The sequence below is a fragment of the Emydura macquarii genome, unplaced genomic scaffold (genome assembly GCF_026122565.2).
Source record: "Emydura macquarii macquarii isolate MOO-44397 ecotype Brisbane River unplaced genomic scaffold, CSIRO-AGI_Emac_v2 contig_3470, whole genome shotgun sequence".
Taxonomy (NCBI): domain Eukaryota; kingdom Metazoa; phylum Chordata; order Testudines; family Chelidae; genus Emydura; species Emydura macquarii.
In genome coordinates, this window is record NW_027133607.1 from 4,332,174 (window position 1) to 4,476,352 (window position 144,179).

Below are 144,179 nucleotides of genomic sequence, written 5' to 3' on the forward strand. Positions count from 1 at the left end.
CTTCATGCTGTAAACCTAGACTCTTCCTTGGTAAGAAGATACATAATACAAATATGTCCATTTCTTTCTTAAATTAATGGTAGCTGGCCACTTACCTGTTTTAATGGCTGCCCACTTAAAGCAACATGCGAGTGTTAAAGAAACAAAGTAGCACATTGCTTCCAGCCTCAGGCTAATCAGATTCTTTGCTTAAAACACACAAAGAGATGGGTGTGTATGGACTGTGTCATCCACTTGTCGCTATTAGCAACGGAGCAGTGGATCCTGTGGGCGATGTGCATCAGCAGGTGATGAATAGCTGAGAGAATAAGAAATGATAGATGTTTAGAGTGTTTAAGGTGTAGGTGTGAAAAGTAATTTGAGAAGTTAATGGGAATAGAAGGAGGCCTTCGCAACAAGAGCTTTTCATGTCGGATAGGGAAAAAAACCGCAGAGTATTAAATTGAGGAGGCTGCGCAAATTACCGGGGGGGGTGAGATCCATGAAGGAACTTAGGCAAGGCAATAACGGAGCGTCACAGCACCTAACTTTTAGACACCTAGAAAATCTGGGAACACTGAAATCCACAGTTAGGTGTCCAGGCTCCCGATGCAGTAAGTGGGGAGAAGCGCACCTAAGAATGGGATCTACAAAACCCAGCATACTAGGCGGAGCGCCTAAGCTAGCCAATGGGAGATGCCGATAAGAGGAGGCATGGCTAAGTCCTGCCCCTCTCTCAGAAATAGGCATGTACGTCCAGGCTGCAGGGAGGTGCCTGTCTCTGGCAAACAGTCCGTGAATGGGCACCTGCTGCCTGGAGACTTAGGCATTTTTTGCAGGAATGAGTTAAGCACCTGGCTCACTCCACACAAGACAGGAGGACAAGGTGGGGATGCCACCAGATCCCACCTTATAACTTTTGGCTCAGTGGTTGGAGCACTCACCTGGGATGTAGGAGACCCGGGTTCAATCACCCTCTCTCCTAGCCTCTGTACACACTCACAGCAGCAAATTCGCCGCCGTCAGATTGATTTCTCCGGATCGATTGAGCAGCAGTGAAGACTCACTCAATCGATCCAGAAGTCAATCTATTAAAACCACCTCTGAAAAAAGTGCAGCGCTGAGTCAACAGGAACACATTTCCCGTCAGCGCAGCACAGTGGAAACGGCGCTCTAAAAGGAAGTTACGAAGTCGACGGGAGTTATGCAAGCTACTCCGCGGAGCTTGCGTAACTCCCGTCGATGAATTTTGCTGGCAATGTAGGCCTGCCCCTAAAGAGGGAGAAAGGATTTGAACAGAGACCACCCACCGCTCAGGAGCATGCTCTAACCACTGAGCTATGGGATATGTTGTTGTAGAGCTCCTCAGTTCCTCCTGTTGAAGCTGTCCCACTGTGGATAAATAATGAATGACTGGAGCAGGGGGAGAGCAGCTCATCAAAATACGCCTCCCCCACACACACACACTCACTCAGGAAATGCTTAAGCCAGTATTTGCCTGAAGCAAGCACCATTAATAAGTTACACTGCTTAAAGTCCAGTTCCAGGCAGGCGTGGGTAGAATGAAATGGGAGGATAATGGAAGGGTACTTCTACAGCGCCTTCATTCTAATGATCTGACTTTTACAGACACATTAAGCCTCATCCTTATTAGAGGCATTTCCTCATTTTAACGATGGGAAACCTAAGACCCAAAGAGGCTGTTTAAGGTCATAAAGCAATCCAATGGCAGAGCTGAAAATTGACCCCCAGATCTTCTGCCCCCAATCTTGCGCTTTATCCATAGGCCATGCTGCCAATAATTCCTTAATGTCTGTAGTCAAGGTTTTGTAAGAGTAGGTCCCAACCATGGCCACCAAGAACACTGGGTTTAACAGCACACAACATGACGTGTAGGTGACTGATTTGGTGGTTAGGTCCTGAAGGACACAAAAGCTGCATTTAAAACTGTGAGGAAGCGGACACATACTAAGTAGAATACAAGTTTTTTAAAAAACAGCTTGTAAAACAGGACACCAATGTTCATACAGAGATAGCTGGAAAGTAAATAGCCGGAAGTATCATAAGCAAAAAATCCAGCAAGGTCAAGGTGTTTGTTTTATAAGGGATCAGCTGATAAAAATGCAGTGAATTAAGATATTCACAACACTGATCAAATATTGGCCTACATCCATGAAAATACATTTATAAACTGGGAAAAGACAACCAAGTATCTCATCATCCAGCAAGTTAAAAGGCTCTTGAGGCTGGTATCCATTTGAAACCGTTGTATGATTCCAGTGGCACTTCTGTGATCCAGGTTGAGAGAGAGAGAACCATCCAAGGACCATCTCTCTCACACACTGATAAGGAAGAAGTGCCCTGAACCCAAGGCATTTGCTCTTCCACAAAACAATGGAGTAAGCTGCTACATACAAGTCAATGTGAAACAGAAAGCAGAGTTTTAGTGTTCTGTTTATCCAACTCTTCACAGTCTTTTGGATTCTTACACATAGATTCTTTTCAACATACTGATACAGCTCACACAATATTTCAAGATGAGTTCATATGGTAGGCCCTTAAAAAAATGTTCCCAATAAATTTTTCACTCCAAATAATGAGACAAACACAGCGGCAAGAGCCATAACTATGCCACTTAAAAAAAAAAACAATTAGTGGACCGATTTGGTATTCAGGGGAAGTGAAAAAAACAGATAACTAGCTAGAGCCAAGTATGAAGAAGGCAGGTCCCCACAGATTTATATACCCTTCAGTACTGACCTGTAGCTCTCCTAATATAGGTCTTGGACCTTTCAAGCAGACTGCACCTGATAGCATGGTGGGTTGATGAAGTGTCCACTTGTAGGAGACCTTCAAATTAGATGTAAACTGGAGGTGTGTACGTAGATCTCCAGTTCTGAAAAGCTAGTTGCATTAATTTCTCTCTGCCAGTTCTCATGGGTTTAATTTATGTATATTTTCTAGGTTCAGGGGGAGGAATAAGAATTTCAAATTCTTTTTTTGGTACTTTTTCTCTGCATTCTGGCATAGAGAAGATTTTCCCTAAAACGAGTCCTTAATGAGTCAGAAGAGAACAGACAAGATGCTGACTCACTGTCCAGAGTCCCCAAATTACTTTGGATTGTGGAAACTGGGGGTTTCTGAGCTGAGTGGAGATTCTGCCACAAATCACCAGAAAAGAAAAGCATCCCAGCCCACAGTTCTTTCCCAAAGCTTGCTGCTCACAGCAGAAGCAGCATAATGTGCTTCAGACTAAAGCACTAGACCAAGGAAACCAGAAATAAAGACAAAACAGCTGCTCAGCGGTGGGTTTTAAGAGAGTGCAATTAATTGAAAGCTACAAAAAAACAGGCTTCCAGACCAGTAAACAGAAGTTGTGCAATCAAAACACACAGATGGACTCTTTCAAAGGACTTTATACTAAAAAAACAAAATAAGCTTCAGTCACAATGAATGTGAAAAATCCATTCAAGGGGGCTTGTCTCCAGTTTGCCAGGAATGCTGCTGTCTCTTCTCTAGTCCCAGGCGCCATCTGAAAACGCAATCGCCAGAACGGTGATAACTTGAGCTAGGTCCTTAAATCAGACTAGTTCTGCCAGATCCAGTACTCTGAACTTATCCAGGTTGTAGAAACAAGCCTTCACCACTCGTCCACCAAAGTATCTTCCATTCAAATCCACCACAGCTGGAATCCAAGCCAAAAACAGGTGGTTAAGCACCGACTGAGTAAGCTAAGCTATTCTCAGGCTAAACACAGTTCTGCCTACAAAGATAACTATTTTTTAAAATCAACTTTTAGAAATTAACAGGGCGTAACAGTGCAATCTCTTACCTTTGATTGCTGATTCGACTCTCTCAAACTCTAAAAATATTCTCACCGCTTCATCATCAGGTGCACCAGGAATCTGACGAAAGAGACAATTGATCAGAATGGTGAAAAATACAGCAGTGAACTGTTGGGCTTTATAGGAAAAGCAGGAAGGATTAAAAACATAGAGCAACTAGGCGTGGTTCCCATCAAGCTGCCAGTGGGGTGCTCAGTGCTACCAAGGTGGACTCTCCCTTCTCTACGGGGAAAGGCTGTTCACTGAAACACACTGCTGTATGCCACACTTTACAGTAACTTGATGTGCACGGAGTGGCTATCGCAGCAGCTCAGAGTTTTTGCCTACTACCTAATCTGAAAGGTTAAGCATTTATAGACGTGGTGGAGAAAGAGGCAAATTAACTCCTACCTCAAAGATGACACATTTCCCAACCTTGCCATATTTTTCACATTCTTCCTTGGTTTCACCTTCTAGATCTTCATCAACCTCTCCAGCACCTACCATGTTCTGCAAGTAAAGGGAGGAAAACCAGTTCAACAGATGGATGTTAAACAAAGTGTGTATACTGCCACCATGGGGAACATTATATTGAAATTTATGAATGAGTTATAAGTGCCAGTTCATCAAGTCACAGGACGCCCACTCTACCATCAAATGGTGCTAGACATTAACCCTGACACTAACACACTATCCTTGAGTTATTGTTTTCTTTGTAGGGCCCAAAGTCATGTGAACTAGTTAATACAGCACAGACCAGCTGCGTTATCACAAGTTATTGACTAAAACCTTGGTACTTTTAATGTACTTTGAAAGTGGAAAAAAAAAAATTCTGCTCTGTCCCCAACGAGACACAACAAGACTAATACCTCCAGGTATTATGGCAACTGCTAGGTATTTTTCAACAACATAGCAGGACAACAGTGAAGACGGAGCTTTTCTAACAGGAGAAAAGTTTGAGTACTAAAATCGAAGCACACACTACATATTACAAGATATGAAGTTAAATTTCCTCCTGACTCACCCTTAGTAAGACCACTTTAGTTGGGCACTTTAGTATCTCTGTTAATGGATTGGAATCGGCTTTCTTGGATGCATCTACTGTAAAGAGAGTAAGTCATGGTACATGTTAACATTTTTTAAAGTACATGTTCTCTTGGGGGTTGGGGAGCTACCCTGGACTGTTCCAATAGCCACATTCAGTTAGACACCACTAAATGTAAAAGCCTTTCACTGAACAAAGTCACTACATGGCTACTTGTAATTAGCAGAACAATTGGCTCTGTTTTATCAGGCTGTTCAAATCACTCTGACAGCATGACTATCAAGCTGAAATACAGGCAAGGCAACATTTGCCAATAATCCTCCGTCAATTTTAACAGATACCAGATCTACTAACGTTCACCAACTTCAGATCATGGGCCTCTGTTGGGAAAGCATGATTTAAAACATGAATATAAAGTGTTATCAGGAAACAAAGGAAGGAGAATGAGATCAGAACAAAAAGCAGCATTTACATATGTGTGGTAACTTTTGCTCATTACATCTAACTCTGAATTTCCCAGCAGTGATAACCTGGAAGACGGCTGTTTTTAAAGGCTGTTAAGTGAGCGTCCTACTGTAGAGAGAAAGATGACTTTTACTTGGACTGTGTCCCAACTCACTCTGCCCCTGGAATCCCTCTTCCATGCTTGGGCTGTGCTGACCTGGAGCTCACCTCTACTAATCCTTGACAGGAGTTTTGGGCTGGAAAGCAGCAGGGGAAAAGAGGGCTGCATCAAAGGTGCATGCTGGGAAGGAAACCTGCATTTGCAGGGAGCACATTTTAAGGAGATGGGATGGCAGGAAGGTGGGGGGTGACCTGACTGTACCGAGAAAAGGCAGAGGATGGAGCTGGAGAGGGTGATGGGGAAGAGAATGAAGAGCCGAAAATTTAAAGCAGTAGGGCACAGTGCAATTGTTAAAACTTAAATTCTTCAGTGTACACAAAGAAAACTGCCACTAGTCATCAATGTTCCACAACTAGCTGACATTGTGTACAAAGATATAGGGTAAATAAAACAAGAAAAGCCACCACGGAGCCAGCTCCCTAACTCAATTCCTGTTCTCTTCTCAGAAAACGTCAAGATGAACAGCTTCCCACTTCCCACAGAATAGAACCGAGTTACCTTTATCTGCAGCATCACCAACAATGATCTTGCCACCTCTCTTGCTTGTTTTCTCTACTGACAGCGCTGTGCTTAGCCCTTGTTCATGCTTCCCCAGCCCTTGGCCTTCTCTGAAACCATACTTCTGCATGATTTTATGAGCTACAGTGCCTCTGTTGAGAGAAAATGGACTGGGCTGTCAACCATTCATCTCATGGCTAAAGCAGCACTGTCAACACATTTCATTCTCATTGATCAAGGAACTCAACACAGGCCCTAGTAATAGCAAGTTCCAGACACTGCACTGTGATACCAACTGTTGTGTGCAGATGGTATCTACAGCTTCTCTACCAAGGATTTTACAACCCATGTCTTAGTTTAAAAGAATATATAAAATAGTCTAACTCCTAAAATCTTATTACATGCAGATCAAATAGAAGAGCTCATATAGGAGCTTACTACACCTAAAAATTTTATAGCACTATTATCATCCTTGTATTACAGGTAGGGACACAGACAGTTCAGTCACTGAGGCTATGTCTACATTGACGGCGTCAGATCGACTTCTCTGGATTGACTGGGCGGTCAGTGAAGACCCGCTCAGTCGATCCAGAAATCGACGCAGTTAAACCACCCTCGCAAGTGGTGTAGCGCTGCGTCGACAGGAACACGGTTCCCATTGGCACAGTGCAGTGAAGACGGTGCGCAGAAGAGAAGCACAGAAGTCGACAGGAGTTACGCAAGTTCTTTGCGTATTTTGCATAACTCCCATCGACTGCTGCCGAATCGCCAAGGTAAGTGTAGACCAAGCCTGAATAAAGCTGCTCGCATTTGTTAGGTATAGCATCATTTTCATTAGCAACTAACATTAGTGTCACAGACTGCACAGGACCATAGGAACTGTCAGAATGGATCAGACCCGAGATCCAGCTACTCCAGTATCCTGTCTCTAACAGTGCCCAGTATGAAATGCTTCAAAGGAAAGTGTAAGAACCCTGTAGTAGCAGATGTGGGGAAATCTGTCCTCCACATTAGGTCCCAGATAGACGTAGGTCCTGAAGCTCAATATTCCTTCCACAAAACTGTTATAATTAATTATAACAACTCAAGATATTCTTAATACCCAGTCATGTCCAACCCCTTTCTGAATCTTGTTCTTAAATGACACCTTGTGGCAGTGAGTTCCACTGTTTAATTACATGTTGTATGAAAAATTATTTCCTTTTATTTGGTCTTGATTTTTCCACCTTTTAATTTTCCATGAAAGAAATTGTGAGAGTCAGCAGTTTGCTACACAATCAAACAAGTACAGGCCTTTTCAAACACAACTTGTGTTATGTCTTTCAAGCATTTCATTTGGCTATCTTGACAGGATGGGTCAAGATGTGAAAGGCCTTACTAGATTACAGTTTATTCCCACACTCTGATTAGATCTTTTTTTTTTTTTTACTCGACAGGAATAAAAAAAATCAGTGACTATTTGGCTATTTCCCAAATACAAATGTAGTACATTAAAAGCATTCTAAAGCTCAGGCTATGTCATTTAATTGCCTGTGAGCACAATGTCAAAGATTAAACAATTGCCAAAGTTTAGTCGAGACAGTGTAGTTGGATAACATTAAGGTTAGTAAAACAGCGAGAGTCCTGCATCTGACAAAGTGGGTTTCTACCCATTTGTTAATCTTTAAGGTACCACAGGACTCTCGCTGTTTTGCTAAAAACAGACTAACACGGCTACCCCTCTGGAACTCATTAAAGTTAGTGTCTCACTGACTCAAGATAAGATCTCCAGACAATCCTAACCAGAGAAAATAACTAGGTCTCAAGTCAACAGATTGGGGGAATCCTTTTTCAGATGGTATGAAAAATTTTTATCACGAAAACTGCATGAAAAACAAATTATATAAATATAGAAAAAGTGGGCTATTAGCATTCTATAAAATACTTGTACACTTTTATGGACTCTTGTAGATGCCAGTAGTGTAATTATACTGCAGTTACATACAAACTAACATGCGTACAATTTAATATAACCATTGTAAAATTTAGTTGCATTAACCCCTTTCAGTTGAGATCTCCAAGCACTTTATAAACATTAATTAAGCCTCGCTATATCCCTCTAGATGATGTTATAAGCATTTTTACAGAAGAGTAAACTGAGGCACAGAGAGGTTAAGAGTGTGGCACCTACAGCTGCCACTAACTTCAAACAGAGTTGAGATCCTCAGTGCCTCTGAAAAAAAATCAGTGATTTGCTCAAGGTTACACTCAACACGGCTCTGACAAAAGCAGGGAAAAGCACCCAGGGATCCTGAACTAATCACATGTATTTACCACTAGACCACACCAGCTTGGCATAGTATCGTAGAAGTTACGACTGGAAGGGACCTCGAAAGGTCATCTAGTGCAAGCCATAAACCTTTATACTGGAGAGGGCTCCAGAACTCACTTAAACTACCCATTCCTCCTCAAATTCTGTGGTCCAATTCACAAACCACTGTGTACTCCATTTCCTGCTGGGTGGGAATGCATGCATTCAGATTAAGTTATTACAGTGAAGAATATACATGCAAGGATTGTGTGTTCTTCTCCATACTGACAAAGCATTTTTAACCTTCATCCTCTCCCGCCCCTCTGAGACACTGACAAGTAAAAATTTCATGAGAAAAGATATTTACCCCATGTTGGCAAGGAAAGAATTACTAGGCCCTGTTGGGGACCGGGGTCTTTCTGGCTCATCATACACCGGGGGAGGAATAGCTGCTTTGGCAGATGGTGCACGAGGTCTTGACTCCTCTTCAAATGGAAAAGATGGTACAGCTGGAAGGAATATGAGACATTTACTGTTTAGTCAAAATACATTTGATGAACTATATATATCATTACCTCCCGCTATTCTCAAATCTCATCTGAAAGCATCATAGGCCTCTCTATCATTTACACTGAGGCCTCTTTACAGGCAAATTATATTTACACTACGTTTAAGGTCCTTTTATGCTGCCAGAGTAAGACAACATGGTCTTAGTGTAAATGAGAATCAGGCCCTTTGTTTTCCTTGTTCATACAGCTTACAATGTCTCCTCTCCATCCATTATTAATTCTCTCTGTAACTAGATTTAAACTCTGAAGTGTTTGGGGATATATTTGTATGGCATATTATAATGAATTGTTGTTTCTACAGGTAATAATGGCTCTCTAATTTCTATTTATCTGCCCTTTGCTACTTTGTCTCAGTTCTCCAATGCATCTTAAAAGGCCATTTGTCTCCTCAGCAGTAAATTCTGTGGAAAGAGGGAACACAAACTTAAGGATATGTCTACACTAGAAACATAAGTCAACCTATATTAGGGTGACTTACAGCCACTGCAGTAATTACTGTGGTGGTGCATGTCGACACTACTCTCCTCGGGTCGGTGGTGTGTGTCCTCACCAGGAGCCCTTCCACTGACCTAAGAGGGGCAGCATGGGGAGCTGAAGGCCTGGTCTCTTGGCTCTGCTGGCAGTTCCCTGCCAAGAGTCTGGCTGCCCCACAGGCTCCCAAGATCTTGTCTCCCTGTTCCCTTCCAGGAGTGGGGAGGAAGCCACCTGGGGCTTCTCACCTTCCCGTTCCTAGCCGGGAGTGGGGGGGGTCCACCCATCCAGGGTTCTTGTGCCAGCTCCCAGCTGGGAGTTGGGGAGGTGGATGGAGGGAAAGCAGTCCAGCTCTCCAGGGGAGCAGGGGGCAGCAGGGCTCTGGCTGCCCAGCTTTCTTGCCAACAGCCTATGTAAGTAACACAGCGTCTACACAGACACTGCGTCGCCTTCACTACACCGACATAAGCTTTATGCCTCTCATGGAGGTGGAGTTCCTCTGTCGGTATAATAGGGCTCTTACATCTGCGGGAGGAAAGCTGTCTAGACACTGCCATAATTAGGTCTATGTAAACTGCCTTACATCAATCTAACTGTAAAGTGTAGACCAGCCCTAAATGTTCTTTAATCAGGAATTAAATTCTGGAAAGATTGGGTTAATATGCACAATTTGGTAATAAGAGGCTTAAAAGGAGTGGTCTGTACTCTTACGCAAAGGAAGAATGACTCCTTAAGACAGATCTGATGCAACTTCAGAACTGTGTGTGGAAAGGCTCCTTTTCTATTGATAGTTTTGGAATAACAGATTCCCAAGTGAGATGAGCATATCAGAGACTAATGGAGGACAGCATCAGTCTCACGAGTCAAGTCAAACTTTGGTGGTGCTAAGGAAAATGGCAGGCAAGTGTGAATTTGAGTTTCTTTGCATATTTAAATAGTACGATTTCATTTCAGAGTGATTATTTCTGTTAATTACTAATTGTACCCAAACAAAAAGTTCAACTTACAGTTTGGGGAAATTACAGAAGCTGAGGCAGAAGAGATCTCACTCGGGTAACCCAGTCCATCTACTGTCCAAATGCAAGAATGTTCCCGATAGTAATTTTTTTTTTAGGGTTTGTCCAGTTTAGTTTTAAGTGTTTCAGGCAATAAGGCTTACACTGATTTCCTTATGAGATCATTTCACACTTTAAAAGATCTCAGCCTTAGGTTATATTTTCTGGAGTTCCAGCCCATATTTACCTTTCCTGGACTCCATCCAATTGCTTTTAATTACACTCCCCTACACAATTCTTCTTTGTCATTGGGTGTTTCCATCCTTAAAATATTTGCAGACAATTATGTCTCCACTTAGTCTTAGTTTAGCCAACCTTCACATCTCAATTCCCTCCCCTCCATCACAAGCTTCTTCTGATAAATAAGCTCAGGTCTGCCAAGGGAAAGCGGTCTTTATGCATGAAATATTCACAGATAAACACTTTTATGCATAATGAGATGTTAAGGGTTTTAAATTAAAAGCTAAAACTACAAAACAAATGTCAAAAAAGTTTTAGAGTGTTTTTGCTCTTTTAGTAGAGTTATGCCTCCTAGTGGAAGAATGAATACCAGGGTGGATAAAAATCGATGATGTTCTTTTTGACAAAATAAAAAAAAATTGGTAAATTATAAGTTGAAATCTGAATTTAATACAAAATACATTAAGGCCTAAACTTATTATAATCTCTCAAAACATCTAAATAAAAATGAATATGCTGAATCCATAAGCTTCTAGCAAAAACTCTGATTTAAAGGTTGCTTTTCTATATAAAGAAAGATGTTTTCCCTTTGATTCTAACCTGTGAAGTCAAGCTTTATAAATATGGCTCAAAAGGTCATGTACCATATTTAGGGCTCGTTTTGCTTAATAAAAGTAAATTTTATATTCTATTTTGTGTGTTTAATTAAATTCTAGTTACCATTCTAATGCAGCTTGATGTAAATCATGAGCAAAAATTAATTATCTAGTAAATAAGAAATGTATCATTCATTGTTTTCTAACATAATAAAATATACAATTAATAATAATAGGAAAATATTAAGCTATATAATTGCTTAAATAAATGTATATAGTTATAATGTACCCTCCTCAGTAGCGAAAAATAATATAAAGGCTCTATTTAGTTGTAAAGCAACTTGTTTTAATGGCTATATCAGCCAATGAAAATGCACATTTCTTCAGAAGATAACTGAAGTACAAATGAAAGAGTTGATTAAAATTGAGGATTTAAACTAAAGCTTTCCACTCGGTGGTTTAAATTGCCTTGATTTAAATCATTCCAACCTGATGCACACATTACAATCTTTTCTTTAAAGCTAACCTCACTGAGAACCACCCCACCCTCGCCTCCAAAGGGATAAACTCCCATGCCTGCATACAGCCCCTTGAAACAGAACATGTACAAGAGTACTCTGGGGTGTGGGAAGGGTGAAGAAATCCTCCTCTGCCCATCAACATGGAGTGAAACAGCTTTGCAACTGCATGCCTGGTCTAGCAACAGAAGTCCATTTGCTGCACTTCCTCCTTTATGTAGCATGTGAATGGCTGATACAATCTATGTCATCATGGATCAGCCAGTTATACTACTCTTCATGGCAAGAGAGAAAGAACCCGTGAACTGCAGCTCTGAAGCACGCAGGAGGGGCAAATCCTCTGCCCAAGCTCCTAGCATCCTGTCCCCCTACCCTCTGCAGCGGTTCCACTGAAGGCACAAACCTTTGTGCTTGTGCAGGGGGAATAGCAGGATCTGTCCCTCGCTGAACAGAAAGTTCAAGTAGGGCCTTAAATTTATTTGCCAAGCTTAAAGAATGTAAATGTTAATCCACTGATTTTGGTATACATACGTTCTTTGTCCTTCTCAACAAGAGACGTAGGTGGTGCAATTGCAGCTCCTCCCATATCTGTGAATGAAATTAAAAATCATGTGACTGGAATGTAAGACATTCATGCAGATGAAGTGTTTTGTCATTGGAGATAACAAAACCGTTCCGGACACATTAATGCAAGGCAGGCACTGAAGCGCAAACATACATCCCAGGACTCCTACAAGAAATCACGAGGCTCACTGAAGGCCTTTGCACCCACATTTTTATATAGCTCTCTGCCAATAATACGTATCAAAGGGGTGGAAAAAGTGTCTGACTGAAAATCTTGGTGATGATAGTTAATAAATTGTTCCAAACATAAGATTTCTAATACATCAAATGGTACCATATCATACCAAGCTTATATGCTATGGGGATGTGAACAAAACAAATTATGCAATAAGATCGCCTTAAAATCAATAAATACCAGTGATTTTGGAAGACTCTAGTAGTAGTAAAGACTACACCAGTAAAGACTTCATTCAAATGGCGCTTCAACTCCATGATTAATTGTTTGATCATCCAGCCAACTAAAAAATTATATTGTACTCAAGAACAATTAAATTAACAGAAGAGTGTGAAACAGAGGACCTTTTCCAGTCAGGGAAGCGTGAATGGCAGAGTAGATCTAAATATACATTACAGAATATACCCACTTTACTAAACACAAGACTGTTTCAGAAATGAAGGTCTAACTAAAGAAGTGGGTCTGTATTACCAACTGTGAACCTACTATTGAAATTCAGAGCAGATGTTTAGTTTGCTTATCTGAACTGAGAGAGCTATCCATCCACTCAGAGTCACGTTTTATTATTTGGCTCCAAGGGCTTTCAAATAAGGAGAGAAGCAATGACTGCACTCATTAACAGCAGTCAATGTTCAATCTTTTAAAAATCAAACCACAAGAATGAGCTCATGCATCTCTGTTCCCTGGAACCTACATCATTTAGAAATCTCTAATGCATGTATCCACAAACTAATATAAAAAGGGAATTTCACAGGCAAAAAAGTGTCTTTTACCCCTAAAAAGAATGTGGTTTCCTACTCTACAATAGCAGCTACTCCATAATAAAGTGACAAATGTATTAAAGGAGGTCAATAGACACTGGATTCTTGGGGTAAGAAGGGAGGAATAGTTCACAGCAAAATAGGAAGAACCTGACTGCAGAGTATTTGGTTTGCCCAAAGACAAAGTTAGACAATTCTCCCCTTACTTCTTTTCCTCCTCTCTCTTTCATAATCTTCATCTTCATCAGAATCCGGATCTGGTCTTCTTGAAAACCCACTGGCTTCATGCCTGTCTTTACGTCTCCTAATAATAAAAATAGGAATTATGGTAAGAAGCCATCAAATGAAAAAAGAACTAACATTTCAGAGAAATGCTTGCAGTGTGAATTACAATACTAGCTCCTAATCTGCATTTCATATCACGCTTTATCAGCTAACATGTCTCTTCTAAGCATACTGCCTTTTATTTGTTTTAATTCATTCTTTCAGGTTTTCACATTTTCTGCTTTCATCCTTTATAGAACAAATCATTTTTAAACACTAGATGGGTCCAATCATCCAACAGACATTCACACTTTAACACTGAAATCAAGTCAGTGGGAATGCATGGAAATGAAGATCTGCACATGTGGCTCTGTTTGCAGACCAAGCCCCAGATTTAGATGGTTGCAATGGAAGAAATGCAAGGTGTAAAATTACTAGGAAGGTAACAGAAGATGCTAGCTGACTGTCTTACTTTGAACAGCATGCCTGAAGCATTACTAGTTCTCTGATACAAAGATTAAGATCATCACCACAGTTCAATCAGCCAAAACATTCACCAAGTATAAACCTCAAATCAGTGAAAATGTAGATTAATAAAATTTAAAAAAAGTTTGTTTTGACCTTACGGTCATGTTTTAAGTCATGTAATATCTGTATGTACTTTAATACAATTTTAAATGGGGATCATGAGAGCTCTGATTGTGTTCTTTTTTAAAAGAAAAAGTATCTACCTGTAAGACATTTACAAATATTACACAACAGCCTCAAACACAAAGGGGAAAAAAGTCCTGTTCTCAGCACTAGCCACGAAAGTTGTGCTAACAGAGGTTAGTTAAGAATAGAGGTCCCACAGTTTGGTATCGAGGCACCTGACAAACGATGATCTCACTGTATTAAAAAGCAAATGTCCCCAAATATCTTTTCTAGAGACTGCACTAAACAAGTATTTGTGTTGCTGCAACAATGCATACAAGCTTATACAAGCAGTTTTGATTATTGAAACACGTTATAGAGTAATTTCATGTTCAAATCTCGACTTAAAATCATTTTTGAAGATAGTTTGTTTCCTGATATTCTAGAGTCATCAGTATTCAATATGTATTTTTTTCTCTCTTTTGCTAGGTTTATATAAAAATAAAAAAGAGCCTCATTCAAAACTCTAGGCATAAAAGAGACAAGATAAAAGAAAACCTGGCAATCAATGGTGAAGCTATAAATAAGGATACTTCTACACGGCAGCTGGAGGTGTAATTTCCAGCACGGGTAGATGAACACAGGCCAGCCTTGATCAAACTAGTGTCTAACAATTGCAGTCTAGCCACAACAGCACAGGCAGGGGCAGTTAACCACACTGAGTACAAAATTGCCTAGGACCCTCAGTACTTACTCTGGTGGCTAACCTGCCCTACCATACCTGCTTTTAGCGTGCTAGCTCACTCCAAGCTGGCGTTTGCACATATAACCAAAATGGAAATTACCCCTCCAGCCTGAGTGTAGAGTCACCTTAAGCCAGTTAATCCAGATTTCAGTGACCCTTCAGGCCAAATAAGGAACAGCATGGAAGGGTCTCAGAGAGAGTCCCAGGTAATCTGCTTTCACTGGAAGGATGGTGATCATGATCAAAAGAGGAAGCAGTCGACTTGACCAGAAAGGTGGAGGGAATTAGCATAAGTAGGACTTTAGGTTATCCCTCTTGTAACTTCATCGACTTCAGAGAACACACATCATGGAGGAATTTGGCCCATTAATCCCACCAATAAAGGTGGACATGTTTTCAATATTGTATTGAAATAGCAGGGGAAACATCTGCCAGCTATCCAACAAGATTACTCAGCTACTCATTTAAAATACACTATAATACAGGAATCAAAGAGCTGTGGAGTGAATGTTTATTTTAAGGACACCAATGCTTTTACCTGGAATTAGGAACATGAAACAACATGCAATAACATGAGAATAACATGCCATTTTAAGGACACCATGCTTTTACCTGGAATTAGGAACATGAAACAACATGCAATAACTTGAGAATAACATGCCATGAATAACATGCAATTAAAAACAACAAGAGTCCTGTAGCACCTTAAAGACTAACAAATTTCTGCGGGCATAAGCTTTCGTGGGCTGGAACCCACTTCGTCAGATGCATGAAGCGGAAATCACAGATAAGAGGTATATATATACATCCAAGGGTAAGAGACATAACAATGGGGAGAGCAAGTGCTAACAAAGTCAATTCAGTTAGAGTAGATGAGGCCTATTCACAACCGTTGACTAGAAGGTGAGAATGTGTGAACAGTGACAATTGCTTCTTGTAATGAGAGAACCATTCCAAGTCCCTATTCAGACCCAGCCTGATTGTGTCATGTTTGCATATGAGTTCCAGCTCTGCAGTTTCTCGCTGAAGTCTGTTTTTGAAGTTTTTTTGTTGAAGTATGGCAACTTTCAAGTCAACTATAGAGTGTTCTGGGAGACTGAAGTTCTCTCCTACTGGCTTATGGAGGTTACCATTTTTAGGAACTCATATGCAAACTTCACACAATCAGACTGGGTCTGAATAGGGACTTGGAATGGTTCTCTCATTACAAGAAGAAGTTCACACATTCTCACCTTCTAATCAACGGTTGTGAATAGGCCTCATCTACTCTAACTGAACTGACTTTGTTAGCACTTGCCCTCCCCATTGTTATGTTTCTTACCCTTGGATGTATATATATACAGCTCTTATCTGTGATTTTCATTTCATGCATCTGACAAAGTGGGTTGCAGCCCATGAAAGCTTATGCCTGCAGAAATTTGTTAGTCTTTAAGGTGCTACAGACTCTCATTTTTGCTGTATGCAGACTAACACAGCTACCCCTCTGGAACTTTTCAACATGCAATTAACTTATTTTAACTGAATGTTGATTAAAAAAATATCCCACCAGGAATCCAAACTAAAGTCTTACTTTTCTCTTTCTTCAATCTCTTTTTGCCTCTCCAGCTCACGCTGTCTTTGTCGTTCCTCCCTCTGGCGTTTTACTACTTTCTCATAGTCGTTGGGAAACATAGGATCATATTCATCGGCCAAAGGAATCAGCACATCTCCTGCAGAAAAACCACTAGGTACGGGATCCTTACCGAGAAAAAGCAGAAATATCAATGTGATCAGCCATCTGAGAGCAGCAAATGGTATCCACTTGGAATAAGCCTGCTGTTTTTACCACTACCAACACAAAAGTTCAACATCTTTAGACTGCTTAGATAGAAGGTGACATCCTAGTGCCATTGAAGTCAATGGAGTTTTGCCATTGACTTCAACGGAGCCAAGACTTTACCCTAAGTCCCTTCCTCCCAAATTTTTGTATGCAGAAAACAACTATTCCACCCCCGCCCTCCCTCGCAAACACAAAGAGATGTCAAACAAGCATCGCTAAGGTCACATTAATACACAGTAAGTTCTCTATCAGAAACTATATCCTGCTTGCGTAGGACTGCGAGGAGTGCATGGATGCAAGCTCACAGGCTTCTTCCATCTGTCTGCTACTATATTATGGACTGACATCCGCAAGGCAGAAATGAACATTCTGGTATCACCTGGAAGAAATATCTGCTTTGCAGCTTGTAACTTTCAAAAAAGCTTCATCAAGGAAGTTTGTCTTGACCCATTGCCAAGCACTTAACATTTTTTCTTACTTAATGCTCAAAGATTAAATTTCTTCTGTTTGTTTCTCCTGTTCTTCTAAGGACTAAAAAAACTTTTGTTTTTTTAAAAAAAACCTTTCTACCTCACAGAGTTGCTTGCAAAGTGCTCTGAGCTCCTCAGAGGAAAGGTGCTAGGTAATGCATATTTTTTTAGTTCAATTCAGAACACTAAGGGCTTGTCTATACGGCCGGGAAATGAGCTCTATGGTGGTATGATTTCTAAAGCACACTAATGTGTTGCACATTAATTGGTCTGCATATATTTTCCTGGTGCGCACTACAGGTTCTCTAGTGTGCTTTAACATTGTACTGTTTCAAATGGCACTATGATAAAGCGCACCAGCAGGGTTTACATGGGCCAACTGATGTGCAACATGTCAGTGAACATTAGAAATCATACCCCTGTAGCGCACATAACCCCACCCTGTAGACAAGGCTTCAGTGCCCTATATATTTACAGAGAGTCGCACCGGGAGAAATTTGCATACAGTTGGAATTTTCATGAGTGAAAACAGAGAGGCCAAAAACAAGAACAATTTAGACCAGTAGGTCATTAAGTAAATAAACAAGTAAAACGCGGACTACTACAGAGGGGAGAGAAAGAGAACAAGAGTTCAGAATCAGAGGTCAACTGCAACGTTTTCAAGTTGTTCTGGCCTTACCTTTAACCCAGCAGCTACGTGGGGTGGCGTGTCCACAATCTGTCTCTCATCAGAAGAGCTACCTCGCTTCAGGTCAATCACTGGAGCAAGGACAGTCGTTTGTTTTGTCCTCTGACTCTGAAACCCACAAAATACAAAATAGCAGGAGTAGACAATACGTGCATTTTTTTTAAAAGGAGGATTTTCTTCATATTTCTAAACTAGATGTTTCCTGATTTCAAGAAAGCTTTAAAATGGATGAAAATCCTCTCAGGCCTCAATCCTGCCTCTCTACTCCATGCAAAACTCGCTATGCCACTTGCTTTTTCATTTCACCAACATATAGTTCTTCCTCAGCATTTCCAACAGCGCTTGATGTGGTGATTGTTCATTTCATATGTTATTTATGCACCAGCACCATGGGTAACAATACAGCTCTGTGGCTAGGATTTACTGACTACTCCTGAAGAGCTTTTATACAGGAACACAGATCCTACATAAACCATGACTTCTTAAAGGACTTGATCATACCCTGTTGAAGTCAATGGGAGCAGAATCAGTTTCAATTTCAACGAGAGAAGTGTGTTTGGTGTTTTAAGTCTAGCACTGGAAATATACATTTAAAATTCCGAGGATCGCCTCAGTGGACAGTTTTGTTTAAATAAGAGCAGTAAGATAGGTCTTTTCTTATACTAAAGTCCTGCTGCTTTCCATATTTCACCGTGTGGAAAACAGAACATTTTAAAAACAGGATTAATACATTATTATATATTTAGATGGGATTCCAAGGAAAGACGGACTGAGACTGGTGTATCATGTCTCAGTATCACACAGAAAGGGAGCTTTCAAAGAACACATCTATCAGTTGTAGTCTTATTTCAGGTTTCATTTATACAGAACTCATTGTAAATTAGGAGACAAATTCCGCCCTCAATTATAGCAACATAAATCCGGAGTAATCACACTGATTTCCACAAGGGAAACTGAAAACAAGATTTAGTCCCAAGAAAGGATTTTTCTGTTTAAAACAGTTTAACTATAATCTTCCCTCTTTTAATTGACTTTCTTTGCACCAGAAACTACAGCGATTTTGACAGCAGCAGTCCGTTATTGTAGCGCAAAAAAAATAAATTCAACCTCAACAAAAGAAATAGGACGATGATGTCATGTTGCAATATATAAGAGAGAAGACAGCTCAGTACAAACTTGCTCCTTAGTTTTCCCTCAAGGAATTAGCTTTATATCTTCTCTGCCTCCCTTTCAAGCTTTTAAGTGTACTGGAAATGTTCTCAGCCGCAATTTCTCACCTGACTAGCAACACCAGGAATCACACCACAGCCTCTGGAGGCTTTTAAAATGATTAGCAAGAAATGATGTAAGTTGGCCAACAGCAACCGTTACCAAATACCAAGAAGCACAAACAACTGAACATCTCCAATTTCCTGACAATGGCTGAATAAGTCTTGCCTATTTACTTATTTTTAAAATTCTTAAGTGCCTAATTTAACATCTTCAGGGTTAAATTCGGGCTCCATTTACTTAACTCCATTATTTATTTAAGAAATGAGAGCAGCTCCTACAGCCATGCTATGCATATATTAATTACACTCCACTTTAGAGGAAGGGTCTCAGAGATACCTCTTTGTTCCTGCTTCTACTAATGCGGCCTACTACCAACTAAAGGACAAATCCTGGTAATGCATCAAAAAATCTGTACAGATGGGGAAACGGGACACTCCACAATGCGGTCAGCACAAAGGAAATCCCATTGAGTCCAGCATTTCAGGAGAAAAATTAAAATAGACTGCATTCCCCCAGCCAGCAGCCTTGAGCCACTAGAAGCAGCAATGTCTGTACCTTTGCTTGAGTGAGTGCTGCCTTCTTCACTTGCAACTGAGACTGCAATAGTTTGAAATTTTTGGACCAGCCTTCTGTTTTTGAATCGCTGGTCTCCACTCCCAGATCATCGTAAAGTGACATTTTCCCTCCTGTTTAAAGCTAAAAGACAAAAGAAAAGTTAGGCTGAATTAATAAAATAAGCATTGGTCTAGTACTTATTAAATTAACTAAATATTATTTTGTATACCTGTTTGGACTCCATGATGTTGGGTTTTTTTTTATTTTTGTTTTTTTTAAAAAAAATATCAGAGATCCTCAACAGACCTACATTACATTTCATTTCCAGATTTAGGACAAATTCTGAGGAAATATCAGCACATTAGTCCCTAATTGTTTTTTCCAGACAGCGGTACTTCTGTGTCCATCTCTCTTACTCTGTCATGAAAGCCATAGGGCACTAAAACAAGTTATAATTCAAAAAGCTTCGTAGTGCTTCCATAAATGTCATCCAAGTATCAAGTAATATTAGATATTTTCTAATATTATGCATGTAGTGTCAGATGCGGTGGATTCACCATCACTCAAAACTTTTAAATCAGGACTCATCATGTTTTTAAAAGGCATGCCACAGCTCAAACAGAAGTTATGGGGTAAATACTGAAACTACTGGGGATGAGGTTTCCTGGACATCACACAGGTCACACTAGATTATCATAATATCTTAAAATCTATGCATATACATAGATTTCTAAATTTAACTCTTCCTCTTACACCTGAGAACTTTTTGTATCATCCTAATTAAGTAAAAAGCTAATATCCTTCTACACTAATTATGTATGCCAATATATCATCTGGCATTTCCATGGCACACAAAGGCTCCCCAAATGCTTTACAAATTATAAACAATAAAAATGCATTATAACATCAACAGCATGGAAAAAAACACTCTCCATGGGATGTTACACCTGAATTTTAAAAGGATTCAGGCAAAAGTCTTGCATGCATTAAGACATCTCAACTTACTGTCAACAATAACACCTTCTAGCCATGGCCCTCTCACACTTATGCTACTTGTGTGGAATCCTAATGACATAGGAGCAAAGATTTTCCTGCATGCAACCAATTGCAGGATTGGAGCCAAAATGACATTTATGCCATGTGATAATTCACGCTAGAACAAGGGCATGGAGCAGTATGGAGAAAGAAACAGCTATACTGCATCTAGATGTGATACAAGTGAGCAAAATCTTTATTAACTTAATTGAACTATGGTCAGGACTGACTATCATTCAGCTTCATGTTAATTTTGATGCACTGTTCCTAGCAATCGTATCAGTCAAACACATTGGAACTCTTGAGCCCCGGTGGTATTGGTATACAACTCACTGTAAGTAGCCAGTATAATTTATGTTTAATGCTGCACACTTAGATGCTATGCATGAACACTTTGAAACATATAACAAATAAATCAGTGATTACACAGTAAATCAAAGGCTACGGCTACACTGATGGTGGCAAAGTTGCCGCCGTCAGATCGATTTCTCTGGATCGACTGAGCGGTCAGCGAAGACTCACTCAGTCGATCCAGAAATCGACGTCTTAAGACCACCTTCTCAAGTGGCGTAGCGCTGTGTCAACGGGAACACAGTTCCCGCCGGCGCAGTGCAGTGAAGACGGCGCGCAGAAGAGACGCAGAGAAGTCGATGGGATTTACGCAAGTTTTTTTGCGCAGCTTGCGTAACTCCGGTCGACGGCCGCCGAATCTCGGTGGTGCCTGTAGACAAGCCCAAAGATGATGTAACGAAGTTCACTGTTTATGTAAAACTGATCTCATCTGGCAGTGGGATGGGAATAAGGAGGGCAACGGGGGTAGAGGGCAGTCCATACAAACAGAAGGGAGTTTTGCCCGCTGGAGATATTGTTATTCTTTGTATTGCACACGCCACCATCAGGACCGCTGTGCTAGGCCAGGTAACACACACAACCAGGGGTGGCCACAACACACACACAGACACACACACACAGGCAGTGAGACAGACACGGCTGGAGAGAGGGGGCGGGCAAGGGTGACACAAAGCCCGGCGCTGATGGGATGGGAAGGGCCGTAAGCACCGGCCCCTGCACAGAGCTGACCCGACCTGGGTGGCCTCGCTCCGACGGGAAAGGCCTTCACCGCCCGAGGGGTGCGAGGGGCGCCGGGGGGGTCGGTGACAGGCAGCTCCAGGCCGCAGCCCTGGCGCACGGATCCGCCCCGCCCAGCTCAGCCGCCCGGATCCGGCCGCCCCCTCGGTCCCCAGAAGGGGCCCGGCCCTGGCCGCTGCGGGGCACAACCGCTCCGGCCCCCTTCCACGCCCCCTAAGTAGCCCCACAGCCGCACCGCCCCTCCCCCCGCCCCATAACCTCAGTGTCCATCCGTCCGTCCGTCCCCCCCCCCCCACATCCCCCGCGCTGGCCTGGCCTCTCCGTGACCCCCATGGACCCCCACCAGCCCCCCAATCTACCCCTCAATTGCCCCATGGCGGCCCCGGGCCCCCATCACCCCCCCGCTGGCCCAGCCTCCGCGGCTCACCCGCCTCCTTCCCGCCGCCGGTCGGGTCCAGGCCCTACCCCGGAAACGGGGCCGAAGGCCGCCCAGGCCGCGATTAGCGCCGGGCCGCGGGGACCGATCGCTCGCCGCCGCCGCCGCTGGGCCGCAGAGGCAGGGAACGGGACCGAATCTGTGAGTGCGGCGCGCCCGCCTGGCCTGTACGCCAACAGCGCAGGGATCTGCGTAAATTCCGCACGGCGAAACATCAGGGGAAGCGCGGGGGGGGGGGGGAGAGTTACGCAAACTCCGTAAGGGGAAAGGTGGGTGGGGGGGCTGGCGGCGTTGGAGCAGGGGGAGGAGTTACACAAAACGCCGTACTGCGTCAACGTCATAGATGGGGGGAGGAGGGGGTGTGGCACAAATGCCGTAGCCTGGCCGTAAAGAGCGGCAGCCTAAGGCACTGACCCACTACTGACCCCTAGAGCCAGCTACCGGGTACTGCACCCGCAGGGGAAACCTATTGCTGCTGCAGCTTCCTCTGCCAGCGTGTCCCGGCTCTGAAGAAAGTCTGTGTGCAAGGTGGAAAAGGAAGGGCTGTGTATAAGGTGTGAAAAATCAGGACAGCAGAGCGGGGGGGTAATAGGCGCCTATATAAGACAAAGCCCCGGGTATCGGGACTGTCCCTATAAAATTGGGACATCTGGTCACTCCATTTTCACCATCTGATGCGCATCTCCTTGAAACTCCCCAAAACTGACCCCTCACTCACACCCCATGACAGATGCCCTGGTTTTCACATTGCAACTCTGCTAGGCTGGAGTCGCTTGATGACCTCAGCAGCAACACAACGCTGTGGGAGCAGGTTTCCCTGATCTGCCGATTCTGCTCATCCTTTTTTACCTTGTGCAACATTCTGTACCTTGTGCTGTGTGTGTGTGTGTGGGGGGGGGGGCGGGGGATCAAGTCCGTTGTGTATGTAAAGCATGTGTGTAATGTCACCCTCTAGTGCAGTGTTTCTTAACCTGGGGTTTTAGAGGGGTCGCAAGTGCAGAGCTGGTATTGGGGGTGGCAAGAAAGGCAATTGCCTGGAGCCACAGGGGCGCCATGAAACTAAGTTACATGCCTCAGCCCCGTGGGGGTGGGACTCAGGCTTCAGGGGTACAGTAGTTTGGAAAGGTTAAGAACCACTGCTCTAGTGGCTGGCCCACAGGAAGGACAAGGAACTTATTATTACACCTAGCAAGGGGAGATGTCCTTGAACTCAGATGAGTATAGATGCCTGTGTTTTAGGAGAAGGACCTTGGGCCTTGTCCAGCTCCACAGGTGTGTGTGATTTGTCTTGCACTCGCGTGTTGGTGCCTGCTATAGAGGGGTTCGTTATACGCGTCCATCCAGTTTCTTGAACAGATGCATAGGGCACAGCTCTTTGAGATCGCAGATATTACCTTGCATAATATTACACCATTAACTGCCTGGGAGGAACAAGATGTCTCAAAGAGATGACAGAGAGAGGGCGGTCTTGTACTGTGTCTGCCTCCAGCTTTGACTCCTCCAGCCAGACAGTGCGGGGAAAAATAGCTTTTATCTTTGAGATAGGAACAAAACCAGGTTGTTTTAAATCCTTCTTATGAATACACTCAAAATAAATTCTGTTCCTTGTTTTCTCGTTTATTTTTGGAATAATATTGTAATTTGGAATAATATTGTAATTTCATTGTAATAAAACATCCCTCGGCTCCTCTCAGAGATGCTTTAAAAATGACACAAAATGATGCAGTTTCTTCAAGCTCATTTGAGAAGAATTCTCTGGGTACTGAATGAGAGAAACTGAGCCCAGAATATCTTTATAATATAGAATACATGAAACCACCCATATTTGATTGTGCTATCATCAGGTTTAAACTTCTATTAAACAGCATCTGGTTCTTCAGCCCAAGTACATATGAGAACACGTGTTGCACTATATTGAGTGGGTTTTGTCCTTATATCGACCTACCTGTGTAACTTTGCTATATGGCCTTATTTTGGGCCTAATCCAAACCCCACTGAAATCAATGGGAATCTTGCCACTAACTCAGACGAGCACTGGATCAGGCCCTAGGTGTGTGCTATATGAAACAGTATCAATTTGTAATATCAACACTGGGTATTAACACCGGTGATCCCCCAGTTCTAGTATCTATTCTGAAATTCATGTAGTCCCCCCTCCCCTGGGTTTTCCCAGGTCCTAGAGCTCTGGTCTGAGCCTCTAGATGGCCTGACCAAAAGAACTACAGCTAGGAGGAGTACCCAAGCCCTCTGGCTCCATTCCCAGCATGCTTGGAGGCCGGGCTGGGGACAGAAAAGACTAGAAACCCCCCTGCTGGGGCAAATTAGGGAGGCTTCTGCATGGGGTGAGCAGCTGGATGAGCAGCCCTTCAAGTTAACTGGGGAAGGGGGTGACAACAGGTTGTTGAAGGAGACAGTTTAAGTTTTGAAGCTGGGAGAGATATAGCATGGCTCACGGAATTCCTCCTAATTCCCTTCCCACCAAAGAGAGTTTGCACTGCTCTGAGATTCTAGCGAAAGGGAGCATACAGCTCCAACACCGCAGTGACCCGTAGGTGGCAGAGAGAGAGAGAGATCCAATCCAGCAGTGGTTACCAAGAGCCTGCTGAGATGCCTGAAGGATCCCCTACCCCTGTGTCTGCAAAGTTGGACAGCTACCGGTGAGTCATGACAGCTGCGGGTTCATGAAGGTGGTGCAGGTTTGTGAAGTTATCAGCACTGTCTTCTACCCATGGATGGTTGCCATCTCTAAAGTTTTGGAAATTGTAGCTAGGTTCCAGAGAATGAGGTTTCTGAACTGCATGGGGGCCATCGATGGCACCCACATCCCCATACTTTGCCCATGGAAAGGAGTGAGTACATCATTCGAAAGGGTTACTATTCAAGGTTTAGCGGATCACAGAAGCATGTTCATGAACACTAACTTCGGACACACAGGGAAGGTTCATGATGCCAGGGTGCTGTGGAAATCAGTATTGCACTTGAAGGGGTAGGAAGAGACTTCATTCCTCAGGAACGATGTGGTCTGTACCGTGACCCTGCATACCTAGTCTACCCTGGCTAATGAAACCTTAACCTGACATCAATGCAGTGCACCTTCAGACGGCTATGCAGCCAACACCATTTGCATTATTGTGGCACGCTGTCCTCTTCATAACATTTGTGAGACTTACATTGAGTACTTTAGAATAGAGTGGGCACAGGACAGGACTGGCTTGTAAAGCCTTTACAGACAGCCAATGCTTAATTTGTAATGAAAGAGGTGCCGGGGCTCAAACAATTTATTTATTCGTAACACATGCAGCACGCCCAGAGGTGCCGGGGCTATGAACTGCCAAGCGTAGAGGTGCTGTGGCTCAGCCCTGGCAAGCCCTGGCACAAATTAAGTACTTCAGACAGCCTGATCCAGGCTGAGAATGTCCTTTCACTTCATTAGAGCATAAGTATTAGGGCTTACGGAAAGACATTGCAACCAGCAGAGGGCAAGACAATCCATGCACACCAGCCATTAATTTATATTCCATTGCAATTAGGCTTGGCACAATTCAATTTTTATTTTTAAAAATAATTTAGATACATACTATCGATGGTTTAAGCATTTATTTCCTATTTTTATAATTTCAAATTTTCACAGTGACAGGAAACTATAGGGGGCAGACAATTATTTAATGAGAGTAGATTTGAGATTCAAAGAGTTAAAGCTTTATAACGGTTAAACCCCCCCCCCCCCCCCGAAATTGTCAACTTCACACGTCAAAATATAAAAAGTAAATATCCTCAGATAAAACTCTAATAAGTTCTCAAATAGCATTTTTCTTACTTTGCCTATCTGTAAATTTTATTATCTATGGAAATATTTTTTCATCAGTTTGTGTGTGCACAGTGAAAGTGACATTTGCCAATAAAAATATAATCCTTCCAAGCCTAATTACAATGCATATTAGTGTTACCTTTTGAAGTCTATCAGTTGGCGGAGGGCCCACTGTAAAAAATCCCGGACATTCACGTAAGCAACTATTTATCTTACTGCACTACTGATCATGAATGAAACCATAGAATTAGCTAATTTAAAGTCCTCTTTATTAATTCAGTTTACCTAAAAATGTGGGACTCTTCTCCAAGAGTCTGACAATACAGTCATGGTGAAAGAAGAACTGAATAACATTCTAGAAATAGCTACTCAGAAGAAAGAAAGGGGAGTGCTACTCATCTCACTCAAAACAGGCACCCATGTCTGAGGTTTCCCAGCTAGTCATTCAGACAAGCTTAACACCAGCTCCCTATTACTTTGGTTCCCACCAGAATTAACTTTTGCTTATGGACAAACATAGTATTAGAATAGATTAAAGGCTATTGAAGTTGTATCTAAGTTCATGGCATCATATGGGCCTGAAGTAGGTCATGTAGTCTATCTCCCTATATAGGGACAGGATTAATTTCATCATACCGAAAATATCCCTAAGAGATGGATGTCTAGTCCAGCCAGGAATTCAATTAATAATGGCAATTTCACAGCCTCTGTAGCTTGTTCCAGCTTGCCCAGTGTAACCTCTCTCTTTCAGCTCAAGTCCATTACTGAGTCTTCTGTCCTCTTTGACTCATGGGAAGAATTGATCACCTTTCTGTTTATAATATCCAGGTATACACTGTACTTCTGGACATACAGTTAAATGAGCTGAGCTTTCCCAGAATTCTGGCCAATCTCAGACAAATAGTGCAGTGAAAAAAACAGTGTGTTAAGGTTTGAAATTAACACATTAGTGTTAAACAAGAGTCCTGGGTTTTTGTTCTTTTCTTCCTGAGTTGATGCAGCATCACCCCTCTAGCAAATGCCCCTTTGCCCTCAATAGTCCTCAACAAAAAGGAGAAACACTGTTACTACAGAGCTTTCCATCTAATTCATTCACTGGGTAACTTGATTTTCCTGTTTAACTTACCCATAGCTTTTAAAGGCTTTGATTATGTCTACACTGCAATTAGACACCCTTGGCTGGCTCGTGCAAGCTGACTCAGGCTCGTGGTCCGGGGCTTGGGAGGCTGTTTAATTGCAGTGTAGAAGTTCCAGCTGGGGCTGCAGCCAGAGCTCTGGGACCTTCCCACTTCACAGTATCCTAGAGCCTGGGCTCCAGATCACGCTCAGAACTCTACACTGCAATTAACCAGCCCCGCAAACTGGAGTCAGCTGGCACAGGCCAGCTGCGGGTTTTTAATTGCAGTGTAGACATACCCAAAGTGCCCAACTTCCTGCTTCAGAATAGGACGACATGCCTGTTTTTCATTCCTTCTTTGGGTGAATACACTTTTCATACCTATGCCGTCTCTAGTTATATATTTACTTAGATTGTGAGCTCTTTGAGGAATGTATCATCTTTTTGTTAATGTGTTAGTGCCACATTTAGTAGTCCTGGTCCATGACTGAGGCTTCTGTGTGCTACCACAATTCAAATAAATAATAAGAAGAAGATCTCATGCCACAGTCTCTGGGAGACACCCACTACACCCAATTTTTTTTCACAAAATCTGCAATTTTTGGTCAAAATTCTCAAAGTATCATGGTCTATCAGGCTTGTGAGGATTTTGCTTCATTCAGACATTTTGCAAATCTCCTGGCCTGCTGATAAGTTCCAGAAGGCTGCAAAAATACCACAGTAATCCTCGTGTGACTTTTAGCTGCCATTTATGAAAAACTGGGCATCTGCTAACAGGAACCTTTCTCTCTGCCTCATTTCTCTCTCCCTTCCCTGTCCATCTCCACAGATGCCATGTTGCTGTGGCTCACAGCACATGTGCAAGCCCCACTTTTGTGCCGAGAGGCAAAGAGAATTCTCTGTTACTGTTGCAGAAACAAGTATTCAAAGCACAAGCCAGTATCTGTTTGAACACTTAAAGCAGTCACTTAAAGCAGGTACTTACCTAGTTGTCTATTACAGAGGACCACGAGGGTTAGTGAAACTGAGATTTGAGGCTGGCCCACCTAGTACCCAAAGGGGTTGAAAGGGACAAGGAAAGAGACTGGCTGGCTACCTGCCTGACCTGGGAATTGCTGGATAGGTCCAGGAGCAAAATGGTTTCAACATATGCCTTTTTCCTCAGTGCTTGAAAACTGATTAATGGAAGAAAGCAACCTGGACGTTGGCTGCCAGCAAAGCAAGATCTTCTACTCCTGTAGATGGCACTGTCACCTTAGCCTCAAGGTACCATGAATGTTACCTCCTGTTAGTTACATGATTTCTCCACTCCACCTAATACGCTAGTTTTGCTTTGAAACACATCTCCCCACCCATGGAAGAAATCTATGAAAAGCGATGTGATTGAACGTTTATCATTAAACGAGGCAGAAATTCCTGAGATCTTTAGAGTATTGTTCATGCCTGCATTAAAAAGTCAGCCCCTTGTTTGAAAAAAATTAAACAGAGTTAAAGCTTAGTAATATGTTATGAGGGCTGTGGAGTAATGCTGATGAAAGGAATGGACTTGGAGTGCTAAGTGGGGAAGCAAGTCACTGGACATCTCTCCTATCTCTAGTGCCAGAAAGGTCCAATCTAGGGCTGAGATTAAAAGCAGGACACAAGGTCACTTTAGAGACCAACGTATTTTTATACTAAAAAGTCTAAAACTTTTCTCCATGATAGAAGCACTCAATAGTCGTGTGGCATTTCCGTAAGAAATGCATCCATCATAAGCCTAAAACAGGCAGAAGTGGGGAAGTTAGGTAAACACCTAACTCTAAAAATAGAGGCATAGCTGGTTTTAGCCAAAGAGGTCCTTCCTGAGGTATGTCAGTAGCTGACAACAGATAGTGATTTTCTCTGTGTTGAAACTATAACCCAACATTGATTACCATGATAGTTCCATCTATATCCCTAGTAGATGGCATGCTGCTGAGTCTAAAGATGGAAGAAATTCTTGATTCAAAGACAGACGATAGATGGGGATAGGAGCAGAATCACTGACTACTACTCTAACAGATCTGCCTCCAGGCAGAAAACATCTCTTTAATAGCACTCTACAGCCACAGGCATCTATGAAATAAAGATGAATTTAAAAGATTTTTGGAGAAGCCATAACTCCATTGGATGTGGCTACTACTGCTAAATAATCCCATGAGTCTATAGTGGAACCAACCACCATCTGGTTTCAGGATGCATAGTTTCTGCACATCATTCTTCACCAGTCCATTCAATTATAATTTCAGAGCATGTGCCCATCTCAGCCACTGTGGAACTAAGTGTGGCCAAACAAAAGCCAGATTTTAGAGACTTCCGTCCAATACAGCTGGTCAAAATTTTTCCATCAAAACATTCGATGGAAGATAGCTTTTTGACTAAATGGAAATTGTCCCCAAAATGTCCATTTTAATAAAACGTGTTCTGGTTTTTGTCCAAAAACGAAAAGTGAAAATTTTAGTTTTGGGTAATCTGCCAATGCAGTTACTATCTGAGAAGCCATTGTTCGGTTAGAATGTGTGTAGGCCAGCGATTGCTCTATGCATCTCCAACAAAGCCACAGTTCAGTTTCCCTGACAATGACCAAGGCTCACAATTCTGCAGAAGATTCTACAATATTGTAAGAGGGTTTGATTTAGATTATTGATGAATGAGACGTCAGATAGTTCAGCTCAATTGGTGTTTATTAGTCAAAGACAGATCAGGAAAAACAGTTCCTCACTGTCACTAAAGGAATAGGCTGTTCCTGGTTCGAGGAGTGGAAATTAGCCTCCTCAATGGTGGAGATTGATGCTCCCTAATCTACTGGGCTCAGTTCAGGCCACTGTCCCAGGAGCAGAGAATCAACTTCCCAATGGGAGAAATCCAAACAGATCCCCCTCCTCCCCCCCCATGCAGATGAACCTCTGGCCCTGACTCCAGAAGAGGTACCTGTCCTGAAGAGCATCTTGGGGCAGTTTTATATATGCTGTTTCCTACATAATCTGTCACCAAGTCACTGCACTCCTGACCCTCATCCTACACCCGTAGGACAATGTTGGTCCCACATGACACAGCCCCTCACTGTACACTGATCCTGTATGATTCAGGCCTCCCATATAGGGAGACTGATACCACATGATCCAGCCCCTCGATGCACAATGATTCCTTATGATTCAGACCATCTACGGGGTCTCCTTGCTACATGCTAATCCCGCAAAAATCCAGGCTCCTCCAGATTGTGATGTTATAGGAGAAAAGGGAATTTTCCTTCCTGGTTGTTTGAATGTACAGGTTAGCCTGCAGCATTCCAAGTGTCTCCCCAGCAAGCAGAAGGGACTGACAACCCTTAAATACACAGAAGTTGGATTCCTCAATTAAACAGTCTCTTCGTGCTGGAACACTGTCACTTGCCACCTAGTCTTTATGCTTTCCTGTGTGAAGAAGATGCAGGTTCTTCAGGTGTGCCCAGCTGGGTACCAGGAACTTCTTGGGTAGGTTCCTGCCCTTTTTTAGAGTTGAGACCATGGTGAGCAGAGTGATGAATTAATAAGCTACGTTTCCATCATGTTGACTGAGTGACCATAGATTGTTGCTTTAGAGCCAGGAATGCTGCTGGATCGGGAATTTACCTCTAGTGATTCCTGCCATACCTACCAGGTAGGAGTTCAACTGGTTGTGATTGACAATTGTGTGTCACCACCAAGGAGTTCCTCAAGGATGGATCCTACATCCCATGTAGCTCAATGTCTCTAGAAAGCATCCTGGAGAGGTAGGGCTAGAGAATTATTAGAAGGCTGATGCATCACTGTACCATTCCTGCCCCCTAAACTCTGATAACTTCACCTCTGCCATGGAGGAGGCCTGAATGATGCTCCTTGCTGGGTGTACTAGAACTCCCTCACCCTCTGCACTGGGAATAAAGGAAAGGTGGTCTTGCCAGCCAGATTCTGTTCTAGGACTCCAGACATCAGAGTTCATCTGTGTGACCTGCAAATCACTTATTCTCTCTGGGCCCATCTGTGAAATGGGGATAATTGTAATTCCTTACCTCACAAGGCTGTTGTGAGGATAAATACATTAGTGTTTGTGAGGTGCCCCAGATCTACAGCAATGAGAGCCGTATAAGTAACAAGCTAACTAGCTAACTAATGTAAAAGAGAAATTATTTAGAGTGGAATATAAACAGCAATATTTGGAGTCCCAGGAAAGACTTACATAAAGCAACAACTTAAATTGCTTTCACGTTTATTATCACAAGGTGTCAGAACTGTACCCTAAAGATCTCACACCTCTTAATAAATGTGTTGAAATGTCCTGTTATATTTGTCTGTCACTGTCATTCTACTTTCATCACACTTGTAAAATAGAAAATCAATAAGGAGTAAATTATCAAAAAACAATGAGTCTACATGTTTGTAACAGCCGGTTTGGAATATGCACATATTGTTAGAATTCTGCTGGTATAGGAAATGGGTCTAACTGTTAGAGACCTGTTCTCCCGAGAAATTAAATTTCCACAGCCTCTATTGTAACCAGAGGGAGCTGCACACATAGCGTTTCATACATGTAGCAAACCTTGGTGAGTTTGATTTCCATATTTGGAAGATAAATCAGTCTCCCAACCCCCATCCCAAACATGCTTGGAATGATCCAGCGCCTGCTACTACTCATGCAGGCTCATGCTCATGCAGAGGAAAGTTTCTCCAACATTATACAGTAGCTGTGTAACCCATCTGCCAGTGAAGTCAGCAGTAAGAAGGACCAGGTTCAATATCTAGGACTACTCGTAATACTACAACACAGAACCAGCTCAAGCCCCCACCCATTAATCTGGGAAAATTTACTACCACCTCTGGGTGCCTGTAAGAGGCAATACTTCCCCACTCACAAGTGCTGAGTCTGTGTATAACAAAAGAGAATGTTTATTAAAAGGGGAACGGAACCCAGCATTCAAAAAACATGTGCTCATGACCCCACAGTGCATTGGGCAGTGTCCTTTGCCTCCTTTCCCCACCTTGCAGTGGGAAAGTCTGACAAACGAATGTCCGGTTAGCACATCACTCCCTTCTCCTTCCATGGCACCCCTCTGACAGCTGGCTGTTCTTGGTCAGCAAAGACCCAGCGTTCAGAGGTGTGTTCATGTGGGTTCACATCTGCTCCCGGGGTGGAGAGGGGAAGCACTGATCAATGTCTCCGCTGGGGCTGACACCTCTGCAACTGACTCACCATTGCATCGCTCATTCTGCCATCGCTGCCTGCTGCTGCCACTGTTCACTCTGCTGCTGTCATTCACTCTGGCCCTGCTCCTGCTGCCACCCTGTGCAATGCCACATTTTGAGAGTCCACCACTTAACCCAGCTCTCAGTGATTTTGGTGGGTAGCGGGGAGCCTCACTAGTAGTGAAGGCTGGGCAGTCTCTTTCACCACAAGACTGTTCCACACCTCAGGTCTAAGACTCAGCCGCTAGAGCTGGTTAGCAGTGATTTCAGCTCTAGCAATCACTTAACAAAACAAAGACTGTCACTTGAGTCTCATCAGCTCATCTTTAAACAGTGGAGAGGGTCCAGTAGTGTCTAGGACTCTCGGGCAAAGCCCACACCTAAGAACACGTGTCCCCACCCTTTCTCTTTTCACTGGGATTTGGCATCCCTGCCCCCTGGTTAGAGTGCTGTTCAGTTTAGGGTGACCCCTTTCAATCAGGGCGTGCTAAGCACAGTTCTGCTACCCTTTACTCATACCATAAGAATTACAACATTCCATACCCCTGCATTGAAATTTAAATTTTTTTATTAAAGCTAATGTTAAAGTACTTTAATACACAGGTTAAGGAAAAAGCTTCTTTACATCTGGGTATAATGCTTAAATTAGCCGAAAGTACAGCGTTTGGTTTAAAAGTAATAAAATCCATACAGTGCATAATCTGCACTATCCCAAATAAAGGTTAATAAATGTAACAATACAGTTAAATATTAACGTCCAAATATTTGGATACATCACTCATAAAAAATTATACTAAGAGTAGCTTGTGGAAAGCAAATATAGGAATGAGTGTTGGCTGTCCTTCAGTGATTGAGAATTTTAGGATAGATTGTCCCACAGTACCAGTCTGGCTGGTCCCTCCAGGATTCATCACCAGATGCGTAGATGGTGCAACCAGCGATATAACAGTGAGTGATAGGTGCAGGTCAATAAACCTGTCTCCCCTTGAGAAGTGCCCAAGGATGGGGTAGTGGTACCCCCCCTGGGTGAAGGAAATGTTTCCAGAAAAGCAGATGAGCCAGATTCTTGTTTGCCAATGGTACCCACACTATTGAGACCACACCCATTTAGAAAAGGTGCAGTTGCAGACACGATAAGGCAGGTGCTTCCTTCAACTCGCAGTGGTGTTCTGGTTAGAAGCTGCAGCAGGCCTATACTAATTGTCTTGATCTTCGTCTTGCCATTGGAGTTCTATAGTCCCTGCCGAGAGAGAAGCTGGAAGGCCTATGGCAACCCTTTCCGTCTTTGTTTTGCCTAGGTGTGCACGTTGAAGGTCTGTGCTCAATGGTCACTCACCCTTGTGGGGAAGGACCCAGGCATTGGCAACGGCTCAGATGTTCAAGCAGCTCTATTTAGGGTGGCCTGCTTGCCCCAATTCGGGGAAGGCCCTAGAAAAGGTGGGCTAAAAAAGTTCTCTTCCAGCTTTTGCTTTCCTGGCTCTAAATTAATCATTGCTTGTTGAAATGTTTGTTCTATGTTAACCAGACTTGAACTGAATGACCATAAACTTCAGAAAACACTCATAATTGATAGAGTATTACATCAACTGTATGTTGATATTGCAGCCCTCAGTGAAATAAGACTTTCAGAAACTGAAGTAAACTTCTGCTGGTCTGGGAAACCTGAAAATGAACTAAGGATACATGGTGTTGAATTTTCTGTCAAGAAGTCTGTCCTTAGTGTATGTACCCCTCTGGTATTTATTAATGAGAGGATCATGCAGCTGGATGTGAATACGAACTCAGGAATCCTGACTTTTCTGTCCATCTATGGACCCACACTTGACTACTCTAAACAGCAAAAAGATGAGTTCTAGTCTCACTTGAAACAAATCAACAAGAATGTCCCTGTAAGGAACAGACTCATTGTTCTCAGTGATTTCAATGCCCGTGTGGGTAAGGACTGGGAGCATTGGGGACACATCATTGGTCAACACGACACAGATAGCCTTAATGAAAATGGCCAGCATGTCCTTGAGCTTTGTGCCTCTTGTGAGCTGATAGTTTTGAATACCTATATTGCCAGCAGCAGCAAGGTCACATGGAAGCACCCCCGCTGCGGACACTGGCACCGGCTTGACCTCATCCTGATCTGTCACAGAAACATTCGTGATGTACAGCCTGCTCGATCCATGCACAGTGCTGCTTGCAACACTGGCCGTGCCGTTGTCAGGGCCAAGCTCTAATTACATCTTAAAAAGATCCATCATGCGAAGCCAAAAGGCAAACTTCACCTCGACATCACCGACATGAAGGACTCTGACATTTGTGCAAAGTTTCAATGTGCGCTTCAGCATGTTTCTGAAAATGATCAACTTGATTCCCCTGATTCTGACATCTTGTGGGACAATTTTCAGAATAAGGCACTGGCTTCTGCCAAGGATGTCTTTGGTACAACAAAGAAAAAGCAATCTGATTGGTCTGCAGTGTCTGAACATCTGCTGCTCCCACTCATAGAAGAGAAAAAACAAGCTCACCTAACTTTACTTCAACAATCAACTAAGTCTAGAACTCTTAAATTCAAAGAGGCTAAGACTGCGGTCCAGAAAGCCCCTAGAAAATGTGCCCAGAAATACTGGCAAGACCTGTGCAAGAAGCTTCAGACCTGCTTTGAAAGAGGGTACCTTTGTGGTACCTATGATGGAATAAAAGAGGCACTTGGTCCAGTTGTAAAAAGACTGCAATCCTGAAAGCGAAAGATGGTGCCATCCTGACTGACAGGCAAGAACAACTTGATCGATGGGCTGAGGATTACAAAGACCTCTACTCCAAGAATGCCATTATCTGTGATACTGCCTTAGCTGCCATTACCCAGCTTCCAACGAAGCTTCTCACTCTAGAAGATGTAGAGAAAGCTATCAAAGAGATTGTGCCTGGGAAAGCATCAGCCAATGATCAGATACCTCCAGAGCTCTTAAAGGCAAGAGGGAGAAAGCTTGCGAGCAACATCCACACACTTCTCTGTGCCTGCTGGGAAGAAAGCCATGTACCTCAGGATCGGAAAGATGCAAACATAATTACTTCATACAAAAATAAAGGGGACAGAGCAGACATTACTGAGGGATATCTCTGTAACAACTACTGAAGGGTAACTCTATTCAGTGTGATTGGCAAGATGCTTGCAAGGGACCTGCTGAAACCACTCCAAGTCCTTGCTGATAGAGCATTGAACCCACTGACTGTGGGTTCACAGTTGGATGCTCCACGACTTAGACTTGCGTTTGTTGCAAGAAAAAAGCCATGAACAACAGGCACCTCACTATGTAGCATTTGTTGACCTACAAAAGGCCTTCAACACGATTAGCAGGAATGGCATATACAAAATCCCGTTGAAAAATGGCTGTCCACAAAAAGTGCTTTCCTTATTTAAGGAGTTCCATGAGGGAATGAAGGCAACTATCCAGTATGGAAATGAAACATCGTCTGAGTTTAGCATTGATACTGGCATGAAGCAAGGCTGCATCTTAGCACCTACCGGCTTTGGCATCTTCTTCGCTATTCTTCTTAAGCACACTTTTGGAAATGATCAATCTGGCGTACTAATTAAATCACGGATGGATGGCCGCTTGTTTAATATCAAGTATAATAATAATATCAAAAGGCATGTCACCCAGCTCGCTATTCGGGATCTGCTCTTCACAGATGACGCTGCTTTCGTTTCTAACTCATCTGACGAATTGCAGATCATGATGAATAAGTTCTCTGATGCATGTATCAAGTTCAGCGTGGTAATCAGTATTAAGAGCACAGTAGTCATGTCACAGGGCTCTAACATCCTGTCTAAAATGAAGCTCTGAACAACGTGGATCACTTCTGCTATCTTGGCTCAACTTTAACTAGCTCACTTAGCCTTGATACAGAACTTGATGCGAGAATCAGCAAAGCCTCTGTCACCTTTGGCAAACTTACCTCACATGTCTGGAACAAGAAGGTGCTAACTCTGAATACAAAGGTGTCTGTTTATCAGGCTTGTGTCCTAAGTACTTTCCTTTACAGCTGTGAAAAGCTGGGTCACATACTCCAAGCAGGAGCAGAGATCAAACAACTTCCACTTTCATGGTCTCAGAAAAATCCTTGAAATGACTTGGGACCAATGGATCACTAATAATGAGATCCTTGAGAGAACCATTCTACAGTCTATGCAGACTATGCTAGATGCTAGCAGGCGTCTCTGGCTGGGACACGTGGTGCGTATGCCTCAAGATTGTCTGCCAAAAGTTGTGCTCTATGGTCAACTCAAGAACTACCTGCGATCCAGAGTAAGACCAAAAGCTCCAATATTGTGACAAGGTCAAGCAGGAACTCAAGAAATTCAGCATCCCACTGACAACTGGGAGAGCCCTATCCACAACTGCTCAGTCTGGAGAAGTTGGGTCACGACTTGTGCAGTCATCATGGAGAGTCATCAGAGAGTCCAGGCTGAGGCCTGTAGGCAAGCCAGGAAGCAGATTGTGCTCCAAGCTCCTTCTGGCGAGTGGACCTGTAGCTACTGTGGGAAGGTCTGCCACTCACACATTGGGCTCTTCTCCCACATTACTGTCAAGCACCACTGACTGACTGACTTCGTCATGTTTCCTTTCATCTGTCAAGATGTTGGATGGCCATATGTCCCTCAGTAAATACAATCCATCAGAAAAGTATTTCAGTTACTGGCTTTGCTTCTCAATGGCACTCTGGCTCATTTCTCCTGGTTTTGCTGATGTCCAGTGATATGTCCCAAATAGATGTCCCTTCACCACCTGATGGTTTCTGATATCATGAATCATCACATCAGTTGAGCATAGTACTGATTGATTCTGCATTCCCACAACACTCGCTCGTTACTGGGATCCCATGTGCTCAGGGCTCTGACGATCAGAGCATGCATTTGAACCTCGTAACCCCAAGCTCTCAAGGCATCGGCCAGACGGGCGTATTTCTCCACTTTTCAAACTTGGGCATTGTGGAAGGCCGGGGTCCTGTTCTCAAAAGGAATTGTGACGTCCACCATGAGGATCCTCTTCTGTTCCTCGTTAGTGATGACAATGTCCGATCACAGTTGACTGTCCGTTCCAGGGATAGCAGCGTTCACAGCAGCCTTCCCTATGGGTGACAGGATGGCTTTGACTAGATGATCTTGGTTGGCATTGTGGTGCAGCTGTCAGGCTCTGGAATGGGGCTTGCACTACACAAGACATGGGATAGCATCTCATTGGCATAGCCACACTTCCTGCATCATTTGTCCCAATTCTTGTGGCAGGCAGCTCTGTTCAGCGGGACACAGTGATTTGTAACCCAATACCAGCCAAAATTGATCACTTTGGCAATGCAACTCCGTCCTCTGAATACCTAGGCGGAGTAGATGTGTTTATGCAAATACAGTCTGGTCTTGAAGTCTTTCTCCCCAGCTCATCACTATGTGTCAAAGGAGAGCTTATTCAGACCCTGATTACAACTGGAAAATATCCCCTTCTCTGAGAAATATACAATGTGGTTGTTGGGTCAGAAGCTGGCAGTAGATACACCGGCACATGTTGTTTTTAAAAAATGTACTTCTCTTTCACTACTTTGCAAGCCTAACAAATGTTGCCACAAAGGCGTCCTGTTTTTTTATTTTGAAAAGATGATCCCCGTAGCTAAGCAATGAGATCAGACACACTGCAATTTAACAGTGGGATTCGGTGGACCTTCAAGAATAGCTTTATCATATCACACTTGTATCCTTTATTGGCAATTAATAACAGTGGCCTGGTGCTTTATTCACAGCACAGAGACCTTCCCAGCCAGTAACAGAGAAAGTCCATGGGTAGGAGAGAGCAGTGAAAAGTGGCTCCACTCAAGTGCTGAGATTCATGGCAATACACTCATGGCCTGATTTTCAATGCATCCACAACTTCCATTGAAGTTAATTTGCAGGGGATATTATTATTTATTATTTGTAGTCCCTCAGAGTCCTGTGGACAGGACCCCATTGTGTTAGGGGGATTGAGGGCGAAGGTAAAGGAGAGGTCATCAGCTACTTCCATAAAAAATTACGTTTATATGAATAACATCATAACCTGATCCAGGCTGCAAATTGAATCTGCATTTCCCAGTAGGAACAAAATCCAAACCTATTAACAAGGCCCTGCCTACACCTTCCCATTTATCTCTTTACGGCTCAGGGATAAAGTTTAACATTGTTTTTTTGCTGTAAGTCAAGGAAGCATCATTCTTTAAAAACAGGGGAGGTAAAGACTTTTCAATCACTCTCACAAATTTGGCCATTCTATTTACTGTGTATCTTATACTGTGTAATTTATGATAATTTGCCCATATATATATTATAATCAGCTGTGAAACATCTCTAGAACTTTTAAGTGAAAGGTGCCGTACAAATATATGTTATATTCCACAATAAATACCCAAATGAACTGGAATATTCTAGTGCTAAAGAAATGGGTCTGTGAGATGTATGGAGGATGGGCAAGGTAGCTTCTCTCTGCTCCCCAGTATTTGTTGTGCAGTGGAATTTGCTTTCTTCCTGAAAATTAGGCTGTTCAAATTTTATTTTACTGAATCTTCATTCATTTCCAGCAGCCCTTGATTCTGAAGACCTCAGATTATCTGATCACAGTTGTTGTTGGGAGGAGGGAAAAATATGCAGCAAAGCATTACCATAATTGCCTTCTTTGTCATGTTAATGTTCATTATCTTTTAAATGGTGGCTTCATTCCAGCCTCTAACGATGGAGAATGGTATACATGTACCAACATCTCAACCCCTCTGTGATGTTCCCCTCTGCAATCTGGACTGGTGTATTGCTGTGGCATCCCAATCCCTCACTCTTGGAGTCTTGCACTTGCTCTGCTGTGTGAACCTTGACTCCTTCGTCAGCCCACACACAGTCCACAGAAAGCGATCTGCTCCTAACTCAGTGAATGAGTGCCTCTAGTCAGCCACTCATGGGATTATGCAATGGTATGACCCCAGCCAACATCCCCAGTCCCAGATGCAAACCTAGGAACTGCCGTCTTACAATGTTCAGTGCTGCCCACTGCCCACTGCAAGCTCATTGGTTTGTCAATTCATCAAATAAATTGATAAGCACCTGCCTTGTTACTTCAAATGGAGTCTCTACGCGCCTTAAACCACATGCACTGCTTTAGATAAAATAAACAAACAAATGTATTAAGTACAGAAAGATTTTAAGCGATTATAAGTCAGAGGAAAGCAGATCAGATTTGAACAAAAGTAAATAAAATGCAAATCACATTCTGAACTAAGTTTAACCATTTCAGCAAACTTACAGTCTTAGATGATTCTCATCACAGACAGGCTGGTCTGCCTCCAACCAGGCCCTACCCCAGTGATCACTGTTGCAGTTGCTTGATGTTGTTTGTAGACGGGAATGGAAGAGAGAGAGAGCCGCCAAATGTCTCCCCTTTTCAACATGTTCCTTCATCCGCCTCTCCGGGGTCAGGTGACAAACAATGTCCGTGTATGGCTCCCTCCATGCCCTGAGTCACTGTGGCCCTTTGTGGATTTATTTGTTGACGTCTGAGCCAGTCCTTTACAATGAGACACATATTTGGGAATATTACATAGCGAAGCCTCGTAACCATACAAATGACATTGTGACAAACATATTACTATAACAATAATGTTCAGTATGCCACGAGCATTCCAGAAACATCTTACATGACATACTTTGCATTAAACAATACACAACTACACTGTAAGGGTGAACATGAATAATACACTATCACACGATAAGGGTGTACATGTGCGTGCAGTGTGTCACATCCTCCATTGCCACCTCCTCTCTACAGGAGTCACTGTGGGCAGAGGCAGAAAAGATAGCAGTTGTTTGGTTAAGAACATGTTCAATGTTCTTTTTTCTGAATACAGAAGCATTAGATGTACAGTAAAGAAGCACTGGATCTGAGAGTTCTCCATGTTCTTTGTGAGGACTGCTGCAGATCACTACAGAAGTGTTTCTCAAATGCTGTGATGTGTTTATCCAGTTTTAGCAGAACTCACCCTTTCTTTTTACACTACTTCCAAGAAGTTAAATCCATCCTCTGGTGATTTCCTGTCTTAATTATTTCATTCTCTTCTTTGCTGGTGTTTTCCCTTCCATCTGTATCCCCCTCATCCTTCCAAAATGCAGCTGTTCAGATTATCTTCCTTCCCTATCTCTCAGACAATGTCTCCCTTCTACTTGAATCTCTACACTGACTTCTCTTCTTCTTCTGTATTAAGATCAAGGCTCCGCTCCTTCCAAGTCCTTCATAATTCTGACCCTGTTTACATTTCCCCCCTTGTATCAGCAGGAAGGAGAGATATTTCCATCCTCTGAATGCCACAAATTCAGCCCCTTAAAATAAACATTCAGCTCCAGGGTTAAATTCAATAGTCATTCAATGTTCCTACAGGGAGATAAAGAGCAGCATTCCTCAACAGCCCGATCCCTCTCTACAGCACTGCTACATAAAAGTAACCACAGAGAGATGGAGGTGTGGCAGACATTTCCCACCATCTCAAATTTTTGCAGTGCTGTTGCTGTCTTCCTCAAGCAGATGTAGGACTCATGCATTCTCACACCTGGTTCCCCATAGCTTTTTGTATGTATCATGTTAGTTATGTTATTCTGGCAGCCCTTCCAGTTCAGGTTAATATATTCTGCCTTGCTACATTTCCCCAGTAGTTTTAATTAGCTAATTTATTCCTCATGATAATCTCTTAAATAGGTCCCTGGCAAATGAGCATTGCAAGTCATCCAAGAATGATCTGTATTATAGTGGGGGGTGAAGGAGAGCTTCTGGTCTCCCAGTCTCTTAACACAAGAACGAAGGGACAGTTCATGAATGAAACTAAAAAGTGGCAAATCCAAAACTATTAAAAGGAAATTCTTTTTCACACAATGCATAATTAGACTGTGGAACTCATTGCCGCACAATATTACTGAGGCCAAGACTTAGCAAGATTCAAAGGGATTGGACATTTCTATGGATAACAATAATATCCAGTGTTACAATTATTAATGCTAAGAAAAAAATAGGAAGTGTCATAAAATCTTATGTTTCAGGGGTTAGCCAATCTCTATTAGGATCTAGAATAAGATTTTTCAGAGGGGCAAATTATCCCACATCTAACTTCTGCAGGGTTTCTCATATCTTCTTCTGAAGCATCTGGTGCTGACCACTGTTGGGAACAGGATACTGGACAAGATTGACCATGGGTCTCTGTCTGTCTGATCTAGGCAATTCCTAAGGAATCTTTAAGGAAATACAATATAGACAGAGAAAGAGAGAGCCTGTAAAGCATCTTGAAATCTGGTCCTTCTTGTTGAAAGGTATAAAAGCAAGGCAAATTAATGAGCTGGAACAAAATGACAGGTAAGTGTTTTCACTTGTTTTTAACATGTCGGTGTTCATTACACCCTCTTCCTTTCCCCTCATACTCTCTGTACTTTTTATAGAAAGAAGATGATGAATACAAGTCTATATCTGCCAAGAATGAGCAGCATCCATCCTTTTGTTCCTGAAAAACACAGAAGAACTCAGAAAAAAAAAACCCTTCTACAGGTAACAGCCTTGTAAACAGTATTATCTCCATCTACCGCATCATCAGACCAGACCACATGCACGTAAAAGGATGTGTTATCAAAATATCTATAATGGTGACCTTAAAAAGAGCGAACAAGAAATGCTAATGATTTTCTTGTTATTTTAGAAAGGGACTTTTTATTTTCTCCGTTACAGCGGAGAGCTTCCTGGAGCAAAAACAAATGAAGCTGCTGCCTTTATATATTAGTTAAATAACTATTTAGATAAGTTTCTATAATTTCTATTGAGTTTTTCATTTAATGAGAATAAATTTAGTAAATTTTATTAAAGGTAATGTTTAAAAGTACAAACAATTCACAGAGTTTACACAAAGAGTTGCTGGACATCCAGGTATAGTGTACAGATTATTAACGAGAGCAGAGTTCGGTAAGAAGTCTTAACAAGTGCAAAGAATACATAGTCTGCAGTAACCTGGATACAGGGGTCAGGGGTTTGATTTGAAAAAAAAAGCGATCAGTAATTTGGGAACATCACTTATTGCAGGGGTTACATAGGATGCTGTTAATGGGGAGTAGATATGTCCATAATAGTGGATTGTCCCTCACTGAGTCAGTGATGTAGTGTAGATAGTCCTTTAATCTATAAATTCCTGACAGTGGAGAGGAAGGTCTTTGAGTCTTCCTGATGCCGATTCATGGTGGCGCATCGGCTTACTCACCCCGGTACTGTCTGTGCCCGGTGATGTGTTCCATGTAAATATCTCTCGACCACCTCATGATGTCGGACATCATGAGGCGCCGCCTCAGCCGGGTGTAGCACCAACCGACACCACAGGCCCACAGCACACACTTGTTGCAGGGATCCTAAGTGCCTGGGGCTCCGACAATCAGATCGTGGGTCTGAACCTCATAGCCCTTTGCTCTCAGGATGTCGGCCAGGGGGCGTACTTCTCCTTACGAGTTCGGGCTGCGCGAAAGGCCGGGGTCCTGTTTTCGAATGGGACCATGACATCTACCATGATGATCTTCTTCTGGTTCTCATTGGTGATGACAATGTCCGGCCTCAGCGGGCTGTTGGATCCGGGGACGGCGGAGTTCATGGTGACTTTTCCCAAGTGAGGCGGGATGGCTTTCACGAGCTGGCTCTGGACCGCGTCGTGCCGCAGCTGCCCGGCTCTAGAGTGGCGCTTGCAGCCGCAGAGGACATGGGACAAGGTTTCGTTGTTGTACCTGCACTTCCTGCAGCGTTTGTCCTGGTTCCCTTGGCAGACAGCCCCATTCAGCGGGAGGCAGTTGAGTCGGGCCCGGACGATGAACCGCCAGTCTGCAAATTGGGTGAAACTGCCCCATGGCAGAAAGTGGTTGCTGGCATCCCACTTGCTGGTCAGTTCAAAGGCCTTTCCCTGGTCAGGTTTCTTCTTCAGGTCTTCCATGTACAGTGCATGGATGGTAGCCTTCAGGGACCTCTCCAGTATGCCACGGGCTCTAGGGGTGACGATGTTGTGGACGGTGGCTGTGATCCGCGGCACCAGGACTGACAGCTCCTGTCGCTCCTCGCACTATGTCCAGCGGCAGCCGATGCATTTTCCCAAGTGCCGCGTGGCATTGTGAGCGTGGGTCCAGAGCGAGGTGATGTCGCCCCCGTCCCGTCTGAGTTCGCCATCCAGGGAGCCGCTGAAGTAGGTGGCGATGTCTTGGCTGGAGGGGGTTCTGCTGATCTGCTTTTTGACGACCTCTCCCAAGGCGTTCGCTGCAATGTTCTTCACGGTGGCGTCTGGGCAGGTCAACAGGCGGAAGGCCTGGGTGACGACCGCGATGTCGCAGAGGTCGCCCATGTGGGGGACGTTGGCACCTCCCTGGCTGTGCCCAATGTAAGTCAGCTCATTGCTGGCCCTCTGGGGGAGGAACAGCCACTTCTTCACCAGCTGCCTGATGACGCTGTCGACCTTGTTGAGGGGCACCTTCGCCACGGCTGAACCCCGCAGGATGAATGAGATGCAGGGGATCAGGAAGGCGTTTAGGGCGTTGATCTTTTGACAGGGCTCCAGCAGGGAGGCGTCGATCTTGGTGTTATCCTGTAGGATCTCCTTGATGGTGTCCTTGGGAGTCTGCCGGATGTGGAAACCTGTCGGCGGGCCCAGGTTGTGGTAAACCTGACCTTCCTCGAGGGAGATCATGGGCTCGCCCTGGATGTGGAATGAGGTTGCCTGGACTGAATCCCTCCTGCTGCCGTTGATGTGGAGGGACACGCATTTCTTGGCATTGAAATGCAGCCCCATCCAATCGGCAGCCTGGCTGGTGGTGTTGAGCATTCCTCAGAGGCTCTCGGGGTCATCCATGATCAGGACTAGGTTATCCGTGTAGGCCAGGATGTTTACTCTCTCCCCATGGAGCTCGAACCCTCTTGGGCTGTTGGAGATGGATCGGATGAGCGGCTCCATGGCAAGGTTGAAGATGATGGGACTGAGGGGACAGCCCTGCTTCACCCCACTCCGGATCGGGATCTCCGCGGTCTCCCCCTCAGTCAAGTGGATGGTGGTGGTGCTCCCGTCGTACAGCTCCTGGAGCAGCTGGAGGAAGACTCTGGGCATCCCAAATTCCTCAAGCGTGGAGAAGATGTGTTGGTGGGGTATGGACCCGAAGGCATTAGCCAGGTCTAGCCAAGCCACAGCGCACTGCCTTCGTCCCCTCCTAGCCATTTGGATGATGGTTTGGAGGATGAAGTTGTGTTCAGAGCAGCCTTCACATGACATGAAGTCCTTCTGAACAGAACTGATGGATCCCCTTTTCACCGACCAATCTGTGATCCTGGCCACTAGGCATACAGTTTGTAGATGGTGGAGCAGAGAGAAATGGGTCTCCAGTTGCTGGGGTTGTCTCTCTCACCTTTCTTGTACATAAGCACCATCATGGCCTTCTTCCAGGAGGTAGGAGTCCGGTGGAACTCCTTGCATCGGTTGAAGAGGGCTGAGAGCACCATTTTCCAGGCTGAATGGGCTGCAGATGTGGTGTGCTTGGTCCCAGGGCAGGGAACAAATAGGAAGCCCTGTGCCACTCCAAAGCAAAGCCTTCATTTAAAGAGCTGCATTTGCAGCCTCCAAAAGTAGCCCCAGCCAGTTCACTTTGTCTGGGAAGACGGGGTGGTAAACAGGTTCTATCTCTAAAGTGAGGCTTCATAAGGGATAAAGAAGACCCCTTTAGGGGTAGGATTGGACAGTAATTAAATAGCTGCAATGGTTCATGTTGGATGAACAGCTGAAAGGTGCGCATCATGAACTGCTTTGTCATAACAATTGCAGCTCCTCAGGGTATCTCCCCTACAACATCGTCCTGGCTGGGGTAAATTCTTTGTTCCCGTCTCCTCTCACACTCCAGTGAGGAACTGCTTCCAGCTCTGAGCATCCCAAGCATTAGAACTGGCTTAGACATTTTCAACCTTTCAGCATGATGGACACTTGCTTAGCCAACTGCACACATGCACAGCTTACTTCCCCCTCCCCCAAAAGGGCTCAAACACTGAAGATTAAGTTTGTCTTTTAAGGTTGGCTGTTCAGCCCCAAAATTCACTACGTTTCAGGATTCATATCATCATGCATAACAAAAATATGGCCCAGCAGAGACATCATGGTTCTCATTATGGACTGACCCCAGGACCTTCAGCAAAAGCCTCTCTGACTTTGAGCTAAGGGAGCAAATGAATCTGCTGTCAACATGAGGCAGGTGTTATTTTTGCTGGGCCCAGCAACTATGGGGAGATGTGAACACAGACACTCAGTCAGTGCATTGCAAGTGCACAGTTACAGTAGATGGAGTTTGCTTGTGGCAAGCAAAACCTGACTGGAGGCTTTCAATCACAATGTGTTCTCTGCCAGGCACAGCAGTGCAGACCAGGAATATTTCTGCTCTGGAGTGGACATGGAATTGAAGTGCTCTGAATCATAGAATCATAGACGATTAGGGTTGGAAGGGCCCTTCAGAGGTCATCTAGTTCAACCTCCTGCTCAAAGCAGGACCAACCCCGACTGAATCATCCCAGCCAGGGCTTTGTTAAGACAGGCCTTGAAAACCTCTAAGGATGAAGATTTCACCACCTCCCTAGGTAACCCATTCCAGTGTTTCAACACCCTCCTAGTGAAAAAGTTTTTCCTAATGTCCAACCTAGACCTCCCCCATTGCAACTTGAGACCGTTGCTCCTTGTTCTGTCATCTGCCATCACTGAGAACAGCCTATCTCCATCCTCCCTGGAACCCCCTTTCAGGTAGTTAAAGGCTGCTAACAAATCCCCCCTCATTCTTCTCTTCGGCAGACTGAAAAAGCCTAGATCCCTCAGTTTCTCCTCATAAGTCATGTGCTCCAGCCCCCTAATAATTTTTGTTGCCCTCCACTGGACTCTCTCCAATTTGTCCACATCCTTTCTGTAGTGGGGGGCCCAAAACTGGACACAATACTCCAGATGAGGCATCACTAATGCCGAATAGAGGGGAATAATCACTTCCCTCAATCTGCTGGCAATGCTCTTACTAATGCAGCCCAACATATCATTAGCCTTCTTGGCAATAAGGGCACTCTGCTGACTCATATCCAGCTTCTTGTCCCATGTAACCCCCAGCTCTTTTTCTGTAGAACTTCTATCTAGCCAGTTGGTCCCCAGTCTGTAGCAGTGCATGGGATTCTTCCATCCTAAATTTAGGACTCTGCACTTGTCCTTGTTGAACCTCACCAGATTTCTTTTGGACCAATCCCACAATTTGTCTAGGTCACTCTGTATCCTATCTCTACCCTCCAGCGTATTTACCAGTCCCTGTACTTAGTGTCATCCACGAACTTGCTGATGGTGCAATCCGCTCCATCCTCCGGATCATTAATGATGATGTTGAACAAAACCGGTCCCAGGACTGAGCCCTGGGGCACTCCTGGCACAGTGTGTTCAAGTGACTGTAAATCATTACATCTCAAATGTTTTCACAGTGTGAACATTTCTAAAGAGATCCTCTTATGACCCTCTCCCTTCCCATTCTCAATCCTACGCTTTCCTTGAGGCAACTATGGTGCTTGGTTACACAAAAGTGTAACATTAGGACAGCATTAAGGAGAGGAGACAAGCAAATGAAAGCTCATTTGAACGCAAAGGATGCTGCCAACCAGTTACATCACCCATTTTCTATTTGTTCTGTAATTTCCTCTCGCTGGAGCTATGATTCCATTTTTTAGCAACAATCTAATCACGGCTCAAAGGCTTTATTGTCCCTGGCTTAGTTCTGCTTTCTAATGTGTTTGCTACACCTTCAATTGCAGTGTCATTGTCACATTTGATCACAGATTAATTTGTAATAAAGAAACACTGGAAAGAGAAATCCCTGAAGCAGTGACAAAAGGTGAAGAGAGGTGGTTGGGTTTTTATAATGAAGATGTCAAAAATGAGTCTGGTATCCCTAAACCAGTCCTGGACTGGCTACCACTAGCAGGATGTTTCATTGCTTGGAGCTTGACAGATGCTTCACCACAGTGTGAGAAGCAGTTCGGTGCAACATCCTTAGTCCTTGGCCCATTGCAGCGCATCAAAATGTAAGAACATAGGAACATAAAAACGGCCATAATGGGTCAGATCAATGGTCCATATAGCTCAGTATCTTATCTTCTGACAGCGGCCAATGCCAGGTGCTTCAGAAGCAATGAATAGAACAGGTAATCATCAAGTGATCCATCCCGTCAGCCATTCCTAGCCGCTGGCAAAGAGCAATCACTGCCTATCCTGGCTAAAATCCATTGATGGACCTATCTTCCATGAACTTATCTAGTTCTTTTTTGAACCCCGTTGGAGTCTTGGCCTTCACAACATCCTCTGGCAAGGAGTTCTACAGGTTGACATTGCGTCGTGTGAAGAAATACTTCCCTTTGTTCGTTTTAAACATGCTGCCTATTAATTTCATTTGGTGACCCCTAATTTTTGTGTTATAAGAAGGATTAAATAACACGTCTTTATTTACTTTCACCACACCAGTCATGATTTTATAGACCGTTATCATATCCTGCCTTAGTCATCTCTTTTCCAAGATGAAAAGTCCCAGTCTTATTAATCTCTTCTCATATGGAAACTTTTCCATACCTCTAATCATTTTAGTTGCCCTTTTCTGTAGCTTTTCCAATTCCAAATCTTTTTTGAGATGGGGCAACCAAATCTGCGTGCAGTATTTAAGATCTGAGTGTACCATGGATTTATAGATAGGATATTTTCTGTCTTATTATCTATCCCTTTCCTAATGATTCCCAACATTCTGTTAGCTTTTTTGACTGGTGCTACACATTCAGCGGATGTTTTCAGAAAATTATCCACAGTGACTCCCAGATCTCTTTCTTGAGTGATAACAGCTAATTTAGATCCTATCATTTTATATGTATAGTTGGGATTATGTTTTTCAGTGTGCGTTACTTTGCATTTATCAAGAATTTCATCTGCCATTTTGTTGCCCAGTCACCCAGTTTTGTGAGATGTCTTTGCAGTCTGGTTTGGACTTAATTATCTAGAGTAGTTTTGTATCATCTGCAAATTTTGCCACCTCACTGCTTTCCCCTTTTTTTAGATCATTTATGAATATGTTGTACAATACTGGTTCCATTACAGACCCCTGGGGAACACACTATTTCCCTCTCTCCAATCTGAAAACTGATCATTTATTCCTACCCTTTGTTTCCTATCTTTTAAGCAGTTACTGATCCAGGAGAGGACCTTCTCACATATCCCATGACAGCTTACTTTGCTTAAAAGCCCTTGGTGAGAGACCTTGTCAAAGACTTTCTGAAAATCTAAGTACACTATATCCACGGGATCATCCTTGTCCACATGCTTGTTGACCCCCTCAAAGAATTCTAGTAGACTGGTGAGGAAGATTTCTCTTTCTAAAACCATGTTGATTCTTCCACAACAAATCATATTCATCTATTTGTCTGATAATTCTGTTCTTTACTATAGTTTCAATCAATTTGCCTGGTACTGAAGTTAGGTTTGCCAGCCTGTAATTGCCATGATCGCCTCTGGAGTCTTTTTTAAAAATTGGTGTCACATTAGCTATCCTCCAGTCAGCTGGTACAGAAGCGGATTTAAATGATAGGTTACATGCCACAGTTAATAGTTCTGCAATTTCACATTTGAGTTCCTGCAGAACTATTGGGTGGATACCATCTGGTCTTGGTGACCTATTACTGTCTAATCTATCAATTTGTTCCAAAACTTCCTATAATGCCACTTCAGTCTGGGACAGTTCCTCAGTTTTTGTCACCTAAAAAGAATGGCTCAGGTTTGGGAATCTCCCTCACGTCCTCAGCAGTGAAGACCAATGCAAATAATTCATTTAGTTTCTCCACAATAGCCTTATCTTCCTTGAGTGATTCTTTAGCATCTCGATCATCCAATGGCTCCACTACTGGTTTATCAGGCTTCTTGCTTCCGATGTACCTAAAACATTTTTTTTTTTGCTGTTACTCTTTGAGTCTTTGACTAGCTGTTCTTAAAATTCTTTTTTGGCCTTCCTACTTATATTTTTACATGTCACTTGCCAGAGTTTATGCTCTTTTCTATTTTCCTCAATGGGATTTAACTTCCACTTTTTAAAGGATGCCTTTTTGCCTCTAACTGCTTCTTTTACTTTGTTGTTTAGCCATGGTGGAACTTTTTTGGTCCTCTTACTTTGCTTTTTAATTCGGGGTATACATTTAAATGAAGCCTCTATTATGGTGTCTAAAAAGTTTCCATGTGTCTTGCAGGGATCCCACTTTTGGAACTGTATATTTTAATTTCTGTTGAACTAACTTCCTCATTTTTGTGTAGTTCCCCTTTCTGAAATTAAATGTTACCATGCCTGGGTGCTTTGGTGTCCTCCCCACCCCCGGCACAGGGATATTACATTTTATTATGTTATGGTCACTATTACCAAGAGGATCAGCTATATTCAGCTCTTGGACCAGATTCTGTGCTCCACTCTGGACTAAATCAAGAATTGCCTTGCCTCTTGTGGATTCCAGGACTAGCTGCTCTAAGCAGCAGTCATTTGAAGTGTCAAGAAACTTTCTCTCTGCATCCCATCCTGAGGTGACATGTACCCAGTCAATATAGGGGTAGTTGAAATCCCCCATTATTACTGAGGTTTTTTAATTTTTATAGCCTCTCTAATCTCCCTGAGCATATCACTATCCTGGTCAGGTGGTCGGTAGTACATCCCTACTGCTATATTTTTATTATTCAAGCATGGAATTACTATCCATAGAGATTCTATGGCACAGTTTGATTGAATTAAGATTTTTATTTTATTTGACTTTATACTTCCTTTCACATATAGTGCCACTCCGCCCCCCCTCCCCCTTAGTGGAGGTAACTAACCAGCTATTGGACTTCCCTGACCTATACTTTCAGACTGGAAATAACGTGTCAATGTTCAACTAGAAGAGTAATTAACCACTGGAACAAGAGTCGTGGTGGATTCTCCATCACTGACAATTTTTATACCTAGATTGGATGTTTTTATAAAACATGCTCTAGGAATTATTGTTGAGCAGCTTCTATGGCCTGTGTTATAAAGGAGATCAGACTAGAAGGTCACAATGGTCCCTTCTGGCCTTGGAATCTATGAATCTATAATGGATAAAACAATCTCTTTTAAATATATATATTTATCTGCACAGAAGAAGGACTCTTCTGGTTTTTAACCTGATTGATAAGATGTGACCTTTCTACATTCTGCTTTTAATTTTCTCACCATAACTACTTCCTTTCTGGGGACCTCAGAAATTTTCTCACACAGCTACAGAGTGTAAGCCTAACTATAAGCAAGAAACCATAAAACTCAGTCTCGTTGAAATAGTGGGGAAATGAACTTTCTAAATATTTCCCGTTAAAGGCAGACAGGTGCTTTTGCAAATTCTTCCTATGTTTTAACATAAAGAATCCTTGAAGGGTGTATACTTCAAAAACTTTTTGCCTAAAGAGCAAAAGCAGTAAAGCAAAAGCACCTGAAAATTAAAATGTATCGAATGCTGTAGTTTGGTAAACAGGATAGCTGACTAAGCCTAATTCTTGGAACCCTTTGTAACAGTCTTATGAAGTGGAAAATTCAGTGCTGAGTAAGTGCATCTAAATCAGCCAACAAGTTGATATCAACATACATTTGTACAGCTGAGATGAATCGTGTCCTCATTCAACTGATCTCTACCCAGAAATATCTGACGACTTCTAGGAATGACAGAAGGTTCAATAAACTGTCCCAGGAACTGGTCTGCAAGCGGTAGAAGGATTTAATCCAGAATCATCAATCAGGAGACATTCACCAATACTTGTATGTCATGCCACTGTAATAGTCAAAGGTGACACAGAAATAGAACATAATATACTGCACTTAACATACGGTACATGGGACCAAGCAGATTTTCCCTCTCTTAAACTTTTCCATACTCTCTCGTTGTGTAGTCACTGGTTAAAAAAGAATGCTATATCCAGGATACAGTCTCCTCTCTGACTGGTTCATTTCTGTAGCAATATACAGTATAGAATATTACGTTATGTTGAATGGTGCCATCAGCAAAGTCTTAGAGCAAAGTCCTTGCTAAAGCCAAAGGGTGTGCCAAGCACTCTCTTTCAGATTTGACAGCAGGAGCAGTCAAGCCCCTTTGTCTAGTATAAACAGAGGGCAGCTAATGGGGGGGAGGTGGGCAGCAACCACCCAAGACACTAGGCCACATGGCAGATCAGAGCGAATCTGTGTGGATGGAGGGGCCTGACGTCAGCCTGTGCGTGTTGGAGGCAGAAAGGAGTACGACCTTGAGTAGATGAAAAGAGGCAGGGTTCCTTGGGTACAGAGACAGGGCTTCTTGAGCAGACTTGGGGATTTCTGAGTAAGGAAGCTGCCTGCTGATGTTTGTTTCTACTGCATTCAGAGAACAGGACTTTGTACTTTTTTTATACATGAAGATGGCACCAAGAATATACCAAGTTTATATAATCAGTTTCTCCTCCAATTCTGTTCCCCATAGGTTCTTATCACCACAGTAGTATCTAAGCATCTTCCAGTCATGTATTAAGCAATGTGACTAACATCTGTCACGTGTTGTTGGTTTTTTTCATCATCTCCCCAGGGGGAGAAGTGTGTGCAGTGGCGCGCTTTACTTTGATTAGGTTTTTTGTTGCTGCTAATTTTTTTTTTTTTTGAGGGAGCGGTCAGCAAGGGGGGAGAGGTGTACTGTTTTGTTATCAGAAACAACCTTGGAAGACCCTGAAATTTGGCTGCTCAGGCCAAAGGGACAGCAATTTTAAAAACCCCACTATTTCACAAGGAAGATTTTTAGATTGCAAACCCAACCGCTCCAAGTTAGGAAGTGCCACATTGATGCTTTCCTGCTTATCTCCATAAATAGGTCGCAAGAATTTTTTATGGAGAGTGGTAGGCAATCAAAATATAGATATCATCTAGTCCAGCCCCCCCACATTGAGGCAGGACCAAGTAAACCTAGACCATCCTTGACAAGTGTTTGTCCAACCCGTACTTAAAAACCTCCAATGATGGGGATTCTACAGCCTCCTTTGTATGCCTATTACAGATCTTAACTACCTTTACGGTTAGAAAGTTTTTCCTAATATCTAACCTAAATCTCCCTTGCTGCAGATTAAGTCCATTAGTTTTGTCCTACCTTCAGTGGACATGGAGAACAATTGATCAGTCATCTTTATAACAGCCCTTAACATATTTGAAGACTCTGATCAGCTTCCCCTCAGTCTTCTATTCTCAAGACTAAACAGGCTCAGTTTTTTTAACTTTTCCTCAGCGGTCAGGTTTTCTAAACCTCCTATCAGTTTTGTTGCTTTTCTTTGGACTCGCTTCAATTTAGCCACATCTTTTCTAAAGTGTGGCAACCAGAATATGACATGCTGAGTAGAGCAGGACAATTACCTCCCATGTCTCGCATACAAACACTCCTGATAATATAGCCCAGAATGATCTTAGCCTTTTTTTGCAAATGCATCACATTGTTGAGAGACAAGGTGGGTAAAGGAATATCTTTTATTGGACCAACTTCTGTTGGAGAGAGAGACAAGCTTTCGAGCTTACAAGAGCTCTTCTTCAGGACTAACCTGGCTACAAAATCACATTGTTCACTCATATCCACCATAATTCTGGATCCTTTTCAGCAGTTCTATTGCCTAGCCAGTTATTCCTCATTGCGTAGCTGTGCATTTGACTTTTCCTTCCTGAGTGCAGTACTTTGCCCTTATTTTTATTGAATTTCATCTTGTTGATTTCAGACTAATTCCCTGATTGCTCAAGGTCGTTTTGAATTCTAATCCTGTCCTCAAAAGTGCTTTCAACTCTTCCCCTCTGCAAATTTATAAGCATACTCTGCACTCCATTCTCCATATTGGTTTTACTGTGACATTATCTTTTTTATGAGCAACTAATATACGCTCTTACATAGAAAGACTGTCTTTTCAGGGTCATTTTTGGAATATTAAAAATACTTTCAACACATATTTTTTTTTAAAAAAATTAATGAAAGGAAATTACATAACACTATGCTCCCTAAAGATTCAGGCTACTGGTTAGCTGTCCGTTATCTAATACTGATTAGTTATCTGTTATTTGTTAATATATCATCTGTTCTTTTATTGCAGTACTACACAAACATGGATTTACTCATATGTAATGACAGTGCATATTTCTCTTCTGCTGTTTCACACAATGTACAATATTCATTTTGTATAAGCTCCCCTCTCCTAGCACACTCCTCTGAACCCAGTGCAGCTAATCCAGAAAGCAGGAGTTAATGGAATGCTCTTTAATATATATATCTGTAATTCGTCAATCCAAAAAAGTAATGTAAGTTCTATGTGCGAGTCATGTAATGTAATGTAAGTTCTATGTGCGAGTTCTATGTGTGAATCATGATGCATTAATCAAGTCACTGGTTTTTCAACTGTTTTCCACTTAGCCCTTCTTTTATTAAAGGAAGTAAACTAGGAGTGGAGAGACTTCAGACAATTACTGAAATTGATGTTAGTTCCTCTAATTTATTGAGAAGAAGGTCTGGAGTCTTCATCTCAGCAGTCAGGAAGAGGCATGCATTTTTGTATGCATCGAAGGTTGGCTTTTTAACCTGAAATTAATTCATTCATATTTTCTCTCACTCACACTCACGAATAATGCAGAATTAAAAAGTAAAACCGACTAAAAAACATGAATTGATGGTTTGTTAAATCTCATGATTTTGGGGGCTAATCTCATGATTTTTGGTGGTCAGATTTGTGATTTTTGCTCTCTTGAGGGGGTCCAACTCATGATTTTTGATCTCTTGAGCTTGGCAGTACTGCTGACCAAACTTAGCCTCAATAAAACTTCTGCTAAGGGCTTACAGTTATATGACTGTAAGTTCCATATCACCTAGAGTCACAGGTTCCAAGTACCAGAAGGCTCCCAATACAGTATTTAATGATGTGGAATCATACTTTTCATATGGAAATTACAAAACCGGCACTTACGGAGTTTTGGTGATATTCATAGCCATCCACAGGATTTACTATACCATTAGTCTGTCCTGCCTTGTCCTTTGCCTGATGCTTCCAAGTGTAAGGCTTGAGGCTGTTTTCAGCTAAAGAGTTGTAGGCCGAAAACTCACTTAAACGGCTAACAACCATACCTGAGCCTCGAGGACAATGGCTAGTGTAAACATCCGACAGTTCAGGAAGCGAGATGTCCTCTTAGTGATTCTAATTCCAGTGAGAACAGCACATTTTCTTTTGGAAATTCTGTCTCGTCTTCCTCCTATCTGTAAGGACCCCCCTTCTTCCTCCCCCTTCCCCCCTTCCCGAGTGTAGCCCTAGGATCCTTGATGTAAGTAGGGTGATTAAAGTGTCTCTGCATGTATGTAACGACCATTATCACTGTTGTTCTCTCCGGATGGGGCAATGTCTGTATTTGTAAGTGAATAGATAAAGAATTTAAACATACTATGTAATCGATAAGAAAGCGTATATGATTGACCACTGTAACACCATGAAGCTGAAGCTGATTTAGCAGACTTCCCGGTATCGTGAATAAACCTCTTCAGTATTGTCTGTGCTGCCTGATTCTTGGAGAAAGAATCCTTCGTGCTTTACACAAGAGAGGCAAAAATATCCTCATCGCATAAGGCGTCTAGCAAGTTATACAATACTGTGCCTGGGAAAAGAAGAAGAGGGGCATCCCAGTCTGATCTCTACACATTCAAGGCCCTTCCTAATCTCCCCATCTATATCAATGAGCTCATTTTCTCCTACCACTTTGCTTACTTCCTAAGATTCTCTCAACCCTGCTCTTAATTTCATGCCTTCCATTACGTTGCTCCCTGTCCTTGGAACAATCCCCCACTTTTTTTTACTCTAAGCCATCCCTCTTCAGAACCACCTTCTTGCACAAATATTTATTTGCGGTTAGTCCTGCAGTGGCAGTTTTAGACCTGAAAATACTGTAGATCCTACACAAACAAGTGTGCAAACAGATTCTCTCTCCAATTAAACCTTCACTCAATGTAAAGTCGTTCTAGCTATATTTGGTCCTGCCTCAGTGCTGAGGGTGGACTGATGACCTCTTGAGGTCCCTTCCAGCCCGACTTTCCAGTGGTACCTTGGGGTGGAAAAGACTACTACAACCTTTAAGGAGGCAAGAATTCAACCAAAATTGTTACAATGCTCAGATATATTCCAACATCTTCATTATGGAACCACATTATCATCACAAGGAACGGTAAACAAGAGTATAATTAAATCAGTCTAAGATGCTTTAGATTAAATCCCAGGAAAATCTTTCTAACTCTAAGAACAGTAGGACAATGGAACAAACTGCCTAGGAAGCTGTGGAAACTCCTTCACTTGAGGTTTTCAAAAAGAGGCTGGATAGCCATCTGTCTTGGATGGTTTAGACACAACAAATCCTGCATCTTGGCAGGGAGTGAGACTAGATGACCCTGGCAGTCCCTTCTAACCTTATAATTCTATGCTTAACAAAAGGAATTCTAACTCCATCAGTAAACAAATAATGCAAACTCCTGCCACCAACTCCTGCCCTTAGTCCTAGATCAGGGAAAGTTAGTCCCTTCAGGATCTGCCTGATTCTTTCATGCAATGCAGCGCAAGCTCACAGTGATCATGTGTAACCCTGGTCCTTTATGCTGCCGAATTTTAGTTTTCTCCAAGAAAGGGAGAGAAGCATTGAGGAGCAGGAATGGATTTTTGTTGGATTCATCTGTGCTTTACACACACAGAGAGCACAGCAGGGCAACTCACTTAAAAGAGCCCAGAAACATCTCGAAGGAGGATGTGGCAGTTTCTAGACATCCTCAGCAGGTTTTTCAGAAGCTATTGTTACTCTCTGACTTGAGCAGTTAGCCAAATGGAGTCTTGTAGAGTTTTTTCTGTTAAGATGAGAAATCATAGAATCATGGAAGATTAGGGTTGGAAGAGACCTCAGGAGGTCATTTAGTCCAACTCCCTGCCCAAAAAGGATCAACCCCAACTAAATCATCCCAGCCAGGGCTTTGTTAAATGGGACTTTAAAACCTCTAAGGATGGAGATTCCACCACCTCCCTAGGTAACCCATTCCAGTGCTTCACCACCCTCCTAGTGAATTTTTTTTCCCTAATATCCAACCTAGACCTCCCCCACTGCAACTTGAGATCATTGCTCCTTGTTCTGTCATCTGCCACCACTGAACAGCCTAGCTCCATCCTCCCTGGAACCCCCTTCAGGTAGTTTAAGGCTGCTATCAAATCCCCCCTCACTCTTCCCTTCTGCAAACTAAATCAGTGATGAAAGTCAGATATATTCTTGATGTATTGCTCTGTATTTATTAAAAATGTACACAAAGCACAGTTTCCCTGGAAACAGCAGCACCAAACAACCGCAGGCATCTTCTTGCTCAGAAATCGCCACCTCTGCTACTACCAGTAAGCTCTGTCCCCAAGAAATCCTGTTTCTCTGCTTCCTCTCAGGATCATCCTCACAACTTCTTCTTCAGGCTTCCAACATACACAGGCTGCAACTCGTAGCCTAGCCCCTGCGTTTGCAGGCAGGGACACCCCTGTGACACTCTGTCCCTCAAAATTGCATCCTGGAACCCCCATATTCACCCCTGTGATATGATTATGATGTGTTTTGTACAAAGTGTGCCTTAGGGGGTATCATTTAAAAAGTCTTGGTCCATTGACCATTACTGCCCTGCTGGATTGTATGTGCTATCATTGTATGTGAAGTTATGAAGTATTGGTGTTTGCTTGTTACTGAAATATGTCGTTAGTGGGAAACTCCCACAGCTAGCCTTTCAGTGGCAACAAAGGAGTATCTAACAATATGGATTTACATCAGGACCGGCCAGACATGTGCTCATGGCCCATCAAAAAGAATCCATTCTCCCAGGCACTCCTGCGAGAAGGCACATACATTAGGGGAGCTACCTAACCCCCATGTCACAACAAGGATCTTTCTAGCACCTGGAATAAAGTATAAAAGAGGGACAGAGACATCACGAAGGGGCCTCTCTCCTTCCCCATCTCAGCACCTGCAAGATCGCGTGGAAGACAAAAACTTTGAACTGGGGAAATTGGTCTTAGGCTGAGAAGCAAATTCAGCCTTGATATTAAGAACGGGAAACTGCCTGGAACATGCAGTGAGGTGAGAAAAGCTGTTTGATACATATCTTGCTTAGTCCGTTAAAGTTCGAATTTAGACTGCAATTCTATTTTTATATCTTATGTACCCATCTTTGACCTCTGTGCCTAACACTTATAATCACTTCAAATCTATCTTTCTGTAATTAATAAACTTGTTTTAATGTTTTATCCTCACCAATGAATTTGTCTAAAGTGCTTGGGAAATCTGCTCCGATTACAAAGGCTGGTGCATGTCCACTTTCCTTTGACAAAGTGGTGAACTAATTAATGAGCTTGCACTGTTCAAGAGATGGTCCTGAGCAGTGTAAGACAGTACATTTCTTCATGCAAGGCTGGGGAGATTCTATGATGTCTCTCTCTCTGTATAATTCATGAGTGGCTTGGAGAGCAATTCATGCAACTTAGCTGGGTGTGTCCCTGCATGTTGTGGGCTAAGTGATCACCGCAGCTGGAGGGGTTTCGCTGCTTGTCACTTGCATAGCATTGTGAGAAACAGCCCAGGCTGGAGAGTTAATGGAAAACAGTAGTCCCACCATTCCAGGTTGTACCCTGGGTATCCTGTCACAACCTCTTAAAAGTCATAGCCTGAGAGCTAAGCCAAACAGAGCTCAGAGAGAGAAAAGTTATAAACATAGGAGTTAAAGACAGCCGTACGGATACAGTGACTGATGGACAGAGGACCAAGAGATGTATCTCCTTTCAGGGCTGCACCCCAATATCCTTTGTATGCAGTTTTCCTCTCTCACCAGAAACTAAGACTAGCCAGCAATTAAGTCAAGGCCTGAAATGCCAACTATAAGACACCCTAGATTTTTGTTTGATGATATGGCTGAATGGAGGATTCGGGTATGGGGTTGGGGGGAATGGGGTCATGCAGAAAGCCCCTGGCACATGCAAAAATGAAGAATGGGGGGCACACCGGTATGTGGGAAGGGGAGTATAGGGGTACACACAAAACCCCTGGAAGGGGGGAGAATGCAGGGCCCTGCTGTTAGGAGCTAAGGGATGGAGGGTGAACTGGATTTGGCTGAGCAAGAAGACAGAAACTGGAAGCCGGGGGAAAGACTGGAACTGAGAGGAAGAGAAAGACTGGGACAGGGAGTCTAGATAGTAGAAGAGCACCAAGGAGCCTGGGACTGGTTGAACAAGGAGAGTGGGATGGAGAAGGAGGTGGTGGGAAGAGACAGATCTGATGAGAAGCCAGCATGTAGGGAGAGAACTAGAACTGGCTGGGCATAGAGACTGGGACAAGGAGCCAGGTGGCAGGGGTGAGGGAGAGACACTGACATTGAACAAGTTGCCCATGGAGAGATACTATGACTGGGAGCCAGTGGGGACAAGAAATGCAAGCGTGGGGTGATGGGAGACCCGGGAAGAATGACAGATCTAATGAGAAGCCCTGAGGGGTGACCTGGGACTGGCCAGACAAGGACAGTGACCTGAGAGTGGGAGGCTGGATGGGAGATTAGGACCAGCTGGCAAGAAGAATGGAACTGGTTTGAGAAGCCTGAGCAGCGGAAACTGGGACTGGCTATGTGAGGAGAATGGGACTGGGATGATGAGCCAGGGGTAGGCAAGAGACAGGACAGGGACAGGAAGAGGTTGGAGGGCACAGAGAGGAAGGGGGTCACACTTGAAAGGAAAGGGACGGAAGAGTCTGTGTCAGCTAACGCACACTCCCCTCCAGAACTGGGAATGGAACCCAAGATTCCTGATTCTCACCATTGCTCTGCAGACAGCAAATATCTGTGAAACCCTGTTGCCAAGTGTCCCATCCTCCTCTAACTGCTTGCCCACATAGAAGATGGCAATCTAGTACGGTGATTGTCCAATAAAAGAATTACCTCCCCTACCTTGTCTCTCTCATATTCTGGGACGAACGCAGCTACAACAACACTGCAAACTTCTACTGCTGCTATCATTTACCCCATCAGCTCACGCGGCAGAAGTCTGTGTGGTGGACTGAAGATTACAACACTGCTGATGACACATGGTTTTCAGTATGATGCCACACGATAGAATTTCTGTTTTTTCAGTTTGCTTTTTAAACAATCTAGGAAATTACACACACACACACACACACACACACACACACACACACACACACACACACACACACACACACACACACACACACACACACACACACACACACACACACACACACACATATATTATATTCGCAGGACATTATTAAGGTTGCAAAGTCAAGCACTCAGAAGCTAAGAAATGCCAGAATTAAGCTGCCCATGCTACCTTGCATTGTGATACAGCCTTTTTACATGATCGCATATTATTTTGTTCACAAGACCCCTGCCTCATTCAAAGCAGATGAAGGATCTGCTCTGGGATGAATTGTGATTGTGTAGTCAAGCAGACTTGTCTGTAGAACCCCAGCCTCATTTTTTGCAGAAGTAGGAAGGTGTGTAGTGAATGATTCAGATTGTGAATTCAGGAAGAGAAAGGACAGTCTCATGGTTAAGGCTGTTGAATACTTCACTGGAGAATTGTATTCTATCCCTGTTTCTGCCACAGAGTCTCTATTGTTCCAAATGAAAGGGAAATCAAAGTTAGGAAAGGCCCCACGCTCCCACCCAGAGCTGATGAGCTTTCACTCCCTCCCAACTCAAATGAATAATAGATCCACATTCATTTAAGGACCTCTCCAGGCTTGGCTAACCCTAGAACGCACTAACTTTTCTTGATTCACACAGCAAAACAGCACTGGATGCTATTTATAAAATTATATTGAACATCTCTGTGTCTCTCGCTCACTTTCTCTAGCAGGGGTAGCTGTTACTGAAGAGAAGGAAAACGTCTGAGGCAAACAAATAAATGGCCTCAAGCAAATAATATATGTTTTAATATGGCTAAAGGTAAATGATGACATCTAGGAACAAAGAATTCAGGCCATACATACATGATGGGGGACTCTATCCTGAGAAGCAGTGACTCTGAAAAAGATTTAGGGGTGGAGGTGGAAAATGAACTGAACATGAGCTCCCACTGCAACACTGTGGCCAAGAGGGCTGATGTGATGATGGGCTATATAAACAGGAGAATCTCAAGTAGGATTAGAGAGTTTATTTTACCTCTGTATTTGGCACTGGTGTGAATGCTGCTGGAGTACGGTGTCCAGTTCCGGTGTTCACAATTCAAGAAGGATGTTGATAAATTGGAGCGGGTTCAGAGAAGAGCCACGAGAATGGTTAAAGGATTACACAACATTCCTTATAATGAAGCTCTGTCTATGCACTTTAACAAAGAGAAAGTTAAGGGGTGACTGGATTACAGGCTACAAGTACCTATGTGGGGAAAAATATTTAAGAATGGGCTCTTCAATGTAGCAGCGGGACAACACAATCCAATTGCTGGAATTTGGAGCTAGACAATTTTAGAAAATAAAGGTGGAAATAAGTTGTACATTTTTAACAGTGAGCGTAATTAACCATTGGAACAATTTACCCAGGGTCGTGCATTCTCCATCACTGACAATTTTTAAATCAAGATTGGATGCTTTTCTAAAAAATATGCTGTAGGAATTATTTTGGGGAAGCTCTCTGGCCTGTGTTACACAAGAGGTCAGACTAGATGATCACAGTGGTCCCTTCTGGTCTTGGAATCTGTGAAAAAAGTCCATGCTTATTGGCCAGTGTGTCTTGTTTACTCAGTCTGTGTTCTGTTATTGCTCTGAGATGGTGAATCAGAGATCTCCTTTTCATGCCGGGCTTTGATGCTGGATGGTTCTGGGACATAGAAACCCCTTGGCAAAATGTCCCAGGTTCTTTGCAAACAACTCTGACCTCCGACCTGACAAACTCACTACACCAAACACACGTCTTACCAGTTATTTATCCATAAAGAGTAACATGTAAGAGACGGGAAGAGGCGAGGCTACCACAGCTCAGGCGTCTGGTGACGGGTCGGCGGCAGCACCCTGGCCTGTTATGCCCGCCACCCATGATTATAACCATTGGTTTCCATCAACTCATTTCTAGTTAACTCTCCACTCTTTCTTCAATAAAGCTACTTTTGTTTTGTGATAGTTGCTCACAAGTGCCGTGCGGTTTACAGGAATGGTGGTTTAAGGTAAAACTAATAAAATGCTCCCTGGATGGCAGAGGAACAGGGATTCCTGTGAGCAGCCCGTGCCAGGAGCTGGTTATTACAGGGGAATAATTCAAAGGGACTCAGGTCCTGGGGTGCATCTACTGTTAACCTGCAAGGTGAGGACAGAGCTGCCACAGCCCAGAGGCAAGTGCTTCAGTGGCTGAAAGGTTGGTGGTGCTGGGGAGGTAAAACCCAGTGACCAGACAAGACTCCCTCATGCTAGAGGCTGGGGGTAACAAGATGAACGACAGAGAATAGTCACAGGTTCCCATTTCAGTCCTGAGTCTGAGACTGGCTGGAGCTGCTGTTAGCACTCCAAGGTTGTGGGCCCTTTGAGGCACAGGCAAGCCAGTTTAATTCTGAACCACTGCCGTGGTGCCCTTGAGAACATTCATGCCAGTTCCTCCATGAGCGGTAAGCTAAGAGCTCCCAGCATTCTAAGTGCAACAGCGTTGGGCAGGCATCATTTACTTTAAACCATGATTTGAGGACTTCAGGAACTCAGGGTATGTCTACACTGCAGACTGAAGTCGATTTACTTTAAAGCGACTTTCACCCACCGAATTTTAGAAGTTGCAGGAGCGTGATCACACCACGCTCCTTGTGCCGGGCTCTTGCGTCCCCACTCACCACGCTTGGGTTGACGTTCAAAGCAGTGCACCCTGGTTAGCTGTCCCACAGTGCAACTAGCCGCAGAGGCTTTTGGGAAGCTTGTCATCCTCCCATGATGCAATGTGCTCTCTCCCCCTCCCTTCTTGTCCCAAACAAACTACAAACGCTTTTTTGTGCCGTTTTTCTATGCCACGCCATTGCCGGAGAGACATGGAGCCCACTCAGCTCTGCACTATCATTGTGAGCATCACAAATACCTCACGGCTTATCCTGCAGTATTTTCAAAGGTAAGAGAGGAGCCACAGCATGGAAAATAGCGATGTTACTGAGGTCACCCTGCTACAAACCATAGAGCGGAACAATTCCCGTTGGCTGCAGGCTGTCACGCATCATCTTCAGTCCATGGAGCGCTGGTTCTGGTCCCGGGAAACAAGCACAGATTGGTGGGATCGCATCGTTATGAAGGTGTGGGATGATGAGCAGTGGCTGCAGAACTTTCCTATGCGAAAGGCCACTTCCTTTGAACTTTGCGGGGAGCTGTCCCCAGTCCTGAAGCGCGTGAACACTCGCTTGAGACCATCTCTGATAGTGATGAATCAAGTGGCTATCGTTCTGTGGAAGCTGGCAATCCCAGACTGCTACCGGTCCATTGGGAATCAATTAATTCATAGTTGGTAAATCCATCGTGGGAGCTGCTGTGATTCAAGTGTGCAGGGCCATCAATCAGCTTCTGCTAAGAAGAGTAGTGACTTTGGGCAACATGCAGGACACAGTGGATGGGTTTGCCACAATGGGGTTCCCAAACTGTGGATGGGGGGGCAATAGATGGCACATCCCTATCCTAGCACCTGACCACCTTGCCACAGAGTACATACACCAGAAGGGATACTTCTCAGTGGTATTGCAGGTCCTTGTGGATCACGGGGGACGTGGCACCGACATCAATGTGGGGTGGTCTGGAAAGTGCATGACAGGCATCTTTAGGAACTTGGGTCTGTTCAATAAGATGCAGGCAGGCACTTTCTTCCCTGACCAGGAGGCAGGGTGAAGTGGGGGCGCTAAGAAAACAGCCCCTTATTTGTTAAATACGTTAGCAAGGCTAAGAGGAAGAGAACTGGCTGACAGCAACCTGGGCTAGGAGAATCAGACGGAGAGTCAGGAGAGGCCCTGCAGGGTTCATCCTTTGGATAGCAGCTTGAGAGTCCCACAAACTGCTGTACATGTAAGGGGCCTGTTAGCCCCTGACTGAGACTTAGGGCAGGTGTACCCTAGCAGCACTGCATCTGTGCAGTCTGGGGGGCTGCGGGGCCAGAGCTGAGGAGCGGACGCTCGCTGTGCCATAAGTAACACCAGAGCCGAGTGCGGTGAGAAGCTGGAGAGAGCGAGGGGGACCCAAGGCAGGGACAGCCCAGCTCAGGGAGATGCCGTCAGACAAGGCCGGACTCGGAGTGGGGATGTGACCCCGACGGGAGGACTGATGCTGGGGAGAAGGGTCCTGCCACCAGAGCAAGTATCTGACCCGGGGTATCACCACACCACAGCCAGGGCCTGGAAAGGAGGCCAGGGATGTGTGAGGAATAGGCTCTGAACTTTCCTTATGTCCCAGAGACGTTTCCACATGCCCACGGGGCAGGGTTCCATGTTTCCTTTAACCTTTCCCATTTTTTCCTTTTTTTTCTTACAGTTAATAAATTGAACTTGGTTTGAACTTAATGCATTGATCAGTGGGGTCAGGGAGACGTCCAGTGCGGAGGGAGCACCCTGGAGTGGAGACGCCTGCCCTAAGTGACCACGACAAGGCTGGGGGTTAAGCCTCCCAGGAATCCGGGGCCTCGCCTTGTTCGATCATGAGGACTGTGCCTCACGGAGGAGTGGAAGGGGAGCCCTCGAGGTCAGGCAGGCATCCAGGTAAAGGGAGTGGGAGCGAGGACCCGGAGCCTTTTGCTTGTGATTCCACCGGGGTAGTGCATAAGCCAGGAAAGTTCCCCACAATAACAGGACCGTTACCCTGCTTACATACCGTAGCTGAAAACCATTTCTCTATTTTGAGTTGGGACACTTGACTTTTGGGGGCTCCTAAAACATTCTGCTCATTGTGTTGTCTTGTGGTATTGTAATAAATGTCGTGGATTTAAAAAAAAAATCTCCCAACCCTTGGCCTGGCTGGAACACAGATGTCCCTAGTTACCAGCTGGGAACAGACAATCAGCCAGGCCCAGGTTAGGTTTCTGTATCTTGCCTCAGGGCTCCCTTTATTGTCTTCGCAAACAAGAAAGAAAAGTGTGCAAAAAGTAACACAAACAACACTCTGGTTAGGGGATCAGACCCGAGTCTTCCGGTCTCCAGTAGCTCCCAGGTAGGGCCCTCTCTGCCGTCACAAGAGGCTACACTCAGGCTACCTCTTGCTCTGGTTACCAGCCCCTTTCTCCTAGTTTTCCCCTTTACATTGTCCAGCTGACACTATGGGCCAGTCATGTGATGTTGATCAGCTGTATCAGCTGAGTCCCAGCACCAGCCTGCCGGACTTCTTTCTGAAGCAGGGTTGGCTGCTCCCTGTTCCCCACCCACCCTCCCCCTCCCAGGGCAATTAAAGGGCAACTTTGCCCTGTTACAGAGCCTTTATCTCACCAGCTTTGCAGTGTCAGTCTCCCTCTTTCTCTCTCTCAACATTTTATCCAAACTCTTCACCTAACATCCTTTGTAAGCAGCAAAAAAGCCTTTTTTGGAAGAGTGGTAACTTCCTCCCTGATCTTTGTAACAGCAAAGTATCTACTGTGGCCTAAGTTACGAGGCTAACTCTCACACAAACCCCACTTGCGTCTTGCAGCCACTTGAGGTCTCCGTGCATTGTTCCCCATATCAGGGTTAGTGAGGTAGGGTTGTATATTTTATATAGATGTAAAATCCCCACAGTTGTAGCATGTTGGGGACTCTCATGAGTGCACTGAGGCTTCCTGGAATGGCAGATAAAAGCAGATGGCTGCCTGAAATGGGGAGCTCCTTGCCCCCCTGCCAAAATCCACCTCCATCCACGTTTAAAGGTGGAGAGTTTCTCAAAAATAATAGGAAAGCTGCACGAGGGGCTGCTGTTTCTGGCAAGGCCAGACAAGTAAAGGATTTGGGCAAAATAAAAGAACAAATATAGCTAAAATGAGAGTCTGACTCTGCAGAAAAAAAAAAAAGATGGCCCCTGACCACTGCTCCCAGAGAGAGCTGATGGCAAAGAAAAGACTCTCCAGTGCTGCTATCAATCAGGGAATGCAATATGAGCTGAAAGACTTCAGAAAAGATCCATCTGCTTCCTTGGAGAGGTAAATGACTGAGTTACTGAAATTAAAGAGAGTTTGGTCAGACAAGAAATGAGAGTAGAAGTTTTGGGGTTAAAAATACTTATTTAATTGAAGACGTAATCTCTGTGAGAGGCAAAGTGGCGATTTTCCACTGTACCCTGAAGTCAAATAAATTTGTCCATCAACACCAAACACTACGGGTTCTTTGGCTCAGATTTCACACACTTTGGCACTTGGGTAAATATTCAAAATCAAAGAAAATATTTTCATAAGTTGACATATGTTTGTATCATGTGCTCAGTCTTTGGTTGAGAGGGAATGACACTTCTATTCGGTCTCTATAGGTTCTTATGCTGCACTCAGCACCCGAGTATCTGATTGCCTTCCAGTCGTGCATTAAGCAATATGACTAACGTCTGTCCTGGGGTATTTGTCCTCTCATCCTCTCCCCCAGGAGTGAAATGTGTGCTGTGGTGTATACCGTGTTATCTTTTTTAAATAGGGTTTTAGAGTTTTTTTAATATAAAAAAAAATCAGCTCTCTCTATAGAGCAGTGTTGCAGTGAGACCTACACAGACTTCATCTGAAAAGAAGGGCTGCAGCAATGTGAACCCTGAAGGAAGGTGTAAAGCAAGCAAAAAATGAGGGATTCTCAACAGCTGGGGTCAGTTCTGAGAATAAAAAAAAAAGAATGTCTAGTGAAGTTATAAAGTGCATGAAATCACAGAAGCCTGGTCCCTGTGGTGATTGTACCAGGGACTGGAACTATTATTCCATCATCCTGCCAAAAAGAAGCATGCATGGCACCAGCAGGGCAGTCCTAGGGAATTTCCAAAGTGCTCTGGCTTGCACTTATTCACGTAGGATTGCATCAATGGTAGAGGGTTGGTGGAAGTCCCCACACTGCTAGTTCAGTGTCAGAAGATGAATCTGGAGCATGGTGCAGTCCCTGGCTAGTCCCTTTCTACCAGCAGCACTTGACTTTAAAGGTGCTGATTGAATATGATGTGACAAGGAGAACAGTTTTATCTATGGCAGTCGTTTGGCCTTGGACTGTAACTTCCTGGCCAAGTGTAAGCACATTCCCATGCTCCATTAAAGCAAGACACACCATGAGGTCTTGCATTGTGCATTAGAGAAGGAAGAGCTGGCATAAAAAGGGGCATCACCTACCACAGGAGGGGAGCTCTGAGTTATCCTCAGCTGCAGCTCACCAGAAGCAGCAGTCACCGCAACAGCACTTTCCTTTGGAATGAATACGAGAGGTCTCTGGCAATTAGGTTTCATAGCAGAAGATATTAATGCAGAATCTTTTGTTTCAGTAGCCACCACAGCTGACTACTAGACTCAAGGTTCAATATGTAAATGATTTAGAAAAGGTTAATGATTAGATGTTATAAGCATGTTACAGACATGAATAGTATTGGTTATAAGCGCATTAGTAGAACGTGTTATAGATGTTTCTAAGCAAGCCAGAGACCTGTTGGACTCTAACAATCAACAAACCAGTTATTTAAAGATACATTAATCCTTTATAAACCATATAGAAATGGAACTTTCATATAAAGTGCACCCTATTTCTCTATTAACTACAGCTTCTCTCAGAAGCGTATGTCAGAGAATGACTCCCACATGGTACTTTGCTTTGGAAGGAGTTTTATTCCATTTGTGATTTGCCAAGAGAACACAAAACATTTTAAGAATGGGAACAGGACATCCTCCTTCTCAACCTGCCAGCCATTTCAGCTGATGTTTATTCAAATGGAACCTCCAGTACTTTGGCAGTTCACCTATCACATGTTGAAATTACATCCCCCCCCCCAAAAAAAAAAAAAAAACCCATAAAAATGGGCCCTTTAGTTTTCCAATGGTTCTTCTTGCTAGCAGGGAAACACCACTGCAAAGCCAACCTGACACGTCCTGGGGTGGGGTGGGGAGGGGGTTCTCCTAATAATTGTAACTGACAGCATGATATATGAATTCCATTATTACACAGCAGAAAACCAGGTGCCATTCAGCTTCTGTCCTAGTGAACAAAGTTTCCTTTTCCTCTGTGTAGCTCAATCCAAAGGGACAGAATTTTTCCATTGGGGGCAAGTGTCCTAACCTACCGATTAAAACTTTTTTCTCACTGACCCACAATTGAAATGAAACTGATGGTGCAGATAAGAGCCACCTACTATATCAAACCACTTCCTACACACCACAGCTAAACGATATCACACATCATCAGTTTCATTCTCTCACACAGATCTAAACAGCAAAAGGATGATATGCTGACCGGAGAGAAATATCTTAGCTGTGCCCTCAAAATGGCTATCCTTTTCTCTGTCATAGTATAATAGGCAGATCGTTGAGCCACTCAGTGAAAGCCCCATAACCTTTAAAAAACCTCCTCTTCATCAGTATTGTGCAGAAAATACGTGAGCAGGTTACATGGAGCTCGTTTTTCTTTTGATGTGGGGCATGCTAAGATCCAGAGAGGTGACTGGATGTGGAAATGGTAAGAGATCATTGCTGCTTTCTGGAAAGTAAAACTTGGTTTACTATTGCTTGGTTGCTGGCATAGATTACTGATAACCTCTTTCTTTACCTTAAAGCGATCAGGGTAATAGTTTAAAGGAACTTTGTATTCTAAGGAAGCAACAGAAATAGCTTTTGCGCCCACAAACCATCAACAGTAGACAATCCAGAGTGGGAATATAACGTATTTTGTCTGAGTAACGTATGACTCTTCTAACCCATCACTGGAACAGTGGGCAGATCAAAGAAATACTAAGCACTCTTCTAGTGCAAATAGCTTTGAATATTTTTTTCCATTTTGCATGAAACTTTAGGAAATATAAAAATAGAATTTGAAATGTCAATAACCTCCTCAGATAACTTACAAGTGAATTTGACATACTTGCTAGTAGCAGATATAGAATCTAGGTTTGCTACAAATGTGATTAATACCAATTATGTGTTTTTACCCCTTTAAAAATGCTACCTATTCATTCTAGAAGAATTAGATCATTCACCACACACTACAGGTTTATATTAGTATTACCCTGTTGGGGTATTCACATACACTAAGAAATTGGCTGAATTTGAGGAACAGATTGGTAATATAATAGAGTGTTTGAGTCCGAACTGGTATGTTTGAATGCAAAAATGTCTATAAATTGTAAGGTTAGTACATATGATGTTTCTATTCTAAACATCCCAAGGATTTCCAACTTCAGAGGTAAGAGCTGGGTAAGAAATTCTTTCCTGGGAAAGAAACTCAGATGAACTAATGACTTTATTGCTAATTACTCACTTCCAGCACTAGGTACTGAAATTGTACCAGGAAAATTGTGATCTTGAGGGGAGATTGTATTGTGGGTAATGGAACAACTTGACCTGGTTGTTGCCCCAATCTATTCATAAACAAAAAGTTTAATCTACAGGCAATTTTATCTTCCGAGTATAATGCATTGAAACATCTGCATCTTTTCATTAAAAGGAGACATTTTAATGGCAAAATGAAATGCCAGTGTCCCCTGCATGATTTTAAATGATGCATATGACAGTCTCACTGTGAAATGTTCAGCAGGAGATATGTAAATGGAATCAGTTCTGGGATGAGTCAAGTCCCGCGTATCATGTTCTCTGTATTACTGTGGCCTGGGACGCAATTGTGAGAGCTCACACTGAGATCTGCATTTATCAGAAACCTTTCTTAGAATCATGGAAAAACTGAGGGGTGTCTAGCACTTGCATTTCACTCTGAATTCTGCAGGTGAATTCTGTGATGAATTTATAAACATAAAAGATTAACTTATGTTGATATTTCCATATAGTTATCTCTCCAGCATTACACCCCCTCTTTCCTTTACTTCCTGTACTTACTTTGAATGCCTGTCCTGATACTTTTGTAATTTTTAACTTCATTTTCTTATTGTCTTTATAATAATCCCCTTTGAAACTGAAATCTAACTCTTTACTAAAATCTTTCCCCCTCCAGTTTAGTTATTGTAGGGTTGCCGCTGAGTACTGCAGGTGCTAGTGTGTTGTTTTCTTTCTAATGGGGATCATCTAAAGGACAGCAAGGAGTCTTGCAAACACAAACACATATAGGCCAAATTATGAGCCAAACTTGACAATGTGTCTTTGTAATCACAGCAGCTACATTGCCTATGCCACCCCATTGATCCTTCGATTTCCCAGCTCTCCCAGTATTGCAAATCAACGTCATAAAATAAATCATGTTGCACAGTTCATATAGCACAGAAACTCTGTGCTAATACACTGTCAATAATGAAAATTGAAGGGAAATTAAAATAAAAATATTTAGTTCTCATATAGCACTTTTCATCCATGGCTCTCAAAGAGCTTTCCAAAATGTGGGCAAGCATCATTTCCTAGATGGAGTGTCTGAGGCAGAGTAAGTTACACAGCACACCAGGGGCAGAGATGGAGAGAGAACACATGTCTCCTGGTTCATTGGACAGTGTCTCCCATCTTATTATTGGTGTTGTGATAGCACTTAAATACCCCAGACACACACCAGGATCCCCTTGGGCTAGGTGCTGTACAAACGCAGAACAAAAAAGATAGTTCCTGCCCCAAAGAGCTTGCAATTCAAGTAATCATCTTACATTAATACAGTATCACAGAACCATATAACAATAAGGTTAGAAGAGACCACAGGGGTCATCTAATCTAACTCTCTGCCAAGACGCAGGATTTGTTGTGTCTAAATCATTCAAGACAGATGGCTATGCAGCCTCTTTTTGAAAACCTCCAGTGAAGAAGCTTCCATGATTTCCTTAGGTAGTTTGTTCCATTGTCCTACAGTTCTTACAGTTCAGAAGTTTTTCCTGAGATTTAATCTAAATCTGCTGTGCTGTAGTTTGAACCCACTGCCTCTTGTCCTGCCCTCTGGGGCAAGAGAGAACAGTTTCTCTGGCATTTATGACAGACTTTCGAGTATTTAAAGACCACTATCATGTCCCCTCTTAATCTCCTCTTTTCCAAACTAAACATACCCAGCTCCTTCAGCCTTTGATCTTATGGCTGGCATTCCATTCCATTCCATCCATGATCATCTTTGTCGCTCGCCTCTGGATCCTTTCCAGTTTCTCTACATCCTTTCTATACAGCAGTGACAAAAATTGGACACAGAACTCCAGCTGAGACCTAACCAGTGCCAAGTAGAGCAGTACTATCACCTCTTGTGACTTGCATGCTATGCCTCTATTAATGCAACACAAAATTGCATTTGCTTTTTTTTGCAACAGCATCAAATTGTTGACTCATGCTGAGGTTGCTGATCCATCACAACTCCCAGATCCTTCTCAGCAGTGCTGCTGCCAAGCCAGTTATCCCCCATTCTGTATTTGTGCATTTGGTTTCTCTTCCCTAAGCGTAGCACCTTACATTTGTCTTTGTTGAATTTCATTTTGTTCTCTATGGTCCGGTGCTCCAATTTATCAAGATCCCTTTGAATTTTAATATAGTGTATGGATGTGTGACATGCCCAGAAAGGACTAAAATAAAAGAGTGAGAATTTAATTTAAGATTTAGAGTACAGTTCTCAGAAAGTTCACACACAAAGTATGTATCAGTAATTGTATTTGTATATAGTGCCCATCAACATGGTATCTTGGATGTTCTATAAAATGTCAAATCCTCAAGCATGTACACAAAGTCCTCAGAGGGCTGACCAGAGAGCAAACTACTTTATAGCAATCCCTTAGACTACTAGTTGCAACAGCCCTTCTCAAGTAGATGCACAATACAGAAATACACCTTGCTCTGTACTAAAAGACTGCCTACTCTAAGGTTTGATGGTCTAGGGAAGGTAGAAGTAGAAATTTCCACTTGCCCCATTTGGTCCTGAGTGTACTCCAGTTTCTAATTATCCATCTAATCCCCTTCTACCACTCACTCCCCTTATCATGTCACCACCAATAACTCCGTCAACTGTCCCATCTCCCAAACTCACCATCATGGCATCATCTCTTTCCTTCTAACCCCATATCCAGTCTCTCACGAAGTTCCACTGCTAAAACACATGCCCATGAGTTTGGTCACCATCGCCTTGATAACTGATCTCCTCTCTAGCCTCCTTGTTTCTCCCCTTGTTTGGGGAGTCCTTGTTTGGACAGAGTCCAAAACTCTGCTGCTAAAACCTGTCCCACTGCACTGACAGGGCCCCGTCACTCCTCAAATTCCTTCACTGGCTTTCTGTCGCCTGCTGCCCTTTGCCTCCATCTCCGAGTCCTGGCTGTGAACTTTAAAACCATTTCTCATTCTTGTTTACCAGATTTTCTCTCACTTGGTTCCCATCCTTCCTCACAACCAACTCCTTCCCATTTTATTCTCTTCATCAATGATCTCCTTCTTTCCCAACAACCAGATCTGCACTAATGGCTTTTTTTTTTTAATCTTCTCATTTTTAAAGCTTGAGCCTCTAGGGAAGGAATGTGCTTTACTCTACATTTTGTAAAATGGCAGGGACATTACAAGGTATACATTAATACTAATGTATAAGGTCTATTCAATCCTTGATCTCCCTCCTGGACTGCCTGTGAAAAACAGAACGGCTCTAATTATTGTTATAAGGTGGACATCACTCAGTTGGGTACTATTCTTAGACTTTTTTCCATACCATTTCAAACCAAACTAATGCGACTCAAGTGTTTTCCGTATTATCCAAGGCTGGAGCATGTATTCCCCAACCACCCATATATTCTGGCCACATGGTTGTCAACCAGAGCAATTCCTCTCACAGGTGATATTGTATACCCCCCACATCCCCACAAAACCCCCAAATTGAGGAGGTTAATGCCAAAGAATAGGGTTTGAATCTATGTGCATGCAAACACTTTAATAGCCAAATCTCCTTAGTAGAGTGACCTTTACCTGTGGGCATGAACACAGATGAGGCCAATGTTACACAGGCCATATCTGAGTAAAAATGTGGTTGAGTCTATTGAAAACTGTAAATGCCATGCACCAGAAGAATGTGCTGTTCACATGATATATTCAATACTAAATGAGTATGCTGCTACGGCAATGTACTTAATAGTTGCCCTGGAGAAGGAGAAGCTCTTTGGTTTTACCACAATGATAAGAGGGGTATAAGAACCTAAAAAGGACACAATAGAAAAAGAAATTCTTCCAGCTTTTGCTTTGTGCCTCTTTCACACAGCTCTCTGTGCTCAGAATAATTTCCCTCTTGTCCATGTATTGCATACTCTCCGTCTCTTCCTTATCACCCCTTTTAAAAAAAAATCTATACTGTGGTCAGCGGCCCCTGGCATGGCTGCTTAGTCCAGGACAAGAATTAGGGAGACTATGATTTTCCACTGTCTTGCACCTTGTGGAATCTGTTACAGCTCTGTAAAGTGCATGTAAAAAAGACTACCAAGTCACATACCTTCACTCATGCACTCTGATGGCGGCATTTCATGCCCAAATGGCACTCACGTTGTACAGTGTAAATGACGACAAGTTATAAGGCAACGGTGAATCAGGCCTGTCATGTTTAGTTAGTCCATGAGCTAGAGAGCCATGGTTTGAACCACAGGGCCTACGTAGGGCCACAAAACTGAATAAAGAAGCACCTATATATTCATTACAATTGAGACCTGTCTCTTCTATACTGCAAGGAATTCTAGGTTCCTCCTAGTTCCTCCTTTCAATGCTGATTTCCTTTCTGGTGCTGCTCTCCACACTTATGCCTGATTTTCTCATTTGTATTTTAGTTGTGTCCGTTAAAAAGAGTGAGCTGCTTGAGATTTTGTTATGTTTCCAACACATGGGGTCCAAAACTCCAGATACAAACATTCCCAAACTTCAGGGAACTTTAGCATTGGACCCAAACATCACACCTCAAATCCATTTCTAATTTACATGCATAAATAACAAACATTAATAAAACAGAACAACTTCAGGGGAAAAGAGTTACAAAGGCAGAACAGACACCGTTTTTTTCCTTTCAGATGAAAATAATTGGGAAAAGTTTTCAAAGATGGAGCATGATAGTTACCATTTCAGTCCAGCAGATGGTACCAGTTCTCCCTCTTCACAAGTCAGTTTCAGTTGTAGGATACCATCTAGAGATGATATGCTGTAGTTTCAGAAACAGAATCAAACCCCTTGGTGGAATGAGCTCTTCAGGTAGCTTTTTGTGGGAATTTCTGGATTTTGATATAGGGTTGTTCTCTTGGGAAAGGTTTTCTTCACTTCTGAACTATTTGAGTATCTCAGTCTGCTATATTGTTTTCTCTGACAATTTCTGTCTGTCTTCAGAGCTGCCAGCCTGTTACTGTTCCTTTCCATGTCACCCTTGTACTCAGGGGGAAAAATGTCCTATTCTGTTACAGTTTTATATTCTGCATCAAACCATGTCAAAGCTAATGTCACAAACCCACAAAAGAAAGGAAAGTCTGAGTTCAGATTACCATGGCATCTGACTCACTGTGTTGTGTCTACCTAGTACAATACTGTAAATTCCCACATCAAATTTCCTCTCATCTATTTTGGTAAAAAATAGTTGGCTTTCTGTCTGAATTCCTGTATCAAACCAGTCCTCTAACTCAAATATTGGTGTGAAGGACCCATGCAACTGGGACAACTCAGTATATACTTGGATGGGAAACAACCAAGTGCTAACGGAAGTCATGTTAGCACTGAGATGTCACTCTTTCCTCTTAGACAATGTCATGGTGTTAGTAGACAATGAGCAACTGGAGTTAACATCTTTTGAGTAAAATGCTGGTCATGACCATTAAAAATCCCATGGCACTTATGCAAGAGCAGAGGAGTTAGCTTCAATTTCCGAATTAAATTTGAACATAGCTAAATGCATTCTGCAGACCTAAATTTCCCTTCTAAATCCAACTTGAGTTAATCACTTCCTTTCCCAATTTGTTGTTAGTGTTACTTTGCACATTTCATCCAAGAAAATGAGACAAGAACTAGACAGATATGTAACAGGAGAAATGTACATATAGTTTGTACAAATCAGTAAAGTTAGTAAACCACGTTGGGATTCATTTGGATTAAATGCCCATGAAACTGCTAGATCATTATCATTAAGAGGCAATCACCTCTACTATTTCTCTTATATAAGCATTAGCCATAAGATGGTATAGGAGACAAGTATTTTTTCGAAGAGCTCTTTACTAATTTGAGAGAATCTCAGGTCCAGTGGACCAACTTGTTCAATCCAAAAAGTTGAGAGATCCTTCCAAACAGCAAAACCCCTTTCTCCAGCATTCTTTGTATATTGAAATGTTCTGAAACATATGAACAATGCAGCCAAAAGCAAACAAGGAACCCCCAGCCATAACATGACAACTGTACAAGGCAGTAATGGTATGTCGGGAAACAGTGACTTTTACAAAGGGCTGTAATATAACTTTTGTATATTGTGGAACCATAATTTCCAGTATAAATCCCCCGACATGTACATAGATGCTTGCTAACCTTCCAAGCAACATACCATGTACCTCCATGTGATGCTTTACACTTGATGACTGAGCATTATTAATGAGTCTATTAATTATTAAGCAGATAAGCGCGATTCAAATACAAGTTAATGGGCTTAACACAGGATTAATGAGATTAAATTCTATGGCCTGTGTTATACAAGAAATCAGACTAGATGATTTAATGGTGCTTTCTGGCCTTAAAATTTATGAACCAAAAATGACCTGAACTGACACACAAAACGAGAATTAAAATAATTGAGGTTTGATAAAATAAAACTTTTCTTTGTTTAATATTTTGGGTATTGTTCCATTCCCTAGTTCTGATCAGAGATTCAGAGTCTTTCTCAAGAAATATTCCAACTATACTAGATGCTATACTAATAGAACTGCTGGTGGACTGAATATGATGTTACATGCAGTATAATTGTAGCCGTGTTGGTCCCAATATATTAGAGAACAAGGTGGTTGAGGTCATATCTTTTACTGGCCAATTTCTGTTGGTGAGAGAGAGAGACACTTTCAAGCCACATAGAGCTAAAGAAGAACTCTGTATGATTCAAAAGCTTGTCTCTCTCACCCACAGAAGTTGGTCCAATAAATGATACTACCTCACCCACCCTGTGTCTTGAATATCAGGTTAGAAAGACTGTAGAAATACAATTAAAAATGCATTAATAACTATTTTGTATTTAGTATGTTTAGTAAATCTGGTCATGTTGGCCATTTTAAAGATATACATTTTCACGAAGTACTAAATCAGAACAATTCACATTACGTCCTAACCAGCAGCAAAATGTCGGTATTAAAAACTAAGACATATGTAGCGTACATGGCATAGGAATACAAGGGAACACGTAGAAACGGAGAATTTTACTTCCCTTACTCAAAATAGGCTTGGACGATTATCAAGGAGGACACACAATGGAATTCTTATCCTCACTTGTCTGATTAGAATTGTAAAGTGCAGTTAGCTGTAATCTGTAATGCACCCACATACCAAAACAATGGGTGCCCTGTAGGCCCAATATTCAAATCATAATTCCATTTGCAGATGAGCACCATTGTGTGCAATCATTATTTATTTGTACTACCCTAGCACCTGAGAGCCCCGGTCATGGAGCAGGACCCCATTATGGTAGGCACTGTGCAACACAGAACAAAAAAGATGCTCCTTACCCCAAAAGTTTATAATCTAAGTATAAGAAAACAAGACAACATGTGGATGCAGACAGGCAGACAGATACAAAGGGGAGTATCAAAGGAGGGATTTGAAAGAAGACAATGAGGTAGCTTTGCAGATGTTTATGGAAAGCTTGTGCAAAATGTGATGGAAAGCATGGGGAAAAGCACAAAGATGCTTGTTAAATTTAAACAAGTGGGAGATCAAGACTGGCATCATTGGTAGGGCAGAAAAAGGAGTCAACACCTCTATAGTATATTAGTAGCATTAAACTTAAAAAGGGGGAACTACACAAAAATGAGGGAGCTATTTAAATGGAAATTAAAAAGAATAGTCACAAGGGTGAAATGCATGCAAACTGCATGAAGACTATTTAAAAACACCTTAACAGAGGCTCAAACTAAATGTATACCCCAAATTAAAAAAAAAAAATAAGAGGACCGAAAATAAATGTCAATGTGGCTAAGCAGAAAAGTTAGAGGTGGTCAGAAGGAAAAAGGCATCCTGTGAAAACTAGAAGTCAAATTCTAGGGAGGAACTTAAGAAGAAGCATAAACAATGGCAACTCAAAAAGTATAATAAGGCAGGCCAAGAAGGAATTTGAAGAGCAACTAGTTCAAAACACAAACTAACAGCAAAAATATTTTTAAATACATTAGAAGCAGAAAAACTGTTAAACAGTCACTGTGGTAAATGGATGATTGAGGTGTGAAAGGAGCACTCAAAGCAGACAAGGCTGTTGCAGAGAAGCTAAATAAATCCTGTGTGGCGGTCTTCATTGCAGAGGATGAACACCTGAGCCATTCTTTGTAGGTGACAAATCTGAGGAACTGTCCTAGACTGAGATGTCAATAGAGGAGATTTTGGAAAAAAATTGATAAATTAAAAAGTAATAAGTTACAGGGACCAGATGGTATTCACCCAAGAATTCTGAAGGAACTCAAATATGAAATTGCAGAATTGCCAGCTGTGGTATGTAACCTATTGTTAAATCAGCCTCTGTACTGGATGACTGGAAGGTAGCTAATTTTATGCCAATTTTTAGAATAGGCTCCACTGACAATCCTGACATTACAGGCCAGTAAGCCTAACTTTAGTACCATGCAAATTGGTTGAAACTACAGTAAAGAACAGCATTATCAGACACACAGATAAACAGAATATGTTGGGGAAGAGTCAACACATCTTTGGCAAGGGAAAATATACCTCAATCTATTAGAATTCTCTGAGGGTGTTGAAAAGGAGATCCAGTCAACAGAGTATTTGGATTTTCAGAAAACCTTTGAAAGGTCCCCTCATCAAAGGCTTTTAAGCAACCTAAGCAGTCAGGGGATAAGAGGAAAGGTCCTCACATGGATTGGTAACTTGTTAAAAGATAGGAAAAAGGGTAGGAATAAATGGTCAGTTGTCATAATGGAGAGAGGTAAATAGTGGGGTCCCCTAAGAATATTTATGAGACCAGTGCTGTTCAACACATTCATAAATGATCTGAAATAGGGAGTGAACAGTGAAGTGGCAACATTTGCAGATTATACAAAATTACTCAAAATAGTTAAGTCCAAAGATGACCATGAAAAGTTACAAAGAGATCTCACAAAACTGGATGACTGGGCAACAAAATTTCAGATGAAGTTCAGTGTTGATAAATGCAAAGTAATGCACATTGGAAAACATAATCCCAACTGTATATACAAACCGATGGCATCCAAACTGGCTTTTAATCACCAAAGAAAGAGATCTTGGGCTCATCGTGGATAGTTCTCTGAAAACACCTGCTCAATGTGCAGTGGCAGTCAAAAAAGCTAACAGAATGTTAGGAACCATCAGGAAAGGGATAGATAAAACAGAAAATATAATGCCACTATATAAATTCATGGTACACTCACCTTGAATACTACATGCAGTTTTGGTCGCCTCATCTTAAAGAAGATATATTAGACTTGGAAAAGGTACAGAAATGATTAGGGGTATGGAACAGCTTTCATATAAGGAGAGATTAAAAAGACGAACTGTTCATCTTAGAAAAGATGACAAAAGGGAAACATGATAGCAGCCTATAAAATCATAAATAGTATGGCGAAAGTGAATAAGGAAATTTATATTTACCCCTTCACATAACGTAAGAACCAAGGGTCACCCGATGAAATTAGTAGGAAGCAGGTTTAAAACAAACCAAACAAAGTACTTCTTCACAAAACACACAGTCAACCTATGGAACACTGTCATCAGATACTGTGAAGGCCAAAAGGTATAACTGGGTTAAAAAAAAGAATTAGATAAGTTCATGGAGGATAAGTCTATCAATGGCTATTAGCCTGAATGGTCAGGGATGCAACCCCATGCTCCAGGTGTCCACACCATCCCAACGTGCAGAAAGAATAGCAAATATTGTAGGCGCCCAGCTTGGCTTAACAAAGAAGTCTTTGGTGAGCTTAAACACAAAAAAGAAGCTTACAAGAAGTGGAAGCTTGGTCAGATGACTAGGGAGGATTATAAAAATACTGGTTGAACATGCTGGAATGAAATCGGGAAGGCCAAAGCAAAATTGGAGTTGCTCCTAGCAAGGGATGCGAAGGGGAACAAGAAGGGTTTCTACAGGTATGTTACCAATAAGAGGAAGATTAGGGAAAGTGTTGGCCCCTTACAGAATGGGGGAGGCAATTAGTGACAGAGGATGTGGAGAAAGCTGAGGTACTCAATGCCTTTTTTGCCCCTGTCTTCACAGACCAGGTAAGCTCCCAGACTACTGCACTGGGCGGCACAGAATGGGGGAGGAGTTGAACATCCCTCAGTGCTGAAGGAACAGGTTCAGGACTATTTAGAAAGACTGGACATAAACAAGTCCATGGGACCAGATGCAATGCAACCGAGGGTGCTGAGGGAGTTGGCTGATGTGATTTCAAGCCATTGGCTATTATCTTTGAAAGCTCGTGTCAATTGGGGGAGGTCCCTGATGATGGGAAAAATGCAAGTATAGTGGTCATCTTCAAGAAAGGGAAGAAAGAGGATCCAGGGACCTACAGACTCACCTAAATCTCTGAAAAGATCATGGAGCAGATCCCCAAGGAATCCATTTTAAGGCACTTGGAAGAGAGGAAGGTGATCAGGAACAGTCAACATAGATTCACCAAAGGGCAAATCATCCCTGACCAACCTGATTTCCTTCTATGAAGAGGTGACTGGCTCTGTGGATGTGGGGAAAGCTGTGGATGTGATATATCTTGACTTTAGCAAAGTTTTTGATATAGTCTCCCACAGTATTCTTAACAGCAAGTTAAAGAAGTATGGGTTAAATGAATGGACTATAAAATGGATAGAGAGCTGGCTAGATCATCAGGCTCAACAGATAGTGATCAATGGCTCGATGTCTAGCTGGCAGCCAGTAACAAGCGTAGTGCTCCCAGGGTTGGGCTGGAGGCCGGTTTTGTTCAACATCTTCATTAATGATCTGGAGGATTGGGTGGATTGCACCCTCAGCAAGTTTGCGGATGACACTAAGCTAAGGGGAGTGGTAGTTACCCTGGAAGGTAGGGTTAGGATACAGAGTGACCTAGACAAATTGGAGGATTGGGCCAAAAGAAATCTGATGAGGTTCAACAAGGACAAGTGCAGAGTCCTGCACTTAGAACGGAAGAATCCCATGCCCCGCTACTGACTGGGGACTGACAGGCTAGGCAGCAGTTCTGCAGAAAAGGACCTGGGGACTACAGTGGATAAGAAGCTGGATATGAGTCAGCAGTGTGCCCTGGTTGCCAAGAAGGCTAATTGCATATTGGGCTGCATTAGGAGGAGCATTGCCAGCAGATTGAGGGAAGTGATTATTCCCCTCTATTCGGCATCGGTGAAGCTGCATTTGGAGTATTGTGTCCAGTTTTGGGCCCCCCACTACAAAAGGATGTGGACAAGTTGGAGAGAGTCCAGTGGAGGGCAACAAAAATGATTAGGGGGCTAGAGAAAATGACTTGTGAGGAGAGGCTGAGGGAACTAGGGGCCGTGCTTCTCTTGACCTGCTGCTCACAAACAGGGAAGATTTGGTAGGGGAAGTAGAAGTGGGTGGCAACCTAGGCAGCAGTGACCATGAGATGGTCGAGTTCAGGATCCTGATGAAAGGAAGAAAGGGGAACAGCAGGATACGGACCATGGACTTCAGAAAAGCGGACTTTGATTCCCTCAGGAAACTGATGGGCAGGATTCCCTGGGAGGCTAATATGAGGGGGAAAGGAACCCAAGAGAGCTGGCTGTATTTTAAGGAGACCTTATTGAGAGCACAAGAGCAAACCATCCCGATGTGCAGAAAGAATAGCAAATATGGTAGGCGTCCAGCTTGGCTTAACAAAGAAGTCTTTGGCGAACTTAAACGCAAAAAAGAAGCTTACAAGAAGTGGAAGCTTGGTCAGATGACTAGGGAGGATTATATAAACACTGCTCGAACGTGCAGGAATGAAATGAGGAAGGCCAAAGCGCAATTGGAGTTGCAGCTAGCAAGGGACGTGAAGGGGAACAAAAAGGGTTTCTACAGGCATGTTGCCAACAAGAGGAAGATTCGGGAAAGTGTAGGCCCCTTAAAGAAAGAGGGAGGCGACCTAGTGACGGAGGATGTGGAGAAAGCTGAGGTACTCAATGCCTTTTTTGCCTCTGTCTTCACAGACAAGATCAGCTCCCAGACTGCTGTACTGGGTGGCACAGAATGGGAAGGAGGCAAACATCCCGCAGTGCTGAAGGAATAGGTTCAAGACTATTTAGAAGGATTGGACATTCACAAGTCCATGGGGCCGGATGCAATGCACCCGAGGGTGCTGAGGGAGTTGGCTGAGGTGATTTCAGAGCCATTGGCTATTATCTTTGAAAGCTCGTGGCAACAGGGGGAGGTCCCTGAGGACTGGAAAAAAGCAAATATAGTGCCCATCTTCAAAAAAGGGAGGAAAGAGGATCCGGGGAACTACAGACCGGTCAGCCTCACCTCAATCCCTGGAAAGATCATGGAGCAGGTCCTTAAGCAATCCATTTTAAGGCACTTGGAAGAGAGGAAGGTGATCAGGAACAGTCAACACGGATTCACCAAGGGAAAGTCATGCCTGACCAACCTGATTGCTTTCTATGATGAGGTGACTGGCTCTGTGGATGTGGGGAAGGCGGTGGATGTGATATACCTTGACTTTAGCAAAGCTTTTGATACGGTTTCTCACAGTATTCTTATCAGCAAGTTAAAGAAGTATGGGTTGGATGAATGGACTATAAAATGGATAGTGAACTGGCTAGAGCATAGGGCTCAACGAGTAGTGATCAATGGCTCCATGTCTAGCTGGCAACCGGTCACAAGCGGAGTTCCCCAGGGGTCGGTCCTGGGGCCGGTTTTATTCAACATCTTTATTAATGATCTGGAGGATGGGGTAGATTGCACCCTCAGCAAGTTTGCGGACGACACTAAGCTGGGGGGAGTGGTAGATACCCTGCAAGGTAGGGATAGGATACAGAGTGACCTAAACAAACTGGAGGATTGGGCCAAAAGAAATCTAATGAGGTTCAACAAAGAAAAGTGCAGAGTCCTCCACTTAGGAAGAAAGAATCCCATGCACAGCTATAGACTGGGGACCGACGAGCTGGGCAGCAGCTCTGCAGAAAAGGACCTGGGGGTAACAGTGGATAAAAAGCTGGATATGAGTCAGCAGTGTGCCCTGGTTGGCAAGAAGGCCAATGGCATATTGGGCTGCATTAGGAGGGGCATTGCTAGCAGGTCACGGGAAGTGATTATTCCCCTCTATTCGGCATTGGTGAGGCCGCATTTAGAATATTGTGTCCAGTTTTGGGCCCCCCAATACAAAAAGGATGTGGACAAGTTGGAGAGAGTCCAGCGGAGGGCAACAAAAATGATTAGGGGGCTGGAGCACAGGACTTATGAGGAGAGGCTGAGGGAACTGGGCTTGTTTAGTCTGCAAAAGAGAAGAGTGAGGGGGGATTTGATAGCGGCCTTTAACTACCTGAAAGGCGGTTCCAGGGAGGATGGGGCTAGGCTGTTCTCGGTGGTGGCAGATGACAGAACAAGGAGCAACGGTCTCAAGTTGCAGTGGGGGAGGTCTAGGTTGGACATTAGGAAAACGTTTTTTACTAGGAGGGTGGTGAAGCACTGGAATGGGTTACCTAGGGAGGTGGTGGAATCTCCATCCTTAGAGGTTTTTAAGCTGCGGCTTGACAAAGCCCTGGTTGGGATGATATAGCAGAGGTTAGTCCTGCTTTGAGCAGGGGTTGGACTAGATGACCTCCTGAGGTCCCTTCCAACTCTAATATTCTATGATTCTATGATTCTAACTAGGCTTGTTTAGTCTGCAAAAGAGAAGAATGAGGGGGGGGGGATTTGATAGCAGCCTTTAACTACCTGAAAGGGGGTTCCAGGGAGGTCCATTTCAGTTCTAATCTTCTATGATTCTATAAACCTCTAAGTGTCTGAAAATGGGACTGGGCAATAGGGGATGGATTACTCAAATGCGCACTGTTTGGTTCATTCTCTCTGCAGCACCTGGCACTGGCCACTGTCAGAAGACAAAATACTGGGCTAAATGGACCATTGATCTGAGCTGATATTGCTTGTCTTATATGTTTTTATGGAGATGATAGATAGCATGGGGATAAATCATGAAGGGTTATGAGAGTGAAGATAAGTAGTTTATGTCTGATGCAATGGAAATGGGTGAGATGGACGGAAGCAAAGAAAAGGGAGATATAGTCAAAGGGATGAGCTAGGAAAATGATCCTTGCAGCACCATTCTGAATGGATATGAGTGGGGTAAGACTGCATGTCAAGGTCAGAGAAAAGAGGATATGAGCTGCTGAAAGTCTGGATGAAAGTTTTAGCTGCGTGGATGGAGAAGAAAGGTTGGATCCTAGAGATGTTATACAAGTAGACCCAGCAAGATCTGGACACAGCCTGGCTGTGAGAATCCAGAGAGAGAGAGAGAGCCAAATTGAAGATGACACCCACACTATGGGTCTGAGCGGCAGAGCGGGCGGAGGTGTTGTCCACAATCACTTAAGTGTCATATTTTTGCACAGCAGCTCAGCAGAACCCAAAGCATCTTATCTGCTTGCCAGCTAACAAGCAGTTGCCCTTTACAATGAGTAGGTTAAATCTTGTGGGTTTTTCTTAAGAACCTAAAGAGATGTAGGTTGGAATGCTGTTTGGTGAGATTCAGATCTGCCAGCTGCTTCAAAGAGGCATTTGAAGTCTGGAGGGAAACGTGCTTTTAGCTTTAAGGGAAAGTGAGAGTACATGCTCACGAAATGTTTCTAATCTGATAACCCTTTAATTGTAATCACCGACAGTCTGTGGTAAAGCATGTGGTTAACTATTTCGGGTACAGCATCTCCTCTAGAAGCCACAGTCTGCTGCTCAGTTGCACAGGGCAAATCCTTTGACAATGTAGAGATGTAGGTGGATTGAAGATGTTTAAACCGCTCAGATCATTTGTGCGCAGTGGATCTTTTGGCCTTCTTCCTACCTTTTCTCCTGTGTATTCACTCACCCTCAGCTTTCACTAAAGTAGGAGAGTAAAGAGGGGAGAAAAAGAACAAAGCAAGACAACAGTAAGTGACAGTGAAAGAAAAGAAGAACTTGGAGAACGACGTAGCACTGGGTTTAGAAATCACTGATTTCCATGGCTGGGGATTATGCGAGCAAGACTATGATTATCTACACGGAGGTGACATTTTGGGAGCAAGGGGTAGAAGGCAAGGAGAATGAAAGATGAAGGGCTGTCTGGAGTTTGAGGCTTTTCTAACCCTTGTCCTTTGAGGGGCAGGTGGTTGCATTATTGTGTCTTGTCACAGGAAATGAGAGGAGGTGGTGAGTAGAGGTCTCATAATAGCAACCGGCGATGAATATTAGAGATAAAGAGCCACTGACCACAATGTTTGTCTTTTCTCTCTCTTTTTACATCTACCAGAGACCCTCTGACTACAGATTGCCCCCTCTCCTTGGCAGTTTACCTCTCTAATGGATACATCAATTAATCACTTGCTCTTCCTAACACAGCACTCCGTACTAAGGCTACGTCTACACTGATGGCAGCAAAGTCACTGCCGTCAGATCAACTTATCTGGATTGACTGAGTGGTCAGTGAAGACCCACTCAGTCGATCCAGAAGTCGACACTGTTAATCCACCCCGTCAAGTGGTGTAGTGCTTCATCGACGGGAACATGGTTCCCGTCAAGTGGTGCAGTGCAGTGAAGATGGCACACAGAAGGGAACCACAGCAGTTGACGGGAGTTACGCAATTTCTCTGTGCAGTTCGCGTAACTCTCGTTGACTGCCGCCAAATCACATAGACTGTGTTTACACTGACGGTGGCAAAATCGCCGCCGCCAGATCGATCTTTCAGGATCGATTGAGCGGTCAGTGAGACCCGCTCAATTGATCAGGAAGTCGACTGAGTAGGTCCACCCCCTCAAGTAGCGTAGCGCTGAGTCGACGGGAACGCTGTTCCCGTCGGCTCAGCGCAGTGTGAACAGCGTGCAGAAGGGAAGTTCAGCCGTCGACATCAGTTACGCACACTACTCTGCGTAGTTTGCGTAACTCCCGTCGACTGCCGCTGAATTGCGCGGTCAGTGTGAACCAGCCTTTAGACCAAGCCTAAGTAAGCTAGCCCTCCAACTCCTGCATCCCGTGTTTGAGTTTCTCAAGATTCAGGGACCTGGAGCAAAGAATTCCTGAACCTCGTTTGGGAAGGCATTCATCTAATATTAGGCCAATAGCGGAGTCTGATCCTGTCTCCCTACTCCCATTAAAATGACCCATTCTTAATTAATCCTAGATGACTGAGAATTACATTTCGATGTCATTTGCTAATGTCATAACAGTCATTGTTTTCTGAATGAATTATTTTTAGGTTTGCAATCTTCACTTTCTCACTCTAAGCTGTTACTGATGGGTTGTTGTTCTGTGTGTTGGGACTTAACTGTGAATCTCTTCGTTTTTTATTGTTCTGTTTAGTGTCTCTTGTAATTATTATACAGCTCAGTGATTTTTCAGTGTTACACCATACAATTAGGGAGGCACGGACTGATGCAGACATCAAGTTAAACTCTAAAATATATTTTTATTTAATTTCATTAAGAAAATAAAATACTTAACAGAATATTAGAAATTGTTCCTGATACATAATTGCCTTTTAACTATCGGCATTTACAGGTGTCAAAACATGAACTTTGAAAAATAATTTCGGAATCGATCGTGGTTATATAAGAAACATCTCAGGAAGTGGAAAAATGACCCAGAATATTTTAAATTAATTTTAGTGTTTTTGACCCTCATATTTGGGACCCACCACAAAGAAACTGGTCATGAATACTCCCATATACTGAGGTAATGTTATTGGCATTTCACACTGGGCTGCTACTAGGCAGAACCAGGAGGCATTATCTGAGCCCAGCCAGCAGGGGGCAGCCATAAGGCCACCCAACTATTCCCAGTAGCCATTCCCAGCCACCATGCAACCTTGGGTCTCCTGCATTGCTTCTCTCTGAGTAAACGAGAGAGAGTTGAACCAACCCCTTCTAACTGGGCTCTGAAATTCATCCAGCAGCATTACCCTTACTAGTGGGGAGGGGGAGTAAACAGGGCTGAGAATCAATGATTGCAAGGAAGATTTCTTTCCTGATGGATTAAAGACTATGGGTGAAATCCTGGATCGACTGAAGTCAATGACAAAATTCCCAGGATCAGGATTCTCCTGATATCCCCTCCTCCTCTTGCAGAAGTCTGTGCTGCTAATAATCTCACTGATGAGGAGAACGGCAGCAGCTATCAGCCTTGGAGGTTAAAAAAAAAAAAAGCCTTGGAGATCTTTTTAAAAGTAAAAATAATATAAGGCCAAAATGTTCAAAAGTTTGGCCGGACAGCAATCGCCATTTATGTACCTATTCTGGGGCTCAGGTGAGACTCGAGGGTAATTCTCCACACCTGCCTCTCTCTTTCCTCCGGCTGCACTTATCTTTGAAGTGATATTTGAATACAAAACTCTTCTCACTGTGCATCATGGACTCCAATCTATGTCATCACAAGAAACTGTTGTGAGCTATTGGCTTTTCATCACCCCAAACATTAGAATACCCTTGAGGAAGAAATTAAAAATCCAGAATAGAGAAAGTTTTGTCCTTTCAGTGACAAGGGCTTTTTGTTGATATAGGGCTTTGAGGTTTGTACATTATGCAGTTTAAAGATGTTTTAAATTAATTTAGTGCTGATTTGACTGCCCTAGACTCTGAAGGGGAAAAAAAATAAATCAGCAAACAAGTCATCCCATACTGGCTCAGCGGTGTGTTGGAAAGGATTACCGGTGTGCCCTGGAAGCCCCTTCTAAGAATTCTGCCCCCAAATTGAAGGGAATATTGGGGTGGATTTCCAGCTGCAAGTGGATCTTACCCTCTGTCTGGATCCTGGTAAATGATCTCTGTCAGAGAGATTGGTGACTTGCTTATGGTGTACAAGTACTTCCACAGGGAGGACATACTGGGTGCAAAAAGCCTTTCTCCACTAGATTCAACAGGCATAGCGAGAACCAATGGCTGGAAGCTAAAGCCAGACTAATTCAAACACAGCCATTTCTTTGGAAGCTTCTCTCCTTATCAATGGCTTCAAAAATACCCAGGCACAACTCAGCGCAGGGTTCAGTATATTTAAAAAAAAACGACAATGAACAGTTTGAACTCAAATCCTTAGCCCAGCGTCCAACACCAAGTCGCAAAGCAGGGCACTAAGTAACTCTGTGGAAAGAATCCTTCACTGAAGCCAATGGAACGTCTAATCTGCGGTAGTTATCGCAGCCCTAATACAACCCGTGTGTGATGAGGTGGGAGGAAACTGCATAGCATCAGGGCCTCTGACCCCTGTGTATTGGTGTGCAGGGTGCAACCAAGAGCAGAACTCTGCAGCACACAAATAGTGCACACTTCCTCCGTGGCAAGCCAAATTCTCCCGCACCCTCTACCCAGCCAAACAGTCCTGATTCCATAGGCATTGGTCCCTCTGTGTTTATGGACGAGGGGGCATGATTGGCTTCTCAGGGTAAGCCAAGACCCACTCAGGCACTTGAGAACTCTTCTCAAAAGCAGGATTTTCAGAGTGTCTTTCTGAGAACACTTTGCAAAAACACCCCAGAGCTTCATTGTCAGCTATTAGCAAGTATTTGTGGAGTATTTTAATCGCTGTTTTGGAGCTTAGATACTACACTAAAATAAATTAGACAAGTGGTTCTCAACCTTTTGGGGCTCAGGGATCATCTGTAAGTCTTGATGGCCTGTCGCAACTCAGAAAATTCCCAAGATGGCCCCCCACACCTGTGTGCCCCCCCCACTCTGCCAGTGGTTTATCAGGGGACAGCTGGGGAACCCCCCCCCCCCACCAGCAGTGAGCTGAGAGACACCCGAAAAACACCCTGTCTCTCCCACAATTCATGGAGAGCAGAGGGTAAGGGGTGGGTGGGGATTTATGGGCCTGGAGGTAAAGTGGGGATATTGGGTAGCCTGAGGGATATAGTGAGGAAGGAACTGGGAGTTCTGGGGGGCTGAGGAAGGAATTGATGGGGCACAGGGATGTGCGGACAAAGGAGTCCGAGGGAGGCCAGTGAACCGATAGCTCCCCAAAAAACAGCTTCCACGCATGGCCAATTGGAGGCACAGGGTAAAGGAGTCGGGAAGTTTTGGGGTCCTGGAGGCAAAGTGGGGAACTTGGAGGAAGGAGTTGGAAGTGAGGGTGCAGTAGGGAAAGATCTGGGAGTTTGGGGGTTAGGATAGCTGGTATGACAGAGGGCGAGTCACCTGGCTGTAGGCAGAAGGTACATCGGGGAGCTGGTACTTACCACAGATCATGGCACTAACTGCTCCCTCACAGCGCCTGTCCGGGGCTCGACTGGGCTTGACTCCCTACTCTGAGGGTGCTCTGCTTAAGTTTGCCCCAGCAACCTGCCACATGGGATCACAATGCAACTGACCCAGTTTGCTCCATCATCATGATGGGTGTAGGGCTGTGCCAAACCTGAGCGGTGCTGCAACCCCGTGCACCAGGTCACAGTGCCCTGAATCAAGGGGAGCCGAGCCCAGTCGGCCACAGGACCCTTTGACAGTTTTGGGTTGCAACCCACAATTGCTAGAAGCTGATCTAGCGGCGCTACCTGGTGTATTAAGGCCCCATCCCAAGAGGCAGCTCCACCAGTCACTCAGTTAAAAGTGGAGAGACCATTAAAGGAAGCCCCTGCTGATCTGGAACAGATATCCTGGGTGTCATTTTCCATCCGTTCTGGGGACTTATGATTTCCTGTAGCCTGGAGACAGTTATCTAAAGGAGAACATGGTCTTATTGGCAGCTTGGACTGGATTTTCCTAGGGCTGCTTTCTATCCGGACTGGGATTTCATCTCCCTTAGCCACTTCTATGGAGCTCCTGATTTATCTCAGTGTGACTGAGAGCAGGATGAGGACCCAGGTCGTTAATTTACCTCCGGGCAGGATCTATGAACAGTGATTCTTTCAGTTTGCAAACCACCTATGAGATGGCAGAACCTAGGAATAATGCACAGGAATGGGGGGAGATATACAAACCTCTGACTCCCCATTTGCAGTAATGGAACTAAATCACAGAATAGAATCTATTCAGCACTGGTGAGGCCTCATTGGGAGTACAGTGTCCAGTTTTGGGCCCCCCCACTACAGAAAGGATGTGGAGAAGTTGGAGAGAGTCCAGTGGAGGGCAACAAAAATGATTAGGGGGCTAGAGAAAATGACTTGTGAGGAGAGGCTGAGGGAACTAGGCTTGTTCAGTCTGCAGAAGAGAAGAATGAAGAGGGATTTGATAGCAGCCTTTAACTACCTGAAAGGCAGTTCCAGGGAGGATGGGGCTAGGCCGTTCTCAGAGGTAGTAGATGACAGAACTAGGATCAGTGGTCTCAGGTTGCAGTGGGGGAGGTCTAGGTTGGATATTAGGAAAAACTTTCACTAGGATGGTGGAATCCTAGGATGGAGGCAGTGAAATCTTCATCCTTAGGGGTTTTTAAGGTGAGGCTTAAGGCCCTGGCTGGGCTGATTTAGTTGGGGGTGGTCCTGCTTTGAGCAGGGGGTTGGACTAGATGACCCCCTGAGGTCCCTTCCAGCCCTCATCTTCTATGATTCTAGTGCCCTTTATGGCCATCATTGTTCTCTAGTTGTCTAAAAGCAAAGTTATTCAAAGTTCTCTAGCCATGGACCGTTACTCTAATGCACCTTCTTTCTCTTTGCAGGTAAGTGCTGTGCCCCACACAACATTGAGTTTGCTGAGATTATCATTGACAGGATCTTGGTGGGCAGCAAGATGCGTTACGAGTGTGAAGATGGCTACACAAGGAAAGTTGGAGAGAGGGGTTTGATTGAATGTACTAATGATACTGGGGTTATTCACTGGACCACAAAAACTTCTGTATGTCAAGGTAAGTAATTACCTTCCTTCCTGCTAGGTCTAAGCACATGTCCTATAGGCAATTTTCAATTGATTTAGCTGGTATAGCGGCAACACAATATTGTTGTAATGAATTATATTTTGTGTTCTTACTTCTCCCAGGCAATATCCCCCTCTCCCTCACCAGGTATTGATTCCCACTGACAATGCAAAACCGAATATAAATAGAAGTGTGAACAATGATATTAAAACAAAAGGGTTCCATTTGTTATTACTAGTTCATAACATTTCCAAACAGGACAGGGTTGAGCTACTGCATAAAAAAAGGAAAGTAAAAAACAGACTCTAACCAAAAGTAGAACTGACCAGTTTAGAGCCACACTGCAAGTTGAGGGAATAGAAAGAGTGGAGACACGCAATAAAAGACATATGGTACCCGTCAGAGGACAGAGCTTCTGTCAAGAACAAAACAGATGGGCCCAGACCACAACTCCAGCTTTGAACTTTGGAAAAAGTTGAATCCGAATCGGAATCCAAACCGCTCTTTATTTATCTAGGTGTTTATATGATGTTAACCCTCCTCATACTGGAGTGGCTCTTTTGCTCAAGCCCAGGTCTAGAATCAACAAGCAGGATAGCAGGGAAAATTTCCTAATGGAGGGATGACAGCAAACTCAGGCCTTTATGGATCACAGAGAAAGAGGCAGTTCCTGCCCTAAGGAGCTTGTACAACTAAAACCGTAAAAATCAAACACAAACCTCACTGGCTGCCTACCATAGTTTGACCAGTGGGGGAAGGACTTGCTGTTTGCTTATGCTCTTCTCACAGCTCTCACTGCTGTCTCTGTGGTTTAGTCTCTTCCAACCACAGTAGAGCCTTTTTACCTCCTGATCTACTTAGCATAGGGTTTGCATGTTCATTTTTTCTAGTTCCATGGGTCCACTAGCAATGAGGCAACATGTTGGAGGGAGATATGACAAGGGTTTCCTTGGTCACGTCTCCCTCCAACACCCTCGTGCCCTCATCACCGGCTCATTTTTCTTCAACAAAGAGGAAACTCCCTCTGACTGGATGCAGCTGCAAAAGCGATTTTAAATTATTTCAGTCTGATTCGATGGCGGGAACACGTCTCGGTCTCTCTTTCCCCTCGGGCACACCCATAATTCCGGTCTTCTTTGCTTGGATCCTATGCTTCACAAAATGCTTGATGCTCCGCTGAGATCTCTGGCTGTCGTTACGTACACTCAGACATCCGTGGACAGACAGTGGAGCCAATCGTACATGCTCAGCCACATGCTGCTCTAGTGAGAGTACGGGGGCACCTCTATTGACTTAAACTGAGCTACATCAGGGCTGAATTTGTCCTGTGACAATGTACTTTGGATGGGACATGGATTTAGGGATGTCATCTCTGGTCAGGTAAATCACAGCCTTGTAGAGCAAAGCCACCTGGGTGCCACATACTCTTTTGGTATACCCAATGCCATTATGCACCATTAACCAATACGTGGACACACCAAGTAAGGAAACAATTATCTTCAAACTAAGAATGGGAAAATGAGGGATATTGATGAGGAAAGTTTCCTGGCAGGGAGATATAAAGTACTGGGCTGTGGAACAGTCTCCTTAGGGAGGTAGTGGAAACCCTCTCACTTGTGACTTTTGAAACTAGGCTCCCCACCCCCAGAACATAGGAATTCCCAGACTGGATCAGACCAATAGTCCATTTAGTCCAGTAACCACCTGTCTGAGAGAGGCCAGACCCAGATGCTTCAGAGGAAGGCCTGAGAACCCCACAACAGGCATATATGGAATACTCTGAATTATGGGGGGCAGATTATGTGCTGTAAGGAACTGGCACAGGTTGGTCTAGGCAATCAAATGAGGCTTTTCCATTTATGATTCTACAGAATATCAACTTCTATTGCAGAAAAAACCCACTAAGCTTAAATTTTCTCCATAGTGGACACCAGAGCTACGTCACAGCAGTCAAAAAGAAGAACACACAGCAGTGCAGCTGGGAATCCAGTTACCATAATGCCATCGGACACCGCAGGTACCCAGTATTAATTACAGTAACATTACTCCTATTGACTTCCATGGGAGCAGAAAAAGGCCAACAATGACTGTTTTCAAAATCCAACCCTTTAATGTTTTGAATTAGATTTTGTCATCTTTGATTCAGACACAGCTGTCACAAAACCCACTTGCTCGGAGCAGTTGTTACTCTGATCAAATGACAGTACTTTTTATATTGCCCCAAAGACTTGGGAGAGACAGATTTTTCTCCACCCAGGCACATTCTGTGCCATTGCAAATCTCATTGATGTGATAATAGCCGCAGTGGGGTAAAAATAGTCCCTAGTTACCTATCCGCCTCCTTTGGATTTCACAGGTTATTGTGGGATGCCCAGGTCCATAGAACATACCAGACTTAAGACGATATGGTATGCCGTGGGGCAGGAACTACATTACAAGTGTCTGAGCGGTTATGATGCTCGACCCCCAACCTCCGATATCAGCATATGTAAGGATGATGGTGGGACTGTCTCCTGGACAAAGCTACATCTGCAATGCACGAATGACAGCAAGAGTGGAGAAGAGACGCTACAACCGATTCCAGTAACAGGTACGACGGGGTGCCCTGCCATTGACTAGCCCCCGATGAATGAAACGTTAGCCCCAGCTCCGATTCATCTCCCTTTGTGCGGGTGCCAACCATCTCCAACTGGCGGTGACTCGGTGCCTCAGGGAACAATGGGGGGGGTCACGGGGAATCTTCAGAGCTTCAGACAGGATGTGGAAAGCACCCATGGGGGAGGGAAGAGAGAATGCCATGCTGCAGTCTGGTGTCGGGGTTTCCTGCATCCCATTAGTCATGTCACTAGGCACATGGTTACCAAAACAAAGATCAGTGTGGGGCTAGATTATGCCTGACCCTTGTACAGACCCAGTTTCTCCTCTTTGTGCAGCAGACATGCTACTGGCAGATAAAGAAAAAAAAGTCTCCTGATCATAGATGAGGTCTCCAAAGCCTTCCTATCCAGCACATTAACTGTCGCTTCTCAGAGAATATCCTCCATCCCCACATATACTGGAACTAGATCACTCATGTGAAAGCTTCAGAAAATGAGGTCTCCTCTAGGCTCCCCTTATAGTAGAGGGGATTTAGGGATATCAGCGGCCTGTAGGCATATCTGTATAAGGTCTTTGTATGTCTCCTCTCCCCATAGTATCTAAGCACCTCACAATCTGTCATGTATTTATCCCCACGACACCCTTGTGAGGCAGGGCAGTGCTATTATCCATCTTTTACAAATGGGGATTGGAGGCAAAGATGTTAAGGCCCATCTCTAGAATGGATTCCTGTGGAAGTTAGGCGTCTAAGTACCTTTATGAATCTAGACCTCAGTAACTTGCCTAAAAAAATCACACAGGAAGTAGTCAGTAGAACAGGGAACTGAACCTCGGTCACCTAACTGCTAAGCCAGAGACCTAAAAGCAGGACCATCCTTCCTCTCAAAGCTCACATGGAATAATACTGTGCCTCTTGGTGAGATCCCAGTTCACGGGCTGCTACAGCTTACGTCACAGGCTTGTATAGCAGGCAGTAGACTGGGCACACACTCAAGCTGGAAGTGTGGATTGGTTGTTTAAAAAGCAAACGCAGCAATTAGATGTAGGTTTCTAATCATCAGAGGAGTGAAGTTCTGGAATAGCCTTCCAGGGGGAACCATGGAGGTAAAAAACCTAACTGGCTTCAAAACTGAGCTTGATACATTCATGGAAGGGATGGTCTGACGTGTTAATCTGGCAATTAACTGATCTTTGACTACCAGCGGTAAATATGCCAATGGCCCGTGAAGGGATGTTAGATGGGGTGAGTTCTGAGTTAATACAGAGAATTCTTTCCTGGTGTCTGTCTGATGAGTTTTGCCCACATGCTCAAGGTTTAGCGGATCACCATATTTGGGGTCAGGAAGGACTTATTCCTCAGGGAAGATTGGCAGAGGCCCTGGGGTTTTTTCACCTTCCTCTGCAGCATGGAGCACAGCTCACGTGCTGGTGGATTCTCTGTACCTTGAAATCTTTAAACCATGATTGGAGGACTTCAATATGTCAGTCATAGGTCAGGGTCTATTATAGGAGTGGGTGGGTGAGTTTCTGAGGCCTGCGTTGTGCAGGTCAAATTAGATGATCATAATGGTCCCTTCTGACCTTAAAGTCTATGAGTCTAATTATAACATGTGTGTGTTGAAAGTGAGCTCTCATACACAAGCTTGGGCGGCACGTATAAGCCACCCCAAAAAAGGCGGGCCAGGCAGGAAGGCAAATGCCACAGATGCAGCTTGGATCACCTCCCTTTGGAGGCCCGCCAGCCTCCCTTGGCAGTGCCAGAAGTAGGATGACCTGATTGCAAATGTGAAAAATCAGGACAGGGGGTGTGGGATAATAGGCACCTATATTGGAAAAAGCCCCGAATATCAGGTCCTGATTTTATAGGATAGGTATCTGGTCACCCTAGCCAGAAATGAAGCTCCCTAGAAGTGGAGGGGGGGGGCACCCCACTGGCGCCTAGACTGTGGCCTTGCCCACACTTCACACTGAGGCCCCGCCCTTCACTCGAACTCTTCCCCTGAGGCCACACCTTCGCTCTGCCTCTTCCCCCTAGGCGTTCCCTTCCTCCCCCCACCTGCCGCTCGCTCCTGTCCGCCATGGAGAAGAGCAAGCGAGTGAGCCTTAGGGGAAGAGGTGCAGAGGAGAAAGCGGTAGGCCAGGGTGGGCCTTGGGGGAAGCGGCAGAGAGGCACAAGCAGCAGGTGGAGTGGGGGCTTGAGAGAGGGGGTGGAGAGGGGATGGAAAGAGGTGGAGTGAGGGCGGGGCCTCGGGAGCAGGGCCACAGCCCAGGTGCTGGTGGATCCCCCACTTCTAGGGAGCTTCTGGCACTCATGTGTAAGCCTCCCCAAATGGAAGACACGCGTGCCACCTATGTATGCAAGTGCCCACCTCAGCATGGTGCTGATCCTATGAATGAGCAGTCCTCATTGGAAGCAGTAAATCAACAATTAAACAGGAATCTCTCTCTTTTTAGATACATCAGTGTCATCCCATGTCTCATCAGTGAAGCCTGCTGTCACAGGTACAACCAGGCTCAGCTCGTTCATGGGTGGTAGATCTCCCTGCTTTAGGACGGTCATTTTTCCCCTTTAAATTTGTGACTCCCCTTAAGGTAGCAATCAGACATAAGGATCAGCAATAAAGCAATCAGAAATAAGGAACGTTTTGCACCACACAATAATCACCTACTACCATGTGACGGATGTAAACCCCAGAGAAGGACATCCATTGTTCAGGGTGGTAAAAGGGAGCACAAACATTTAAGCTATTTAGGGTCGGAACTTCAAAAGTGCCCATTAAAAAAAAAAAAATCAATTTGCTGAGAACTGACTGTGAACTTGGCCCTGAAAGGATCACAGAGAAAGATGCAGCTCCCACCCCAAGAAGCCAGTACACTTAAATCCATATATGTCAAACCCAAGCTGCACCAGCCGAGCAACTTGATTGTAAGCCGTTTGGGACGGGGACAGTCTTTTACTACGTGTATGTACAGGATCTAACATAATGGGTTCTGGGCTCAGTTGGGGCCTCTAGGTACTACTATTATATATTATGGGTATCATCATAAGCAGGAGTGATGGAATGAAATTGAATGAACAGAGTAAATAGCATGTAAAGATTTCCCATGATAGAGGCCTTGGTATCCCACGGCTATTTTGCAATGGCCATGCCATAACTGCAGGGGTGAGTGCTATTAATAAAGATCTCTCTGGCCCTTCTGTGTGAGCTCCACTAAAAGGCTGACTAAACAGTACAGCTAGCTCTTGCTTTCTCTCTCTATAGTGCCGGGAGACGAGTTCCTATCCCTTTCCTGACCCCCTGTTTCTCTAAATTTACTTTGGGGAAACTGCTATTTTCTTTAGAGCCATAGTAATCACTCTGATGTTACAGACAATACCACCATCTGCTAACAGATGTAACTTTGTGTCTTTTCTCAGCAGTTGTTATCCCTATTGTCCTCCTGATCATTATCATTTTGGGGGGACTCCTCTTCCAGCAGAGATGGTAAGTAGCATGGCATGGCAGAAAAGAGTTAATTGAACCTAAACCATCCCTCACGTGCATGGAATTATTAGCCACTATCCATACACAGCATAGGCTGGCTTCATGATGTATTCTTTTGTATTATTTGAATGATTAAATATATAAAATAAAGGCACAATGAAACAAATCAGGATTAAATTTTTAAAGGTTGAAATGGGAACATAAAACTGCTTACTCAGGGTAATCTTGGAAATGAGGCTGTGAGACAGAGGTGTCACTAAGGGAATAAGGTGGACAAGATTGCTAAGAGGAAAATGAAGTTCGATTGGTGCAAATGCACTGAATTTAAGGTGAATTCCACAACATTGATATAAGAAGCATCACAGAAACTTGGTGGAATGATGACAATCAATTGGACAGTGTAATACCAGCGTACACAATATACAGGAAGTGATTGTTCCCCTCTTTTCAGCACTAGTGAGACCACATTGGGAGTATTGAGTCCAGTTTTGCCCTCCCTCCCCCTTCAGAAAGGATGTGGACAAATTGGAGAGAGTCCAGCGGAGGGCAACAAAAATGATTAGGGGGCTGGAGCACATGACTTATGAGGAGAGGCTGAGGAAACTAGGCTTATTTAGTCTGCAGAAGAGAAGAATGAGGGGGGATTTGATAATGGTCATCAACTACCTGAAAGGGGGTTGCAGGGAGGATGGAACTAGGCTGTTCTCAGTGGTGGCAGATGACAGAACAAGGAGCAATGGTCTCAAGTTGCAGTAAGGGAGGTCTAGGTTGGATATTAGGAAAACCTTTTTCACTAGGAGGCTGGTGAAGCACTGGAATGGGTTACCTAGGGAGGTGGTGGAATCTCCATCCTTAGAGGTTTTTAAGGTGTGGCTTGACAAAGCCTTGTCTGGGATGATTTAGTTGGAGTTGATCCTGCTTTGAGCAGGGGTTGGACTAAACCTCCTGAGGTCCCTTCCAACCCATATCTTCTATGATTCTAGGAATGACAGAATAAGTCACACTGGTGCAGGAGTGACACTATATGTGAAAGAAAGCACAGAGTCAAATATACTAAAAATCTTAAATGAATCAAACTGTACCATAGATTCTCTATGGATAGAAATTGAACACTTGAATAATAAGAGTATAGCAGTAGGAGTATATTACTGACCCCCTGACTGTGATGGTGATGATGACTGAAATGTTCAGGGAGATTAGAGAGGCTATAAAATATGAAACAATAATAGTGGGGGATTTCAACTATCCACATATCAACTGGGTACGTCACCTCAGGATGGGATGCAGAAATAAAGTTTCTAGATGCCATTAATGCTTCTTGGACCAGCTATTCCTGGAACCCACAAGGGGAGAAAATTCTTTAGTTAGTCCTAAATGGAGCACAGGAACTGGTCCAAGAGGTAAATATAGCTGAACTGCTCGGTAATATCAACCGGAATATAAATGAAATTTAAACATCCTTGGGGGTTGGGGTAATACCAAAGAAGTCCACCACAGCAGCATTGAACTTTAGAAATGGGAACTACACAAAAACAAGGAAGCTAGTCAAATGAAAATTAAAAGGAACAGTCACAAGAATGAAATGCCTGAAAGCTGAATGGAAACTTCTAAAAACACCATAATAGAGGGTAAATTAAATGTATACCACAAATTAAAAAGATAGTAAGGGGATCAAAAAATGCCACCAAGGCTAAACAGAGTAAAAGAAGTGGTTAGAGGCAAAAAGGCATCCTTTAAAAATTGAAAGTCAAATCCCATTGAGGAAAATAGAAAGGAGTGTAAACTCTGGCAAGTCAAATGTAAAAGTATAATTAGACAGGCCAAAAAAGAATTTGAAGAGCAACTAGCAAAAGAAAACTATAACAGCAATTTTTTTTGTAAGTACATTAGATGCAGAAAGCTTCCCAAATAATCAGTGGGGCCACTGGATAATCAAGGTGCTAAAGGAGCACTCAGGGAAGACAATGCTATTGTGGAGAAACTAAATGAATTTTGCATTAGTCTTCACCGCAGAGGATGTGAGGGAGATTCCCACACCTCAGCCATTCTTTTTAGGGGACAAATCTGAGGGACTGTCCCAGATTGAAATGTCAGTAGAGCAGGTTTTGGATCCAACTGATAAAATTGTAATAAGTCACCAGGACCAGATGGTATTCACCCATGAGTTCTGAAAGAACTAAGATATGAAATTACAGAACCACTAACTTCATTATGTAATCTATCACTTACATCAGTGTCTGTACCAGATGACTAGAGGATAGCTAATGTGATATCAATTTTTTAAAAAGTCTGCAGAGATGATCCTGGCAATGATAGGCCAGTCAGTCTAACTTCAGTAGTTGTCAAATTGGTTGAATCTATACTAAAGACCAGAATTATTAGACACAGATTAACAGGATTTGTTGGGGAAGAGTCAACATAAGTTAAATCATGTCTTACCAGTCTATTAGAATTCTTTGAGGGGGTCATGTGAACAAACATGCGGACAAGGATGATCTAGTGGATACAGGGTAGTTGGACTTTCAGAAAGCATTTGACAAGGTCCCTCACCAAAGGCTGTGAAGCAAAGTAAGCAGTCATGGGATAAGAGGGAAGGCCCTCTCCTGGATCAGTAACTGGTTAAAAGATGGAAACAAAGGGCAGGATTAAATGGTCAGTTTTCAGAATGGAGAGATGTAAATAGCACAGTCCCCCAGGGATCTGTACTGGGACCTGTGCTGTTATACATATTCCTAAATGATCTGGAAAAAGGGGTAAATAGTGAGGTGACAAAGTTTGCAGATGATACAAAATTACTCAAGATTGCAGTCAGCTTTGGCCTGAACTAAGAGCTACAAAGGGATCTTATAAAATTGAGTGACTGGGCAACAAAATGGAAGATGAATTTCAGCGTTGGTAAATGCAAAGTAATGCATAGTGGAAAACAATCCCAACTCTACATACAAAATGATAGGGTCTACATTATCTATTATCACACATTGAGTATAGTTCTCTGAAAAACATCCACTCAGTGTGCAGTGGCAGTCAAAAAAGCTAACAAAATGTTAGAAACCATTAGGAAAAAGATAGATAATAAAATAAATATCATAATGTCACTATATAAATCCATGGTACACCCACACCTTGAATACTGAACACCATACTGGTCGCCCCATCTCATAAAAGATGCATTAGAAATAGAAAAGATACAGAGATGGGCAACAAAAATGATTAAGGGTATGGAACAGCTTCTATATGAGGGGAGTTTAAAAAAAACTTAAGTATTCAGCTTGAAAAAGAGATGAATAAGGGGGGATATGATAGAGATCTATAAAATCATGAATGGTCCGGAGAAAATGCATAAGGAAGTGTTATTTATCTCTTCACATAACACAAGAACTAGGGCTCACCCAGTGATATTAATAGGTAACAGGTTTAAAACAAATAAAAGGAAGTACTTCTTCATACAATGCACAATCAACCTTTGGAACACCTTGCTAGGGGATGCTGTGAAGGCCAAAACTACAAATGGATTAAAAAAATAATTTGATAAATTCATGGAGGATAGGTCCATCAATGGCTAACAGCCAAAGGGATCAGGGATGCAATCCCATGCTCTGGGTATCCCTAAACCTCTGACTGCCAGATTCTGGAACTAGATAACAGGGGATGGACCACTTGATTGCCCTGTTCTGTTCATTTCCTCTGAAGCAACTGGCATTGGCCACTGTTGGAAGACAGGATACTGGGCTACATGGACCATTGGTCTGACCCTGTATAGCCGTTCTTATTTAACAAGTAGCTTTCCTTCTGGCTAGTCAGTGTGAAGCATGGCTACTCACCTCTCACACTAACTACTTAACGCTGCCTCCGTTCACATCCCTGATTCATCACTCAAATTATGGCCAAATTAGGCTTCACATTAATTTTATTCTGGACTTTTTCCTTCATGTTTTTTCTGTCCTAAATTATCACCAAGATCAGATTACAGGGGAAAATGAACAATTATTTAGCCTTAAGCAAGGCCTGGAAACAGCTGGTGCACGCCTATCTGTTTGCACCAGCACTTCTCTGAAGCTACTATATTGCTTTCCAGAACTTCAGCTCTCATTTTAAAAAAATTAAAGTCTCTAGCTGTTATGGGTTGCATAGAAAACTTAAAAAAACGTGAATCAAGATGCAGAGAGAAAAAAAAAAAAAAAAAAAAGAGGAGGTGCTGCATTGTACTTCAAGAATGTATGCACTTGTTCTGAGGTCCAGAAGGAGAGGAGAGGCAGACCAGTTGAAAGTCTCAGAGTGAAGAGACAAGGGAAAAAACCAGTGGCAATATGATGGTACGGGTCTACCACAGACCACCCAATCAGGATGTACAGAGAGCTGTTGGGGGCGGATAGTGAGGCAGCATGGATTGTGGTATCTTCAGTCCCTAGCTCCATAGTTCTGGCCCTTGAAGGCATGATGCAGCATCTGTCTATAGAAAAATCGAGGCCTGGATGAGAGTTAGCTGAGATGCCTATAAGAGGATAAAATCATTTGCCATTTGGCAAAATCATATCATCTGCATTTGGCAAGCAGGCTGTGCTCCTTCCTTTAGAGGCAGGATCTCAGTAGTTAGCCATGCCTTTTTCCAGCTGGTGTGATTGCTGCCTTGTGCCTAACATGGGACTGCACAATCAAACCATTCAAAAACAGCAGTCAGGCCTGTTTACTAAGCAGGCTCTTACACAGAAGGCATTTTCCCCCAGTGCTGTGTGGTCTCTGACTACGGATCAATTTCTAGTTCAAGCTTAAAATACTAGTTTAAAATTCTAACTGCTTATTTTAAATAAACCATGCCTCTTAACTCCACGGTTTTGCTTGCTAACAGATAGCTGCCAGCCCCACTCCATTTTTTCCTCCACCAAAGAATTTTCGGGGACGTGCTGCATTCTAACTGAAGCCTGTGATTTTATTGTATTGCTATAGGGCACGGATGAGGTCTACATCCGAAGTAAAGATTGAAAAGACAAAGCCCATTCAAACAGCAGCAGCAAGAGTGGAAATGGAGAGTGAGGAGGAAATTCAAAGACTAAAATCCAATGTGTGAAGGAAGTAACAGGTGTTTCACTTTAATGCTCGAGCTGGATTGCAGTGGGACAGACTGGTTCCCACCTAGAGCAGAGATCTGAGTTCTCAGTGCTAGGGAAAGACATACAGCCTATGGAACATAGGCTGTATTGTCCTTAACAAAGAATTTCATTCACCTTCAATTCAAGTTGTTACTATGTATTTATCTTGAAGAACATTAGAGTTAAAAACCTAAGCAATTAAAAGTATGGAAACCACCAGTTCAGGGCAAGTAAATACATTCATAGTTCACGTAATCTCTTTTTAAAAAGGAATGTCTGTAAATATTATATTGCATATTCCAGAAATAGCCTTCCCTCTGCCCGTCTTTCCAGCCTGAAATTGTTTACCAGAAATGCTCTTCACCCTTCTGTCCTATATTATACATATTTCCAATACGGGCTATAAACTCTCACAAACTGCCAGCTAGCACATATGGTCCACAGGCCCAAGCAGACAATCGAACCATTTTTAGACAGATACACCAATATCATGCCACTTCCTCCTCCCAGACAAGCCTCATATTTGACTCTCCCCATCCCATCTCTGACTGCTGCTGCCAAGAAATCACAGCTTGTTTTATTTTCCATACATCGCCCCGAAATGACACCTCTCACACATTCACTAGTCTACTTTGAGGAGGAAAACCCAGCACAATCACCGATCATACCCTCTTCCTCCTCCCACCGTGAGCCAACGGCTTCACTTTGCACACACAGACATCTTCACCCATCCCCTCTACTCTTATATTCCAGACTACCTCACTCATCAGAGCAGGCTAGTTCATTGTTTAGCACAGAGGAAGGAAGGGTGTTGGCCTATCTGCAGAGTGTATCAAGAAATGAACTTGACAGCTCATTTTTCCAAAGTACTTAGGTTCCTGGTATACAGGGGCAGAATTAAGTACGACTTTGGAATACACACACTGATATTTGACATGTACATTTATCTATGGGATTGTATGAACTGCGAGTGTGTTTGAATATTTACCTACCTGGCCGGAAGCGCTCCTTCACTATGTTGGGGACAGATTACTCACAGAATGCGAAGCGTGGGCGTACCCAGGAGTAAGTGGTTCACACAGCAAAGCAGAGTAAGTCAGGGCCCAGGAGTGAGGGATCAGGGTGACATAGCAACACACCAGTCCAGATTGCAGGGGGGGAATGTCACACCTCCACACCCCATGCAGCTCTGGCTGGAGCTGGAGATAGGTCTATATGCCTCTCCCCATGGCTGTGGCAGGGCCCGGTGCTGGGGCTGTGCCCCCCCCCAGCCCCGTGACAGTGGGGTTGTGGGTCTCATTCCCCCACCCCCCCCCAACAGGGCTCCAGCGGTCATTCCTTTCTCCCTCCAGCCCTCTCCCCTCTGTTATTTTAGTAAAAGTCACGGACAAGTCACAGCTCTCCTGAAATTTTGTTCATTGCCCACATCCTGTGCATGACATTTACTAAAATTAACTTTCATCACGTAGACATGCCCAGCAAAGTAATTTTTGCATTGCCATATTTGGACAGCATGGACTGCCCTGACCACAAGGTGAAATGGGCAAAATATCTATGGTATGTAGTGTATTTTATGAGTGAGATTGTGCTCCGGTGTCCACTAGCAGCAGTATCTCCACACCCACTAAATGGCAGGGGCATATTTTAAAACTCTCCCACCGAGCTCACCCCTCAGCCATGGACTCCTTGGTGGATAACTGGGAGTGGTATCATTTTATGAAAGAATTCCTTTAGGTAGAATCTAGTTCTCCATAGAAGAATTCTTTCACAAAAATGGTGACACCACTCACAATTACCACATCTCCACCAACAATTATTAGAAAAAAGAATCATCTGACTGGACAACACAGAGCAGACAAAACCACACTCTTGATCATTACATTGAAAAAAAATTGACTTTGAAATCCTTAAACATCACATCCACCAGTCTCTCTACCACCAAAAGGACAGCTATATAGATACACTCCCTGAAATCTACCAACCAGATAGTGATCAAACCAGCAGATCAAGGGGGAAACTGTCATAGTCCTCAACGATGAGGACTACATTAATGAGGCCAGCTGAAAGCTGTCCTATATCACCTACTATAAAGAACACAAAGAAGACGTCACAGCACAATTTATCCAGGAATTTAAGGATATCATCAAATCCCTCCCCAAACAACTCCAAGAGAATCTCTACAAACTCATCCCCATGAAACAACCTAGGGACCTTCTGCATTGCTTCCCAAGATACACAAACAAGGAAACCCAGGCAGACCCATAATATGTGGCAACAGCACTGTTACTAAAGGAATATTAGGACTCATAGAAATGATCCTCAAACCACTCACCACACAAAGGCTCAGCTTACTCCAGAACACAGCTGACTTCCTCCACAAACTCCACACAGCATTAACAGCCACCCTCAGAATACTATCCTTGACATCATAAATCTCTCTTCCCTACACACCAACATCCCTCACAGTGATGGCATAGCTGCCCGCCTCAAATATTCAGAAGACAATGGACAACCCTCAACACTCAAAAGTAGTGACACCACAACTACAGCAACCAGGAGTGGAGTCCAGCAGGAACAGCCACAATAGACATTTTAAAGTTGTACAGCAACCATTCCTATCTTTTCCTGAGAGACCTTTTGCTATAGTTTTCTTCCTGAGTATTTTCCCCACTAGTCTGTTCTGCAGAGAGGAAAACCGAAGGAGTGCTGCCTAGCTAGAAGAAGAAGAAAGAGCTGAAACATTCAGACCTGCTCAGAAAGTATTTAAATCCCTTGTACTGTGCCTTCTGTACAGGAAGTGGGAAGCAATACCACTTTTTTCCACCCAGACTGAAGAGTTCCCCTTTAAAGCCATCTAACATAACACTTGTCCTAAGCCAAAGTCATATCAGTTGACTGATCTCCCTTAACAGCTTTCCCATAAGGATTCTACCACCAAGTCCTCCTTCCATCTCTGACACAGAATCCCAACATCACTCCACATCTCATCATCCCTTCAACACAGGCAGCTGTCATTCCCCTTTCCCCAATGAAAGGACGTTATTTACATCCCACTCTTGTGCTGTGTAACAATACAACTTTCAACATGACTATTCATGTGCCAAAAGCCAGGGTTTGATTCTCCTCACATTTAAATCACTCTTGCCCAAGTGTAATTCCATTATCTTCAATAAAGTTACTTCTGATTTATATTGGTTTAAGAGTTGAATAACACCACCTACCTCATATATAGCACTTTTATCCATTAATTTCAAAGCACTTTCCAAAGAAGGGTAGTATCATTAGCTCCATTTTACAGATGAGGAAATGGAGGCACAGAGATGGGACGTGACTTGACCAAGGTTACCCAGGAGGCTAGTAGCAGAGCCAGTAGTAGAACCCAGATTTCCTGAGTACCAGTCCAGTGCTCTATCCACTAGGCTATACTGCATCAGAATCAAGCCTCAAAACTCCAAGATTATTGTGTGTATAAATAGCACCTGTTTAGATTAATTTGCTAATTAGGAGTAATCATTTATTGAACTCAGACACTATTAGCATATTTCTCTGGAAGGGTTTGGACTCCAGGCCAAAGAGGTGACAGAAAGAGTTGCTTTTTCTGTAATTCCTCAAAAATGTGACAAGACAAATCCACTGTAACATAGAAATTTCTTTTCAAATGCCAAAACAATTCTTACCAGACAAAAAATTGTTTGTTCGTTACTTTGCCACTTCTCAGGTCACCATGGATCTGAGAAAGTAAGTTCACTGAACTGTTTTTCCTGTAGGGATCACTGTGGCTCTTGAAGGGGAATTTCCCAATAAATACCCTAAGCCAGGTTCTGCAGAATCACTCAGGAGCCATCATGCCCTATGTCTCAACACAGAGCCAGAATAATCTGGGCATGATTTTTTACTCTTCCCTCTCTTTGGACACTCGCATCCAGGACCCATCTCCAAGATCTGGCCTTTTCCTTCTGCCCATGCTGCTGAAACTTGTGCCCAAGCCCTTAGCAATTTGCGTCTAATCTACTGTAACTGCCTCCTGACTGGTATCGGCTACAGCTCTCTTCAGGTCCATTCAAGAGGCTGCTGCCAAAATCATCGTCCTAGCGCATCATTTTGGTCATGTCACTCCCTTTGAACAGTCAGTCCCTCCATTGACCTCCCCTCTTCACCACATCAAACATCTAGTCCTGACCTTCAAGGCCCTTTAATTTATCCCATCTCTTCTCTCAGGGTACATCTACACTGCATGCTTCTTTTAGCAGCATGTAGAGGACATACGTGGGTGTGAATAGCAGTGTAGATGGCGAGATCCAGCTTAGGCGAGCAGAGTAACAATGTGCCTGATGAGTGTGGGTACGTACCTGCATACATAGCTCTCTACTTGCCCAAGTCATGCCTCCCCAACTACACTGATATTTTTACCACTGTCAAGTCCTGCTGCATCCCTATTGCCAGACCCTTTCCCCACCACAGGAAAAGACTCCAGCAGTGGGGAAAGGCTCTGGTGGGGAGAAGCAGCAGGGAAAGAGTCCTTTCTTTATCACAGAGAAAGTCTCCAGCTGACGCTTTTCTTTGCTGCCTTCCCCCTTGCAGAGCCTTTCACTGACATGTAGCTAGACCCCCCAGTATGGCCCCGGCCACCTTTTCACTGCAGTGTGTAGTTCCGTGTACCCTACACACTGCTGCCAGTGGTGTGTAGAGTAGACATAGCCTTAATGCGTTGTGTCTTGCTCACTGTACTTCATTCAACTCTTTAATTTCTGTCAAGTGCTGCAAGAATCTCAGATGAAAGGTCCTGTTAAATAGCATCAATCACTATTATTTTTTAATTTGTTAAGCAAGAGATTTCATTGTGTGTGTCAGATGCTTGGCTGAATAGTTGAGAGAGAAAACTTACATTTCAAGCCTGCCAGTTTTGGTAGCATCTTTCCAATACCTCCTGCTGAGCCTGAAAGTCTGCAGAATGTGTCCAAAATGGGGGAGGTGGGTTGTTAGTTCCTTTAGGGTCAGATTTTCGAAAGCACCTGTGTGATTTGGGAGTATAAATCCTATAGGAAACCCCTGGAACTTGCTCTCCTATGGCATGTAAAATCTTAATATTAGACCCCAACAGGCTGATGCCGAGACATGCTCCATTTCTCCCCTCTAAGTAACTCAACTAAACATTTATTTCGTTTCAACTTTCAAACTTGTGGGTCTGAAATCCTGTGCAATGAAATGCAGATGGACCAGGTATTCTTAAATAAAATGCATGTCCAGAGAAAAAGTCACTTAATGAAGGCCAAGCTGTCCTGCAAGAATCTTGGTAATTTTGACACAGAACACTTGAACCTCAGTCTCTGCCAAGCCGACCTGGACAGCAAGATTGCTGCCTTCACCCTGACCGACGTTGTGACACAGAATCAGCCACTCAGCAATGGAGAATGAAAAAAATACAAGAATAATGCTACAGACTGTTTTACAACATACGTCCCTGTGGGGCACCCTGGCAACACTAATATACCTGACGACAGAGTGAATGGGCCCAGTCATATCTGGTCTGCAGCTTGCTGTAGTGACAATACGCCTGTGAACTTTGGGGTGGTCACTGCTGAACATGATATAATACTGCACAACATGTCACTCTGGGGCAGTAATCAGGGAAGCTCATTGTGCTGGACAGTAAGAATGACATCTCTCTGTTTAAAAGTCTTTTATTACCTCACCCACCTTGTCTCTCTAGGACGCTGGGCCCAACACAACTACAGCAACACTGCAAACAACAATGGAAAATCTCTCTCTGTTTTACAGTGATGGCCCCCCCCAAATTTAGGCACCTGCAGCTACCTTCCCATAGTCCAAGGGCAAGAGAAGGTTGGGAACCTTTCCTGTGTAGAGGATGTGGCCTGTCCCTCTCTGGTAGTCTCGGTGGGAGGCCACGCCACCTTGCTACCACACATGTATGGCAAACTTTATACAGGGGATCGGCTCTTCACCATCTGTCGCCCAAGCTCTCAGGCAGGGCAGGGCAGGCAAAGCAGTCTGAGGCCCTAGGCAGGGCAAACAAGCAGTTTATAGCCCTGGCTTTCAGGCAAGGCAGGGCAAGTAAGCAGTCTATTGCCCTGGCCCTTCAAGCAGGACAGGGCTGGCAAATAGTCTATAGGCCTCCAAGGCTTTACAGGCCAGGATGAGGAAACCACGCTAGGGGTGGTGTGGAAAGAGGGGAGGGGGACGCAGGCCCACCTGACTCCACTGCATCCCAGCCCAGGGCCCTATCAGTGGCAGAGTATTCGGTCACCGGGTCAGCAAGGCTCCAGCCAAAACTCACTGACAAAGGCTCGAGTGTGAGCCCAGACAGACCTGAGATGGCTACCCCTAGGCTACCTCCACCACACCTGTACCTGCACCTGCACCTGCGGCCAAGGGTCATCATCAGCTTCCCCAGGGTGCATTGCCAGTGGTAGCCCCACCAAGCCCTCACTGTCTGGGTTGTCCACCAGCTCAGGCAAGTCAGGTGAGTCCTCAGGGTAACTGCATTCCTCTCCAGCTCCTCTCTGTAGCAATGGGCTGGAAACATCCTTCTCCAGGTCCTGCCCCTTATACTTCCAGTTCCTTTCGGGGCTCCGCCCCTCTGCTTCCAGTGTGGCGGGTGTGGTTTATCTGGCTCCGCCCTCGCAGGGGTTGAGTGGCAGTCCCTCCCTGATAGTCTTGGAGGGAGGCCACGCCCCCTCGCTACACCTATTAGCTCCACTTTTACTGCACATGCTTTGTTTAATCTATCTTGCCTCATTTATTAAATACTTTTGCAAAACTGCTTATAAAACTGTCTCTCTCTAAAGTACTCAGAGCATTTGGCTCACATCTTCTCATGTAATTGGGGATCAGTAATATCTGCAGAAGACACAATACAGTGTTTGCTCAGTTCCCGCTAGGTGTAATTTCAGCTCAGGTGTGGGCAAAGCATTAAATAAAATGAAAAATCAGACTCAGAACATGTTGTCTGCCTGTAACTCAAGTTGGGGGAAATTCAGAAAGGCAAATGACAGGCAGAGGAGCAGAGATCCTTATAGTGACTAAAGCACTCAAATTATGAGTTATTACTAATGAAGAATTGCCCAGATACCAAGATTTTCAGAAGAGAAAAGACAAAAGCCTGAGAGGGTAGAAAGTGGCAGAGTTTCTTCAGGCTTTCCTCATGTATGCAATGCAACTCAGCATAGGCAAGTCAGATTAACCTTACACACACCATTGGTATAGCTGAGAAGAAACCACCCTTTTCTCCCATCTCTAATCTACTTTGAATGAATGAATTGAAATACAGAAATTAAATATCAGATGCTCTGTGATGTTGCTTGATATAATACCCAGAAGAAGAATCATTTCAGGGATATGATTAGATATTAATACAGAACAATCATGATAATATGGCATCCATATGTGATCTGGATACCACACAGATACAGGCTAGGACAGGTTCTTGCACCCAAGAGCTTACAATCACAATGGGTGAACCAGAAAAGCACTGTCTGAAAGGGTTACAATGTACAAACAAAATGATTCACATCCTCATGGACTCTCCTGTCACCCCCTCAGCGTCCCTTGACTGCCCCGACCCCTTGCACTGCAGATTGAGAAGGGATATCTGGTCAGGTGCAGGGTCTGCTGGGGCAATGGACAGAGCCTTTAGCAGCTTTCCTACTCCTCCCTGGAGAGTTTTGCTGGCTACAGGTGCATCCCTGCAGAGTTGGGAGGGTTTCATGATCCTGTAAGGGGTGGGCTGGGTACATGGGCAGGCCTCCTTTGCCCTGTTCTTGAAGTCTATTTATCTCTTCTTGCCCTGTGGAGAAGGAGGCATCCTCTTGTCCAGTTTGTTGAAGGTTGGGTGGAGTCTCTGGGTGGCTCAGGTGGCTTCCCCTGCTCACTGGTTTGACCTGGGGTCTGCTGGGGCTGGAGACATGTTTCTCATGGCATCCCAACTAACCCATATGTCACCATCAATGAAGGCAATGGAGAAATACACACAGCAGTGAGTGATATTTTCCTTTACAGTTATACGCTTTTCTGTGATGCTCATGACAGCAGTATCTGAGCACCTCAGGGACATTCACAGATTGATTGTCATGGCAACCCCATGTGGTAAGGAAGAATTTTTATCCCTATTTTAGAGATGGGGAAACCAAGGCACAGAGAGGCTAAATGGCTTGCCCTAGCTCACATCGGAAGTCTGTGCAGAGCCGGGAATAGAACAGAAACATATAGTTTTAAATACTTTTGAGGCATTTTATATGCGGGACAAATAAATATCTAGGTAGGAGATCTGATTTCTATCTGAGTCCCAGTCCAGTGCCTCCCTACAAGACCCTCCTCAGTGACAACCTCTTACTTGTCCACACACACACACACACAGAGGAGGCGAGTGTCTGTGAAGGAGCACTGTGTGTAGAGTCGATTAGGTAAAGATGTATTTGTGGTCTGTATCTGGAAGGGGTTGTCTCTGTTTCATATCGTGAGCATGAACAGCAAGGGCACGTAGCGTGGCTTCCAGTCGGAATAGGGATGGAGCAGGCTGGTTAACTTTATTATTATTTATGGTTTGTATTGTGTTAGCACCCAAGGGTCCCATTGTGATGAGCGTTTTACAGACATAAAAGTCCCTGTCCCAGAGAGCTGATGATCTCGATAAAGACAAGACACAACAAGTGAGTGCAACCAACAACAACGGGGCCTGGGAGAGAGTATCAGGATGGGGATATGTCTAAGCGTCAATGACTGTTTAATTATTTATAAAAAGTGGACCAGCTTCAACAGAGAGAAGCCTCTACCAGCATAGCCCCAGTGAGTGATTGCAACTTGGGTAGGCATACCTTTAACCTCACTCGTGCTGTTAAAAAGAGCAGCGAAGGGGTGGCAGAGTGGGCTAGGAACACGAGCACGTCCCAGGGTTCTGGGCAGACCTGGATAGCCTGTACTGCAGTCAGTACTACTACCTCTACTTTGCCATTTTGAGCTGCGCCAGCTAGATTAAAGCTAGCGTGATTAAAGCTAGCCTCCCCGAGCTGCAGCTACACCTCTGCTTGCAGTGTAGACACACACTAAGCCCGTCTAGTTAGTTACATGCATAACTCCATAGCTCGCCGTCTTTTAAAACATTTTGTCCATCAGTATAAATAAACAGCAGCAGCCTTCTACCAGGCATAGCCCGGCCCAACCAATCACCCAGTGGAGGGTTAGAAACCCCGCTGAGAATTACCTTCCTTCTCCAACGTAGTTCCCAGTGTACGCTTGGCAGGAGGAGCATCTCCCTGCAGGAGTTTTCAGACTCCACGTGGAGCAACGCAGGGTACTTTGTACACGGCTCCCTGAAGAGGCATTTGGGTCACCACAGCATTGGACATTATTGGCTGCATCCCTTTAAGTACTGGGACTGGCACAGTCACAGATCACTCTGTGACTGGGGCATCCCTCTTCTGTGCTCCCCGCGCTAGTGGAGCGGGACGCCTCCTTGCAGCTGCTGGGACCTAAGCCCTGAGCTGGTCACAGCTGGTTCATTCGCTCCTTTAGAGTCCCAGATATTTCACGCCTTTACCAAAGGGAGGAGGGCATTCTAGGTATAACTAGAGGCACGTCTGAGCTTGCCCAGGGTAGAGGCTCTGAGAGAGACTAGAGGAGTGTTTCAGGTGGTGGTGGGAAAGGTTATTAGCCAAAGAGGAGGGGGATTCCAAGTGACACTGGAAAGAGAGGGAGGGTGTTTCCATTGTAAAGAGAGGCGGGGGATTTGTGAGAGTGACTGTGCTTTCTAGCCTCTGAAGGGTGAGGGGGCAGGTTTCTGAGCACTCTGGAAGGTGGGTGGAAGAACAGAGCATGTGATGGGGAAGGCCCATGAATAACCAGAGGGGTGACTGGTGACGTCATTCATCTCCTATTGCTGATGCCCTTGGACGTCACCATTTCCCTGAAACAGAATCATTGAGTTTCATGTTTTTTAGTCCATGGTTGAGTAGCTGGCCTCTGACAACTTTTTAAATCAGTGCTGATGAACAACAAGGAACAGGCCTCGGCTTGGGGGATGCTACAGTTCAGTACTGCAGTGTGCTTTCCTCCAGGGGCAGTTACCATTCAGTGGGGTTTTCTAAGCAGGTTATATGCCTTTTTAATAAGCAGTTCAGTCCTGTGTGCTTGAGACTCCTTCCTGCTCAGTGAGGAGCTGGACTAATTAAAGAAAATATTATTATTTGTATTACAACAGCACGGAGCCACCCTAGGATCAAGGCCCAAGGGTGCTAAGCACTGGACAAGCATCAAGTAAAAATACAGTCTCTCCCTGGAGATTTTACAGTCTGGATTTATCACGAGATCCAGCAGGTGGGTGAAAGAGAAAAACGATGGGGTGGAAAAGTTAACAGTAAAGCAAGCCTAGTTTTGCATAGTCTGTTGTGTTCTCCATTTATTTGACCAGCTGTTATCAGTTGGCAATGCTCTGTAAGAATCATGACATCTTCTGGTAGGATTTGAATGGTATCCTTTTTGGAAATTAATGGTGACTATCTCCTCACCACCTTCTGTCTTTCTTTCTTTCTCTGGCTGCACCCTCAGGTGCATAGGGCATCCACCAGTTTCCCCTATTTATTTCAGGCTTGTGCTGGACTGGTCAGGCTTCTGAATGTCACGTTATCACCCATTATAAACAACATTTTTCATACTGTGCTTTGGAAAGAAATATGTCAGATTTCAACCCCTTCCCATTTACTGATGTATCTGTTTTCTCATCAGTGCTTTTTTTCTCCCTACAGAAGCGACCTTCCTATTCCCTTTAACTACTTTGGCCACCACTCAGGCCCAGATCCTAAAAGGCATTTACATTCCTAACTCCCACTGAAATCAATGGGAGAAAGATGCCTAAATGTGTTTGAGGATCTGGGCCTCATACCTTTCTCTCCCCGTTTTATCCATCTAGGAGCTTTCACTGAACCTGGGTGTTTTCTGACTCACGCCCTTGTTCCTTTACACAGGGTGATTAAGAATTTGCAGTGACCCTGCTGGCTCTTTACCAGACACCACTCCCCTGCCTGGCATGAGCTAGAAGGAAAGAACTATCTCCCCTTCTACCTGACGTTGGGTCTCCCACAGTACAGAAGAGCACTCTCGCCATAGGGCTATGCTGGGATAGGCTGCTCTCAGTTGACACTGTTCCACTTTTTATAAATAATTAAAATAGTCTTTGAAGCAAGGACTAGAACTTCCCACATACTAAGTGAGTGCTCCAATTACTAGGCCCCAAACGTTTTCATTTGCACCCCCCTTACCCGGTCCATGCCCCCCTGGGAGCCGCAGTCAGGAGCCCAGGCTAGGAGTGGGGTCAGAACTGTGGTTGGGGGCTGCAATTAGGGTTGGGGGCCAGAGCTAGGGACCACGCTCGGGAGCCGGGGCCAGAGCTGCGGCTGGGGCCAGAGCCGGGGCCGGAGCTGCAGCCCAGGGCCAGGGCCGGGAGTCAGGCTACAGCCAAGGGTGTGTCCAGGAGCCAGGGCCAGGGCCGAGGCTGTGGCTGGGGGCAGGGCCAGAGTGGAGATAGGGGCAGAGCGAGGCTGGGTGGCATTTTCTCTCCACCCCCCTGTGGTGGTTGGCCCTGGTCCTGTTGCACCCCTGTGAACATTCAGCATGCCTTGCAGTTTGGGGACCTCTGTACTAGGCCATGGAATGATTCTCACTCAGATTCTGTGGCTGAATGATTTTTCATTGTCATTCACAGACTATTCACTGAAAAAAATTTCACCCAGCTCTAGCCAGTGTGTGTCCAAGTCTGTGCTAGGAACAGGAGTGAGCCCTGGTTTGGATAGGGGGAGGAGTGGGTGGCTGCGTGTCATGCAGCCTGCCTAGGTTATATTACATTTCCCCCCATAGCACTGCCTTCAGGAACAGCAAGAATGTGCCAGGCTCGGAGACAGACTCTTCGTGTTTTGCCCTAGTGCAAATCCCACTTCCCTGATGGCAGCAAAGAGGAATCTCCATGAAGGATCCCTCACAGAAATTTCCAGCTGAAGAGCTGTCACTCATGGCTTATGATATGGGACGGGAACAAAATGGCCCCAGACTTTATTGACCCCTTCCTCTCACAACAGGAGAAGTTTAGAGACAAATGCTTACACTGGTTTGGAAAGCCAGAGCTGTAAAAGCATTTAATAAACGAAGCAGGATGGGCTAAAAGCAGTTCTGCAGAAAAGAACCTGGGGGTTACAGTGGACAAGAAGCTAGATATGAGTCAACAATGCACCCTTATTGCCAAGAAGGTTAACGGCATATTAGGCTGCATGAGAAGCATTGACAGCAGATCAAGGGAAGTGATTCGGCATTGGTGAGGCAGAGGTGAGGAGTATTGTGTCCAGTTTTGGGTCCCCCCACTACAGAAAAGATGTGGACAAATTGGAAAGAGTCCAGCAGAGGGCAACAAAAATGATTAGGGACTGGAACACAAGACTTACGAGGAGAGGCTGAGGGAACTAGGCTTGTTTAGTCTGCAGAAGAGAAGAGAGAGGGGGGATTTGATAGCGGCCTTCAATTACCTGAAGGGGAGTTCCAAGGAGGGTGGAGATAGACTGTTTTCAGATGGCAGAACAAGGAGCAATGGTTTCAAGTTGCAGTGGGGGAGGTCTAGGTTGGATATTAGGAAAAACATTTCATTAGGAGGGTGGTGAAGCACTGGAATGGGTTACCTAGGGTGGTGATGGAATCTCCATCCTTAGAGGTTTTTAAGGCCCGGCTTGACGAAAGCCCTGGCTGGGATGATATAGCTGAGGTTAGTCCTGCTTTGAGCAGGGGTTGGACTAGATGACCTCCTGCAGTCCCTTCCAACCCTAATCTTCTATGATTCTACAAAAAGCAGCACGTGTAATGATCATGGCAGCGCAGCTCCCGGCAAAGGCACCCAACCCCTTTCTCCTGTGGGATGTGGAGAGGTGTGTGCGTGGCGTCAGGCGTTTATTGTCGGGGACAGTCACTGTGAAAAAGAGAGATCTCCTCCTTCCTGTACAGTTCAGCCAGCCTCTCCTCTAGCTCCCCCAGAGTGAGCAGCTCGATTGCGTTCTGATCATTCTGAGCAATGACTGCCCAGGACTTCCTGTGATTGTTATCAATCTCACAGCAGGCGGTGGACCAGATGTGGCTGGGCTTATTGACTCTGCCTCCAGCTATGTAATTGTTGCCAGGGACCACTCCCACAACAACGTATGTCGTAGCACACTCTTCAGTCCTACTCGTCATTATTTCTTGCTCGTAGTTGTTCCATTTTCCACCATTGAGTTTCATATTCTGCGGCACAATGTTGGTCAGGGTGAAGGTAGCAGCTTTATATTCAGGGTCGGGTTGGTGCCCATTGGGGTTCAAGTGGCCCCTGTTGTAATTAGTCAGATTCTTGTAATCTTGGAGGACGGCCTGGCTCTCGTTAAGCAGTCCTTGGTCCATATTGGTATTAGTTAAGAGGAACCATTCTGTTGCCATTTCCTTTTGGTAATTTGAACCTACCAGCTTGAAAGTCAAAAACAAAGAAAGGGGTCAGTCACATGTGCAGGGGAAACAGAGCCGGTGCCCCGGAGCAGATGCCTTTGAAGGTCTAAAGGAATTGGTAGCACTTGGCAAAAGCTCTCTCTCAGGAGCTGTGATCTTACTTCTCAGGCCCCAGGGGCCAGAGTGTGACCTGGAAGGAAGCAAACTAGCAGCTTCGGTCACTGCCATGACTAGTGTGAAAGAGGACCCACACATGGAAAAATGCCTCGCTTTCTGAAGGCTGGATTCTGTCCATAGTAATATGGCGCAGAGCAAGCCTGACCCAGGGGAGCAGAGAAGACTGCATTTAGGTTGGGGCAACTCATTCATAGAACAATGTAGAATTTGGGATGGAATTCTGAGGTGAGCAATAGATGATCTAGAGGGAGCTGACAAGGGTCTCTGCTAAAATGCCCCTATGGGAAAGCCCTTCCCCAACACTAATTTGCCTGTTGACTCAGCCCTGTGCTTATGAACCAGAAATGCCAGGCTTAGTATATAATCCCATTTCAGTGCAGAGACTGCATTAGTACAATATCTGAATACATTTCTGTCCACTATTTTCTTGAATTGCAATAAGAGTAAATAATAAAAATGCTTTGCATGACCACACCCCTTCCCCTGAGGAGCTCAAAGCACTTTACAAAGAGCAATTAACTCTCACAACAACCCTATGAGGTAGGTAAGCATTAATATCTCCATGCTGCATCTGGTGATGGCCGGGCACAGACAAGGTGTGACTTGCCCTAGGCTGCACACCAAGTCAGTAGGTGTGAGGAACAGGACCCAGCAATTCTAGATCTCCCAGTCTCCTGCTGTAACTGCTCATCTTTGTCACAATGATGTGATCCCGCACTACCGCATGGGATAGGGCGTTCCCAACGGTGGCTTCCGTTTGTGTGTGAGAGAGAGATGGAGAAAACGTACATTGGGATTTATTCTATACTTCAATTTTTAATGTCCAAAGTTGTGTCCTTTTGTAATGGAGAGGCAGTCAGGAGGGCACCTTACCTGGGGTTCTACCATCCATGTATCGGGTCTCTTACCAGAACCAGGTTGGTACACATAGGCAGAGTATATTGGAATGCGGTTGTCCCTGTCGTACAAGGTGGCAAAGCGATACTGATTCTTGTAAAGCTGGCAAATCTGGGCTGGACTGGCAGGTTTGATGGCATCCTTTGGGGGAGTTTCCCTGAAGAAAAACTGAGAGCATGTGTTTTCAAAAGATGTCACCACCTCACTGTTCCCCAGCATGAGGCAGCATGTGGAAAACTGGAGCAGCAGCAGCAGCAGCATGGGAACGGGTGAAAGTTAAAGGGTCGTCCGTACCTGGAGAACAAATGTAAATAGACTTTGAACTTGGTGTAAACATAGTCTTGAAGAGGCATGGCTGGCACAGGAGGAGGAGTGAGAAGGTCTAGCTAGGGAACAGCTGTCCTATATGCCAGTCATCTCCCCTCAAAATGGGGGAACCAACATGGAAATTAGTGGTGCTCCTTGAGACCTCAGAGAAGGGGGTTAAAGCACAGACATCAGGAGCGAGTCAATGGCACCATCATTCACACTCCTCTGACAGTGGCAGGGGGAAGGAAGAGAGGTGTGTGGAAGGGGTTGATTCCCTACAGAGATGTAACAATATTTCTCCACTGATCCTATCTGGCTGGTTAGAAGACCACACTGCTCCCCTATCTCTGTGGATACAAAACCCTGTTCCCAAGGGAAGAAGGCAGGAGATTTCTGCAATTTTAAATACACAATCATTTTCCCCAAGGCCCTCCTATGTAAGAGGAGGGTTTGGTTTAATCATTCACATTTGAAGCAAAGTAGACCTGCCAGCCCCCAGCCCTACATCTTTCTGTCCTTAGCTGTTAGCAGGATGATATCCTATTGCTTGGAGAAAACAATCCACAACATTCTTACAACAGTGCCAGACATTCTGGATGCTTTATCGGATTTCAGCCACATCTCCTGATGTAAAATAAACTGATCCAAAACGGTGGTTCTTCCAATTTTCACTGGGATCTTCAAAACCTCAATCATTGGTGCTGAGAAAGTGCTATTAAAACCATTAGCCTATGCACCTGTTTCAGATACCACCATAACAGAAAGCTTTCTCCATCAAGTAATTAGACCAATCATTTTATAAAACATATCAAACTGTATTTAGATACTGCTGCTACCCAGCTGCTACCTAGCAGAGTGTTCCTAGCTGTTCCCTGCTGGGAGCTTAGGACATGATCCAAAGCTCACTGTTTTGCCATTGTCTTCAACATCTTCATGGGCCAACTGCACTTGGGCAGAAGGAAACATGTCTCTGTATTAGGTCTCCCTAAAACCCAGTGTTTGCATTTCTTTAGCTCAAGAGACAACTGATTGGCTTTCACTGAAATGCCTTCCAGTTGGGCCCCTACCGGGCAACTCATGATTGCAAAATGTATAAATAACATAATTTAAAAAAAATAAGCCAACCTACCTTGTGAAAGGACTGCACACAGATTTGTCAATTTACTTGATTCTGTTTGCCACCAAAGTTGTAGTGGATTTTTCAGACACTTCCGTTACAGTATGCGCCTATGAGCCTGAGGCTGTTTATGTATGTCCTTAAAGAAGGAAGGGTTGTACGTAATTACATTTTTATTAGGTTCCTCTAGCAGTGTTAGTTCTTCCTGGGCGGAGCTGGGACCAGTATTGCAATTTTATTACTCCACACGTCGTTCACAAGGTCAGTTACTGAGTTAGCTATCTGAAAGAGCCACCGTCCTCAAGTCATTTACAAGAGAAATAATTGAATTAAATGACTCACCCAGTTTTATGGGAATTGACCAGGTGAGTTGGTGGCTGGCACTCAAATGCTTATTATCCAAGATTCTTTATGGCATTTGTAATGATCCTGAGCCACAGCTCCCTTTCCAATGAGCCCAACCAAAACAGTGAATCTAAATATTCCTGAACTTGGGGGTTCAAAATCGAGATCTGACTTTGAACTTTCCCCAATGTTATTGTGTTTGGATCTGATGCCTGGATCTGGACCTATTTTAGGGATAGGTTTGAGCTTAGAACTCAGATCCAAACCTGGATCCAAATTTGGGATTTCGATCTGGAATTCTGGCCTGGGCTTATCTGTAACCCATACAAAAATATCTCAGTAGATAGTCTTATCACAGTTATGAGAAATAATATGGAACTGATCTGGTATTATCTTTGGGACTAGATTCTTCCCAGAGGAAAGCAAGTAACGTATCAACAGGGTAATAAATTATCATCCCCAAGTAGCAGATGGGGACAAATAAATCCCAGGATTTTGACTTTAGTATGAAAATGGCAGTGTGAAGGGTCAGGCAGTTACAACTTGTCTCCATTATAGAAAATGTCCTAGCATAACTAGGGCAGCTGCAATGTCAAAGTAATGTGTGAACTGACAGCTTTGTCAGGGTCCTGACCTGCCCGAGGTGGTCACAGGACTTGAATGCAGAAACCTTGCGGTTCTTCATTGACATAATGCTACTGGTTTGGGGTTAGGACAAGTCTACTGTAGGGTCCTTGTCAATGGAAATGTACATTCTTACAGAAGGCAACGCAGTATAATACCAATAATTATCCTATCACTGCATTTTGCTCCCCACCACCCCTCTCCAAAAACTTCCCAAGGCATAGGTACAGTTTATGTGAGTCAGTCTGTGATGGTTTCAAAGGTCACATGCCTCGGATTGGTGGGGGAGCTAGCGGTGATGCCTTATCCAGGCAATGTTCTGGCACAATGCTGCTCAGAGTCCTATCCAGCACCCCAAAAGTATTAGGGCAGGTAGTCTCATTGGCCTAACAGTTGTCCCCAGCGGAGTGGTGTGCCAGCCTGAACCATCAGAGAAAGCAGCGGAAGCTTGTCTCATTCTTTTGCAAATCAGGGAGGACAGGGACAAAAGAGAACCAAAGCTGGGGCTCTGCATGAGTGATGAACATATACCCAGGGGTGCAATGTAGCCAGCGCTTCACCTGGCACACAGGTTTGAAACACCACTTCAAATTTGGCCCGGCCCCCCCTCCATCATAACTAAGGTGACCATTGACACATCACCAGAACAATGGACATTCCAGGACTTCTGAGAACGGCTTGGGCCCGCCCCCCGCCCGCATGACCTCAAGTACATGGTGCGCGTGAGATCACACCGCACAGAGGACGCCATTTTGAAGAGCGCGCCACCCCACCCCACAAGCGTGCACTTGCACGCACAATGTGTGCGAGGGCATGTCGCACGGAGGAGGCCATGTTGCAAAGCCTGCTGCCCCGCCACCCACGAGCGTGCACACACATGCATGCGAGGTCGTGATGGTGAGGCTGGAGCAGTGCGCTCTCCTAAACGGCCCCCTCTGTGCATGATACCAGACAAAACCATGTCCGGTTTTATATCAGTGCCGGTCAGGGGGCAAACCACACAAAGCCAGGGCTGTCCAGCTTAACACTGGATGAATGGCCTGACTAATCATGCCAAGCGGCTGGGTCAAATGTAAGTGAGTGACAATGGGACCTGGTGTATGGTGTTGCAACACAACCCAGCACTCAAATTTGGCCCGGGCTATGGAAGTGCGGTGTGGACGATGGCAGCGAACAGAGCTGGATAGCTGAGATCAGGAGGAGCTGCCCTAGCCCAGAACAGGAGCAGAGCACTGAGCCAGTGAGTGGCCAGGAAGGTCCCAGGGACAGTGGTTGAAGAGCTGTTGGTGGGCTATGGGGTGAGTGGGGATTGTTGGGGGGGCTGTGGGGTGAGAGGTTGGAGGTGACTGAGGGATGTTGGGGTGGTGCTGGGGGGAATAGGCGTGTTGGGGGTCATGGGGTTAGGGGCCAGGAATCTAGGGGCATTGGGGGCTGCAGGGAGCAGAATGCATATCAGGGCTGCTGGGATATGTGTGGGGCAGTCAGGATAAGTGGGGGCTGGGAAAAACCATTGTCAATGTGGTCCAATCAGCCAGTTAAACTGGAGTGATGGAGTATGGAGTGGCCCAAATGTAGCTCAAGCATAAAAGTAAACCTTGCCTGTATTTGAAGTTAGCAGAGAACATTAACGTTGTAGGAAGAGTATTTTACATGTGTCACCAATGGGCTTTTTGCCTAACTACCTGTGTGCTGGAGCTGCGCCTTCCTGCTTAGTTTAAAGTTTGGCACGTAAAAGCTGAGCTGAGTGTGATTTATGTTGACACAACGTGTATTTATTGTTAATATGTTAAGTCTCATAAACGCTGTTGCACAAATTTTCGATTAGATCAAATATACCGGTAAAATGTTAGGTTTAGAACATGGGTGCTTTATCTTATGGTGATGTCACACACAAGATAGTCTCCAACGTGACAGAATTACCAATTTGAGATTACTTTGGCAGAGTTCCAGCATTATCAAATGTAGCACTCTGTCACTCCATACACCTATTATACTGGACTAAAGGTGGGGTTCTGCACTCAGCAACTGGCATCCATATACTGACTCACAGAAAGCAGTAAGTGATGGCCCTTGGGGCTCCCACGGGCATCAAGTGACACGTCTCAGGAACTGCTAGCAAATACAGAGCTGCGACACTGGCGAAATTCCGGTCACAGATTGCAGAACTCCCCTGTTGTGTTGAAGAACAGTAGAGGAAGGAAAAACATTTCATTTAATTTTTTGCAATAGCTTTGGGAACTGCCCAGATGAGCTGGCAGCCGATACAACAATTTTAAACTAGAATATTTATCTTATGCAGCGTCATGATGTTTATACAAAAATAGTTCAGTAAATGATCTTATCACAGTTCTGTGGCATTGCACAAAAGGAAACTGTCACAGTCTCTGCTGATGGTGAATTAGAATCCTTACTAAAATCTTGTTAGGCCCTTACCCCCATTTAGCAAAGGTCAAATAATTTTGTTTTAAACTATAAAAATAGCACAGTAATATGAAAATACACAAGATAATACAAGAATTAGAACTATAGAACTAATTTTTTTAAAGGAAAAATTACAGCTAACTTGGGTGCTTACGATCCATATTTAGGCACCTAACTATAACCCCATCAACCTTTGTACTCACTAGAAGCTTTCTTTCTACCTGATCCTACAGAAAGATGTAGTATTGATTAGCTGCCACTGCAGACCATGGAGTTAATAGTGTGGGGGTTAATTGACAGAGCTTGCGGTCACTACCAGTATAAGATATAGAAAGATTGGACATACACAAGTCCATGGGGCCAGATGCAATGCATCCGAGGGTGCTGAGGGAATTGGCTGATGTGATTTCAGAGCCATTGGCTATTATCTTTGTGGCAATTGGGGGAGGTCACTGATGATTGAAAAAAGGCAAGTATAGTGCCCATCTTCAAGAAAGGGAAGAAAGAGGATCCAGGGACCTACAGACCGGTCAGCCTCACCTCAATCCCTGGAAAAATCATGGAGCAGGTCCTCAAGGAATCCATTTTAAGGCACTTGGAAGAGAGGAAGGTGATCAGGAACAGTCAACATGGATTCACCAAGGTCAAGTCATGCCTGACCAACCTGATTGCATTCTATGTTCAAGTATGCATTCAAGTTTGCAGATGACACTAAGCTAAGGGGAGTGGTAGATACCCTGGAAGGTAGGGTTAGGATACAGAGGGACCTAGAAAAATTGGAGGATTGGGCCAAAAGAAATCTGATGAGGTTCAACATGGACAAGTGCAGAGTCCTGCACTTAGGACGGAAGAATCCCATGCACAGCTACTGACTGGGGACCGACAGGCTAGACAGCAGTTCTGCAGAAAAGGACCTGGGGGTTACAGTGGATAGGAAGCTGGATATGAGTCAGCAGTGTGCCCTCATTGTTAAGAAGGCTAATAACATATTGGGCTACATTAGTAGGAGCATTGCCAGCAGATCGAGAGAAGTGATTATTCCCCTCTATTTGGCTTTGGTGAGGCCGCTTTGGAGTATTGTGTCCAGTTTTGGGGCCCCCACTACAAAAAGGATGTGGTCAAGTTGGAGAGAGTCCAGTGGAGGGCAACAAAAATGATTAGGGGCCTGGAGCACAAGACTTATGAGGAGAGGCTGAGGGAACTAGGTTTGTTTAGTCTGCAAAAGAGAAGAATGAGGGGGAATTTGATAGCAGCCTTTAACTACCTGAAAGGGGGTTCCAGGGAGGATGGAGCTAGGCTGTTCTCAGTGGTGGCAGATGACAGAACTAGGAGCAGTGGTCTCAAGTTGCAGTGGGGGAGGTCTAGGCTGAATATTAGGAAAAGGTTTTTCACTAGGAGGGTGGTGAAGCACTGGAATGGGTTACCTAGGGAGGTGGTGGAATCTCCATCTTTAGAGTTTTTAAGCAGCGGCTTGACAAAGCCCTGGCTGGGATGATTTAGTTGGGATTTGTCCTGCTTTGAGCAGGGGGTTGGACCTGATGACCTCCTCAGGTCCCTTCCAACCCTCATCTTCTAGGAGTCTATGATTCTAAGGTGCTGCTCTCCAGGTCAGCAGGATATCCCAGGACGTTGGCCAAGTGCTTGGCGTTGGACACAGTTCACTTGCATCGTCAGGGCCTGGAGTTTAAATGTACCTGTATGACTGGCTCCAAAGAGCTCCATCTTACAATAGGGTGGTTCATTCCTTCTGGGAGGTGTAGTCTCTCTTCAATTCCTTGGTTGGAAAGTGTGCAAGAAAATAATTTACCCTTGGATCCCTCTTCAATTTTGACTTTCATAGAGGTTGCCTAAATTCCACCGGGTTTCAGCCTCTCTCTTTCAGGACAGGTTCATTGATCTTTTCCAGCCTCTGGTGCATCTGAGAATGTAACCCATATTTTCCATTTCTTTACCCTCTTTTTACTCTGGTGTTTCTTTCCCAAATCTGTCCTTTTATCTTCTCTATCCTTGGTTTTTACTTTCATTTGTTTCCTCCAAAATATAAAACTATAGTTACTGCAAAAAAGAGAAGAATGAGGGGAGATTTGATAGCAGCCTTTAACTACCTGAAAGGGGGTTCCAGGGAGGATGGAGCTAGGCTGTTCTCACAGTGGTGGCAGATGACAGAACAAGGAGCAACGGTCTCAGATTGCACTGGGGGAGATCTAGGTTGGACATTAGGAAAAAGTTTGTCACTAGGAGGGTGGTGAAGCACTGGAATGAGTTACCTAGGGAGGTGGTGGAATCTCCATCTTTAGAGGTTTTTAAACTGTGGCTTGACAAAACCCTCGCTGGGATTATTTAGCTGAGGTTAGTCCTGCTTTGAGCAGGGGTTGGACTAGATGACTTCCTGAGGTCCCTTCCAACTCTATGATTCTATGAAAATATGACTGTAATATAAGCTGTGATTTTTTTCCTTATAGAGGTGAGTGGGTATCTATAACTACAGGTTTGTTTTCTGTATTGTATTTACAATTCGCAACATGAGAGTGGCTGTGCATCTGAGGCTTCTTGGAAGAAGGAGAAATGGAATATTTTTGTATTGTTCAGGACAGGGTTTTTCAGGCAAGAGTCCTGCCATAATAGCGAAAGCAGGTAAAATGTATTTTGCTGCAGGCACAATTGTGAGGGCAAAAAAACTGGACTGTAGTAATTTACAGGAAAACATTAAATCCCTCGTCAGTTTTTCATCAATAGAATTTCAGCAATGTAAAGCAAGTTTTTCTTTTTCTTTCTTTTTTTTTTTTTTTCCAAATAAAGGCTTTAATACTTTACACCAGGGATAGAAAGAGATTAGATATCTATTATATTATAACAAGTGTTAAAGTATTTTTATATGGTTTAAGCAAGATTTGTTTTATTCTTTTAGTGGTAAAAATTGTGTCTGAATTCTGTTTATATATATATTAACCGACCTTTTTTTTTTCTTCTTTTTTTTAGTAGCATGGGGGAAATCTGTCTCTCTTGCAGGATTTGCGAGATCTAAGCTTTTTGCAGGTGGGAGTGGGATAAAAATGGAAGAAATAATGCAGGAGCAGGGAGGAGCGGGAGTGGGTATTGCAGGGCGGGGCGGGAGTAGGATTAAAAAAATAGTCTCAGGCAGGGCTCTAGTTCACACCTACCCAGCTAGTTCTGGTGCCAGAATTGCTTTTATGCTATTCCACAAGACTTCTCCCAAACTCATTCACTGCAATTTATCTGCCACATAAAGATGAACAGCGAGAGTCCTTAAAGACTAACACATTTCTTTGGGCATAAGCTTTCGTGGGTAGAAACCCACTTCACTGGATGCAAGTGGGTTTCTGCCCATGAAAGCTTACGCCCAAATAAATGTATTAGTCTTTAAGGTGCCACAGGACTCTCGCTGTTTTGCTAAAAACAGACTAACACAGCTACCCCTCTGGAACTCATAAAGATGAAGATTTCTGTTAATTTCCTTTCAGACTTCCAAGGTATTCTCCAGGTTACATGGCTGCTAGAATGAGAATGCAGCACCTGTGTGCGTGCTCCCATACCTATCTATCCTTATTTACACACACCATAAGTCTATAATTACATATGCTTTGTAAACAATGAAAGTAAGGAAGGTCACAGATTAGACCAATCAAAGTTGACTTTACATGACAAGTTACTGCAAACCTTGGGAGTTTCAGTGTCCTGTAGTAGTGTCCATGCCACATTACTGCACAGCAAACTGGTACAATGTAGATTCACAACTTGGCTTGCTGTGTATTAACTTGCTGTGTAAACAAGCCCATGGATTAGTTCAACACCCCACTACACCAGTGATGTACTGTTGGGAGAGAATATGGCAAAACAATTGGTGGATTGTGTTGGTGATATTAGACCACAGTACCTCTGCCTGCTGTCTCTGACTAAATACAGGTCTTCAGACAGATCCTGTCTGGCCCCTATCCGCTGGCTGGCTTTGGATAGGTTTGTTAACTTGTATGGATGAAAATCTCTTAATGATGGACAAGCCCTTGGCCTGGGGGCTATCTCAGGACAATACTTCAGGTGATATTTCTTTTGAGGTTGTTAGCCATTCAGTGGAGATTTCCAAGACAGTTTGTGGGTTTTTTCAAATCAGTTGAGTACCTAAACTCCTTCCATCTCAGTGGATAGCAGGACTAGTATAAAGCAAAGAGAGGTTACTGATCAGTAACTTTATTCTTTAAGAATGTTGCCTCTGCATATTCACACTTGTGGAATTGGTGCTTCCTGGCAATGCACTGTGGGTGACATGATGCCAGGAGATGCCATACTCCTCAAGTAAGACAGCACAGAGACCCTCAAGGAAGAAGAAAGAAAGGCTCCTGACTGATAACTACAGATCTTTGAAAGTGGCCTCTGAGCATTCACATTTGTGGGATATGATACCTCCTGCCATAGAATCAACTACACCTCATTGCCAGGAGATGCCAGACTCACAAACGGGAATATGCAGAGGGCACTCAAAGAAGAAAGACGAAATATCCTTTTTTATATTAATGATTGTAATAATTTTGCAACTGCTCTTCTTCTAATGCACCATCCCATACACATTCTTGGGCACACATAATAATGAGAATAATGACAAATGAATATACAATATTTCATCATTTTGTTTTCCAGAAATAGAAAATTTTAAAACAAAATAGATTTCAACCCCTTTCTCATTCAGGCATGGCCAATTTCCCCTTAGCACTTCTTTTCTCTTTATCAGTGTTAGGAGCTGTGTCCATATTTGGTCCCCTTCCTTTTTTACACTACTTTTTTTTTAAGTCATCCTCTCCCCCACACCTGATCTTTGCGCAATCTATGTTTTGCCTTATTGGCTGTTTCTTATTCCTCTCTTTAGTCTTTTCAGAGAAATTATGTAGGTGGCTCTTGAGCTAGCATCTGCTGAAGTCACTAGCACAACTCTTCTTGACAACAATGGCTCAAGAAACCTCCATTAGGCACGTGCACTTGACTAGAACTCTGAAATTGCTTATGTATGTCCAGAAAGAAGGGAGAGTAGTAAGTAAGTAAATATTATTAGATTTCTTTACTAGGGGGTTGAAGTCAAGTTTTCCATGGGCAAAGCTGGTGCCAGAAATAGTTTGTGTTATTCCACAGTCCTTTCACAAGGTCATTCACTGAGATATTTCCGTCTAAAGGCCACATCAACTTATTTATAGGATAAACAGTTCAATTAATTTCCTTGCCAGAGAATTACCCAGGTGAACTGGAATCCAAATATTTATTCTGTAAGATCTCAAGGGAATTTAGAATAGATATTGACTGGCACCAAAACCCCAGATCCAAGTTTTAGAGCCAAACTTCTTATCTGTGTAATGGGCCAAAACAAAACACCAGGCAGGTCCAAACATTCCTGAACCCCTGGGGTTCAAAATCCAGATCTGAATTTGAACTTTCCCAGACACTTGTGTGTTTGGACCTGACAACTGGGTTTTATTTTAGAGAGACATTCAAACTACAAATTCTGATCCAAACCTGAGTCTGGATGCATGGTTCCAATCGGGAGTTTTGGCTCGGGCCTGACTCTAATCAGTGGAAAAATATCTGAGTACAAAATCTGAGTGCGGGTCTTAGGAGTAACACAAAATTGGTTTACTCAGATAAGCCTTGAATCCTCCCAGAGAAATTAGGTCATATTTCAGTAGGGGAATAAAGGTTTGATCCTGCACAGTGCTGAGCATTCCGGTCCCGAACCCGGAAAGCCATGAGCACATGAGTAGTCCCGCTGAAGTCAAGCATAAAGTCTCAAGCAAAGGGGTCATGCTGCTTACCTGTCGTACATGCCAAAGTACTGTATTCCTCACAGTTAGGTTTCTCTCCAGCACGAGTGGCACGTGAACGCCCCGTTTGGGAAGGCTAGCCCCTGGCCCCACCCCTTCTGCCCCAGACCTGTGCAGCCTGACTGCCAGGTGGCCCCAGCCTCGCACCGCTGGGTGGCTCAAGCGCCAGGCCTAGCCACCCGAGTCCCAGGCCACCGGACCGCCCACCCTAGCCCTAGCCCCCGCCCACTTCAGGGGAGAGTCTGAGCAAGGACGGGAAGAGGAGCAGTGCCTGGGCTGGGGCTATGGGGGAAGAGCAGGATGCAGCAGGAGGGGGCGGGGGCCTCAGGGCAGAGCATGGGCAGGACCATGCCTGGCTGTTTGGGGAGGGTTAGCCTCCCCTGGCCGATGACACCCACCGCCCATGCTCTCCATAGATATAACACAATTTTCAGAACTAAAAAGCTTCTCCATTGTGACTCAATAACCTGTGAAGTGCTCACTCCCAGCTGGCTTGTCACTCACCTTCTAGCTCACTGTAAGTGCCTAGCTGCACCACTCAGGAGCGGTCAAGAGAAGGGATTGCAAGTCAGAAATGCACAGTTCAATCCCTGGTTCTCTCCTTGCTCCGGGAAGGAAGGAAGATCCTTCTAGCCTATCCGAGTAGCAGATTGCTTCCTTTCCTGCCCCAGTTCAGCTCTGCTTGGGAGTGCACTCGGGGCAAAGACAAGGCTCTTCCCCTCTCTCCTCCTCTTTTCTCTTGTGTCCTAGGAAGCCCTCCCCTTCCTGTACATGGATGGTAAGGCGGGTGTCGCTCACACAAAGGAGAAAGGGGAAATCTTACACCCCCGTACTCCTTGGTCCCAAATACATAAGAGCAAGTGACCTCCATTTCTAATCTGATGAATAAATTCACAAAATGATCAGCGGCATTGACATGCCCTGCGCTCATCAGCAGCGTGAAAGAGTTTCATAGTTAGCCACTGTCTAACCCTTCCTGTAATGTACAGGAATCCATTAGCTCCTTCATCGTCTATCTCAGGACATGCAGCATTTCAGGGACTGAAAACAATGGGACAGCCCACTCTACACAGCCTTGTAGAACAGTATAGAAGTGCAGGTGGGTGTTCCCTGGGAAAATAGAGACCTCATCAGGCCTGAAACTGCACACGCCAATGAGATCCACACACAAACTCTGCAGGATGCCCCCGAGAGTGAGGCGTATATGGAAGAGTAAGGAATCCCAGACTCATGGGAGATGAAGGTTCAGAATCAGGAGATTCTTGTCTCCTGCAGATTATGTCATGGTATGGCCAGTGTGTCCTGTCTCACCATCATCAGCTGATACGATGAAATGGAGTGACAGAGCTTGCCTTGGCTGGCCTAGTCTGACATTACTCAAGGAATTAAATGATAAGAGAAAACCCTGAAAGTGTCTGGTGCTGTTCACAGAGCATGGGGAGCACTGAGCGATTGAGGTACCTGCTAACTTCAGCGCCAGTAAAAAGAGACTTATTCTGGGTTTGTTCACCCCATTGTGACAAAAGAAAGCAATGGCTAATTGAGAGAGAAAACTGTCCGTTCGGGTGCTTCTGTGGATGAGAGAGCAAAAACAGCAGCTGCCCTTTGATTTCAGTGTCATTGTCAGCTCTGCCCCAGCTCTGCCGAGCCATTGTGATTTCTCTCTTTCCACCTCAGACTCACACCTGTGGGCACTGACTGACTGTTAATAACCTTGTCTGATTTCCACCGATAAAAAATGGTTAGCAGAAGAAGCGAGCAGACAAGAGCAGAGGCTGCTGAAGGGATGTGAGACCCATCAACTGCACACAACCCTTACACCCCCAGCCTGGGTAATCATTATTATTCTTTGACATTTGTATTGATGTCACGCCCTGGAGCCTCAATCAGGACTGGGGTCTCATCGTGCTGGGCACCATACTCCATATCTGCGCAGACAGCTCCAAGACAATAGCTCTCAGCACTCTAAGGAAACGGACAGCAGGGAGACCCAGCCGGGGTGGCTATACCACAACCCTGGTCAAGCTGCTCTGTTTGGATCCCGCACACTGGCCCCATGTGCTTGCAGCGTCTGCACGGAGTCCAGGTACAGCCTCTGGTTCTGGGTGTGCGGGCATGCTCTTGAGGTGCAGATTCTCTCTCTAGCACCCCCTTCTGAGAGATGAGACCCCCACAGTCAAATTGTCTAGGCCCTGAGTCTATGGCAGGTCTCCCAGACTCCCCAGTTGCTGAAACATGACTTCTTCAGGGACAGGTAATAACTGAAGCAAACCGACGCAGGCTTTGCAAAGCTTGCTAACACAATTACTTTTTGAGAGTAGATATAGATATACAGAGCTAGGCAAAACAATAAAACACCTGCACGCCAATCCCTGCCCCAGTATCCACACCACTCTGGAGCATGGTTTGAGATTTGGGTGAATATCTCTCAGGGTTCCAGGTCCCCTCTGCCGGGCCGAACTTCTCCAGTTCATGGCTCTTCCTCTGAATCATGGAGTCTCTCCCTAGCCTCTGTAATCAGTCTCCTTCAGCTGTGGCTGGATCTGCAGCCAAAAAGGTCCCCTCTGTTACCAACCCATGGCCCTTCGTCAGCACTACACAGGGGTTTTGGGGGATCCGGGGCAAAATCTGAAACTGAGCCCTCCCTTTTCCAAAAAATTACAACTGATGGGAGATGAGGAGGAGGGGTTGGAGAGCAAGCCCCCCATCACACTCACCCCACACCTCAGCTTCTGTTCCATGGGGCTGGTCCCGGGTCCCCACTTGGGTGTTGTTACCTGGTGCATAGGATCACAGCACCACTCAGGTTTGGCCCAGTTGCTGTCGAAAGAACCACCTGGTCAAATTTCAGGGAGTGGTTCACGTTGCAATACCACTCAGTTTGGGGATCCTCTCAAACCTCCTGCCCCCTGTCTTCTGCCCAGCAGCCCTGCCCTTTGTTACTCACTCCTGCCCCAAGCTTCCTTTTCCTCTGCAAATACTTTTGCGTTTCTAATTGCTAGACCAGGGGCTTGTCTAAACTAGAAGCACTACATCGGTGCAGCTGTGCTGCTGTTGCGTGCCTGATGAAGATGCTCTAGGCCAGTCTTTCTCAAATAGTGTTCCGTGGAACCGGTTGAAGGGTTCCGCAAAAAAGCAGAACCGCGCCACCGAAATTAACAGAAATCGTGCGCCGCCGAACAGCTGGCAGCACGCCACGGAACAGCTGATCGCACCACCGAAAACTGCTTAAAGAGCATGCCGCCGAAACCAGCCTACACCGTGCCGCCGAAAAGGGGAAGATTCCCTGGACTTGTCGGCAGAGAGTATCGCATGGCCGCGCAAGGGTGCTGCGGCGAAATATAATTGAGAAACACTGCTCTAGGCCAATGGGAGAGAGCTCTCCCGTCAGCATAATAAATCCATCTCCATGAGAGGTGGTAGTTATGTCGGCAGGATTCACACCCCTGAGTGACATAAATTATACTAAAGTAAGTGGTAGTGTAGAGCTGCCCTAACAATTCATCTCTTTCTTCTTTCTCTGGGGAAATTCCATTCCTTCAAATCCTAGGTAGCTGCACAGACGTTGGATTAAATTGGTTTTATCTAGGAGGCAGTTACTCCTTTGTTCTCCCTGGCCAGATCTAATCAGGTGCTGATAGTCTTGAACAACTAACCTATTCATAGACAGAAATGCTGGCGCCACACCCTGTGTCCTTAGCACAAGGAGTACGAGGCAAGAACACAATGCAGATAACCGTAAGGGCTTGAACATACAGAGAGCTCATAACCTCAAACAGAATTCTTAAATTGTACATAGCCAGATTCCCAAAATCATTACAGGCTGCAAAGCAAGTTTCCATATGGAGGTGGGCTAGAGAAGGGGCTCACAGTAAGGAATAAGGAAAAGAAAGGGGCTTTATGGAGAGAGAAGTAGGTAGTGGAAGCCTAATGGAGAGAATGGTACTATGGGAAGAGGACTGATGCAATGAAAGAGAAAGAATAATGAAAAGAAAAGCAGCAAAAGAGAGAGCCCATGACTCCAAGGTCAATTGGGCTCTCTTGTGTCTGCGCAGGTATCCTCGAGTCTTCCTGTATCTCCAGTCTCGAGGCAGACCACAGCTTTCTCTGTGTGCTGAACATGAACACTGAGCCCTTGTCTATTCCTGGACACAGGCTCTCCCCTTCATCCTCCTGACTCTTTCTTGGCTGGAGTTCTCCTTCCCTCAAGAGCATCAGCAAATACTTCCTCCTTCAGTGGGTTTGCAGCGATGTAATTGATTGGAACTTAGTAAACAATTCTCTGGCTGCACCAAAGGAACACACTCCAGCTCACTTTCCCTTACCTGTGTTGGCCCTGCAGGCGTAAAAAGCAGGAAAAAGGTGTTTTTGTCAATAAAGCCAGAAGATGTGGCTGAAATACAAAAAGGGAGCAAATCTATTGGGTAAGGATGCATTTTTTTCACAGTCACTTTTCAGAGCATGTAATCACTTTTACTGCAAACAAGTCTTAGAAAATAATTATTAAAGCTTTGTCTACACTACAGTTTTGTCGATGCAAGTTACGCCAATGATCATAAAACGCTATAATTGCAACACTTGTGCATGTTCACACAACGCTCCTTCTGACAGCAGAGCGTGTCCACAGTTGGTGCTCTAGCATCGACAGTGAAAGCAGTGCATTGTGGATAGCTATCACACCACCTTCTGCTGCTAGGAGTTGTGGACAGGCGTAGTGGTTTGTAGTGCATCATGGGTGCAGGCTCAACCTCCCATGATGCAGTTTTTTTCTGACCCATCATTCTGTGGGCTTCCAACTGCATTTTGCACCATTTTTCAATGGCCCCTGTTTACTGTGCGCCTGCCATCTCTGCCTGAAAGGATGGATCCTGCACTGCTCTATACTCTTGTGATCAGTGTTATGAACACACCACAGTTGATCATGAGCTCCGAATCTGAACAGGAATCCATGGTGCCTGCCCTGCTCTGTGCCATGGAAAGAAACAAGAACAGATTACTTTTGACATTCATGGAACTGCTTGCTACAGTGGACCATGAGTGATGGGCTCAGGAAACAAGCACTTAGTGGTGGGATCACATCATGATACATGTCTGGGATGATGAGCAGTAGCTGCAGAACTTTAGGATGCGCAAATCAACCTTCCTAGAACTGTGTGTGGAGCTCACCCCTGCACTGTGCTGCAAGGACATCAAAGTGAGAGCTGCCTTCTTGGCAGAGAAGCATGTGGTGATCGTTGGGTGGAAGCTAGCAACTCCAGACTGATACCGGTCAGTTGAGAATCAGTTTGGGACCAGGAAGTCCACAGTTGGGGTTGCATTAATGCAAGTGTGCAGGGCCATTAATCTCATCCTGCTATGAAGGACTGTGAGTCTTGGAAATGTACATGAAATAGCTGATGGCTTTGTGGCAATGGAATTCCCTAACTGTGGTGGGGCAATAGATGGCATGCATATCCCAATTATGGCCCTGGACTATCTTGCCATGGAATAGAAAGGGGTACTTCTCCATGGTATTGCAGGCACTTTTGGATCACAGGGTTGTTTCACTGATATCAATGCAGGGTGGTCAGGGAAGGTGCATGACACTCTCATCTTCAGGAATACTGGCCTGTACAGAAAGCTGCAATCAGGAACTTTCTTTCCAAACCACAAGATTCCAATGGGGGATGCCAAAATGCCCATAGTGATCCTGGGAGACCCAGCATACCCCTTACTCCCATGGCTCATGAAGCCTTAAATGGGAAATCTGGACAGCAGCAAGGAGCACTTCAACAATAGGCTGAGCAGATGCAGAATGACCGTTGAATGTGTGTTTGGCAGATTAAAAGCTCGCTGGCGCTGCCTTTATGGCAAGTTAGACCTAAATGAGAAAAATATTCCAATGGATATAGCAGCATGCTGTATGACAAAGCTCTTCCTCTACCTCAGTGGGTCCAGTGCTTCCTTCTAGTGGTAGGTCAGGGAACTGCTTCATCCCTCAGTGTTATTCAAACCTCTAGTTGTGGGGGAAGGTAATACAGCCTCTCTAAGATGTCCGCTCCCTGCTGGGTCCCAGTCCTGTCTCTGGTTCTTAGAGGCTCTTGCCTCTTTGCTGGGGCTCTTGCCCCTCCAATGAATGGCTGGGTAGGGAGTGGGGGGGGGGAGGAGGGCAGTCCTAGCCTCTACTCCAGGCCCCAACTTAGGGACCCTACAAGTAGCAGCCTCATGCTGTGGTTTCAGGAAAGCTGCTAGCTTCCCTGGGTTACTTCCCTGTGCCCCTGACTTAATGTCTGGACCCTGCTCAAACAGGGGTCCTTCCTGGCCTCCTTTCCAGGGGAGGCTCTTGACTTCTGATAGCCCCACTGGGCGTGGTAGTGCTGAACAAAATGTCCACTTGTATCTTCCCCTTCTAGCAAGGTCTTTTCCCTCAGGCCTCCAGACCTGGGAAAGGTCCTTTGCTCTCTTTGGGAAAGGTTTTCCCTCTCCCAGTCTTTGTACCTGCAGGGTTCTCTTCTGCCAGCATTCTGCTCCTTCTCCTAAACCCTCCTGGTTTCTGACAGCATTTTGCCTGCTCACACACTTTTTGGTAGCTCACCTCACTCTCACAACTCCAACCACACCCTTTCTCTGAAGGGGAGGCTTTTAACAAGTCCTGGGCAGGGCCTTGATTGGCTCCAGGTGTGTTAATTAACCTAGAGTAATCCCTGCTCAGCTATCCGGGAAAAGGGACTTGCTGAGCCTAGGGCTGATATATTGGCCTTCTAGCACTCTCTGGTAGCCATCTAGTCTGACCCTGTCACAACTGCATAATAGTTGTGAGGCTAAGGATGTAAAGATTCTCCAGGGTGGAGTATGGAGGTGGATCACCTGGTGGCTGATTTTGAGAAGTCAGCTACCAGGGCTATTAGAGGGGCACAACATGGGGGGGCTATTCAAATTGGGTGACTTGCTGGTGGATTCTCTGTACCTTGAAGTCTTTAAACCATGATTTGAAGACTTCAATAACTCAGACATAGATTAGGGGTCTATTACAGGACTGGGTGGGTGAGGTTCTGTGGCCTGCATTGTGCAGGAGGTCAGACTAGATGATCATAATGGTCCCTTCTGACCTTAGAGTCTAGGAGTCTGTGAATCAGGCAGGCTTTGAGGAACATTTTGACAATGAGGACCAGTAATGTGTCTTTCTATAAAACATTCTGCCATGCTTTGTTAACTTGCCATCTTGCATGTAAATTTGATGATTGAATACTACCTACCACCCTAAATGAAGAAAATAATCAGGAAGACAGTAGTGATGGCAGCTGTTAAGAAGACCCAAAAATCAAAGCTGTTAGCAGATGGCTTTGTCTGTAACACCAGAGTGATTACTATGGTTCTAAAGGAAATAAGGTTTTCTTAAAGGTAATTTAGAGAAACAGTTGTTGGAAATGAGATATAAACTAACATTCTTGCCCATACAGAGGGCATAGTAATATCTCAGCACCACAGCAATGCTCTTTATTCTGACAAAGCTCATATGGAAAGGTCAGAGAGATCAAAGATCAGAGAGATCCAGAGGTCTGATCCAGCTCTCATTAAAGTCAATCGTAAAATTCTCATCGAGTTCTTTGGGACAGTATCCAGCCTATGGATGAGGGATTGCAAAATAATCCTGGGATACCAATGCTCCTGACATGGTAAACATCTCTGATGCTGTTCATTTACTTCTCTTAATAGTGTCCTATTACTCCTAGTTACCTTCCTCCGCCGCCCCCCCTCCCCAGCAATTCATCTTCCTCCTGGGGATTTACACCTGTCACATATTAATAGAGAATGATTATGATTTTCTGATACAGATCTGAAAGCCCCTGCATAAATTCATGGCATGACTTGGCAGAATACAACAGCTGTAGTCAATGAGGCTTTCCCTCAAGGGTCAGTTTTTATAACAAGTACAATAAAATGACTTGATATAGTCAGAAAGGAAACGGAAATCTCCCTGGCTTGCGATTCAACCCAATCCACTGACCCCAGATGTGGATCTCAACCTTCCCCATAGCAGTCACTTCACTCTGCCAGCCAAACACCTACACAGGGAGTAGGAGAAAAGTAGCTAACACCTCATTCATCAGGGACTTTCAGGTTAGCTCTGACACGTTGCATGTGCATCCCACAAAAACCTATGAGATCCAAAGAAGGCAGGAAGTTAGCTAGATACTATTTGTTCCCCGCTGTGGCTATTATCAGATCAGTGCAATTTGCACTGAAATAAAATGTGCCAATGTGGGGAAAACCAGCCTCTCCCAATTATTTGGGGTGATATATAAATACTGCCATTTGATCAAACGGTAGCAACTTCTCATAGTAAGTTTCTTATCCTGTTTCTTACTCAAGGATTATAAAATATTGTCTAATACAAAATATTAAAGGGTGGGATTTTTGAAAGCACTCATTGCTGGCCTTTCTCTGCTCCTATGGAAGTCAATGGAAGAAATGTGACAGTAATTAATGACTGGTACTTATTTTACCTTGCATGTCAGACTGACCCTGCCGACTGGGTTCTCAGTAACTCTGCTCCATGTTCATGTTTCTGACTGACATGAAGCTGTAGGCAGAGTAGATCTGTGATCCCTTGTGGAGAAGATTGTTTCATCTCTTCTGTTAAACAAGATGATATTCTATAGAATTGTAGGAGTTAGGAATGGAAAAGCTCTATTAGATTGTCCAGTCCAACCCTGGTCAATGCAGGATTACTCCCTGTAGAACATACTCTTGTGTCTTGTCCAATCTTGTTTAAAAGTCACAAGAAACAGGACTTTCAGCATTGCTTTAGGGAAACTATTCCATAGCCTAATAAACTGCATCTCAACGCTGGGAAATTTTCCTGATTTTTTGGTTTGGTTTGGTTTTTAGCCTAACTTTTCCCTTTTAGTTTGATGGTAAAGTGAAGAGTTTCACAACTAGCTGTGTTCATTTATTGGTTTTTGATCTGCATCACAGCGACAGAGTCATGTTCCCTGTACCAGATTAGAGCCAGATTAACTTGAAATGTTTAAAAATAGCTTTTTTGGTTGCATGAGGAGAGAGGGAGTTTTTAAACCAGAATGAACATGTGATGAGGCCGGGTATTGGACAGAGACACGATGATAAAATCTCCTTGCTTCATTGCTAATGGTTCCCATGTAAGGAGCAAAACAAATGTCCAGACAGCTGCTAAGTATGTCAAGATTTGTGAGGTGGCTGCTGTGGTCTGGAGAGAATAAACCACAACACCACCCAAAAAGGATATGAGCAAAAGAATAGTAAGGAGAAAAAGCATTGCACTAAAGTGGGAACTTAAGTTGGCTATATTCATTAGGGGGCAGCAAACGTGATATCCTTGGCAATATACATGATCTATATGACTTTCAAGATGCTGGACTTGATGCTACCCTCATTTAGGTCTGTGCAGTCCCACTGAATTCACCCCATTGGGGTAAATAGGAACAGAATGTATCCTACATGGATACCATGCTTTTTCCTATGCCAGTAGAGGAGACCAGGCTAGAGAACTAGCATGTAGCAACTAGCCTGTAAACTAATAACTATATGAGCCCTGGTGAAGCAGCATCTGTCTCACCTTTATCTGACACCACCGGCTATTAGAAGCACTTTTCTGAGATGCTAGAATAGGTGGTAACCTTGAATAAGAGATAGAGCTCAAATCACATCACTGAAAAGGCCTGAGACCCCTTTACACAATATCCTCATTAGTGGAAGCAGCCAATTCTGTTCCTGCCTGGCAGCCATCTGGAAGTTATTTTTAAAAAGCTCTGCATTTTTAAAATCTGTCATAAGGAACACTGGGCATCTCAGGTGTAAATGCATTGCCGCACTTGTCTAAGAAGAGCCTTATAAGAAACATCAGGTTTATGGAATGGATTATGGACAGATTAATACAAGTTAGAGATGGAAAAATTCTATTAGGCCATCTATCCAATTCCCAGCAAGTGTAAAAGTTCAGTTTTTAAAAACTCCAAAGATAAAACCAGCACTGTTTGTACAGCACCAAGCACAATTGGGTCTAGGTCATTGACTGGGGCTTCTATGTGCTGTGGTAATACTAATACTAATAATAAATTATGTGGTTCTGGCCACTTTTTCTGAGCCACAGTATAATCTGCTAAAAAGTGAAGTGTTGCCGTCCCTTCACTTTAACACAAATATGTTAAATCCATCCTTTTCCTACACTAGTCAAGAAGGGTTTCTAGTATGTTATTGGCTAGCTGGAGTAGTTTGTATTGACTGATATGGTTTTAGACATATTAGCTCCATGGAACAGGAACAGAGTCTTTGCACTCGTGACACTGCCAATCTCACTGTCAGTCCTGAGGAAAAAAATAGTAAATATAAATAGCCCTGATGAATAGATCCTTCCATTCAGAAATTTTCCTGTTATTCTGTGATTTCAGAGCTTGACCTGAGGCTCAGACATGATGATGGCCATGGTAAAAATACCTAGACTGATTGATGAAGCAGAAGTTTGATTGTAGATTCAGATCCAAACTACCCCACTGTTCAAAGATGTCCAGAACAGGAGGGTAGCATGGACTTGTCTGTTACTGACTAAAGCATTATCCTGCTAAAAGTATCTTATGAATCTCTATTGGTCAGGTTTGTATGCGGTTTGCTTTCACTCTTTCAATTTCATTCAGCTTGGGAGTGAAACTAGATTGGACAGTTTCACTTTCTGATGCCCATACACTAGCCCAGCATTATTGAGTTTCCATAGGGAATGCTTACATAACAACAATGATGGTTTTTTTGAATACTTTGTCTCAACTGATGATAAATGTGTGAACAGGATTATATGGTGGAGTTGCCTGTGATAGCAGGGGACTAGACCTGATGACCTCGGAGGTCCCCGCCAGTACTATGTTCCCATGTTAATTCCATGTCAATATCGCTATTTATATTAGGTTTTGTAGTGTGAGTGGAAGTCAATGGGACAGTAGTGGGAGATTTGCCTGGGTAAGATGTTGCAGCCAATAAGACCACTCACCCTGGGTTTCCTTTTATAGCCATCTTCACAGATGTAATGCACATTACTGCCTACCATATACCTTTTGATTGTGATCTCAGCAAGCTCAGTTACATGTATGGTGGGGCATTTCCCTGCAAAGAGAAAGAAGGTGCATTAGGATAACAGTACATGGCTGGAGGGCTTTGAATAACTTTGATCTTAGACAACGAGGGAGGAAAAATGGCTGAGTGGGTAAGGCATTGCATTAGTTCTATTACTGAAAATGGAGGTCACATGTTTAAACAGTGTTACCTGTCAGTTCTCTGTTCTTGGGGAACCAGGGCACAGTATCCAACCTGTCTGACTCACAAAGGACTCCCTTCCCCAGCCTCTGCTTGAACCAGAACTGATCAGAAGAAAGACTCACAAAAAGCGATGAAAAGACAGTGGGAGACACATCTAAACCCCTCCGGACAAGGATGACAGGATTAAGGCAACTCCCCTAGCCTCATTTACGGGTATGTCTACACTGCAGAGTGAAGTCGATTTATTTTAAATCGACTTTCACCCACCGAATTTTAGACGTCGGAGGAACATGATCACACCACGCTCATTGCATTGAGGAATTGCATCCCCACTAGCCGTGCTTGGGTCAACAAGCAAAGCAGTGCACCGTGGGTAGCTATCCCACAGTGCAACTAGCTGCAGAGGCTTTTGGGAAGGTTGTCGTCCTCCCATGATGCAACATACTCCCCCCCACCCTCTTCTTGCTCCAGTCCAAACCAACACACAATCTCCTTTTTGCGCCATTTTTTCAAACCCTTCCGTCTCTGCCGCGCGCACACCATTGCCTGAGAGGAATGGAACCCGCTCAGCTCTCCACTACCATTGTGAGCATCACAAACACCTCACAACTTATTCTGCAGTATTTTCAAGCACGAGCCAGGAGGTGCAGCGCTGGAAAGTGCCATGTTACAGAGGCCGCCTTGCTACAAGCCATAGAACGAAACAATTCCCGTTTGCTGCTGGCTGTCACGCACCATCTGCAGACGGTGGAGCGCTGCTTCTGGTCTCATGAAACAAGCAGTGACTGGGGGGGAATCGCATCGGTTTGAAGGTAAGGGATGATGAGCAATGGCTGCAGAACTTTCAAATGCAAAAGGCCATTTTCTTTGAACTTTGCAGAGAGCGCTCCCCAGCCCTGAAGCCCATGAATACTCGCTTGAGACCAGCACTGACAGTGGAGAAGACAGTCGCCATTGCTGTGTGGAAGCTAGCAACGCCAGACTGCTACCAGTCAGTTGGGAATCAATTCATAATCGTTAAATCCACCATGTGAGCAGCTGTGATTCAAGTGTGCTGGGCCATTAATAGACTTCTGCTAAAAAGGGTAGTGACTTTGGGAAACGTGGAGAATGTACTGGAAGGCTTTTCCGCAATGGGGTTCCCAAACTGCGGCAGGGTGATATACGGCATGCACATCCTTATCTTAGCCCTGGACCACCTTGCCACAGAGTACATAAATCAAAAGGGATACTTTTGACACCCAAATGACACCCAAGCAGAATTCTCCATCATAATCCATTGTCCTCACAACACACCTTTCCAGTAAAACTCTTGCAATCCAGCTACAAACATAAATTTTAACCTTCACTCTGACCATTGGAGGTCTGTATGAAACTAAAGGGTATATAAAGTGCTTTCTTTTTAAAAACACATTATGATGTATGCACTGTATGTGTATGTGATATGCTGTAAATTTTGGTAGATTACTCGCCTCCTGTTTACTCTCCTCCCTTCTGTTTGCCTGTAGAAGGGCTAATCTATTTCCTCAGTTGCTCATTCTCCAGTGGTGACATGGAGATTAGCAGATTTTTTTAAAAAGCACTGTGTGGAAAATATTACAGTGAATTTTAAATAAAAGTATATTTCTACATAGGAATTACTATACCCCTGCAAATCACAGATCCACCAAATCCAGTAGCCTGTCTCTGACAATGGTCTGGACCAGATGCTTGTCTCTCTCTATTTGTATAAATGACAGATCATTTTTTCACCTCATAAGCTCAATTATATATCATGTGGCAATGAGTTCCACGTTAATTGTGCATCACTGTGTAAACAAGTATCTCATGCCTTTGTTGCCCATCTCTGAACTCCCTCTGTTTTATTATGTCCTTTTTGAGATAGGATGAGTGTTGGAGGCCTACTACAATTTTTAGTTGCTTGACCACTGTCCTATGGGCCTAGCATAGCGTCAGTTGCTTGCTTGGCTATTCTGACCCCGGTAGCATGACATCTTCCACTTGGCAGAGATGAACAGGACTACTGAGTAACCGTGCGGATGTCTCAGTTTCTGCATGCCCCGGCACATAACAAGACAAACCACGCAACATGTATGCTTGCAGCTGCACAAAGATAACGGTGATGGGAACAAGACGTTATCCTTGAACATCCGGGGGTACACTGTTTCGTTGCCAAGGGGCATACTTTTACACTGCCCCTCCTATCACCAGATGTTGTTTTGATGACCCTAATTATCATGGTGAGAATGGAATGTAGTTAAGGGTGAAAACCTAATGTAGGTAATTAGCATATATGATAATGAGTAGAGAGGTAATTAGGTGAAAGCTGTTTATGGAAGGATATAAGAAGTCACTACTTAGACAAAGGGACATGCTCCATCAATACCTGACTCCGTGAGAGGTGCTGCCGGTCATACCAGAGGCCACTGACTCCCTGGCGAGGCCTCTGAAGAAAGTTGTTCCTCTATACAGCCTTCTGAGTGACTGCTTAGCTCTCCAGGCTTAGCGAGTATGAGATATTGTAGATAATTTTCGGTTTTGTATTCAACTAGTATATCTATAGAAAATCTTGCACATTAAACCTTATTGATCTGCAAATCGGGCATAACGTGTCTCACTGGTATTCACGCTGATCATTAAGTGTCCAGTATCAACAATGAGCAGAACTAAAAACACTATCCCAGGTCAGGGCATACCATCAATTTAAATAATCTCTCTGAGTTTCTTGGTATCTCCTGTGATCCAAGGTGCCTAGGATAGCCCACACTGAAAATACCAAGGGAAGGGAAGGCAGCAAAAAAGAGAGCAGATTCTCCCAATACTGGTGGCTAACACCCAGAAATACAGCACAGGTTTAAAATCCAGATATATCCCACATATTTATAATTTATGATACAAAGATGATACATACATATAAATAAGCTTATCGTATTTATCACATCATGACTTCCATTGATACCTTACAGGGCATATCTGGTAAGATTCACTGCAATTTTGTAATATTGGTGTCAATAATATTATAAATGGTCACCCACACTTCATAAAGTGTCACAGCTCCTTCCTAAACTCCTTGTGGCAGCATGTGAGACAATGCTGGGGGCTAAACCAGCATAGGCGATTGGGCGTGGGAGGATGGATGAGGACTAGCAAAGAGGTTTTTGTGTCTGAAGACCTTTTGAGATTAGAATTATTTAAGGATGGGTCATTTTAGTGGGGATCCACGATCAGACTCCATTGTGGGGCCAGTGTTAGATGAATGCATTGGCCCAGTGATGTTTTGGAATCCTTTGCTCAAGGTGCCTGAAGCTTGTGGAACTCAAGGATGGGCTGCAGGACTTGGCAGGCTACCTTGGTATGTGGTGCTGTGATTAATTGATGGATCCATTAGGGAAGTATCCCTGCCCAGAAAAGGGGTGTTTAGTGGACAAGGGGTCTTGGGTACATGTAGACACAGAAGACAGACACACACAAATATTGTAGTGAGTGGCCATTTCTCTTTAATACCATAGGTTGTTAAGATGAGATTTCTATACCCACCACCTCTTCTCATTTCCTGTGACAATAAACAATAATGTAAACACCTATCCCCACAGACGAGAAAGGTTGGGACAAAGCCTCAGACTCTAGACAGCCTTCCATCTTTAATTTTTGTTTTGCCTCCTACACAACTCCCAAGATGGGCCTTGCTGACATTACCCCAAATCATGGAGATCAGCGATTTTTAAACCCTGTGTTATAATATCATATTCCACATGCTCCTTCTTTACTTTCCCAGTCACCTTCTTTGTTCTCCTTTCCTGCTCTGTACCCTCCTACTTTAGTGAAAGCTGAGCGTGAGGGGGCACACAGGAAGAAAGGGAGGAAGAAAGAAAGAAGATAGAACCATTGTGTACAAATGATCTGAACTGCCCAATGTCTTCAATGCTCCTACGTCTTTACATTGTTAAAGGATTAGCCTTGTGCAATCTAGCAACAGACTGTGGCTTCTAGAGAAACTACTATACCTGATATAGTTAACCACATGCTTTACCACAAACTGTCAGGGTGATTAAAATTAAAGGGTATTCAGGTTTAGAAATGTTTTGTGGGCATATTCTCTCACTCTCCCTTAAAGCTAAAAGCACATTCCCCTCAAGACTTCAATCACTTCTTTGAAGCAGCTGGTAGATCAAAATCTCAGCAGGATTCAAAACTCTTAAAATCATTCTCAAGGGAAACCCAAAAACACTTAGTCTATGTACAGTAAAGGGCAACTGCTGTTTTAATTGACAAGCAGGGAAAGAACTTGGGGTCTGTCAGGCTGTTGTGCAGCAAACAGGAATGCACACAGATAGATTTCACACTCAAAAGTTGCTCATTCACAAATAGAAGCCATGTTTTGAATATTGGGCCCACAGAGCACCCATTGCTTTGGCATTTGGGTGCATCGTATATTAAAGCTAACTGCATTTTATAACCCTAATCAGAAAGCAAGGAAAAAATTCCATTGTGTGTCTCCATATGAATCCTCCAAACCCAGTTTGGAATTAAGGAAGTAAAATTCTCAATGCTTTCTTTTGTGTTTCTATACTGTACAAACGACTTTGTTTATATTACTGACACGTCACAGCCAGTTTGGACTTTATGTGAACTGATCTGAGTTGGTGGACTGTGAATATATATTTTTTAAAAGGGCAGGAAGACAGTATTTATTAAATATACTAAATGTAAAATGGTTATTAAATGCACCTTTCATTGGTATTTCTGAAAGAGTCTCTTTTCCATTACACTCTATAGGATCAACTGTATTTTTTTTAACCAGGGTATCACCTATCTTAAGATCATACCTGAGTGCCCATTGTCATAGTATCTGAGCATCTCACAATTTTCAATGTGTTTATCCACCCAATGGACCTGTGAAGTAGGGCAGTGCTATTAACTTTATTTTAGAGCCAGGGAACTGAGGCACACAGATTCAGTAGCTTACCCAAGGTCACACAAGCTCTGTGGCAGAGTAAGGAATTGAATCTAAGTCACAGCATCCCAAGGCAGGACTCTAACCTCCGGATGGGCCATCCTTCCTTCCATCAACTTTTATGACAAATATGTCTTAAGAGCCTTTGATGTTGTGATGTTAAGAGCCAGTGTTGTTGTAAGCCAGGTCAGTCCCAGGATATTAGAGAGATACGGTGGGTGAGGTAATATCTCTTATTGGACCAACTTCTGTTGGTGAGAGAGACAAGTTTTCACACTTACACAGAGCTCTTCTTCAGGTCTCTATGTAAAGTTCAAAAGTTGTGTCTCTCACCAACAGACGTTGGGCCAACGAAAGATATTACCTCACCTATTTTGTCTATTTAAGAGCCCTTGAGGCATTTCTGCTTCTCTGGCCAATGCCAGGAAATTGAGCAGTTACCAAAAATTAAAAGAGAAGTTATACAAATATTTTCCAGCCTTCAGAAAGGTTTGATCCTAGCTTTTGTGACAACTCAGGCCATTTTCTTATATTAGCCACACTGGTTAATCAACTTATATATTAATTATACCGAAGGCATAGACTTGGACCATATTCAAAGCATTACTGAAGGTGGATGGTGTGATGAGTAGAGGACATCAAACATATATATATATTTGTAAGGAAAATTATATTTCACAATACACAAAGATTATGTTATTGCCCTTTTAAAATGATGATGGAAATTACAGCTTGGAAAACATCTTATAGAAGCAGTTACATTGTTGGCGCCATTGTTCATAGACATGCCTTGGAACAGATCTATTCTGGAGGAAGATGTTTTCTGTTGCTGTTTAGAAGGATCTCCCAGTTTGCACTGGATTTAGACCCTGAGCTGGCACCACTGGACATGACACACTCTCAAGTTAGTGAAGAGCTCTCTGAAAATCCCTGGCTCCTATACCATTTTATGGCCACTACTTACACATGTGGAACAACAGAAAGTCACCTCTCCATGACAGAATATTTAGTGATCATATGTGAGCCTGACATATGTTTTATGTCTTATCTGAAAGATGGTAACTCCAGCAGTTCCATTCCCACTCAATCTAGGCCTGAGAGTAAGGCTGGTCTAACGGTTAGGGCATTGATCTAGGATTGTGGGAGGCCCAATTTCAAGTCCTCCCTCTGACAAAGATTTTCTCTGTGACCTTGGGCAAGCTAGTTAGCTCCCCTGTTCCTCCCCTTTAAAATAGAATAATACTTCCCTAACTCCCAGGAGATTGTGAGATGCTCAGATACTAAGATCATGGAGGTCACAATATATGATCATGACATTGTCTTAGAAGAAGTAATATCACCCATGAAAATGCTGCTCCCTTTATCACTGTCTTTTCCTGAGAGGCCTCCTTTCCAAGATTTTTACCGCTGTGTATATGAACTCTGACAAGATCATGACTTTAAACTGGGTGGATGGGGAATTAGTTAGAAGATCATTTTATGTATGTGACAAGAGGGAATTATTTTTTTAAGAAGGTGTCCAGAATACGTGAGTGGGGAAATCTGACATGGGTATTTCCAGCATTATGTCAACATGACACTGTCAGCCAGGCACGATGGTAATCTGAACTCTGATTTCCTCTTTTGTGGGTTGATAGCGCTAACTGTGACATGGTTTGGAAGGATGCAGAGTTTAAAACTGTAATGTACAGAACAGTATGTTTCTTTCCAAGCACGTATGACACATGAAAGGGAACAGTATGCAGCTGGCAGCTCTGATATCCACAAAACATTTGAGTAAGTAATCCATAAAGACAGCCACATTCTTCAGAAATAAAGAAAACTTTTTCCAAAAGGTGCCGGTTGTTGCGTATAGGAGTATAAATTGTTGTGTATTTTGTGTCTTGC

The 144,179-nt window shown here is 44.0% G+C and overlaps 4 protein-coding genes across 8 annotated transcripts; 1 reads left to right on the plus strand and 3 right to left on the minus strand.

Annotated features, from left to right (window-relative positions):
• Window positions 1–3,377: 3,377 nt before the first annotated feature.
• RBM17 (RNA binding motif protein 17) lies at window positions 3,378–22,369 on the minus strand. 4 transcript variants are annotated; one of them, XM_067534895.1, is made up of 13 exons: window positions 22,208–22,369; window positions 19,657–19,797; window positions 17,821–17,937; window positions 16,423–16,589; window positions 13,417–13,514; window positions 12,182–12,238; window positions 10,309–10,368; window positions 8,629–8,770; window positions 5,972–6,123; window positions 4,828–4,904; window positions 4,215–4,313; window positions 3,812–3,884; window positions 3,378–3,664 (listed from the first exon to the last, which is right to left on the minus strand). In XM_067534895.1, the coding sequence occupies exons 2-13, from the start codon at window positions 19,777–19,779 to the stop codon at window positions 3,561–3,563; spliced, it is 1,269 nt and encodes a 422-aa protein (XP_067390996.1). In that variant the 5' UTR covers window positions 19,780–19,797; window positions 22,208–22,369; the 3' UTR covers window positions 3,378–3,560. The 4 variants fall into 4 exon arrangements, with proteins under 4 accessions (XP_067390996.1, XP_067390994.1, XP_067390995.1 ...); XM_067534893.1 differs by having other exon boundaries at window positions 10,309–10,371; XM_067534894.1 differs by having other exon boundaries at window positions 10,309–10,371; window positions 22,246–22,346.
• Window positions 22,370–44,243: 21,874 nt separating this feature from the next.
• LOC137144570 (uncharacterized) lies at window positions 44,244–44,908 on the minus strand. The gene is made up of 2 exons (XM_067534971.1): window positions 44,815–44,908; window positions 44,244–44,584 (listed from the first exon to the last, which is right to left on the minus strand). Exons 1-2 carry the CDS (start codon window positions 44,906–44,908, stop codon window positions 44,244–44,246), a joined length of 435 nt encoding a protein of 144 aa, XP_067391072.1.
• Window positions 44,909–68,025: 23,117 nt separating this feature from the next.
• LOC137144580 (interleukin-2 receptor subunit alpha-like) lies at window positions 68,026–100,907 on the plus strand. 2 transcript variants are annotated; one of them, XM_067534977.1, is made up of 7 exons: window positions 68,026–68,126; window positions 89,533–89,718; window positions 91,652–91,744; window positions 92,084–92,317; window positions 94,780–94,827; window positions 95,744–95,810; window positions 100,755–100,907. In XM_067534977.1, exons 1-7 carry the CDS (start codon window positions 68,060–68,062, stop codon window positions 100,873–100,875), a joined length of 816 nt encoding a protein of 271 aa, XP_067391078.1. In that variant the 5' UTR covers window positions 68,026–68,059; the 3' UTR covers window positions 100,876–100,907. The 2 variants fall into 2 exon arrangements, with proteins under 2 accessions (XP_067391078.1, XP_067391079.1); XM_067534978.1 differs by having other exon boundaries at window positions 95,747–95,810.
• Window positions 100,908–113,836: 12,929 nt separating this feature from the next.
• Window positions 113,837–116,980, minus strand: LOC137144606 (endonuclease domain-containing 1 protein-like). Its single transcript, XM_067535018.1, has 3 exons — window positions 116,874–116,980; window positions 115,412–115,729; window positions 113,837–114,382 (listed from the first exon to the last, which is right to left on the minus strand). Exons 2-3 carry the CDS (start codon window positions 115,694–115,696, stop codon window positions 113,837–113,839), a joined length of 831 nt encoding a protein of 276 aa, XP_067391119.1. The 5' UTR covers window positions 115,697–115,729; window positions 116,874–116,980.
• Window positions 116,981–144,179: the final 27,199 nt, after the last annotated feature.

What these genes read in the sequence shown, in the direction of transcription:
- LOC137144570 (XM_067534971.1), bottom strand. Translation starts at nt 44,908, where the DNA reads ATGGTGCTCTCAGCCCTCTTCAACCGATGCAAGGAGTTCCACCGGACT. An exon ending in GGTGCTTATGTACAAGAAAG is followed by an intron (nt 44,585 to 44,814) that starts GTGAGAGAGACA and finishes TGGCTTGGCTAG; the next exon opens with ACCTGGCTAATGCCTTCGGG.
- LOC137144606 (XM_067535018.1), bottom strand. Translation starts at nt 115,696, where the DNA reads ATGCTGCTGCTGCTGCTGCTCCAGTTTTCCACATGCTGCCTCATGCTG. An exon ending in CATGGATGGTAGAACCCCAG is followed by an intron (nt 114,383 to 115,411) that starts GTAAGGTGCCCT and finishes TTGACTTTCAAG; the next exon opens with CTGGTAGGTTCAAATTACCA.
- LOC137144580 (XM_067534977.1), top strand. Translation starts at nt 68,060, where the DNA reads ATGGAGCTCGTTTTTCTTTTGATGTGGGGCATGCTAAGATCCAGAGAG. An exon ending in AGTGAAGCCTGCTGTCACAG is followed by an intron (nt 94,828 to 95,743) that starts GTACAACCAGGC and finishes GTCTTTTCTCAG; the next exon opens with CAGTTGTTATCCCTATTGTC. An exon ending in CTCCTCTTCCAGCAGAGATG is followed by an intron (nt 95,811 to 100,754) that starts GTAAGTAGCATG and finishes GTATTGCTATAG; the next exon opens with GGCACGGATGAGGTCTACAT.
- RBM17 (XM_067534893.1), bottom strand. Translation starts at nt 19,779, where the DNA reads ATGTCACTTTACGATGATCTGGGAGTGGAGACCAGCGATTCAAAAACA. An exon ending in TCTTTCCTTGCCAACATGGG is followed by an intron (nt 6,124 to 8,628) that starts GTAAATATCTTT and finishes TTCTCTCAACAG; the next exon opens with AGGCACTGTAGCTCATAAAA. An exon ending in TGGTGATGCTGCAGATAAAG is followed by an intron (nt 4,905 to 5,971) that starts GTAACTCGGTTC and finishes CTCTCTTTACAG; the next exon opens with TAGATGCATCCAAGAAAGCC.